The 144179-nt window shown below is 42.8% G+C and overlaps 2 protein-coding genes, 1 non-coding gene and 2 pseudogenes across 4 annotated transcripts; 2 read left to right on the top strand and 3 right to left on the bottom strand.

The window, feature by feature from the left end:
• Positions 1–22865: 22865 nt before the first annotated feature.
• Positions 22866–31830, bottom strand: LOC129064579 (cell division cycle 7-related protein kinase-like; annotated as a pseudogene).
• Positions 31831–36178: 4348 nt separating this feature from the next.
• LOC129064578 (single-stranded DNA-binding protein, mitochondrial-like) lies at positions 36179–36697 on the top strand (annotated as a pseudogene).
• Positions 36698–43552: 6855 nt separating this feature from the next.
• On the bottom strand, positions 43553–51619 carry LOC129064599 (melanoma-associated antigen D2). 2 transcript variants are annotated; one of them, XM_054565736.1, is made up of 13 exons: positions 51520–51619; positions 49959–50032; positions 49046–49537; positions 48125–48433; positions 47944–48007; positions 47608–47687; positions 47001–47095; positions 46225–46304; positions 46091–46133; positions 45701–45763; positions 44633–44747; positions 43836–44248; positions 43553–43661 (listed from the first exon to the last, which is right to left on the bottom strand). In XM_054565736.1, the coding sequence occupies exons 2-12, from the start codon at positions 50001–50003 to the stop codon at positions 43844–43846; spliced, it is 1791 nt and encodes a 596-aa protein (XP_054421711.1). In that variant the 5' UTR covers positions 50004–50032; positions 51520–51619; the 3' UTR covers positions 43553–43661; positions 43836–43843. The 2 variants fall into 2 exon arrangements, with proteins under 2 accessions (XP_054421711.1, XP_054421710.1); XM_054565735.1 differs by lacking the exon at positions 51520–51619 and adding an exon at positions 50899–50981.
• On the bottom strand, positions 44844–44972 carry LOC129064618 (small nucleolar RNA SNORA11). Its single transcript, XR_008528511.1, has one exon. It is a non-coding gene; the product is annotated as a small nucleolar RNA SNORA11 (small nucleolar RNA).
• An 11818-nt stretch (positions 51620–63437) lies between the features above and the next one.
• ITIH6 (inter-alpha-trypsin inhibitor heavy chain family member 6) lies at positions 63438–92224 on the top strand. Its single transcript, XM_054565695.1, has 13 exons — positions 63438–63539; positions 64746–64900; positions 69523–69633; positions 70436–70683; positions 72828–72997; positions 77694–77810; positions 81179–81350; positions 83949–86012; positions 87856–87948; positions 89441–89476; positions 89657–89770; positions 90732–91109; positions 92013–92224. The coding sequence occupies exons 1-13, from the start codon at positions 63438–63440 to the stop codon at positions 92222–92224; spliced, it is 3972 nt and encodes a 1323-aa protein (XP_054421670.1).
• Positions 92225–144179: the final 51955 nt, after the last annotated feature.

The following is a 144179-nucleotide window of genomic DNA, read 5'->3' as shown; positions in this document are numbered from 1 at the left end:
CATCAAGATTTTCAAATTTCTTGGCATATAATTGTCCATAGTAGTTTCTGACGATCATTTGTATTTCTGTGGTATCAGTTGTTATTTCTCCTCTTTCATTTCTGATATTATTTATTTGGGTCCTCTCCCTTTTTCTAGATGAGTCTGCTTAAAGGCTTGTTGATTTTATTTCTCTTTTTAGAGAAACAGCTCCTGCATTTGTTGATCCTTTGAATTGTTTTCATAGCTATTTTTTCAAAGAAATAAATTCTTATAAGTCCCCAGAAGAAAAAAGAACTTATACAACTCAGTACCAAGAAGATTAACCAATTTAAAAATGTACAAAGATCCTGAATAGACACTTCTTCAAAGAGGACATACAGATGGCCAATAGACGTATGAAAAGTTGCTTAATGTCCCTAATCATCAGACAGATGCAAATTAAAACCACAATGAGATTTCGCTTCACACCTGCCAGAATGGCTATCATAAATAAATCAATAAACAACGAGCGCTGGCAATGATGTGGAGAAAAGAGGACCTTCATGCCCTGTTGGTGGGAATGAATTCTGGTGTAGCCACTGTGGAAAACAGTTTGGAATTTCCTCAGAAAAATTAAAAATGGAACCTCCACGTCTGGGAATATATTCTAAAAAATCCAAGACACTAATATGAAAGAATATATGCACCCCAAGATTCACTGCAATAATAAAAACAGTTATTAACAATAGCCAAGATCTGGAAAGAGCCCACATGTCCATCAGTAGATGAAAAAAGCTGTGGTACAATTACACAATGGAATACTACTTGGACATATTCAAAAAGGAGAAAATCATTTTTTAACTTATAAATCATGTTTATTCTATTACAGTGGTCTCAATTTTTACTCCTTTACCCCCCTCCACCCATCCCATGCCCACCCCCCACTCCCACAGTCAATTCTCACTCTGTTGTCCATGTCCATGGGTCTTTCATACATGTTCTTTGTCTAGTCCCTTCCCCTTCTTTCCACCATTGTCCTCTTTCCCCATCTTCTCTGGTCACTTTCAGTCTGCTCCATGTTTCCATGCCTGTGGTTTATTTTGCTTGTTAGTTTATTTTGTTGAATAGATTCCACTTATAGGTGAGATCATATGGTATTTGTCTTTCATCAACTGGCTTATTTCACTTAGCTTAATATTCTTCAGTTCCATCCTTGTTGTCACAAAAGGTAGGAGTTCCATCTCTCTCCCTCTAAAAGGAGAAAATCTTACCTTTTGCGACAGCTTCGATGGACCTGGAGATTATTATGCTAAGTAAAATAAGCCAGTCAGAGAAAGACAAATGCCATATGATCTCACTTATATGTGGAATCTAAGGAAAAAAAACTAATGACCAAAATAGAAAGAGATATAAGTACATCAAACAGACTTATAGCTGTCAGAGGGGAGGGAGGTTGGGGCACTGGGTAAAAGAAGATGAAGGAATTAACCAAAAACCATAAACACATAACACATAGACACAGACAACAGTGTGGTGATAGCCAGAGGGAAAGAAGATGGGGGCTAGGTGGAGGTGGGCAAAGGGGTAGAAAATGGAGACAAAAAGAGACAGTGCTTGGGCCGGTGGGCACATGATGCAGTGTTTTGAGTTATACACTTGAAACCCATATGATTTTGCAAACCAATATCACCCCAATAAATTCAATTACAAATGAATGAATGAATAAATAAATAAATAAATAGCTTCACCATGGGGAAAAAAAGAAACAATCAAAATAGAAACAAACTCATACATAGAGAGAACAGACTGATGATTTCCAAAGGGGACAAGTATGAGGGGGGCTGGGTGAAAAAGATAAAAGTATTAAGAAATACAAATTGAAGTAAAAGAATAGTCACAAAGGTATAGATTAGAGCACAGGAGATATAGTCAATAGTATTGTAATGACTATGTATGGGGCCAGTTGGGTATTTTTTCTAAAATAAATCATCTTTATTATATTTTTTCCATTGCCGTTTAGTCTCATTATACCTCCCCACTCCCAGCAATCACCACCCTGTTGTCCATGTCCATGAGTCCTTTTTATTTTTGGCTCAATCTCTCCACCCCCTAACCTCCCCTCAACTACCTGTCATCTATTCTCCATCTGAGTCTGTCTCTGTTTTGCTTGTTAGTTCAGTTTGTTCTTTAGATTCCACATATGAGTGAAATCACATGGTATTTGTCTTTCTCTGACTGGCTTATTGCACTTAGCATAATGTTCTCCAGGTCCATCCATACCATTGCAAAAGGTAAAATTTCCTTCTTTTTTATGGCCAAGTAGTACTCCATTGCATAAATGTCCCACAGTTGTTTTATCCACTCATCTACTAGTGGACATTTTTGGCTGCTTCCATTTCCTGGCAATTGTAAATAATGCTACAATGAACATAGGGATGTTTTGGGTTTCTTCAGATACATTCACAGGAGTAGGATTGCTGGGTCAAAAGGCATATGGAAGCCTGGCTGGTATGGCTCAGTCGATTGAGCGCTGGCCTGTGAACCAAAGTGTCAACAGTTCGATTCCCAGTCAGTGCACGTGCCTAGGTTACAAGCCAGGTCCCCGGTAAGGGATGCACGAGAGGCAACCACACATTGATGTTTATCCCCCTTTCTTCCTACCTCCCTTCCCCTCTCTGTGAAAATAAATAAATAAAATATTTTTAAAAAGACATCCATTTTAATATTTTAAGGTATCTCCATACTGCTTTCCACAGTGGCATCACCAATCTGCATTTCCAGCAAGAGTGCAAAAGAGTTCCCCTTTCTCCAGATCTTCTCCAGCAATTGTTGATTTTTTAATTATTGATGATAGCCATTCTGACAGGCGTGAGATGGTATGTCATTGTGGTTTTTGTTTCCATTTCTCTGACGATTAGTGATGTTGAACACCTTTTCCTATGCCTATGGGTCATCTGTATGTCCCTTTTGGAGAAGTGTATATTCAGGTCCTTTGCCCATTTTTTAATTGGGTGGGATTTTTGTGTGTTGAGTTTTGTAAGTACTTTATAAATTTTGGATTTTAACCCTTTAGCATATGTATCAGTGAATATGTTAGCCATTCTGTGGTTGTCTTTTTATTTTGTTGATGGTTTCTTTTGCTATGCAAAAACTTTTTAGTTTGATGCAGTCCCATTTGTTTATTTTTTCTTTTGTTTCCCTTGCCTGGGGAGATATATTCAATAGAAAACTTCTACGAGTAATGTCCAAGATTTTGCTGCCCAAGTTTTCTTCTCGTATTTTTATGATTTCAGGTCTAACATTTAAGTGTTTGATCCATTTTGAATTTATTCTTGTGTGGGGTGTAAAAAGGTGGTCTAGACTCACCTATAAGTGGAACCTAACCAACAAAACAAAGATGCAAGGGAAATAAGACCAGCAATACTGAAAGGAAAAGAAACCAACAGAGACAAGAGGGAAGGAGGGAGGGGGTGAGTAGGGGAAAAGGAAGGTAAGGGGCAAGTCAAGGAACATATAGCAAGGACTCATGGACAAAACCAAAGAGGAAGAGTTGAGGGGGGAGGGGGCAAGGGAAAGTGGCGGGGGGAAGGCAGAGACAAATGTATTTGGAAAAATAAATTAAATAAATTAATAAATAAATAAATAAGTGGTCTAGTGTCATTTTTCTGCACTCATCTGTCCAATTTTCCCAGCACCATCTGTTGAATAAACTATCTTTAGCTCATTGTATGTACTTCCTTCCTCTGTCGAATACAAATTAACTATAAAGGTATGGATTTATTTCTGGGCTTTCTATTTTGTTCCATTGATGTATGTATCTGTTTTCATGCCAGTACCGGGCTGTTTTGATTACTATGGCCATGTAGTATAGTTTGATACTAGGTAGCATGATTTCCCCAATTTTGTTCTTCTTTCTCAGGATCGCTGTTGCTATGCGGGGCCTTTTGTTGTTCCATATAAATTTTTGAAATATTTGTTCTAGTTCTGTGAAATAAATCATTGGAATCTTGATAAGCATTGTGTTGAATCTATAGATTGCCTTGGGTAGTACAGACATTTTAATGATGTTAGTTCGTTCTATCCATTAACACGGTATGTGCTTCCACTTATTTGTATGTTCTTCAACTTTATTTTTCAAGGCCTTATATTTTCTGAGTACAAGTCTTTTACATGCATTTATTCCTAGGTATTTTATTCTTTTTGAAGCAATTGTGAATGGAATTGTTTTCTTAATTTCCCTTTCTGTTAGTTCATTATAGGCATATAAAAATGCAACTGGTTTCTGAATATTAATTTTGTGTCCTGCTACTTTGTTGAATTCATCTATCAATTCTGGCAGTTTCTTGGTGGAATCTTTGTGGTTCTCTATATGAAGTAGCATGCTATCTACAAATAATGGCAGTTTTACTTCTTCCTTTCCAATTTGAATGCCTTTTATTTCTTCTTCTTGTCTGATTGCTGTGGCTAAGACTTCCAGTACTATGTTGAAAAAGAGAGGTGAAAGTGATCATCCCTGTCTTGTCTCCAATCTTAAAGGAAACACTTGTAGTTTTGGCCTGCTGAGTACGATGCTGGCAGTGGGTTTGTCATATATGGCCTTTATTATGTTTAGGTATATTCCCTCTATTCCCATTTTGCTGATAGTTTTGATCATAAATGGCTGCTGGATTTTATCAAAAGCTTTTCCTGCATCTATTGATATAATTATGTGGTTTTTATCCTTTATTTTGTTTACGTGGTGAATCACATCTATTGACTTGCAAATGTTGTACCAACCTTGCATTCCTGGAATAAATCTCACTTGATCATGGTATTTGATCTTTTTGATGCATTGTTGTATTCAGTTTGCTAACATTTTGTTAAGGATTTTAGCATCTATGTTCATGAGCGCTATTGGTCTATAACTATCTTTCTTTGTAGTGTCTTTATCTGGTTTTGGAATTAGGATAATGCTGGCCTCATAAAATGACCTTGGGAGCGTTCCCTCCTGTTGATTTTTATGAAATAGTTTGAGGAGAGGTGTTAGTTCCTCTCAGAATGTTTAGTAAAATTCACCTGTGCAGCCACCCAGTCCAGAGCTTTTGTTAGCTGGAAGTTTTCTGATTACTGCTTCAATTTCATTAGGTGTAACCTATCTTTTCTCTGATTCTTCCTGATTTGTTTTTGGAAGATTGTATGTTTCTATGAATTTATCCATTTTGTACTGGTTTTCCAGTTTGTTGGCATATAATTTTTCATAATGTTTTCTTACAATCTTTTGTATATCTTTGGTGTCAGTTGTTATTTCTCCTCTTTCATTTCTTTTTTTATTTATTTGGGTCCTTTCTCTTTTTTTTTTTTTTTTTTTGATGAGTCTGGTTCAAGTTTCATCAATTTTGTTTATCTTTTCAAAGAACCAGATCTTGGATTCATTGATATCTTTTATATCATTTTTTCACTTTATTTCATTTATTTCTGCTCTTATCTTAATTATTTTGTTCCTTCTTCTCACATTGGGTTTTTTTTGTTGTTGTTCCATTTCAAGTTCCTTTAAGTGAGTAGTTAGATTCTTTATTTGAGCTTTTTCTTGTTTTTTGAGATAGTCCTGTAATGCTAAGAATTTCCCTCTTAAGATTCCTTTCCCAGTGTCCCACAGATTCTGGATTGTTGGGGCCTCATGTTCATTTGTTTTGGGTATATTTTTTATTTCTTCCTTGATCTTATTGTTGACCCATTCACTGTTTAATAACATGTTATTTAGCCTCCCTGTCTTTGCATGTTTTTCAGTGTTCTTCTTGTGATTGATTTCTAGTTTCATAGCATTGTGGTCAGAGAAGATCCTTGATATGATTTCAATCTTCTTAAATTTATTGAGACTTGTTTTGTGTCCTAGCATGTGGTCTATCCTAGAAAACATTCCATGTTCACTTGTAAGGTATGTATATTCTGCTGCTTTGGGGTGAAATGCTCTGAAAATATCAATGAAATCCAATTGATCTAGTGAGTCATTTAAAGCTGCTGTCTCTGTTGAATTTCTGTGGAAGATCTATCCATTGAAGTCAATGGGGTGTTAAAATCCCCAACTATGACTGCATTTCTGTCAATCTCTCATGTCCATCAAGATTTCCTTTACATATTTAGGTGCTCCTATGTTGGGTGCGTAAATGTTTACGAAGGTTATATCCTCTTGTTGGATTGCTCCTTTTATCATTATGTAGTGTCCTTCTTTGCCTCTTACTGTAGCATTGGTTTTAAAGTGTATTTTGTCAGATATAAATACTGCTACCCCAGCTTTTTTTTTCTTTTCCATTTGCATTAAATATCTTTTTCCAACCCTTTACTTTTAGTCAGTGTCTACCTTTCAATCTGTGATGGATCTCTTGGAGGCAGCATATATGTGGGCCTTGTTTTCTTATCCTTTCAGGTACCCTCTGTTTTTTTATTGGAGCAGGTAAGCCATTTACATTTAAGGTGATTATTGCTAGATACATATGTAGCGCCATGTTATTATTAGACTCTTTTCCTGTTTTTTTTTCTCTTTTTCTTCTTTTTAAAACAAGCCCTTTAACATTTGTTGCAGTATTGGTTTGGTGTTAACAAACTCTTTTAGCTTTTTCTTGTCTGGAAAACTCCTAATTTCTTCTTCAATTTTAAATGATAGCCTTGCTGGGTGAAGTAGCCTTGGTTGTAAGGCCTTGCTTTTCATCACTTTAAATATTTCATGCCACTTTTTTCTGGCTTGAAATGTTTCTGATGAGTAATCAGATGATAGTCTAATTGGTGCTCCCTTGTAGGTAACTACTTGCTTTTCTCTTGGGGCTGTTAGGATTCTTGCCTTATCATTAAGCCTTGTTATTTTAATTATGATGTGTTTCAGTGTACGCCTCTTTGGGTCCAACTTCTTTGGGACTCTCTGAGCTTCCTGGACTAGTGCGATGTTTTCCTTCACCATATTAAGGAAGTTTTCAGTCATTATTTCTTCAAATAGCTTCTCAATCCCTTACTCATTCTCTTCCCCTTCTGGTATTCCCATGATGTGGATGTTGTTACGTTTCATGTTATCCAAGATGTATCTTAAGCTCTCCTCATGTTTTTGTTCTTTTTTTTTTTTATTCTCTTTCCTTTTTGCTGCTCTGCCTGACTGTCTTTTTCTACCTGGTCTTCTAAAACACTGATTCAATCCTCTTCTTCATCTAACCTACTGTTTATTCCTTCCAGTGCATTATTTATTTCATATATTGCACTCTTTATTTCTGACTGATCTTTTTTTATGATTTCGATATCTTTTTTCATGCAGTTGAGTATCCCTATAATCATTACTCTAACCTCTCTATCTGATAAATTGCTTACTTCCATTTCATCTAGTTCTTCTAGAAAATTCTTTTTTTCTTTCATTTGGGGTCTATTTCTTTGTCTTCCATTTTTGGCTGCTTCTTTTCTGACTTATATGTTAAACTAATCAGCCATTAACCTGATACATTGCTAACATAATCAATCTCTAAGCAGCAGTCAGGTTTAAGCACCACAGGTTAGGGCAGAGTAATTTTTTTGTAAAGTTTTTAAATCATGTTTATGCTATTACAATTGCCTCAATTTTTGCCCCTTTACCCCCCTCCACCTATCCCGCCCTGACCCCCCACTCCCACAGTCAATTCCCACTCTGTTGTCCATATCCATGGGTCATTCATACATGTTCTTTGTCTAGTCCCTTCCCGTTCTTTCCACAATTGTCTTCTTTCCCCATCTCCTCTGGTCACTTTCATTCTGCTCCATGTTTCCATGCCTGTGGTTAATTTTTCTCGTTAGTTTATTTTGTTGACTAGAGTCCACTTATAGATGAAATCATATGGTATTTGTCTTTCACCAACTGGCTTATTTCCTTTAGCATAATATTCTCCAGTTCCATCCATGTTGTCACAAAAGATAGGAGTTCCATTTTTCTTTCTTTCTTTCTTTCTTTCTTTCTTAAATGTAGATTTTTATTTATTTTTTAAATGTCAAAGTCAATTATAAAATATTTAAAAAAATAAAACCATTATAAGTTTCAGCAATTAAAACAGCATGACACCAGCACAGAAATAATCAAGTAGATCAATGACATATAATGAGCATTCTAGAAACAAACATATATATATATCTAACAATGTAATATATGATTAAATTGATATTTCAAATCAATGGGGAAAACAAGGTTTATTCAACATATAAGGTGCATGGACCACTATAACTTGAAATATAACAAATACAAAGCCCTATTCAAATACAAAGCCCTATTTCACACATTATACAAGAAATATTCAGGTGAGTTAAAAATCAACATGTAAAATCTAAGGAGCTTTTGGAGAAAATACAAACTAATATTTTTCTTACCCTGAAGTAAAATATTCAAACCCAGAAGATATAAAGTAAAATATTGACAATATGACTATATTAAACATTTAAGACTATATAGTAATATACATATAAAAAAGTTAAAGGACACATAATAGAATGGGAAAGTATTTGCCACGCATCTAAAAAAGGGTTAATGTTGTTGTTGTGTTTTTTTTTTTTAGGGAAAAATATTCGACACACCTTAATTGATAAATGGATAAAGAATACCAAAAAGTCACTTAAAGTTTTTTTTAAATAATAGAAATAGGCAAGAAATATACAAAAACAAGTTTACTTTCAACAAATAATAAAGGAACAATTAAAATAGCACATCATTGTCTCAATCAGATAATATGTATTAAAGATATTGGTAATATCAAGTATTGGATAAAATTAATCAACCACATATTTGGGGGGAGGGTGGAAGATGGCAGAGGAGTAGGTGGAAGTCAAGCTCACCTCCTCCCAAGACCAAACTGGAATTGTGACTAAAATGTGGAGATATCACCTGGAAAACAATGGAATGATAGAGTGAGAGGAGCCTTGGAGCCTCGGACAGGGAGTGGAATCAACTTTCACACATCCTAATGGGTGCGAAGTGAAGTGGAGGTTTGAGAGGGTGGGCTGGGTGCCCATGGGCACCAGCACCAGAGGAACATTGAAAATGCTAGTTGAATCCCATTGAGAAGAACAGGGTCTGAATCATAAGCAGAAACCCCTAGACTACAGCATCTAAACCCAGAAAAGCACACAGACAAAAACACAACCGCAAAAAGCTTAGCGGCACTCTCTGCCAGAGACAAGTGGCTGGAGGCACGGAACCGTTTAAAGGGCTAATGCAAAAAGTTGCAGTGGCAGCCGCCTTCCTTGATCGATGGGTAGACACGGGACCAGAGTGGGCTGATGCCTGAGGAAAGATTGGTGAGGAAAGCTTTGTGAAGAGAATTGAGACAGTGGCCAGCAGAGCCCCGGTGATAACTCACCTCCCACTCTCCAGCTACCATATCACTCAGGCATAAGTGAATCAATAATCCTGCCTCTGTGCACTCTGCCCAGAGCTTGCGCATGCGTTGCATGAGCTGGGGTGTTGAGTGCAGCGCAGCCAGGAGAAATAGAGGATCCCTGGCCAAAGGGGCCACACAGCTGCCTAGAGACACTTGAGGAGAGACTGGAGAAAGAGGCATTGGGGAAAGAACTGGAGGAGTAGCCAGGGATGCCTGGAGCCGACTCCTTCCCCATTCTGTAGTCCCCATTTTGTGCAGGCAGACCACGTCCCAAAGAGGCAGCAATGGGAAAGGGAATAATAGCCCTGACCTCAGGGCAGTCTGGCCCAGACAGGAGTTGCCTGTGGGCCTTGATGCTGAGTGCAGAGATGCCTGCAGAGATAGTAGACCCCGGGCTAAAGGGGAGAAAGAGCTGCCTTGAGGCACGTGAGGAGAGACTGGAGGTGGAGGCATTGGGGAGAGAACTAAGGGAGTAGCCGGGGTGATGCCAGTGCTTACTCCTTCCCCATTCCACTCAATCTTACTCAGGAAGACCACTCCCCTGAGTAACAGCATACTGTAAGGATACGATAGTCCCACCCTCATAAGGCACTGCTCCACCCATTGGTGCCTAAGCCTGACAGCTGAGGGCAGAGTGACTAGATTAACAATTGCAGGAGACAGAAACAAATAGTAGATTCCTTGAAGGCTCAAATAAACGGCCTATGGACAGACAGCGTCAACAACTGACATCATCAGAGGCAGACACAGAAAGAAAAGAATAAATAAATACACAAACAAACCTACCTCTTAATACTGGGAAAGAAAAGAAATACCCCCCAAATGAGGGGATAGGAGGAATCCCCACAGAGAGAGCTAATTAAATACAGGTAAGTGAATTATCAGATATTAAATTCAAAACAATGGCTCCAAGGAAGCTCAATGAGCTCAGCCAGCTCAAAGAGAACTATGAAAAACTACAGGGAGACTATCAGGAACTTACTGCAAATTATATCAGCCTGGAAAAGGACATAGAAAGTATCAAGAAGACACAAGAGGATATGAAGAATACCATTTCTGAATTGAAGAACACAGTAGAAGGAATCAAAAGCAGACTAGAGGAAGCAGAGGATCAAATCAGGGAGCTGGAGGACAAGGCAGAAAAAGCTCCCAGAAAAAGCAAGACATGGATAAAAGACTCAAAAAGAATGAAGAGGGATTTAGGGAAATGCAGGACAACCTGAAACACAAAAATATCCACATAATAGGGATATCAGAAGGAGAAGAAGAGGAGCAAGGGATAGAGAACCTGTTTGAAAAAGTAGTGATGGAATATTTCCACAATTAGAGGAGAGAAAAGGTCTCATGAGTCCAGGTAGCACAGAGGGCCCAATTCAAGAGGAACCCAATGAGGCCCACTCCAAGATACATCATCATAAAAATGGCAAATATCAAAGACAAAGGAAGAATACTAAAGGCAGGAAGGGAGAAACAGGTAGTAACATACAAGGGAGCCCCTATACAACTAGCAGCTGACTTCTCAACAGAAACACTACAAGCCAGAAGGGAATGGCAACAAATATTCCAAATAATTAAAAGCAAAGTCCTACAACCAAGACTGCTCTACCCAGCAAGGCTCTCAATTAAAATAGAAGGGGAAATAAGGAGTTTCCTAGACAAAAGAAGGTAAAAAGAATAGGTCTCCACCAAACCAGCACTACAAGATATGCTAAAGGGACTGGATTAAGAAGACAAAGAAAAAGAGTGAGAAAGAGAAAAACACAGGTACAAAGAGAAAAAAATGAATATGTTTCTATCAATAATGACTCTCAATGTAAATGGACTAATTGCCCCAATAAAAAGACACAGAATAGCTGAATGGATAAGAAAACATGAACCACACACATGCTGCCTACAAGAGACCCACCTCAGAACAAAAGACCTACACAGATTGAAAATAAAGGGATGGAAAAATATATTCCAAGCAAATGGGCAAGAAAATAAATCAGGGGTAGCAATACTTATATCAGACAAAATAGATTTCAAAACAAAGGGCATAAAAAGAAACCCAGAATCCACTTTATAATACTCAAAGGAAGAATCCATCAAGAAGACATAAAAATTGTACACTTATATGCACCCAACATAGGAGCACCCAAATATATAAAGAAAATGTTGGAGGACTTCAAAAAAGATATAGACAGCAACACGCTGATTGTAGGGGATTTTAACACCCCACTGTCAAAAATGCACAGATCTTCCAAACAAAACATCAACAAGGATATTGTGGAGCTGAATGATGTATTAGATCAAATGGACTTAACTGACATATATAGACCCTTTCATCCCAAAGAAGCAAAATACACATACTGTTCAATTGCGCATAGAACTTTTCCAAAGATAGACCACATGATAGGACACAAAGCAAGCTTCAGCAAATTCAGGAAAATTGAAATAATATCAAGCATTTTCTCAGACCACAAGGGCTGGAAACTGGAAATCAACCTCAAAAAAAAACTTCAAAAACTTGCAAACTCATTGAGACTGAACAGTAGACGATTAAACAATGAAGGGGTCAATAATGAGATAGGAGAAGAAATCAAAAAAATTCCTGGAAACAAACAAGAATGAACATACAACAGACCAAAACCTATGGGACACAGGAAAGTCAGTCCTAAGAGGGAAGTTCATAGCAATACAGGCATACCTTAAAAAGATAGAAACATTTCAAATAAAAGCCCTAACTCTACAACTTCAAGAATTGGAGAAACAACAAATAAATCCCAGAGCAAGTAGAAGGAAGGAAATAATCAAGATCAGAGCAGAACTGAATGACATAGAGATGAAAAGGACAATTCAAAGGATCAACCAAAACAGGAGCTGGTTCTCTGAAAAGATAAATAAAATTGACAAGGATTTAAGAAGACTCATGGAGAAAAGAAAGGGATTAAGATGGCGGAGGAGTGAATGGGAGTCACGCTGACTTCCTCCCAAAACCAAACTAGAATTGCGAGTAAATAGTGGAGTAATCACCTGGAAAACAATGGAACGATAGTGGGAAAGGAGTCTTGGAGCCACAGACAGTGGATTCGACTCTCATACATCCCAACAGGTGAGAATTGCGGTGGAGGCTTGAGAGGGTGGGCTGGGTGCCCACAGGCACTAGCACCAGAGGGACATTGAAATGGCCAGTTAGCTTCCCCAGAGAAGAACGGGGTCTGAATCATAAACAGGGACCTTTTAAACTATAGCAGCTAAAACCAAGAAAATACAGACAAAACGCAACCCTGGAAAGTTTAGGGGCTCTCTCTGCCAGAGACAGGTGGCTGGGGATGCAAAAAGACATTTAAAGGGCCAACGCAAAAATTGCAGTCGAGCCACCCTCCTTGATCTCTGGGTAGAGGTGGCAGCAGGGTGGGCTGGTGCCTGGGAAAAGACTGGTGAGGAAAACTTTGTGAAGAGAACTGACACGGCAGCCGGTGGAGCCCGGGTGATAACGCACCTCCCACTCTGCAGCTACCATCTCGCTCAGGCATAAGGGAATCAATTAACCTGCCTTTTGTGCGCTCCGCACACAGCTTGTGCATGTGAACTGCAAGGCTGAGCGCAGACTGGCTGGGAGAGCCTTGAGGAGAGAATGGAGACAGAGGCATTGGGGAAAGAATGGGAGGAGGAACTGGGGAGTCCCGAATCCTTCTCCTTGCCGTAGTCTCCATTGTGTGGGAAGAGGCAACACCCCCAAAGAGCCAAAAACAGAAAAACACACATAGACTCCCCAAAACCACCCAGTGCAGGCACGCACACTTGCGCCGAGTGGCCGGCGAGGTTTGCCAAGCGTGTGTGTGACCAACGCACACTGACGAACACTTGCACCGGCCGGCAAGGCCACCCACAGATTGGCACAAATATGGCCTGCGAGGGAGTGCACAGAGAGGCAAGGGCAGGCGTAAATTGACCCGCTCGGCCCGCCATTGCGGAGCGTCTCACAGAATTAGTAGATCCCGGGCTGAAGGGGTCACAGAGCTGCCCAGAGTCCCTGGAGGAGATTCCAGAGACGGGATTAACCGGAGAGTCCTAGAGCTGACTTCCTCCCATTTCCATAGTCTCCATTTGGCGAGGGCAAGCAACGCACCCAAAGAGCCAAAAGTGGGGAAAACACACAATAGAAGACCCTAAACTGACCAGTGCCAGGGAGCTCACCGGCCAGGGGGTCATATGAGTACACGAGATCATGGAGATCATGTCCCAGGACTGGGACAAGCACGCGCGAGCCCAGGCAGACAGGGGATTCTGCAGCGCCGGGAAGTGCGCTCAAGGAGCTGGCGTGAGAGTGTAGAGCAATGCCAAAAAAAAGTCCATCCCTGACCGAAGGGGTCACAGAGCTGCCCCAAGCAGGAGTCAGACACAGACAGTAGACGCCCGGAAGGCTCAAACAAACAACCCAAGGTTATATAGGGTCAACAACTGACATCATCAGAGGCAGGCCCAGAAAGAAAAGTAAAGGGAAAAATAAATAAATAAATAAATAAATAAATAAAAATCCCACCTACTACCATAGAAGTTTAATCCACAAAGTCAAGAAATCTAGACGGCCCAATTGAAGCAGAAGCAAAAATAAATAAATAAATAAATAAGTAAATTACTTAACAGACTCTCACAAAAATGGGAAGAAAAAGAAGTTCCCCCAAATGAGTGGAAACGGGGACTCCCCACAGAGAGAGCTAAATCAAATACAGGCAAGGGAACTATCAGATATGGAATTCAAAACAATGATTTTCAGGCAGCTCAATGAGCTCAGCCAGCTCATAGATAACTATGAGAAATTACAGAGAAACTATCACGATCTTACAACAAACTACATCAACCTGGAAAAGGACATAGAAACTATCAAGAAGACACAAGGGGATATGAAGAATACTATTTCTGAATTGAAGAACACAGTAGAAGGAATCCAAAGCAAGCTGGATGAAGCCGAGGATCAAATCAGTGAGATGGAGGATAAGGTAGAAAAAAGCTCCCAGAAAGAACAAGAAATGGAAAAAAGACTCAAAAAGAATGAAGAGGCATTTAGGGAAATGCAGGACAACCTGAAACGCAATTATCTCCATATAATAGGGATACCAGAAGGAGAAGAAGAGGAGCAAGGAATAGAGAACCTCCTCGAAAAAGTAATGATGGAAAATTTCCTTAATTTGAGGAGATAAAGGGTCTCATGGGTCCAGGAAGCACAGAGGACCCCGCTCAAGAGGGACCGAAGGGTGTCCACTCCGAGACACATCATCATTAAAATGGCAAATATCAAAGACAAAGAGAGAATCCTCAAGGAAGTAAGGGAGAAGGAGAAACTAATATACAAGGGGGCCCTGATACACCTAGGAGCTGACTTCTCAACAGAAACACTACAAGCCAGAAGGGAATGGCAACAAATATTCCAAGCCATGAAAAGCAAGGGCCTACAGCCAAGGCTGCTCTACCCAGCTAGGCTCTCCATTAAAATAGAAGGAGAAATACGGAGTTTCCCAGACAAAAGAAAGCTAAAAGAATACATCTCTACCAAACCAGCACTCCAACATATGCTAAGGGGACTGGTTTAAGCAGATGAAGGAAAAGAATGAGACAGAGAGGAACACAAGTACAAAGAGAAAAGATGAGTAAGTTTCTATCAGTAATATCTCTCAATGTGAATGGACTAAATGCCCCAATCAAAAGACACAGGGTAGCTGAATGGATAAGAAAACTTGACCCACACATATGCTGCCTACAAGAGACCCACCTCAGAGCAAGATACCTACACAGATTGAAAGTAAAGGGATGGAAATTAATATTCCAAGCAAATGGACATGAGAAAAAGGCTGGCGTTGCCATACTTGTATCAGACAAAGTAGATTTCAAAGCAAAGGCCATAAAGAGAGACCCAGAGGGGCACTTTATCATACTTAAAGGAAGAATCTATCAAGAAGACATCAACATTTTAAACTTATATACTCCCAATATAGGAGCCCCCAAGTTTATAAGGAAATTGTTGGATGACTTTAAAAAAAGATATAGATAGCAACAAACTGATAGTAGGGGATTTCAACACCCCACTGTCAAAAATGGACAGACCTTCCAAACAAAACATTAATAAACATATTGTGGCAGCTGAATGAAACACTGAATCAAAGAGACTTAACTGACATATATAGAACCTTCCATCACAAAGAAGAAAAATACACATTCTTTTCAAATGCTCATGGCAGTTTTTCAAAGATAGACCACATGATAGGACAGAAAGCAAACCTCAGCAAATTCAGGAAAATTGAAATAATACCAAACTTTTTCTCGGGCCACAAGGGCTTGAAACTGGAAATCACCCTCAAAGAGAACCCAAAAACTTGAAAACTCATGGAGACTGAACAGTAGACTATTAAACAATGAATGGGTCAATAATGAGATAAGAGAAGGAATCAAAAAATTTCTGGAAACAAATGAAAATAAACAGAAAACTGTTCAAAACCTATGGGACACAGCAAAGGCGGTCCTGAGAGGGAAGTTCATAGCAATACAGGCTTACCTGAAAAAGATAGAAACATTTCAAATAAAAGACCTAACACTACAACTTCAAGAACAGGAGAAACAACAACATATAAATCCCAGAGCAAGTAGAAGGAAGGAAATAGTCAAGATTAGAGCAGAACTGAATGACATAGACACGAAAAGAACAATTCAGAGGATCAACCAATCCAGAAGCTGGTTCTTTGAAAATATAAATAAAATTGACAAGACTTTAAGCAGACTCATCCAGAAAAAAAGGGAGAGGACCCAAATTAATAATATCAGAAGTGAAAGAGGAGAAATAACAACGGATACCACAGAAATACAAAGGATCGTCAGAAAATAGTATGGACAATTATATGCCAAGAAATTTGCAAATCTTGATGAAATGGACAGATTTTTAGAAAAGTATAATCTTCCAACACTGAAGGAGGAAGAAACAGAAAGCTTGAACAGACCGATAACTGCTGGGGAAATTGGAGCAGTCATCAAGAAACTCCTGGCACACAAAAGTCCAGGGCCGGACAGTTTCACAGGAGAATTTTACAAAACATATAAGGAAGAGCTAACCCCTGTCCTTCTCAGACTATTCCAAAAAATCCAAGAGGACGAAAGACTCCCAGACTCTTTCTATGAGGCCAGCATCACCCTGATCCCAAAACCAGATAAAAACCCTACAAAGAAAGAAAACTACAGGCCAATTTCGCTGATGAACATAGATGCTAAAATCCTCCACAAAATATTGGCAAACCTCATCCAGCAATACATTCAAAAGATTATCCACCACGATCAAGTGGGGTTCATCCCAGGGATGCAGGGATGGTTCAATATACGCAAATCAGTAAACGTGATACATCACATAAATCAAAGAAAAGACAAAAACCACATGATCATCTCGATAGATGCAGAAAAAGCATTTGACAAGGTACAGCACCCATTTATGATCAAAACACTCAGCAAAATGGGAATAAATGGGGCATTCCTCAACGTAATAAAGGCCATATATGAAAAACCTAAAGCCAATATCATACTCAATGGGCAAAAACTGAAAGCTTTCCCACTAAGATCGGAAACACGACAAGGATGTCCACTCCCACTGCTTCTTTTCAACATCGTATTGGAATTCCTAGCCACAGTGGTCAGACAAGAGAAAGAGATAAAAGGCATCCAAATAGGAAAGGAGGAAGTAAAGTTATCATTGTCTGCAGATGACATGATAGTGTACATAGAGAACCCTGTAGACTCTACCAAAAAACTCCTCAACCTAATAAGTGAACTTGGCAAAACAGCAGGATACAAAGTCAACATTCAGAAATCAAAGGCATTTTTGTACACCAGCAATGCAATAGAAGAAGAAGAAATCAGAAAAAAATACCATTCGATATAGCAGGAAGAAAAATAAAGTACCTAGGAATAAATTCAACCATAGAGGTAAAAGACCTGTACGCAGAAAACTATAAAATATTGAAGAAAGAAATTAAGGAAGACACAAATAAATGGTGCGTATACCGTGCTCATGGATTGGAAGAATTAATATCATCAAAATGTCCATACTACCTGAAGCAATTTATAGATTCAACGCAATCCCTATTAAGATACCAATGACGTATTTCACAGAAATAGAACAGACATTTCAAAAATTTATATGGAACCATAAACGACCCCGAATAGCCGCAGCAATTTTGAGAAAGAAACACAAAGTAGGAGGGATCACAATACCAAACATCAAACTCTACTACAAAGCCACTATACTCAAAACAACCTGGTACTGGCACAAGAACAGACCCATAGATCAGTGGAACAGAATAGAAAGCCCAGAAATAAGCCCAGATCTCTATGGGCATCTAATATTTGACAAAGGGGGCAGAAACATAAAATGGAGCAATAATAGCCTCTTGAACAAATGGTGTTGGGAGAGCTGGACAGCTACATGCAAAAAATTGAAATTGGATCATCAGCTGACACCATACACAAAAATAAACTCAAGATGGATTAAAGCCTTAAATGTAAGTCGCAACACCATCAAAGTCCTAGAGGAGAACATTGGCAGGAAACTCTCAGATATCCCACGCAGCCATTTTTTTCACTGATATGTCTCCTAAAGCAAGGGACATAAAGGAAAGAATAAACAAGTGGGACCTCATCAAAATAAGAAGCTTCTGCACAGCTAAAGAAAACATCAGCAAAATGAAAAGGTAACCAACCTTATGGGAAAATATATTCGCTAATGATACATCAGATAGAGGTTTGATCTCCAAGATATATAAAGAACTCACTCGACTCCACTCCAAGAAGACAAACGATCCAATCAAAAAATGGGTAAAGAACCTGGGCACACGCTTTTCCTAGGATGATATCTAGAGGGCCCAGAGGCATTTGAAAGGATGCTCAGCATCACTAGCCATCAGAGAAATGCAGATCAAAACCACCATGAGGTACCACCTCACACCGGTCAGAATGGCCATCATAAACAGATCCACAAACAACAGGTGCTGGTGAGGCTGTGGAGAAAAGGGAACCCTAGTCCACTGTTGGTGGGAATGCAGACTGGTACAGCCACTGTGGGAGGCGGTGTGGAATTTCCTCAAAAAGCTGAAAATGGAACTGCTTTTTGATCCAGTGATTCCCCTGCTGGGACTGTACCCTAAGAACACCAAAACGCCAATTCAAAAGAACCTATGCACCCCAATGTTCATAGCAGCACAATTTACAATAGCCAGGTGTTGGAAGCAACCTAAATGCCCATCAGTAGATGATTGGATCAAAAAATTATGGTATATATACACAAGGGAATACTACGCAGCAGAAAGAATAAAAGAACTACTAATCTTTGCAACAGCATGGATGGAACTGGAGAGCATTATGCTAAGCGAAATAAGCCAGGGGGTGAAAGACAAATACCATATGATCTCACCTATAAGTGGAACCTAACTAACAAAACAAAGATGCAAGGAAAATAACACCAGCAACACTAAAAGGAAAATAAACCAACAGAGACAAGAGGGAAGGAGGGAGGGTGGGTGTGGAAAAGGAAGGGAAGGGGAAAGTCAAGGAACATATAGCAAGGACTCATGGACAAAACCAAAGGGGAAGAGCTGAGAGAGGGAAGGAGGGAGGGGGCAAGGGAAAGTGGTGGGGTGTAGGCAGAGACAAATATATTTGAAAAAATAAATTAAAAAAAAGAAAAGAAATGGAGAGGACCCAAATAAATAATATCAGAAATGAAAGAGGAGATATAACAACTGATACCACAGAAATACAAAGGATTGTCAGAAACTACTATGAACAATTACATGCCAAAAAATTTGAAAACTTCGATGAAATGGACAAATTTCTAGAAAAGTATAATCTTCCAACACTAAATGAAGAAGAAGCGGAAAGTCTGAACACAGCGATAAGTGCAGGGGAAATTGAAGCAAAATCAAGAATCCCCCGGCCCACAAACACCCTGTGCTGGACGTTTTCACAGGAGAATTTTACAAAACACTAAAGGAAGAGCTAACCCCTGTCCTTCTCAGACTATTGCAAAAAATCCAAGAGGAGGGAAGACTCCCAGACACTTTTTAGGAGGCCAGCATTACCTTAAACCCAAAACCAGATGAAGACCCTACAAAGAAAGAAAACTACAGGCCAATATCGCTGATGAACATAGACGCTAAAACCCTCAACAAAATTGGCAAATCGCATCCAGCAATACATTAAAAAATCACCCACCATGATCAAGGGATACAGGGTTGGTTCAATATATGCAAATCGATAAACGTAATACATCCCATAAAGAAAAGGAAAGACAAAAACCACATGACCATCTCGATAGATGCAGAAAAAGCATTCAATAAGGTCCGTATGCACCCCAATATTCATAGCAGCACAATTTACAGTTGTCAAGTATTGGAAGCATCCTAAATGCCCATCAGTATACGATTGGATCAAAAAAACTATGGTACATTTATACAATGGAATACTACACTTCAGAAAAAAAAATACTCTACACTTCACAACAGCATGGATGGAACTAGAGAGCATTATGCTAAGCGAAATAAGCCAGGGGGCAAAAGACAAATACCATATGATCTCACCTATAAATGGAACCTAAACAACAAAACAAAGATGCAAGGAATATATGACCAGCATCATTGAAAGACAAAAGAAACCAATGGAGTCAAGAGGGAAGGAGGGCGAGGTAGGAGGAAAAAGGGAAGGCAAGGGTCAAGTCAAGGAACTTCTATCAAAGACTCATGGGCAAAGACAAAGTGGGGAAGGAATGCGGGATAGAGTTGGCAGAGGGGGACAGGTGAAAGTGGTGGTGGGAAGGTGGAGACAAATGTATTTGAATAAAAAAAATAAACTAATTAATATTTTAAAAAATATCAAGTATTGGCAACTGTGAAAGGAACTGGGTATTCATAGACTCTTTTTCTTCATCTTAAAGCAGTCCCTTTGGCATATTTTGCATTGCTGGTTTGGTGGAGGTGTATTCTTTTAGTCTTCTTTTAGTCTTCTTTTGTCTAGGAAACTCCTTATTTTGCCTTCCATTTTCACTGAGAGCCTTGCTGGGCAGAGCAGTCTTGGTTGCAGGCTTTTGCTTTTCACAACTTGGAATATTTCTTGCCATTCCCTTCTGGCTTGCAGTGTTTCTTTTGAAAAGTTGACCGCTAGCCATACTGGGGCTCCCTTATATGTTACTACATCTTTTTCCCTTGCTTCCTTTAGGATTCTCTGTTTATTGTTGATATTTGTCATTTTAATGATGATGTGTCTTGGAGTGGGCTTCATTGGGTTCCTCTTGAATGGGATCCTCTGTGCTTCCTGGACTTGTGTGACTTTCTCTCCTCCAATTAGGGAAGTTTTTCATCATGACTTTTTCAAACAGGTTCTCTATTCCTTCCTCATCCTCTTCTCTTTCTGGTATCCCTATTATATGGATATTATTACATTTCAGGTTGTCCTGCATTTCCCTCAATGCCTCTTTGTCCTTTTTTATTCTTTTTTCATTTTCTTGCTCTTTCTGGGAGCTTTTTTCTACCTTGTCCTCCAGCTTGCTGATTCGGTCCTCAGCTTCATCTAGCCTGCTTTTGATTCCTTCTACTGTGTTCTTAAATTCAGAAATTTTATTCTTCATTTCCTGTTGTCTCTTATTGATAGTTTCTGTGTCCTTTTTCAGGCTGGTATAGTTTGCAGTAAGTTCCTCATAGTTTTCCTGTAGTTTTTAGTAATTCTCTCTGAGCTCACTGAGCTCATTGAGCTTCCTTAGAACCATTGTTTGGAACTTAATATCTGATAGTTTACCTGCCTCTATTTCATTTAGTTCTCTTTCTGAGGATTCCTCCTTTCCCTTCAAGTGGTGGGTATTTCTTTGTCTTCCCATTATTTGTGAGACTCTTCTTTTTTTCCTTCTGCTTCTTAAATTGATCTGTCTTGATTTCCTGACTTTGTGGTGTAAACTTCTATGGTAGAAGACTGCTGTTATTGCTTTCTGGATCTGCCTCTGATGATGTCAGATGTCGTCCGTGTCTGACTTTAAGGCAGTCTCTTTGGGACTTCCAGTAATCTACTATCTGTGGCTGTCTCCTTCAGCTGTTAATCTAGTCACTCTGCACTCAGCAGGCGGCTTAGACGGCACAGGGCAGGGTGGAATCCCACCTGGGGGCAGGTCTATAGGGTTTTCTCAAGCTTCTGCCGCTCAGAGGGCATAGTCTCTGCCTGACCAAGCAGTCAGGTTTAAGCACCACAGGGTAGGGCAGAGTAGTTCTTATGGGTGGGGCTACTGTCTCCCCTCAGGCTGATGCCATTCAGAGAGGAATGTCTCTGCCTGAGAAAAATGGCCCCTGCAGTATGGGGGATGACTCACCCCAGGGACCATGTTGGCTGTTCCCTCAGTTCTCTCCCTAGAGCCATCAACCCTAGATTCTTCTCAAGCCTCTCTAGTCCTCTCTGCCTTTCCTTTGCCGGTACCCAGGGTAATCGGCTGCAAATGAAATGTTGTGCTTTGGCCCTATAAAAGGCACTCTGCATCTCTAGCCACCTCCCCCTGGCTGACAGAACCCCTGCTTCTTTTCACAGCTGGATGTTATCTGGGTTCCTTTCTGGCTCTGGTGCTATAGGCTGGGGAGTCCAGCTTGGGGTTTAGACCTCACTTTTCTCAGGAGGAACCCCTCAGCTGCTGAAATATCCCTCTGGCACTTGAGTTGCCACCCGTAGGAGTCCAGCCAGTCCTCTCACATCTCCTCTGCTCTCCCCACCAGTCACATTGTGCTGGAGTGTTTTCTTCTGTCTGTCTGTGTTTATAAGGCTTCTCTCCAGCTAGTGTTCAGTTGGTTGTTCAAGATGATTTTTCTACAATTTAGTTATAATTTCAGATTGGTCTTGGGAGGAAGTTAGTGTAGCTTTCACTTACTCATCCATCATCTTGGATCTCCAATCCAGTTGGATTCTTGAAATATCAGGGGGAGGAGTCTGCAAAGTACATGATTGTCTAACTAGTATGCTGTACATGTGAAACTAATATAGAATAATATTGAATGTAAAGTTTAATTGAAAAATAAATAAAAACACAGAGGAAAACAAGAAAAATGTGTGTTCTATCATTTGGGGTAGTATTCTATAGATATAATTTATGTCAAACTTCTTAATATTGTTATTCTAATAACCTATATCCTTACAAATTTGTTAACTGTTTCATTAGTTACTAAAAAAGTTTAAATTCTCTAGTTACTATTGTAAATTTATGTTTCTATTGATTTTTGTTTTATATATTTCAAAACTATATAATGACTGCATACAAACTTCTAAATATTTTCCAATTGAATGGATTCCTTTATCATTATAAAATATTCTTTATAGTTGGTAATATTTCTTGATTTAAAATCTATTTTATCTAAAAATAATATAAGCACACTAGCTATCCTTTTAGATTCAGCCTTTTTGTGTCCTTATATTTAAGGTCTGTCTATATTTACAAAAACATATAATTAAATTCTTTTTTTGTCACAAGATAGTTTTATTTACTTGCAGCAAGTAAAAGAGACAGGGGATTCACCTCCAAAGCTCTGCTGTTATTCTTGAAGTTGGATTTAAATCTAGAATTTTATCAGGCAGATCATAAGCTTCACCAGATACCTTTTTCTCAGCCTTCTAAATTGGTAGTATATGCAGCAAAACAACCCTCATAACCATTTCTGTTCCCTTTATATAATGGATTCCAAGAGGGCTGTGTTGAGGTGTTTTTGTATGAGGTGAGATGCTTTATGATCAGTCTTCTCTGAAAAAGTTGGATCATGAGAAGCAGGCCCTTGTATATCACTTGTTAATTTGGGAGTGTTAGAATCTATACCACTGAGCTTCTCACAGAGTTTTCGGAAATATTGTGCTGGGACTTCTTTGCTACACAATATTGATTTGCCAAAGGTTTTAGCAGCCTGGCTAGTTTCTCTGGATCCACAAATTGTCATAACTTGAGCCAAAGACATTAAATCATCATTTGCTTTATAAAATGGATATCATACATTAAGCAAAGTAAGAAATAATACATCTGTAAGCCACATGTTAATTGTGGTAGTTTGATTGGTGCACTTTGTCAAGATCTCTGAATACTGGTATACCTGCCCTAGGGGCAAACTGTTGCTGCCTTCAAAGGCAAACACTGCAAACTTTACCTGTTGCATAACAGTCCCACCGATCAGGCTAGCTGGGCAAGGACTGGTAGTTTTCTTTATCATACTACTATTCATGCCTTTTGTAGACACTGCCTTCTTTTTTGTTGCCTACTTTCTAGATAATATTATACATCCACAGTCTTTCACTGCTTCACAAGTTTCACTGCAGGGTTCTCATGTGAAGTGGAGCTATGTATAGTATACTGAAATTTCTTCCTCTGAAAATAGAGTACTGGAAAGAACTACAGATTCCTCCTTTCCACCTTTTCCTTGTTTATTCTGAATTTATGTATTTGTGCATGGCCTTTTAGCAGAACTTTTTGTGGTGGGCTACTGATCCAGCTCCTTAGGTGCTGCTGGGCCACAGATCTATTACTTTTAATCTTTTCCATGAAATGAGGTCTATTTATATTTAATATAATAAAGACATGGTTTATTTTAAGCAATCCTTCTCTGTCTTATTTTGGTTAATTGGTATTGTATTGTTCCACTTTATCTTGCTAATTAGAATTTTTAGTTAGATAATGTTGTGTTGTTGTTGTTCTCTTTACCCTAAATAATACAATATGCATTCTTGCCTTATTATAGTCTGCCTTAATGTAGCAATTTAATCACTTCTCAAAGAATGAAAGAACAATAAAACCATTACTCCATTTACCTCCTTTATGCACTTTACACTACTGCTTTGATATCTTTTGCTTCTACATACTATAAAAATAGTGCTGCAATAGTCAATGTTCTTTTACATATATACATACATCTTTTTCAAGAAACCTTCACCCCTTCCTATAATTGACTCCTTCCTCCCAAATTGGTTCGTTTTATTTCATCTTAAAGAACATTCTTTGATACATTATATAGTTTGAGGGAATTAAATTCTGTCAGTACTTGTCTAAGAACATAATTGTTTTTGACACAGTTTTCTTGGGTACAAAACAATACCTTGGGTTATTTTATTTCCTAAAAACTTAAGATACACATTCCAGCTCTGGCTAGTGTGGCTCAGTTGGTTGGAGTGTGGTCCCATACACCAAAAGTTTGGGGGTTCGATTCCTAGTCAGGGAAAATACCTAGGTTGTGTGTTCCATCACCAATTAGGGTATATACAAGAGGCAACCAATCAATGTTTCTCTCTCACATTGATGTTTGTCTCTCTCTTTCTCTCTCCCCTTCCTCTCTCTCTAAAACATCAATAAACATATTTTTTAAAAACTAATTTTGTTGCCTACTAGTTTCCATAGTTTCTTTTCTAAGTTCATTTATAAAATGTATCAATGATCCCTAGAAGATAATACTTCTCTCTCATGATATTCTTCATATTTTTTCATTTCCATTCTTTTCAACAGTTTACAAAAAGTATACTTAAATGTAGTCCTCTTTGTTTTCCTTAATTGATAATTTCCCAGCTATTAGAATACATTTCATCATTTGTCTTTCTTCCACATGTATCTAACGCTTTAATATGTTATTTTCATTATTTTGGGTCTCTTTGCCTCAGTCAGGAAACTTTCTAGAGATGTGTCTTTCAATTACTTCACAGTGTTTTCTTAAACTAAAAAATATACTAACTGAAATTAAGTATTTACTATATCAATTTAGCAGTACACTGTACAAAGGAGAAAACAAGATTATGGGTCAGAGGCTTAAAAGTCACACTCAACCTAACATAATTAGGCTTAGAGATTTTGGGATTTATGACTTTAAAGGAACCCAACATTAAAGAGTTTTAATGTCCAATGACTTTCTGAGGACCCTAACGTAGACCCAGGCATATAAGATCCAAGGGCAATGGGATGATAGGGTCTCTGGCCCCAGGAAACGAATGTCCCAGCAATCTCTGCTTGCTAAGATTCAAAAAGAAGAGGTGAGGAAGGTCCCCGGTTTCTCATTACCTGCTTCATCTTGGTACCAAACATGGAGCCGCTCACATCAATAACGAACACCACGTTTTTCTCAACAGGCGGAAGGCCTCTGGGGGCAAAGTAATGAATAAAATAGCCGTCGTAAATCTGGACAAAAGAAGTGAAAGCACAAGAACTGTGAAAGCTGGCCTAAACCAGGTCCCCTCTTCTTCTCCTCCATAACAAACGGCTCTTTTCCTTCCTAGGCCTTATCACTGCTTCTAGTTAAACAGGCATTTGTGCGATTGTTTCTTCAATGTCTGTCTCCTCCACCAGAACTGTGTCTCTTCTGTTCAGACTGTCAGTCTAGGACCTGCCCCAGAGCTGTGGAGACTGGCTTGTGGCCCAAGGCTCCAAGGAGCAGGATCTCTGTAATAATGTGAGTTCCTGTCCATGAGAGCTGGGCTTGCACAGTCCAGAGGGCCCCTAGGGACATTTTGCCTGGGCTCCAGGAACTGTAACTATTGTTTTAACCTCCCTCTATAGAGTGAGCCTGGGGCCCAGCTCCATTGCTGCCAGGGGCTGGGAGTTTGCAGGGCCTCCCTCTCCTCCTTAAACCTCCTTTCTGCTGTTGCTGGGCAGACCAGGGAGGGGAGGAGGGAGCAGAGGCTGAGTGAGCTGTTTGTTCAGAGGGGATTGGTTAGACCAGGTGCAGATGCCTAAGGCTGTGGGGGATGTGATTGGCTGCTGCCCCCTCCTCCTACTGCCTGTTCCCTCTGCAGAGCCTGGGGGCTGGGGCAGCTGAGGGAAGGAGAGGGGGGAGCTGGGAGGGCCCCCAAGACCAGTGTCAGCTCAGCCTAGAGAAGTATGGGCTTGCTGAGGGTCTGAGCTGCCCGGTAGAGTGAAGCTGGCTCTGCCCCGGAATAATCAGCTTCTTGTCCTCTCTGCCATTCAGGCACTCTCTGATCACGAGGCTGAACACACTATCTCCTCCTCTCTCAGGGGATCTCAGAAGACATGGGAGGACATCTCAGTCTTCCCTCCACCCTAGCCTTTGAATTAATTCCCAAGTGCCTGCGCAGGCTCGGTCTCTCCTTTTTCCTGGCACTCTACAGCAGTTCCCAAAGGCCTGGGTCGACCACCCTGCAACTTCCCAAGCCAAAGGCAGAGGCCAGCAGTCCTCCTCTGTTCCTCCCCTACCTGGGTGAGCGGGAGCTTCGGGGAAGAATCACCTACCTACCTCTCCATGGTCCCAGGCTCACCAGAGGCCCCACACCTCACATCCTGTAAGTCAGAGGCATGGCCCAGGTCCCCGCCCTCTCACTCACCTCAGCTGTCATGCCCTTCTACTCTCGGGAAATGTCTCCTTCCCTTCCTCATGAAGAAAATGAAGGCCGCCAGGCCACGCTCCTTGGCTTGCCCCCCTACCCTTGCTCAGGGTCCACACCTCTTCTCTCTACTGAAAGACAAAAGGGTCCCATGTACCCGGATAGAGCCAGTTATGATTATTCCTCATGATCCTAGCCTCTAGCACCTTCTCCACCAGTCAGGCCCTGCCCTCCAACCCAGCCCACAAACCGTACAAGGTCTTCTTTAGAATATAAAAGTGGTGTGTCTTTTCCACCCGCTAAGAAAAAGCCCATTGACCCCAATCCCACCCAAACTCCAAGCCAGCTCCTCTCCTCCCTGTGGCATGCCGTGGTGATGAGGTCAGCACCTGCAAGGCTCTTCTAATCTCCACTTCACTCCTCTGCCCACCACACACTGAGTCCCACCTCTGCCACACAATGGCCCTTTCCTCACTAAAGGCAACAATGACTAGTCCGCTTCCAGACTCAGTGGGTATATTTCAATTCTCATGGAACTGCACCACCTTGATGAATTTCACAATTGACTCTTACTTCTGCTTTCTTCAAGAACCTTTGCCCCTGGGGTCAGGAGATGGTGAACTGTCCTTATTCTCCTACCAGCTCTCAGGCCCATCTACTTCCGTCCCTTTCTTGGGCTACATTTTCTCTCCCTGTCCCTTAAACAGCGCTCCCCAATATTTTGGAATCATGGCATGCAAGAAAACGATTATGTTCGTGTAGCACAATGGAGGGAAGCGGTGGGAATTTAGAGCTCTGAGCAGGCTGTGGGCAGCTGGTGGGGCCGGGCACCCTGAGGGCTGGGATCAACAGCTCCTTGAATGTGAATCTCGGGCCTCCGCAACTGCCCTCCTAGACCTGCTCTTCTGGCTCTACACTTTTTCCCCAGGTCATGAGCTAGCCCTCTTGGCTTCAACTACTGAATCTCCACTGGCGACTTCATGTCTCTTTCTCCAGTCCAATGCTTTCCACTCTTCCCATGCAACAACTGCATACCCACTCACCACTGGACCTGTTCCCTTGGGTGTCTGAAGATGCTTCCGATGGATCCTGCCCAATCAATACATTCATTTTCTGCTCCCCTTCCTGCCCTTGTGTGCCTTTGTCATCTAAGGCACCGTCACTCACGTGGTCACTCCAGGTACAAACCTGAGTGTCCCTCCGGAATCCTCCTGTGCCCCTCCTTCCCACGTTCTACCAGCCACCAACTCCTCCTTGTTTGATCCGCCAGGTATCTCAGGTCTACCCCTCCTCTCCAACCCCAACTCACACAGCCCAAATTCAGGACTTTTTTCTCTCATGCTTCCCTGCTTCTATTGCGGCCCCTTTGCAGCTCCTGCTCATGTGGCCTTTCTAAACGCAGACTTGTAATGTCATTCCCTCTTCTTGGCTCCCTGATCACCTCAAGACAAACCGCATGCTCCTTGTCATGACCCTGCAGCACTCGCGGCTTTTGGTCTCACCTCCTACCACTTCCGGTGCCTGAAATCAGTGCTTCGGGACCTCCGACCTGCTTGTAGTTTTCTACACACCCCTGGATATTCCCAGCCTCCCTCCTTGGCATCGCGCGGCCCTCGGTTTGCTAGAATGCCTTTGCTCTCTCACAGCCCCCTTCTCCTTCCTCCAGGGTGCCTTCCTTGACCACCCTCTCCCCTCACCATGGCTTCTATCCTAACTTGTGTTGTCACTCAAAGAGCACTTCTCATCTTATGTCAGTATTGTCTCTCTGTGTTGCACCTGGAGACAGTGAATAGGATCTGTGTATGACTCACTGCAGGTTCCCAACACCAGCCAGCAGTGGGCGTAACACACAGTAGCTTCCCAGGCAGTACTGACTGACTGAATAAAGGGGTGAATGTGCTGGCCTTTGAAAAATGGGCATACGTGACTAGGAAAGGTAGGTGTTCTCCTCACCTACCTGAGGGGTTCTTGGTGAGGAGATGCAGGGGTCAAGACACGCAGCGAATGGGAGTATGGGTCTTATTATGTAATGCCCATAATTTCACCTATTCTACCTGTTTTTCCGCTCCAGGCAACGGCGAAAAACGTAAAAAAGAAAGAAGCAGATAAACACCTTCACACACACACACACACACACACACACACACACACACACACACACACCCACGCCACAGAGCACTGGGTCAAGGCCCCTGCTGCCACCTACTGGCAGGGTACCCTCAGCTCCTATTCTGAGAGGGCAAATTACTTTTATTTCCTCTACACAGCAGGCTGGCTGGGCCACACCCCTGTGCCTCTGCACATGCTCTTTCTCCTCTCCCTCCATGGAATTCCCATCAACGTATCTGCCCAGGTGGAGGCAGACTCTAGTCATTTTTCCCATGCTAATTTAAAGGCCAGCCCCTTTGGGAAGGCCTTCTTAAGACCCTCCTCAGCGGTGTCCGCACATCACCCATTCCAGATTTATACACACACTTGGGACTTTTTATGACTGCTGAGGCTCTGTGTGCCTGGCCCCCTCAGGGCTGGGACAGTCTGGAGGGAGAACCGGTTCTGTGTCCAACTCTATTCCGAGTTCTCAGAGTCAGTGGGGACAGGACTGGGCTCGAGTAGCCCTGCTTGGTGGAGATGTGCCCACACATGAATTGATGAATAAATAAGCGCACGAGGAGAGGTGTAACCAAAACACTCTATTAGCCCATAGAAAGGGGGAGAACTGTGAGTGGGGTGTGGTCATCAGGGGGTGGCGTTTGAGCCAGGTCTTTAAGGACAAAGAGGACACTGACCAGTGGGGAAAGGAGGGAGATATTCACAGGACAGCAGATAGTATGAGCGAATGTTCATACACAGATGGAGGAGAGGTTCGGGTGTTTTGGGAGAAAGGTGTGTGGTATGATGCGGGGGCAGCAGCTGGAGGTCATTGTGTGCTGGAGGCAGTGAGAGGTGTGGCGGGAAAAGCAGGCTTGCACCAGACATCTCGGGCGGCTGCAATCATTCTCATGAAGCCAAGGGTCTTGGATCAGTGCTCAACTCCTCTAGAAGTGCAAGAGACCTCTGCTTGTTCTTCATGAGTGTGGGAGCTCAGAATCTGAGAGCTACCTGTTTGGGCAGATGGCTCAAGTGAGGCACAAAGAGTTTTTTAAAAGTGGAGGTAGCAAGAAAGTGCAAGAGAACGTCAGAGTATCAGAGCTGCAGAAAGTGTGAGAGTCCATGAGTGTGAGAGACCTACTACTGGCCAACACTTTACCTTCCAAAAGGACTGGTTAAGAGTGGGCTATGGCTTGATTCAATTAGGAACGGGTTCGTTTTGGAGCTTGACTCAAGTTTTACAGTTCCAGGTCCCCAGCCCTCTGGGGGAGCACATGGGCCTCGCCAGGTGTGAAGTCATGTGTCACCACACATCTTCTGGTTCATGTTCACTAGTCCTCACCGATCCTTGGGGGGAACGAAATGAGCAACTTGTGGAGGCCAGATCGTTGTCCGGACCCGTGTCACTCCGGAGCTCATGCTCTTTGCATGCCCCCGGCACCCTCACCTGCACATCGCCGATGATGTCCTCCATGACGACATCGTACTGGACCACAAAGTCGGCCATGATACCCGAGCTGGAGAAGGCAGACTGGTCCTGCAGTGTTGGGCAGAAGGTGACTCGGACACAGGTCTCTCCTCTCTCAATTCTGGTCGATGGGGGCGAGTCAGCCTCACCTGCATGGGTGGGGAGGGTTGGGGTGGGATGGCATGGAAGGCTCACTAGCAGAAAGCCAAGCAAGGGGATGTCAAAAGGAGCAATGCCTGGGGAGGCTGAGAAGTAACCCCTGCACCACCTGCTGCTCCTCCCGCCTAGGGTGCCCTTCCACCTGCCCCAATGCCACACTCCTTCCTCTCCAAATCCTCAAACCAGCCCTGCCAGCTCTGCCTCTTCCAGCAAGCCCACCCAGCCTGGCAGACCCAGCCCTCCCTTCAGCTCCCAGGCTCTGGCAGCCTGACCCTCCTGCACAGCTTCGCCCTGGCTCACTTGCCATCCATCCTGAGGCCCAGACTCATGTCTCTGGGTGGGCCAGCAGCCTGGGTCTCCTGCCAGAGAGGCCATGTGTTGTGTGTCGTGGAGAGAGACAGACACACAGACAGGGTCTAGGTTTCTTCCTGCACCCTTTACTGCTGTGGGAAATTGCGGTCTACCGAGGTTCTCCTCTGGGATAGGATTTCATGTGTTTTCTTCCCCCTCTGCCTCTGCCTCTCAGAATCACGTGTGTGAATATGCCTTTTAGCGCCTCATGAAAACACAGATGAATTTCTAGTCCCGGATGTTTGCTGAGCTGGCCATAAGATCAACTCCTCTGGAATTTCAGTCCAAGACAAATGTCCATTTAAGCATGTCTCTGTGCCTCTTTTTTCCCCCAGAAAATGGAAACTTGGGAATTCTGCCACCCCCACCCCTTTCTGCTACAGCTGTCAGGAAGCTTAGGGGCAAACTGAGGCCCCATACTCTCTGAGGCGCCTGCTTACATACATTCCCTTGACTTCCTTCCTTTCAGAGGTCTTTGTTCTGTTTTTATCCCCACAGGATTGGCCCTACCCTCAGTTTTAACCTTTAAGGAGCAGGGGGAGGGACTGCCATTTTTAGCTTAGGGTGTAAGAGTGCACACTCCAAGGACTCAGAGGCTGCCTGTGAGGCCCTGGAAAATCATTCACGCTCCCTCAGCCTCAGTCTCCCCATCTGCAGCGCGGGGACGACAGCACCTCCTATTTCATAGGAGGCGTTTGTGGGAATTAAATGAGACTTTATGTAAGGCGTTTGGCACCATACTTGGATCTGAGCAATTGCTCAGTAATTCTAATGACCACAGTTACCATCCAATCTTCCTTACTCTGCACCAGTGATTTGCAGGGAGGGATTTTCTCAAATTTTCACCACAGTCCTGGGCCACAGAGGGCATCTCCCATTGTGCAGATGGGAAAAGTGAGTCAGAGCACTTGAGTGATTTGCCTGCACCCCCTCCTTCGGGGACGGTCAAAGCTGGGATTGGAACCCATGTCTGTGTGTCCGTCTCTCCTCTGCACGTACCACACTGTCACTCTGGGTTACCAGGGTCAGGTTAGGCAGGAACTCCAAGCTCGACAGCTTGGTGAGGGTGGCCACGTGACATGGGTGATTTGTCTGTGCTTGTCCACTCATCTCTCAGAAGGGGCGGGTAGGCCAGGTCAGTGGTACTCCCACCTGGCCAGACAGCACATTCATCTGAAAACTGGTCAGGAACGGATCCTTGGGCCGCTCCCCAACCTACCGAACTGCACTCCAGAGGGTAGGGCTGAGGAATCTGAATTTCTAACATAGTGATTCTGATGTAGCCAGTCTGGCCTTCAAACACCTCTAGTTGGAATCTGAGCAAGGCTGACAGCCAGGACATCTCTCAGTCCCACGGTGCTTGAGATGATATCGTCAAGGACATCCTGCACTTCATACTGTCCTCCCACTGCCCTTCCATTCTCACTGGTGATTCCAGAGGAAGGCCTGATTTGGCCGTGTGGCTTCCACAACACTTAGTGGAATAAATAGGGAAAGTCACAGAGCAACTCATTCCGTCATCCTTCATTTACACTTATGTACTGATTCATTCATGCAGTTCCTTATATTACTGTACATTCACCCACTCTTTTCTTTACTCACTGATTTCCTTTTTCACCCACATTCACTCTCTGTGTCCGTCAGAATGCTCCCAAAAACAGATGGGACGCTCGTTGGGTAATGTGAAGATAAACTAGTAAGGCGTAATTTTCAGAGGTGAGAACAGGGTTAAGGAAACACACAAGGGTCGGGTATATCCCCAAGAACTGCATCAATGGACAGCCATTTCCACCCCAAGAATGGAGGGATGAAGAGGAGGGAGCAGTTGTAAGAAAGTGGCCAGATTTATATCCATGGAGGAGGGAACTTGGGAACTTGGACACATCTAAAGCACAACCCAGTAGATAGGGAAGCATGGGAATAAATAGCCCAAACTCTCTCACTGACCAACCCCCATGCAAGCCAATGTCTCTCGTTGGCAGAACAAGGGAGCCCAGGCGATGTAATCAACAAAAGTCAGCCCTCCTGGGGCACAGAATGGGATGGACATGGGTGGGCAAAAGGTCTAGAGGAACAAATGAGGAGGAACACACGAGACCCCAACTCAGCCCCAGGCTGCACTTGCTCTTGCTTGTGCTGGCCCACATCAAGATCTGTGACGAGGGCATGCAGTACATGGTGGCCTAAGCACAACACTGCAGAAAGAGTCACAGTTTACTATCTCAGGAACATCCACGGCACGCCCCACTCCGTCTATCTATGATGGCACAATGAGAGTGAACGCAACACAAGAGGCTGCATCAAGGATGACTGTAGCCTCTCAGCCCAGGGAAAGTAGGTCCAGGAAGCCTTCCCCTGTCCTCCCCTGCCCGCAGGCAGGTCACCATGCCCTGGGCTCTGTCTCTCCCAGTACTGGTCCATCTCTGACTCCATGGCATGAGCCCCTTCTATCCAGCCAAGCATTATGGGTGCTACACATTATGGGTGCTGGCTCCACAAAGAGACGCATTCTCCCCAGGGTTCACCCTGTGCCTGGGCATGTTAGCACAGGTCCTTGCTGGGGGGAATCGCTTGGGGATGGGACAAGCGGGGGGTGGAGTGCAGGACGGAGGGAGCACCCTCTTTCGGTGGACACTTGTGCGCAGTCCCGGCGCCATCTGCTTCCACCTGTGCGGCCTCATTTAATCTTCCCGGCAGCTCGGTGGGCTGGGCAGTACTGTCACAAGTTTCCGGATGGGGAGGCTGAGGCCCCGACAGGAGCAGAGAGCAGCCCCAGGTCACACACAGCTGGAGCCAGGACTGAAAACCAGGCCTTCCTGCCAGCCCCTCAGCATCCCCCACTGCAGAGGTGGCGGTGCCACAGGCAAGGCACCTCACCAGAAGCCGCATCCTCGTGGCCAGCCTCCTCTCCAAGGGGACTCTGACCTCTGACTCTCACCTCTCTCACTCCTTAGAGCAGAGTCAGAGGCCACCAGAGGCATCCACCCCACCTCGCGGCACCACCTGCAGCCAGGGGTCTCTTGGTTGGGACTGGCCACGGCCTGCCTCCCCCAACACAAGCGTGAGCATGTGCACACACCACCGGGCCCAGCCTTCACGCTCATGAGCACAGTGCACCGTGCACTTTCCCATTGACTGTCACCCACATCAGTCACAGCAGCTCTCACCTACTGTGTGCCAGGGAGTGCTCCGGGCGCTCCCCATCCACTGTCTGATCTCCACTCACAGGGACCAGGAGATCCAAGGCCAGAGAGGGGAGGGACGCATCCCAGGCACATGGGGACTGTGTAAGGGAGCTGGAGCACTTTAACCCCATCACCTACCTCCCAGTCAAGGGCTCCTTCCACCAGAGCACACTGACTGCGGACTCAGAATCCACCATTAGAATGTGTGTGCACAATGTCCACATTTGTACATACAAATGTGTGCCTGTATCTACGCATTTGTGCAGATGTTCCTCACATACCACCTGTGACTAACATGCCTACAGGCAGAAGGAGAGTGAATCCCTTGCTCATCGGGGCTCCCACAGGCCTGCGTGGTGTCTCTCGGTGCTGTCATTGCTTCCTTCACTGCACTGATTGTGTCTTGAGAACGGGATGCCCTGGCACTCAGTACAGGGTCATGAACACAGTCCTTACTAATGCACGTTTGTTGAATACATGTGCATGTCTCAGTGAGTTGAGTGAGTATCTGTGACAGATAGGGATGCTGCATTGAGCCCCTGGAGAGCACCAACTGGAAAATCAAAGCACAAGCCTGTAGAGTTTTGGAGCAAAAGCCTTGCCCTTTGTCCAGTAACTATTCCTTTTGAGAAACAATTCCTGGCACCTGATGGTTAATTTAACAAAATTAAATTACTGGCCCCTGTAGACTTTGAATGCCTAACCACGTGACCCCAAATGACTATGCAACATAAGCTGCATGGCAATCCTGGCCTTGGTGTCACGTGATCCACCACGCCATAAAGTTGGGGAGGCAGTAACAATACTCCATCACCAAAGGGTGGTGGTATAACCGAAATCACTGTGGAGCAGGTCCTAAAAGCACAAGTGAGTTATGGGAGGCTCACTCTCCCATAGCACTTGCTCCTGCCACATCGCTTTCCCTCCCTCAGCTCACACATAGGTCCTTGTGGCAAGGTCCCAATAACAAGCTTACTGAAGAAGGCAGAAAACCCAGGAGCATGGTTTGCAGATGGCGTTGCATGGTAGGCAGGAACTAGATGTAGTTGACAGCTGTTGTGTTACAGGCCCATTCAGGTGTGACTCTGATGGGAAATGAGGAAGGGAAATCTTCCTAGGAGGCCAAAATCAGAGACATGCATCTGGTTTATCTCTTTATCCACAAAGTGACCTGGCCCGGGGCACTGATCAACACCAATTAACATTCTCAGACTGGAAAGGAATGAGATTGGAGAACTGATAGCAATAACAATAATGCAACACAATATTTAAAGAACACATATTAGGTGCAAGGCTGTAGGGTAAGTGGAGGCAGTCTGGCTCCCTCGCCCAGATGCATGGGTAACTGGAGGGAGCAGCTTCTCACAACCTTCAAGGAGTCTGATGAAGCAGTGTTCTCACGGCCTTGAGCCTGGGTGTGATAAACTGCCCTGTAGCCTTGAGTAGGCTCCCATGCTCAGCTTATGTTAGGTTACTTCACTTTCTGGCCTGCAGCCTGCTTTTTAGGGGGCTAGAACTTGAGGGACAGGAGCTTTGTATGAGGCAGGGAGTCAGGGCGTCCACTTGGATAGGGGCTTATGGCCTGTGTGACTCCCAAATAAAGGCATGTCAAGCATCCCCATGGCTCCATGAATCTTCTCCTGTCTGCCGGAGCCCTCAGTGGACCTGCCCAGCCTAGAGAGGCTGCAACACAAAGGCACAGTCTAGTTTCTTCATCTACAAATATAGGAGGAGTGAGTGGACAGATCTCTCAGGATGGGCTGAGTGTGAGAATATTTGTGTCCCATCTAAATGTTTACCAAAAGGAGCACGATAATCCACCCTGTGGAAATCTGTCAATACACCAATGCTCATTTGATAAGCCAATGAAATTGCCATAGTAGAAGGGGCAGGTGTTACAGAGGGGTTCAGCATAGATTTACCTTCACTTCGGTTGACTAGGCTACCAACACTGTTGAGTGCTCCGTTTTTCCACAGCAGAAACCCCACATGTCACCATTCCCTGGGGAGACCAGCAAGTTCTTGGGTGACAGAAGAACTACACTGGACCCTTTGCATCATGGAGTGGGCATCAATTTATTCTTTCTGAAGTAATCACATATTCTTGAATGAATTTGTCTTCCCTGCCTGCAGTGCTTCTTACCAGCACCATCATCCTTGGATTTTCTAGTTACTTTATACCCTTTATACACCATTTAAATATCCCACACAATATGGCTGGAGCATCAGGAAAAGACTAAAGATTAGACTGTTGGAAAAGAAAAATAAAAGCAATGTTTCAAAGACCTGTATTACAGGTGCTTCATCAGTTTGTAAGACATGAGTCTGAAATAGCTAGCAGCTTGATTCTTGAAAGATCTCTGAATCATGTGCAGTTATTTGGGAGAGTGGGTCAGGACCCTGTCATGAGACAGGTAGAACAGAAAAAACAGTAACAATATTTTCTCTGGCAGCAAATGAGATGTGGAAGTCAGGAGAAACTGAAGTGTGCCAAATGGGTGATGCCAGTCAAAAGGCAACATGGTACAGAATGTGAGTATTCCGACCAGGTCTCAGAGATGTGGCATAATCTGTATGCGAAAAGGGGGTTTTGAATTTATGCAGAATGGAAAGTAGACTATGGTGAATACATGAATAAAAATAATGCAAAGTGACAAGCAACAACAATCATAACTAATAACATTATACACCTGAGTTACCAGACAAAAGAGAAGCACAGAGTGGATCATTCTTCTTTGGCCAGTGTTTGGTACAGTCTCATTTCTAAATCATGCATAGCCAATAGCTTCTAAGGGCAAGAATTAAAATATTATTTTATATATAAAAAAGATATCCATCACGATACACTTTATACACTGTTGAAATATCTCATACAATATTTTTTTCTAGTCAGGAAGACATTTCACAATGGAAGAGGTAAGACTGATCTAACAACTATGGGCTTCCCTGTTCTCACATTCTCTCTCTCTCTCTCTCTCTCTCTCTCTCTCTCTCTCTCTCTCTTTCCACTCTCTTCATCTTCACACCATTAGAGAATATAATGTGTGAGTAGTGGTTCAATGTATAATTTAGTTCATAGTTTATAGCATTTCTAGAAGGGATGGCAAGGTAATTGGAAGAAGAAAGGTTATTACCCCAAAATTCCTGAAATTGGAGCTGGAGATAGTAGGTGATAAGATTTGAGGGTGATCTTTTGGAGAAAGAGTGAATGATGATTATACATGGACAAGTAACATTATGTCAGACCAAGGTGTTTTTATATTTTTTAATTTTATTTTTCAATTACAGTTGACATTCGACATTATTTTACATTAGTTTCAGCTATACAGAATTGTGGTTAGGCAATTATATAATTTACAAAGTGATCATTCTGATAATTCAAGTACCCACCTGGCACCGTACATGGTTACTAAAATATTATTAACTATATTCCTTATGCTGTACTTTACATCCATGACTGCTTTGTAACTACCAATTTGTACCTTCACCCTTTTCACCCAGTCCCCCAAACACCTTTCCCTCTGGCTTCCATAAGCCTGTTCTCTTGTATCTATGAGTCTCTTCCTATTTTGTTTGTTCATTTATTTTGCTTTTTAGATTCCACATATAAATGAAATCCTATAGTATTTGTCTTTCTGCCTGACTTATTTCATTTACTATAATACCCACTGGTTCCATCCATGTTGTCACTACTGGTAAGATATCATTCTTTTTATGGATGACTAATATTTTATTGTATATATATACCACCATTTCTTTATCCACTTGTTTATTTATGGGCACTTGTATTGCTTCCACATCTTGTCTATTGTAAATAATGGTGCAACAAACATCAAAGTGCATATATCTTTTCAAATTAGTGTTTTGGGTTTATTCAGATATATACCCAGAAATAGAATTGCTGAATTATAAAGTGGCTCTATTTTAAATTTTTGGGGGATCATCCATCTTATTTTCTATAGCAGTCACACTAATTTGCATTTCCACTAATAGTGCAAGAGTGTTCTCTTCTCTCCACATCCTCACCAACACTTGTTTATGGATATTGATGACAGTTCTGAGGTGAGACCTTTGGTTTTCATTTGCACTCCTCAGATGATTAGTGATTATGAGCATTTTTTTCATATGCCTATTGGCCATCTGTATGTTCTCTTTAAAGAAGTGTCTATTCAGGTCATCTGCTCTTGGGGGGGGGGTTGTGTTGTATGAGTTCTTTTTAAATTTTGGATATTAATCTTTTATAAAATGTAACATTAACTAATAGCTTCTCCCAACCAGTAGGTTGTCTTTTTGTGTTGTTGATGGTTTCCTTTGCTATGCAAAAATTTTTTTAGTTTGATGTAGTCCTATTTCCTTATTTTTTCTTTTGTTTCCCTTGCCAAGCAGATATGTCAGAAAAAAAGTATTACTAAGAGAAATGTCAGAGTTTTTACAGCCTATATTTTCTTCTAGGATTTTTATGGTTTCAAGTCTTACATTTTAATTTTTTTATCAAAACTTTGGCATAATTTAATTTCAGGTCACCAATTTGTTCTTACTAACATCAGAAAATTATAGCTACACTGCCAATGCCAGGTCTGCTTAATCTCACTTAAGAGTTTAATATGACTTAACATGAAGCTCACACTACCACAAAATTAACACTCCAAGGTAATTTATGGTGTCTGACAGCAATCTCTACAAATTTTCAAGCACATAATTTTCATATTATTTAATTCAGATAAGATCACTGATTCAGTAAGAGTCCCAAGTCCCATCATTTTTACATTTTTTATCTTTATTGTACTTCCCCATTACCATTTCATCCCTTTATACCTCCTGCCTTCCAGCAATCACCACACTGTTGAGTCTTACATTTTATAATCCATTCTGAGTTTATCCTTGTATATGGTGTAAGAAGGTGGTTTAGCTTCCCTTATTGCATGTATCTGTCCACTTTTCCCCATATAATTTAGTGGACAAAGTGTCTTTACCCCATTGTATGTTCTTGCTTACTCAGTCATAGATTAATTGACCATACAGACATGGGTTTATTCCCGGGCTCTACTCAGTGCCATTGATCTATGTATTGTTATGCCAGTACCACACCGTTTTGATTACTATAGGCTTATAGTATAGTTTGATATCAGGTCATGTGAAACCTTTACTTTGTTCTTTTTTTCTCAAGATTGCTGTGGCTATTCGGGGTCTTTTCTGGTTTCATACAAATTTTTGAATTACTCTAGTTATGTGAAAAAATGCTATTGGAATTTTGATAGGGATTGAATTGAATCTATAGATTGCTTTGGGTATTATGGGCATTTTAACGTTTTTAATTCTTTCTGTCCATGAATACGGTATGTGCTTCCACTTATGTGCACCCTCTTCAATTTCTTTCTTCAGCGTCTTATAGTTTTCCAAGTATAGATCTTTTACATCCTTGGTTAAGTGTATTCCTAGGGATTTTGATGCAATTGTAAATAAAATTGTTTTCTTAATTTCCCTTTATAATAGTTATTATATTAAAATACAACCAATTTATGAATATTTATTTTGTGTCCTGCCACTTTACAGAATTTATTTATCAGTTCTATTAGTCCTGGTGGAATCTTTAGGGTTCTCTATATATAGTACCATGTTATCTGCAAATAATTATAGTTTTACTTCTTCATTTACAGTTTGGATACTTTCTATTCCTTTTTCTTGTCTGATTGCTGTGGCTGTCTTCTAATACTATGCTGAATAACAGTGCTGAAATGGACATTCTTGTCTTGTTCTTGATCTTAAGGGAAATGCTTTTAGCTTTTCCCCATTGAGTATAATGTTAGCTGTGGGTTTGTCATTTATGGCCTTTATTATGTTGAGGTATGTTTCCTCCATTCCCACTTTGCTGAGAGTTTTACCATTAAACGGATGCTGGATTTTGTCAGATGCTTTTTCTACATCAACTTATATGATCATGTGGGTTTTAGTTTTCATTTTGTTTATGTTGTGTATCACATTGATTTGCAGATATTGAAATAACCTTGCATCCAGGAATAAATCCACTTGATCATGGTGTATGATCCTTTTAATGTATTGCTAAATTCAGTTCGCTAATATTTTGTTAAAGTTTTTTGAACTTATATTCATCAGGAATATTGGCCTATAACTTTCTTTCTCTTGTAATGTCTTTGTCTGGTTTTGGAAATCAGGATAATGCTGGCCTTATAAAATGAGCTTGGGAGTCTTCCCTCCTCTTGAATTTTTTGGAATAGTTTTGAGAGATAGATGTTTTAGTTCTTCTTTGAATGTTTGGTGAAATTTACCTGTGAAGCCATCTGTGGACCAAGGCATTTTTGAAAGTGTAAGTTTGGGCAAAAGTTTGTTATCCAATTTGTTTTCTCACAATTGATTGGTTTTTATTAGATATTTATTTTATCTCCTTCCCTTCACCCCCATCTCTTTCTATCCATAATTCATTCTACATTGTTTTATTCAGTCCAGGTAAAATGTTATTATTATAATGCTTGCATTCACATCTTGGAGGGGAGGGTAAGATAATGGGTTATCACCCCCAAGAGGGTGAAAATTGGCTCTGGGCGAGAGGAACAAAAAATCAGCTACTATGATAGTTTGTGGTTCTCTAATTTCAACACTACCTGAAAAAATCTTATTCCTTAGTATTTAATTTGTCTAACTGGATTTTCTTGGGTATCACAGGAGCAGCAATGACACTGAGGTCATGAAACACACAAAAAATGTAAGCAAGATCAGAGCTACAAAAACATTGCAAATAGGTGACTGTGACTAGAAGACTTTAAATCCATCACTAATTATCACAGTCATATGGTGAGAAGTGGCCTACATATGCCCACTGGATGCCACTGTCTTTATGTTTGATCCTCAGTGCTTTTGTGTGCTATTTGTGTTTTTTTGAAGTAAATGAAAATGCCTTATATTTAATTCTACAAAAGTTATCCAATCCATCATTAATTCTGTCAAGTACTGAAAAGAAAAAATGTTGATAATACATAAATATCTAGAATCTGGTTATATCATTAGCAACACTTAAAATTTCACTAAAATAATTTTTATGAAAGTAATTTAAATCATCAATTGTTTTACTTTTCTGGAAAATGTTTTGAATTTTAAATAAAATTTTGATTACATAGCCATCATCATCCATAGCTATATAACTTATATCACATAGATATATAAAAATCATAATTTCATACTTTACTATATAATTTAAAGTTGTTCAGCAAATAGTTACAAAGTTAACTGTTATCAGCTTTGTAAATTTTTGAACTTTTAACTTAAACATTTTAGTCATTAACCTTGTATTGAATTTTTAATTTTTTTTATGTATAACTCACAAATATAGTTATTAAATAGATATACAGTATATCTGTGGTATTGAAATTCCATGGTGGGTGACCAATAGGACAAAAAGTCTCTAAAAGAGTCTCTTGGGGGTGATAATGGAAAATAAGTGGAGAAAATGCTTTAAGGGCTCTTCACACTTCTGGCCAAGATATATAATACCACCTAGAATTATTTGGAATTTAATTAATATTTGAAGGGAAGACTGAAAATTGTGGGAGTTCATCCATTACAATAGTACTCTACAAGGTGATAAAAGTGGCAAATCATGAACTGGAATAGGTACTAATTTCCCTTGTCACTTCCTCTTCCTGACTCTGGCCACTCTCCACTTGCCTGTAACCAGACTTGAACTCTTCCTCCCTGTCCCACATACTCTCAGTCTTTACACTTAGGAGTGAGGAAAAGCCAACTCCTTGACTATCAAATTCTAGGCCTTGTAAGAAGGGAGGTGGAAAGCTCTGCAAGCCCAGGAGGCTGTGGAGGGAATTTAAGTGGGAAAGGAAGAGCTCTTCATCATTATGACTCACCCTTATCTCTATCCAAACACTTTGAACTCAACTTTTATTAGAATCACAGCCCCCAAGTTACTTGTCATCTCCCCATCATCCCTTATCCATTCCATTTTCAGATGGACATCACCTGGGAACCTGAGGGGGGCTTTGGAGATGGTACCCATCCACTCAAAAGTCCGTCCTAGGCCTAAGCTGCCTCTGACCTTGTCTACCTCTCCCAGGTACCTCCCAGCCCCTGAGAATATCATGGCCTATGGAATTAATGAAAGAACCTGTTTCTAGTGAAGAACACCTCAACAAAAAAATCAGGTCTCAATTTATGACCATGGACAAAGAGCTGCCTTGCTCTGGTAGAGCCTAGTTTGTTTGTTTTTTTTTAATCCAATTCCCTGTGCAATAAACATTGTTCCTTTACTGCCTATAGTCTACATGAAGGAAAAGGCAGCCATTGTCCATAAGGTTGCCCCAGTGATTAGGGGTCTGGTAATCTAGGGATTAGATAGTGAGGGCTTCTTGGTGAGAAGAATCCAGGGAAATACTCCCTAAAACAGGGCAAAGGTGCATCTCTACCTGAGGGCCCTTTGCCTTTGCAATAAGTGTAGCTGGGGGAATACCTTTTAACCACACAAGGTGAATTTGGCACCTAGTTCATAGTGCTTTGTACCTCAATTGCTGCCACCAAACCAGGTGACTTTATTGTCCACATGGATAACCCACCAACACCCTTGCCTCCCAGGCCATTGGCCCCTCATTTCCAGAAACCATCATCTTCTCTCTTTAACCACCCACTCCTCGAATGGTAGCATCACCCAGAGTTCTCTGCTGTTTTCTGAAATACAATCATCCCACTGTCTGACTAGTCCCTAGTTCATTCTTCTCTAAAAACCCCTTCCCAGACACCTAAAACACTGCCAGACGTGCCACAGGAACTTGGAATATTCACTTAACATTTTGCCATGTTCCAAGACCACTGAGATTACTGTCCACAAACCACTGTTACACAATCTCATCTTCCTCCCCAAGCCTGCCTGAGTTCCGTAATCCATCTTCCCTCAGTGAGTACCTACAGTGGCATTGGGCACCACTAACACAGTAATGAAGATACCAACTTGTACACTAACTGTTCTTGGTCTTGTGTTTCTTTTGTCTTGATTTGTACAAGGTTATGGAGCACCTTGCCATGGGAAAGGGGTCTCCCAAAAATCATGGGCTACATTCTCTTTTGGGACCTCCCCACAACCAGACTCTTTCCAGTCCCTTTCTGGACAGTTCTTTCTCCTAGGCCTTCCCCTCCTTTTTCCTCAGGGACTGGGCTGCATGAGTCAATCTTCAACATCTCCCTCTGTATTGGCTCCTGCCCACTGAAGGCTTGCTCTTCTTTCCTCAGAAAATCACTTGTTCCTGTATCTTCCTTTAGCTACCTACCTGGCTCCTTTCTATCTCACCCCGATTTCTCAAAAGGAGTCTATACTTGATGTCCCATCTCCTCTACCTCTGCTCTCTGCTCCAGACTTATCCACCTCAGGGCTCTTCTTCAAAGTGTGTTCTCTGTGCCTATAAGCCCCATGACTCCCCACCCTACCAAAATCCTGCCTGCCCTGTGGGCTAGAGTGAGGATTAACCTATCCCAGAGAGGCATGCTAATCTCACACCCTTGAATCCAACAACATCCCCTCAAACTAAGCATAGATTGGGGTGGAACCTTTTCCCACTTAAAACATAACAGTCAAATGTGAAAGCCCACCAAAAAAAAAAGCAATAAACTCAGAAATGACAAATAGATTTAATGTAGAGTGTCAGCTTCAATTGATTGATAGTGGCTGCCTAGAGTGCTGTGTCGAGTACGTTTCTGAGGCTGCACCCTGGCATGAAGAGAGACAGCTGGGATTAGCAATATCTGAAAACACAAGTAAAAGAAAATTAGGAAGTCAATTGATATCCACCAAACAGGAAGGAATAAAATGTCAAAAGCAGTGTTTTCCCACAATCTCCATTACGTCCTCTGACCTTGGCCTTCCTATAACCACCCAGCTAAAAGCCCTGGCTGCCCTCACCAAATCTAAGTAGATACCTGAAATCTCACTTGTAGGAAAAACCACAGGCACCAGAGCTGCCACTGCTGCTGGCACCAGCTCCACTGAGGCCAGCAAAGAGCCCAAATGTGAGAGTGGTGGTCAGGTTGGCACTGGCACCAAAGCTGCCACTGGCACTGGCACTGGCACCAGTGCTGGCACCACCGCTCTCTTGGGCTTTGGCTTTAGCTTCAGCTCCTGCCTGGATCCGGGCTTTGGCCCAGGGTCCAATGTCAGCTTCATCCCAGTTGCAGGGCCCAGCAGCATTTTCAGAGCCAAGCCCAATGCCCATTCGAGCTCTAATCTCAGCTCTCGCCTTCGCTTCAGCTGCAGCCTCAGCCGCAGCCTTTATATCTGCTTCCATCGCCTCTCGGTACTGAGCTGCCCATTCCTTGGGATCCTTCTTTTGTACCTGAAACAGAAACAACCCTCAGAAGGATCAGACTCTCTAAGTCTTGAGTACCTACTCTATGCTAGGTAATATGCTACATGCTGTATACAATAGTAATGCAATAAATACGTGTAGTAGTTATGCACCTAATATTCCATCCCTGCCCTGAGACTAGCTCTATGACTTCACACATATCATGAAACAACTTCTCTGAGCCTGAGTTTTCTCATCTGCAGTAGGGCAAGAACATGTTAGTTTTAAGGATTAAATGATTCAGCTAAAGTGTTTGGCACGTTAACAGCAGCTTCAGAATGTTCATACATAAGCTGCAGGCTGCTTTGCACATAGCCAGCAATGGCCACTCCATGCTCTTGATATGCCAAGCTTGGGCAGTTCTCCAATTACCTTGCAGGCAAACTTGAGGACTTTCATCTTGCTGGTCTCATAGTAGGAGCGCAGGCCCCAGAAGAACTCATACTCAGGAGGATTGCTATTAGGGACTCGGGCATAGTCGAGGTACCTTGAAAAGAGGGGTTCAAAGTCTTTATGTCCAAGACCACCCATGGCCCCCTCATGCGTGGACTGGACAGGCTCTAGGTAGCAACCTTCCCCATTAAACACTGAAGCTTTTCTTCCAAAAACTTCCAAGTTTTGTGGCCTTTATCACAATGACCCCTGGATTCCTGGTGGGTGTGTCGTAAACCGTGGAGCCATTTCTTCAGGCCCCCTGCTCTGAGCACGCCCCACCACAGCGTCTTGTCCGTGGCCTGGCTGAGCGCCAGGACAGTCCACCATGGAAAAGGACTGTGAAGGGAAGAAATGGTCCACCAAAAGCAGTGTACTCCATATGCACTCCCGACCGTGTGAGTGCACACGTGTTCTCCAGGGCAAAGGATTGGTTGGGCCCTGGCCAGTAAGTCAGAAGGGCCAGATTCCAGGTTTGAATAGGCCCCTTACCAAAAAGGACCATGCTTAGACTTCCACTCTCTGAGCCAACAGGTCTAGCAACTGAAAATGAAGATGGGGTGACAGCACCTATTCCGCAGGGTAGTTATGAAAATGAAATGAGATGTACATGTCAAGTCCCCAGCATGATAGCTGGCTTCAGCTACCATTATATGACATTTTAAAATTTAAATTAATTGTTATAAACCAAGGCATTAGGGCCTGAATCTAAAAACGAATCTTTCATTTGCTACCTGTGTAACCATAAGCAAATGATTTCACCTCTCTGGGCCTCAGGTTCCTCACATATACAGCACTGGTGATGACAATCCCTCCCCATTCTGAAGGCATATGTTGACAGCACATGTAATAGATCAAAAAACACCTGTTGTTGCCTGTCACCACCTCAAAACTGAGCTACCACCTGTATACTCACACACAAGCACACATGCACCCATTATAGCTTTATTGCTCAGTTCAAAAGGAGGCAAAATGTATGGCACATACCAACACCAGACACACACTTACTTCTGCTTCACAAACTCATCAGTAATGAGCTTCTTCACATCCCCAAAAAGTGAGTGATGTATCCTGACACCAGAGAAAAATAAATACATTAATACATAAATAAAATCAGGGCCATGACACTTCCCAGATGTGTGCAGAGGCATTTCCAATGTGGAAAAGGGATTTCCAGCACAAGAGGGAAGCACCGTAGAAGCTGAAGAGACAATAAGCTCAAGGGAGCAGAGAGATCAGGACCATTTCCCCATCCACCCAGGTCAGAGCCATGGGCCCTCTACCCAGTCCAGCACCCCAGCCCGCTCCACCAGACCACCAGGCTGATGCAATCCTGGGACCATCCTCTCTTGCCAAAGGACAACACGGACAGCAAGCGCTGAGAGAGCCCAATCATACCCAGGGCGTAGCCCCAACTTGCGCAGCACCTCCCAGATGACAGCTGCAAGGGGGGCAGAGGAGACAGGGATAGAAAATGAACACGTGGAATTCCAACAGTAGCCACCCATTCAGCTGCACGCCCAGCTACTCACCCTCACTGGACCGATTTCCATTCATGAAGATGATGCTAAGAAGCACCATAAGGAGACCCAGTTTCGGGGAGTCCTTGGTTCTAGGGGAACAATAGGACAGAGAGATTTATATCCTGCAGCCATCTGCAAAAAACACACCAGCCAGCTCACTAGGCTAGACTCTCCCAGATTCCTCAGGTACAGGAAAGTTCTGCCCAGTCTATTCTTGAAGCTCTATGTGAACCTGGGCAAGACACTTAGACTCAGTCTCCTACTCAGTAAAATGGGAAAATCACATCCTCCCCTCCCCAGGTTGCTGAAGAGGATGGAAGAAATCCTAGCAACCTGGTATGACACAGGCACTCAGTCAATGTGAGTCCCTCCTTTCTCTCCCAGAACTCTCAGCCACAAGAGAATTCTGGGCATAGCCCACTGATGATCCTGCTCTTTGAGCATCATGACCCACCCACACCAGAAAGCCCTCCCTTGAGTACTACTCTACCAAGGCCAGTAGGAAAAGACAAGCAATGACAGGTCTGCTCTGCTGGGAAGCTTCTGGACAGACGACCTGACAGTAGGAATGCCCCACCCCAGCCTTCTACACCCTTCAGTCAATCATAATCAGGCACCACTTTTGTGCGCAGGGTTCCAACTACATGCAGGAGCTAGAACAGAGGCTTTTCAGGCCCTGTCTTTCCTGACTCTCCAAGAAGGTGTGTGGAGAGAGGACAGGGATGGGGTAGTACCATGGACAAAAACAGAAGCCTCCCTCCCACCCCAGACCTTCCCCAGCTTACGTTCCCAGTATGCCTGCATCAGTGGGCTCCAAGGTACTGAGAAGAATGTACAAGTGGTCATTCTTATCAATTTCCTTCAACTGGATCCCGAATACCTGTGGAGAAAAGCTTATGAGATCACAAAATTTAGCTTCTTGAGTATCCCACAGTTCCCCATGTGCCTAGGGGTTTGTGTGTGTGTGCATGTATGTGACATCAGTGAGATAAGGCATGTAAAGCACTTAGCTATGAGGCCAGCACACAGCAAACAGGCAACAAATGTGCTATTGTTATCAACATCATCGCTGTGATTAGTAGGAATCTAGGGAGGCTATGAATGGTGAATGGAAGGGAGAGGTAAACATCTGAAATGCATTCCAGGACATGTCCAGCAGTGGATAGGAGTCATGACTACACTGGGAGACTTAAGTCCTAGCTGTGTCCTTTCCCCTGACTTACTGTGTGACTCTTGGCAAGTTTACACACCTCCCTAGGCCACCGTCTTCCCATCTTCAGAGTGATGGAGCTGGCTTAGTGAGTCTCTGTGGTCCCTCCCCAAACGGACATGTACACCTTTGTTCAATTCCAGGCTTCCCCATTACATCCACCCCCAGGGCTGCCCCTTCACCTTCTCCAAGGAATAGCCTGCTCGTTCAATGATTTCAGGGTACACATCAGTGTATTCTTTGATGATGTCCTTCAGCATGTCTGCAAGGGGAGAGTGTTGCGAGCACCTGAGCTGAAGTGAAGCCAGGTGGCCCCCATACCAAATCTATAGACCCTTTGCCAACTCTGCTGTGGGTGACATAAGCAGGTTCTGAACTAATGATCAGAGATGCTAGCGCTGCCAAAATAGAACTTTGGGAGGACAGAGGTAGAAGCATAAGAGCAAGTGCCCCCAACACATAGGGGAGAGGGCAATGGAAGGCAGAACTGGGGGTAGGGAGAGTTAGTAGGACTCTACCTGAGCGCTTGATGGGAATCTTTGTCTGGTCTTTAACCAACAGGTACTTCACCAATTCGTTTGCCTGGGAGAGGAGGAAAAGGTATAAAGATCAAAATATGTTTGCAGAAACTTTAGGATGGCAGAGAAAAGGGCAGGCAAGGCAGTGGATAGGACAGAGTGGAAAGGACTAGGTTCTTACCCTCCCTTGCAAAAGGGCCACATCCCGAGATGGTGGTGCTTCAGGCTCTTGGGATGACTGGAGCTTGGCAGCTCTGCGGCGAGCCTTGCCCCTACGCGCCTTAGGTGACCTCAGGGACAGCAAAGCTCTCCGGGCCCAAGCAGCCAACCGAGTCCTTGATGCCCTACGGGCCCAAAATGCTATGGGACCCCTTGAAGCCCTGCGGGCCATTGAAGCCATTAGGGCCTTTGAGACCCTTCGACCACCTGTGGTTCCAGAAGCCTGACTCTGATCACTGCTGCCATCCTCTTCCCCACTCAGATTCTTCACCTGCATCAACGGAGAGAAAGCACAACAGTACCAGATGAAGCAGATGGTCTTTTTCCTCATTCTATCTCTTCCAGAAACCTCCTCTAATCCAACCCCTGTGGTAACAACTTGGTTCACTAAATATTGGCTATGCTGAATCTTGGGGTTGTGTTTCACTGGCTTTCAAGCAAGAGTTTCATCACTGAACCAGACCAGGAGCAACCCAAGGGTAGCCTGAGCCTTCTCCTCTTCCTATATCTACCACTGGCTCTGCTTGTACCAACCTGGACAAGCTCATTCAACCTGTTTGGGACTCCGCGTCTTTCTCTATGAAACTGGATTACTTTCCGGATTTAAAAGGTAACCTATGTGAATATGCTAGCTCAAAGCTTAACACATAGGAGTTACTATGTAAATATAAACCATATTACATTCAGATTACAACGATGTCTATTCCTGTCTCATCTCCCCCAAAATTTGTGAGCTCTCTGAAGACAGGAATTGTACCACATTCCTGTTAGTTTTCCCCACAGCCTGATGAGCACAGGAAACTTTTTGAATGTTTGCAGAACAAATGAACCAACTGAGAGAAGAGAAATTAAAAGGCAAGGATGGTTACTGTAGAAGTCTTACCTTTCGGGCTTTCTTGGCCTTGACCTTGGGCCGAGTATCCTGATTCTCCTGAGTCTGGGCAACTGCACCCTCAGGCTCAGGTTCATCTGCTGGAGCTTGAGAGGCAGCAGCCTCCGCCTCCACGGCCTTTGTATTGACTTTTGTATCAGCCACACAACTAATGTTTTTGGTCTCAGTGGCAGACACTGTCACAGCCTGAGGTTCAGCATTCTGTATCTTGGTGTCAGATGCTGGACTCTCCTTCTCAGCTGTCAAAATCTGGGTATCAGTCAGCTTAGTGGTAGGTGAGGCCTTAGTGGCAGCTGCCTCCTGAGCTTCTGGGGCCTTTGAGACCTCTGTGGCCTTTGAGACCCCTGCGGCATTTGAGACCTTCACAGCTTCTGAGACCTCTGGTGCCTTTGAAGCCTTCGGAGTCTCTGAGACCTCCAAGTTCTGGGTCACTGTCAACAGGGTCTGCACCTTCAAGTCGCTTTCCTTTTCTGAAGTTTCAGCCTGCAAGAGAAAGCAGGGAAACTCACAGAACTTCTCCTCACTCACAACTGGGAAAATTGCTCTAAAATTCCAGGCCTTCATTTCTCTGACCTACTCGAATTCCTTCTTTCAATATGTTCTGACCACCTCAGCCCAACAAGGCCTCCGCTTCCTCTGAGCAGGAACTGATGGCAGAAGAGGGATGACCTGCCTTCTCTCTCTCTCTCCTTCCTTCCTTCCTTCCTTCCTTCCTTCCTCCATCCATCCCTACTTCCTTCCTCCTTTCCTTCCTTCCTCACTCCCTCTATTGGGGTGGGGGACACCCAGGCAGGGAAGTGAATGGATAAACGCAAGGATGGAAGGGGAAGTGCCAAGGGATTTGGGGCAGCAAGAGGGGCTGGAGAGGAAAGGCAGCTAGGGAGAGGACAGAAGGAGGCCTTACCTGGAGGTGGGTTGGACCCGTACCAATCTCGCTTGTGTCAGACATGTCTCAAGTTGGCCTGGCAAGAGCTGAGCCTGAAGGAGAGAAGGCCTGGGTCAATCCACAGAACGTCCTCTCCAATTCTGCCTTGAGTCTGATCCTCACCTTCCCTGGGGCCCCAATCCCAAACCCCTCCCCCACCCCCAACGATTATGTTTTCAGATTCCGTAATCCGGTGTCCAGGTCTCAATTCTCTGCAGCCGCACCCTCCTCTTCTCCAGGAAGATGTGCCAGCGCGGCAGCTCTGAGGACCCCGCCCCTTTTCCCAATGCACCCACCCCCCAGCCGCAGGCCAACATTGCGCATGCGCGTCTGCTCAGGGCCCATCTCAGCCCCGCCCGCTTTTCCAGCACAAGCCCTTTCTTTGATGTCCACCGTGCACATGCGCACTAGGCAACTGGCCCGTCTCAGTTTGGGCCCTTCTCTGCACGCCTTTCTAGCGATCCATAGTACGCATGCTCAATAGTCGCGGACTCATTCCTGCACCCTTTTCCAATACACGCCTCCCTGCAGTCCGGAGTAATGTTAGGTCCCGCCCCCTCCCCAGTAAGCCTCCTTTTCAAATTGTTGAGGCGTCCGGTGGTCCTGGCCCCTCCCCTACTCACACCCACCCCAAGTCCACAGTACCGCCAGGTGCCGCCCTTTTTCATAACACGCCCCCCTCCAAACAAGGGCAAAGCAAATCTTGGTTCTGCCCCTTCTCGAATATACCCCCTCCTCAAATCAGTATTGAGCTAGTGATTCTATCTTGGGCCCAGCCAAACCGGGTCCAATCCCCTCCCTTCCCAGCCGGATAGATCCAGTATGATCCGGTCCTTTGGGCAGGTTTTCTCTACATCCCAGAGGGTGGGGCCGACCCCTACCGGGCTCCGATACAGAGTTGGACCCCGCTACTGCTCACCTCGTCCTCCTACAATTGTGGAGAGCGTCCACTCCCTCCAAGCCCCTCCGAAACTCAGAGACTGCCCTCCCCCCCTCCAGGCCGGAAGTGGTCCCGCCCCTTTCCGCCTCCCTAGGGGGCCTCGGTCTCAGCCAGTCTGCCCTTCCCCCGCTCCCAGCTCTTCGTTCCTTATACCCCCTCCGTATTCCCTCTGCCTTGCTTCCTGCTCCCTATTCCCCCAACGCATTTCCTATTTACCCCACAGAATTTCCTATTCCCCTTCTTATATCCTCCTCCGTGTTACCTATGCACCCCTCCCCCAGTATTCCTTAACCCTTCTCTGCATCCCATATTTTCTTTTCTGGATTTCCACTTCCCCTCAGTATTCCCCTTCATATTCTCTGTCCGCCATCCAACGTGCCTGTTTCCCTGTTTTTCTCCCCCTTCTCCTCCGCTAGTTTCTGCTCCCTAGTCCGCACAGTCTACTATTCTCTAAGTCCTGGTTGCCTACATCCCATGCCAGGTCACCTCTCCTGCAGCTGCAGTGGTGCAGTCATAATTGCCCACCTGCCTGGCTACAGGTTGAAGGGGGCTGGAACCACTGTTTGGCTGCCAGGAAACCCCAATCTCAGCTTCCCTCACCTTGTCCTCGAGCGAGTTCGGGATTCGTCTGCCCTCTCTCAGTCCCTCTCGAAGTCTCAGCCTCCTGGACTAGAGCAGCAGCCAGCCCAGCCCAGCCCAGCCCCTTTCCGCAGCCCCCTGCCACCCCCCTTCTCCTTCCTCGGGGGTGGGGCAATGAGGCCCAGCTCGGGGCTGTCTGACGCCAAAGCTCGTGTTTATGCCACTGTACCAGGCTCGGTCTGAAGCCCTTCCAACCAAAACCACCCCCTCAAAACGATTCATTCATTTAATTTATTTATTTTTATATCTTTATTCTTTCTTATTACAAAGGTAATGTGTTGTGAAAATTCAAATAACGCAGAAATATGTAACATACCAATGAAAGGCCACACTTATCTCCCAGAAATAACCACTACTAACATTTTGATATACATTCTTCCAGATTTTTCTCTATTCATACTCTAATATGGGTTTTCTGCCCACAGACGGTACACTATACCTACTGTCGTGTGACCTGGTTTTATTCCAGTTATATATTCTAATCGGTTTTCCATACTGCACATATTTCTTGACATTTAGTTGCATAATCGTTTCTTGTACAGATGTTCCATAATTTATTTAACCAGTACAAGATACATGGACATTCAGAATGTTCCCAATTCTTTTTTATTATTACAAACAACGCTACAAGAAACACCCTTGTACCTTCATTGGACTTTTGTTGTTGTTCTTGTGGTTGTTATTTATGGATTTTGGGGTTTTTGTTGTGTGTTTCTTTTTTTTTTTTGCTGACTCAAATGCCACAGAAAAGTCTTCCATTTTGATACAAAATTGTTAATTTACTCTGAAAAAGTTACGTGGAATAACATTCCCACCAACCAACATCTCACATGCTTTTATGTATCACATATATCACAAATATTTCTCATGTTATTTATGATAATCTTTGCTATACAAAAGGGTTTAATTATTATGATGTGAATGTATCAGGTTTTCCTTTATCACAACCAGATTCTCCTTCATGCTTAGAGATACTTTCTATACTTCTATATTATAAACAACCTCTGATTTATTCCAAGCACTTTTTCATCATTCTTTTTATTAATTTTTATTGAATTTATTGGGGTGACATTGGTTAATAAAATTTTATAGATTTCAGGGGTACAATTCTCTAATACATCATCTGTATATTGTATTGTGTGTTCACCAGTCCAGATCTCCTTCTATCACTATTTATCCTCCAACACCTTCTCCTACCTCCCTTCACCTCGCTTTTCCTTGGGTAATTGCCAAATCAGTCCTTATACAAAACAAATTTTGGAATGATCTAAGATTTAAATGTAAATAATAAAGCCATAAAAGTTCTTGGAGTAAACATAGGGGCGCATTTATTTATTCCAAGCACTTTTATGGCTTACTTATTTACATTTAAATGTTTAGTCATTCCAAAATTTGTTTTATATAAGGATTCAGCTTAATTCTTTTCCAAAATCATAGTCCCTTATCCCTTGCGCAATTTAGTCCATCTTTCCACCCCCCCACTGATTTGAAATGGCATCTTTATCTCATAAATGCACATAAGTAATTCACAGCCCCGTCTTTTCTCCCAGTTCTAAGTACCCCAAATTCCCATCCCTTCCAAATCATGACAAGCTTTAAATGCCAAGATAAGTACTTTGATCTTGATCCTGAGAGCACTGAGAGATTATCGAAGGGTTCTAGGCTTAGATATGACATAGATTTATGTTTTAGAAAGAACACTGTAGCTGCCTAAACCATAAAGAGTATGGATTAGATGATTTCCGGAAAGAGGGAGAGTAGTCATCCAGATAAGTGATGATTATGGTTTGGCCTAGAGTGGTAGCAGTGGAGGTGGTGAGAAGTAATTTAATCCAGAAGGCATTAAAGAGATAAAAAGCAAGAGGACTTTATGAATAATTGGATGTTGAGAAAGGGTTGAGGGAAGTGTCAAAGGGAACACTTGAGAATCTGACTTGAGAAAGCAAATGTGTGGATGGTAACCCCTTTCACTATTACATGGAATACTAACGTAGGGAGAACTGAGCATTGATTTTGCAGTATCTGTGGGCCATCCAAGTGGAAATGTCCCACAGGCAGTTGAATATACATGTCTGAAGTTCAGTAAAGAGGTTTGGGCTGAGGTTGTAGATCTAGATTATGCACAGTCTAGGATATGCATAGATCTTTAATCTATGGGAAAGGGCAAGAACACCTGGGAAGAATGTGTAGCCTTAGACAGGGCCCAGGGAAGAGCCCTAAAGACCAACAGCAACTACAGCATAGGTGGAGAAAAAGGAGCCCATGAGAAAGACAGATAAGTAGTGACCAAGGAGAAAGGGAGAAAAGCATGGGAAAGTAGTGTCACAAAACAAAAGGAAGTGAATGTTTCAAAAGGAGGGAGGGGTCAGTAGTGTTGAATGCTACCAAGAGGTCAAGAAATGGCCTGAAAAAAACATGTAGGCATTTTAACAATCAGATGATGCTCTGGTCTCTGGTAACCTTGGAGGGGATAAGTTCAATACAGAGATTTATAGCATAGATTGCTGATTACCCCAATATTCATTTGCTTTTTCTTCCTTGGTAATAGAAATCTGATTTTTTGGCTGGACACATATCTTCCTCGAATTAAAGTGATGAGGACAAGGATCACTCCCTGAGGATAGTGGAGCAGTAAACTAAGTAAACTAAAAACAACCTGGATCTCAACCTCTGGTCAAGATGGCAGATTAGGTAAACATGGCTCACCTCCTCGCACAACCACATCAAAACTACAGATAAATTATAGAACAACCATGACTCAGAACCTCCAGAAATTGGGTGGAATGGAACTCTGACAACTACAGAATTAAAGAAACCACATCCATCCAGACTGGTAGGAGGGTTGGAGATGCGGACGGGCTGGTCCCACATCCATGTGTGGTGGATAAAAATTTGGAAGGGATAGGTGGATAAAAATTTGGAAGGGATATCTGGGAGCAAGGAGTCCCAGCTTCAAACCAGGCCTCCCAGCCCAGGGTTCCACTGCCAGGAAGATAAGTTTCCATAATTTTTGGCTGCAAAAACTAGTAGGGATTGAGTTGGTAGAAGAAACTTCTGGAGCCCCAAACAGTTCTTCTTAAAGAACCAACACATGGACTTTTCCAGACTTACTCCCTATGAGCTCCTGCACCAGGGTAGCAGCTTGAAAGGCACCAGAAGCATACAGGGAGAAACTGAAGTAATTAACATCAAGGCAGAAGGTGGGGGACAGCTTTCTCCCAGGCAAAAAGCAGGCAGAGGCCATTGTCCCTTTCCTGAACCCTCCCTCCACAGAACCACAGAACTAGCAGGCAGATGCCATATCTGAGACTCCATCAACCTGGCTACCACTATTTGACCCACTCTGAAGATCCCTCGAGACTCCATCCCACCCAACTTATGGGCCCGTAAATAGCAGCAGCCAGCCTAGATTCACAGCTTGACTTCACCTGGGAATTTCCAAGCCTGGCACAAACAACAGCCATCTCAGTTTGTTTTATAATTCATGCAGGGTGGCCCCAGGAAGAACACAGGTCGGGGTTGACCTTGTCCTGCACCACCTGGGGAAACCCCAGAGCCAGTGCAACCTGTGGATAGCTGCAGTCCACGTCGGAGTACCACCACCCTGCCCCTGCACAGTTGATCCTCCATGGAGGACAGAGGTTGATGGTTAGTGTTCATAACCATTCCTTGCAGCTGACTGGCCTGGGTAAATCCCTCCCATTGACCTGCCAACAGCAACCAAGACTCAATTACAAGAGGAGGGTGTACTCAGTCCACATGAAGGGCACACCTCAAGTACCCAGCTTGGATGATAAGGGAGGCTGTGCCACTGAACCCTACAGGACATCTGCTACATTAGGCCATGCTACCAAAACAGGGAGTCATAGCAGCTCTACCTAATACATAGAAACAAACATAGGGAGACTGCCAAAATGATGAGACAAAGAAACACGGCCCAGATGAAAGAACAATTAAAACTCCAGAAAAATAACTAAACAAAGTGGAGATAAGCAATCTATCAGATGCAGCGTTCAAACACTGGTTATAAAGATGCTAAAGGAACCTAGGGAGGACCTCAACAACATAAAAAGATCCAGTCAGAAATGAAAGATACACTAATTGAACAATTTACAGGGAAACAAGGGTAAAGTGAATGAAGCTGAAAATCAAATCAATGATATGGAACATAAGGTAGCAAAAGCAGCCCATCAGAACCACAAAAAGGAAAAAGAATTGAAAAAAACAAGGATAGTATAAGCAGCCTCTGGGACGACTTGAAGCGTGTTCCAACATTTACATCATAGGGGTGCCAGAATGAGAAGACAGCAAGAAATTAGAAATCTATTTGAAAAAATAGTGAAAGAAAACTTCCCTAATTTGGTGAAGGAAATATACATGCAAGTCCAGGAAGCACAGAGAGTCCCAAACAAGATGTATGAAAAGAGGATCCCTCCAAGACATACCATAATTAAAATGCTAAAGGTTAGAGATAAAGAGAGAATCTTAAAAGCAGCAAGAGACAAGCAGTTATTTACCTATGGGGAGTTCCCATAAGACTGTCATCTGATTTCCCAAAAGAAACTTTACAGACTAGAAGAGATTGGCAAGAAATATCCAAAGTCATGAAGAGCAGAAACCTACAGCCAAGATTGCTCTACCCAGCAAAGTTATCGTTTAGGATCAAAGGGCAGAGAAAGAGCATCCCAGAGAAGGAAAAACTAAAGGAGTTCATCATCACCAAACTGTTATTATATGAAATGTTGTAGGGACTTATTTAAGAAAAAGATCAAAACTATGAACAATAAAATGGCAATAGGTATATGTCTATCAACAATTGAATCTAGCCCTGGATGGTGTGGCTCAGTGGATTGAGTGCTGGCCTGCGAACCAAAGGGTTGCCGGTTCAATTCCCAGTCAGGGCACATGCCTGAGTTGCAGGCCAGGTCCCCAGTAGGGGGCACATGAGAAACAACCACACTTTGATGTTTCTCTACCTCTCTTTCTCCCTCCCTTTCTCTCTAAAATTAAATAAACAAAATATTTTTAAAAAACAATTGAATTTAAAAAGCAAACTAAGCAAACAAGAACAGAGACAAAATCAGGGACATGCAGAGCATTTTGATGGTTGCCAGATGGGAGTGGTGTGTGGGGGAATGGGCGAAGAGGTGAGGAGACTAAGAAGTACAAACAGGTAGTTACAGAATAGCCATGGGGAAGTAAAGTACAGTAGGAAATGGAGTAGCCAAAGAACTTATACGCATGACCCATGGACATGAACAATTGTGTGGGGATTGCCTGAGGGAGTGGGGGTGCTGGAATAGCCCTGGCTGGTGTGGCTCAGTGGATTAAGCCCCGTTCTGCGAACCAAAGGGTCACCTGTTCGATTTCCAGTCAGGACGTATGCCTGGGTTGCAGGCCAGGTCCCCAGTTGGTGGCAAGTGAGAGGCAGCCAATCAACTTTTCTCTTCATACATCAATGTTTCTCTTCCTTCTTCCTCCCTCCCTTCCCCTCTCTCTCAGAACATAAATAAATGAAAAGAACCTGGATCTCTGTTTCATAGTGCCACACTACCAGTTTTTGACTGCCTAACTCTGGATTTCTTTTAGGTGAGGTAAATACATGTATATCTTATTTAAGCCATTGTTATATGGGAGTCTATGCCATGCAGCAGTTTCTTGGTTGAAGTAGGTTGAGCTGTGAACGGCAAGTGAGGTATTCATAACAATCAATCACTGTAGACTCCTCTTTCAAGAACTGCCTCAGGCTAATTGCAAGGTTTTCCCAAAATCTAGCCCTGACTAGTTTTCTTGCCTTTTTCTTGCTATTTTTATGAACACTACCTATGTATTCCAATCAAACAAAACACAACTATTACCAGATATGCCCTCTCTTCTCTTGCTTAGAAGCCTTTGCTCATATAATTTCTTCCCCATGGAATATCCTATGTTATATGTACCCTCTGTTTCAACCTCCACCATTTAAAATTTCACAACATTTTAAGTGGCCTTTGGGATCATGGGGTAACTTTAAAGGAATGCAGGGTTAGAACCTTAGTATATACTGGATTCAAAGGACTCAGGCAAAAATCTCAGTCCAAGTCCATCAAAGAAGCATTCCCAAAGAATTTTCAAAGCCAAACCTCCCCAGCTTCCTCTCCACCACCTTCATAACACAATACTATAACCAATCTTATCTTATGTCCTGGGAATCAGAGAACAGGGAGAAAGCTTATCAGGAGACAAAAGACAAATACCTTTACAATCTTAGTCATTTGACCAGAAAAATTTCCTCCCTCCTTCTCCTTGTGAACTCTCGGAATCTTTTGACCTTCAGCATCTACCCGTAAGCTCTGAAGAACGTAGGTAACTGAGTCCAAGACTGGTTTCCAGCATCCATAGTTCAGCGGGCAAATACTTGAGATCATGTAGATACTACATATCAGCTAAGGGAAAAAATGGAAAACTGATTTATCACCAGGCAGCTCTATTCAAACTATCAGGTAATGGAACTGCCTAATCTTTGGGCATCCAAGATTTCAGACCTCTGGAGCTTAAATGAGAAGCCCAGAATATTCTCACCACCAATCCTCTCCTAACACATTTCCCTTCCCCAAACTATACAAAATCAGCACTTCTGAATTTTCCAATATTCAGAGATAAGGCTGAGAGTGGGTGATAATGGTTTCCTTCCAAGACTACCTAACGCATCTTTACTCATTTGTGTCATACAGCACAACATAGCAATCAGCTGAAAGTTGGACATCAGACTTCCCTGTGCTTCACATCTCCTCAGCCATTCCCATGATTGGGAAAGGCCTAACTGTCCCTTCTCCTAGGCCCCACTCCCCATCACTGTTGGGCCCTTTCTGCCCCACAACATGCAGAGGGTACAGAACACCCTCCTTTCCATTTCTAGGCTCCTACATCCTCTCTTGAGGTTGGTAGAATCTAATTTTTTCCCTCCTTTTGTGTTCAGGGCAATTTAATTCATTTTGTATCACTCTAAGCTCTGAAGGATATTATTCCACAGCAAAAATGACAACATGTTGTTAAACTAAAGGCACATTCGCCATAGATAAAAAAAACCAGCTCCATACTTTTGGACTAACACTCCCTCTCCCCCATTCTTCCTCAGCACACATTTGTGAGGCATGTTCAAGCTATTCGACATACATTGAGTACCAAGTATATATTAGGCACCTCTGCAGAGGTGACCCTTGCTTTTGAAGGGCTTACATTTCTACTATATTAACATTAGCCTCATTTTACAGAACATAGAACTGGGCTTGAGGAAGGTAGCTTGCCTGTGGCAAAGCAACTAGTGAATGACAAAGAGATTACTTGAACCCCAGTGAGTATGATGCCAAATACTAGAGCCTTCACCACTGCGTTCTACTACCTCCAATGTTTTAAATACCAGAATATCCTTTCCAACCCTCTTCATAAACATATGTGAGATACATTACAGTATGAATTTCTTCTGTGGAGGCAAGTCTAACTGGATATCCAGAAACCCATTTTGGATATTTTCATAAAGTGTCATAATATAATTATTTTGTTTTAGTGAGATAAACATAATTTTTAAAGATTATCTTTATTAAAGTAATGTGTGTGCATGGCAACAAATCAAATAAGACAGAAGAGCCTATAATAAAAACCAGAAGTCCCCTGCCTTGGCCTTCCTCTTCTCCATCCCACTCCCTCAAAACAAACTTTTAACAGTTTTTGTTTTTAGTTCTGCTGTTTGTTCCCTTCACAACTCCAGATAATATGTATATATTCTGTTTCTAGCTTTATAAACTTTAGACAATATCCTCTTGATTCCCCAGTAGAGCAATGATGATTTTGTTTATATACACTGCCTCACTTTTCCCTTACTCCACTGCTGTGTTTAACATTGGTATTTCCTTTTCTGTTCTTGATTAATTTTGTAACTTGAAAAAATATACTCAAACTTCCATTCTTTATTCCACCCATTTTTTTAAAGATTTTATTTATTTATTTCTAGAGAGAGGGGAAGGGAAGGAGAAAGAGAGGGAGAGAAACATCAACATGTGGCTGCCTCCCACATGCCCCCAATAAGGAGGACCTGGCCTGCAACCCAGGCATGTACCCCTACCAGAAATCATACTGGCAACCCTTTGGCTCACAGGCCAGCGTTCAGTCCACTGAGCCACAACAGCCAGGGCTATTCCAACCATTTTTGATGGATAACTTAGACTGCCCATTTTTTAGGACAAGGATATCAGGACCACTAGCTTCCCATGCCCATTCAATCATCCATATTGTCAGTTTCATCTTTCCTTTACATGGTCCAGGTTATTAACATTTACATTCTGTTCTGTTGTCACAACCACATCTTCCCTGCTTTGTCCCCAGGTTGACTCTAAAACCTGAAAAACTGATAAACAGCACCTACATTATCATAACTATGTAAATATTTTTCAAAACCCAGCCAAGTTGTGAGCCAGGAATACACTTCCTTCTCTTCAAGTCCAATGTCACAGTCTTTGGGCCTCTCGAAGAAGAATGTTTCCACCATCAAGGTCAAATGGAATCTCAATTATACTCTATCAGGTGTTTATAATTATTTTATATTTTACTTTGCTTTATATTTGGACCATTATTCTCTTAAAGAGTTGTGGGGGTGGGGAGAGAAAGAGAGATTGAGATTCTAATAGCCTTTCTTTTTTATTGAATTATTGGCCTGCATTGTATTCATTCATTTAACAAATATTTATTGAATGTGTACTATGGGCCAAGGCACTGTTTTAGAAGCTGAGGATACAGTAGTGAAGAAGACAGACATCCTTGCCCCCATGGAGCTGATATTCTAGTGAGAGAGAGAAAAATAATAATCAGATAAATACATAAATATATAACAAGTTAAAAAGTGTGATAAATGCTATGGAGTAAAATAAATCAGTGTAAAAGGGGTGGGGAATGCCAGAAATGATGGCGAGTTACTGGAATATTAAATAGGTTGGTCAGAGAAAGACTGAAAAGGTGAGACAGCTAGCCTGGGGGAAGAACATTCCAGAAAGTACAGTCAGTGAGAAGGCCCTGGAACAGGACGGAGTCTGGCATGTTTTTGTTTTTGTTTCTCTCATGCCTGCCATTTTTGAAAAATGTAAAGGTCAGGGTTGCTAGAGTGGTGGAGGAAGGCAGGGAAAGAAGTAATAGGAAATGAGGTCAGATAGGTAATGGAGGCCTAAGTTTATAGGGCTCAGTAAACCACAGTGGACTCCACAGGAGGGTTTTTTAATATTTTTTTATTATTCAAATACATTTGTTCCCCCACCATTTTCCCACCACCACTTTCCCCTGCCTCACCCACCCCACCTCCCACCCTCAATCCTTCCCCACTTTGGCTTTGTCCATGTGTCCTTTATACATGCTCCTTGACCCTTCTCCTTCTTTTCCCCGTTACCCCCTCCCTCCTTCCCTCTCATTACTGTCAGTTTCTTTTTTCTTTCAATGTTGCTGGTTATATTTTCCTTGCTGTTTGTTTTGTTGATTAGTTTCTTTTAAAAATTACAGTTTATATTCAATATTATTTTGTTATTTTCAGGTGTATGGTATAGGGGTTAAACAATCATATAATTTACAAAGTGTTCCCCCAATATTTTCAGTACACACCTGGCACCATACATAGTTTATGATTTCATTTATATGTGGAATCTAAAGAAAAATATAAAGGAACAAACAAAACAGAAACAGACTCATACAAACAGAGAACAGACCGATGGTTGACAGAGGGGAAAAGGGGTGGGGGACTGCGTGAAAAAGCTGAGGATATTGAGAAGTACAGATTGGTAGTTACAGTATATTCATGGGGATGTAAAGTACAGATTAGAGAATATAGTCACAGAAGGGTTTTGAGTACAGGTGGGAGAGGTTCTGACTTGGATTTTTAAAGGATCCCTCTTGCTATTGTGAAAATATACTGGTCAGGGGTGGAGGGAAGGACGACAAATGGGGAAGCAAGAAGATCAGTGAGGAGGCTGCTGCAATAGTAATTGCTTGGGTTGGAACCACTGTTTCCTGGGTTTGCTGTTCTGGGCACCTGATCTGGAGATCCTTCTTTGGCTTTGGAAAATTAAGTTCTAATATGTTTTTGAGAAAATTATCCTTCAGTTTTTCTCTTCTCTCTGTCTAGAACTCCTGTTATTCAAATGTTGAACCTGCTGGATTAATCTCTATCTTTTAAATGTTATCTTGTTCTTTGTGTTTCTTTGGTTCTTGCCCTACATTCTGGGAAATTTCCTTAATTTTACTTCCCAGACCTTCTGTTGATATTTTTTTAATTTCAGCAACTTCTTTTCCATTCCTAAGGAGTCTTTCTTTTCCCCAATTGTAGCTGTTTCATGGCATCTAGTTCTTGTTTTATTCATGTTATATCTTCTTGATTTTGTTGAGAATATCTTTTTTTTTTCCTGAAATTCTCTTTTGTTTCCAAAATTCCAAGATTGACCTGAGGTTAGTTATTTTATTTGTTTATTTTAGTCATGCTACAGGTTCCCTTAATTTTCCTGGGGATCCTTGGTTATCCATTCCTAGTTAAGGGAAAAGGTAGCCAATGTGGGTTTCTCTGTTGTTATATAATCAAGGCTATTTCTCACTAGGTCTTTCTCCCATGAGAAAATTCTGACAGAAAACCTAGTGTGGACTTGAGAGAGGTAGCAAATGACAGATTATGGGTTTCCCAAATACCAGAATGATAAGGCTTTGTTCTGTGGTACCAAATGCCACAGAACAAGTCAGAGTGTTCCCTACGCAGTTTGTAAAATGCCACTTGAAAGTTACCTGAAAGTAAGTGCTGTGGCTGCATGTGCTCTATGTGGGTGGAAAGGGCAGAGAGATAAAGGTTCTGACTGACACCGATGTCCTGTGTGCAGAACTTCAAGTAATTTCCACTTTCTCAGCTCCGTTCCCCATTGTCATCCTCCACAGTACTGGCAGGCACAGTTCAGAGCATCTCCAGGCTCCCACAGACAGATTGACACCTATTAACTTGGCATCACCCATCTCTCCCTCACCTAGGTCTCTAGAAGGACAGGGAGATTTCCATACTTTTGATCTCGGTCGAGTCTCCTCCCACTCTAGTCCTAGCAGCTGATATTTACTGAACACATGTACAAAGCACTTGATCTTCATAACAACTTTATGAAGTAGATGCTATTATTATCCTCATTTTGTAGATGAGGAAACTGAGGCTACAGGGAAGTTAATTAACTTGATATTACAGTCAGTGACAGAACTGAGATTCAAACCCAAGTGGTCTGAATCCAGTGCTTCTATTTTGAACCACTCTGTTATATTCTCAGTCTTGCCCTAGCTTGTCTTGGCCTCTGACTATTCTGGAGACTGTAAGTCTCATGCCTGTGGGACCTCTAATTTTTAGGGGACCCTAAGTCCCTCCTGTCTCAAGGGTCAAGTCAGTGCCAGGAAGGCTCAGGATTGGGGCCTTGCCTCACCAAGCCCTCTCTTATACCTGCTACCTTTTAAAAATGATCAATGCTAACTGACCTTTCTCTGGCCTCAGTTACTGGGCTCCTGTGGATGTTTATAGGAAAGAGAAACCCCACCCTGAGCCAACATAGCAAATAGACAGACCCAGCACTCCAGTATGTTTAGCTTCCATTCATCTTAGAGCTGGATGAGGGGAAAAAGAGAGGCATGGAACTGGCTCCTCTCCAGGCAAGACGCCAGCTCCAGCTCTTGGACAATCCTGGCTTGTGTGGGCCTCAATGCTACATTCAGAGACTTCCCCACCCTTCAGGATAGTCCCTCCCTCTCCAGAGAAGGGATACCTGGAGGTTTAAAAGAGCAACAGTTTGGAGATTGGGCTCAGACCTTCTGGACGTGAACAACCGACCCAGGCCAGAGGTATCATCATGTCTGGGTGGAGGTGCCTCATCTGTGTCAGCTTTTTTCTTACTATTCTCCTTGAACTGACATACCAGGAACCTCCTGGCCCCCCCTCATCAAGCACAAAGGTCAGTTTGGGGATGAGGGAACAAAGCTACGGGATTTGTAAGAAAATTTGCTCCTTGGGGGTGGGATAGGAGAAGATTATTCAGTCTGTTTCATCAGACCCATGACTGATAATCTAAGACCAGAGAAAAGACTTACTATTTGCTGAGCATATGTAAGGTGCTGAACTTTAGAATTATGATTTCATTTAGTCCTGACAGCATCCCTGTGAGATAGACTCAATTAACCCTGTCACATAGGGGAGGAAATAGAGGCCTAGAGGTTAGGACACAGGAAGTGGAAGAACCAGCATTTGATCCCAAATGCCCTCATTTCCCACTGCCCCACACTGAGAATAAACTAGATGTGTGTTATGTGTGGGTCCAGTTAACACATCCATGAGCTATGGACAATAATACTATCTAACTCATAGAGCCAATGTGGGAATTAAGTAAGATTATGGATGCCAAATGCTCATTATGCTTTCAGTGTATAATTGCACTTATCGAGTACAATTTTTTTATTTATTTTTAGAGAGGAAAAATGAGGGATAAAGAGAGGGAGAGAAACATCCATACTTAGTTGCCTCTCCCCCTACTGGGGATCTGGCCCACAACCCAGGCATGTACCCTGACTGGGAACAGATCGGACGGCCCTTTGGTTTGCAGGCCAGCACTCAATCCACTGAGCCACACCAACCAGGGCTCAAGTGCAATTCTTTACATCTGAGATCTTAAACAGGAAGATGGACATATATACATAATCACAGTGCTTTGCATAGAGTGTGGCTCAGTGACAGCTGCTCTGTTACATTCTAAAGCCCTGCTACTCAAAGTAAAATCTGTGGAGCAGCATCATTAGCACCACCTGGGAGCTTTTTTGAACAATATTGTAGAATCCCAGGCCCAATTCCAGAATTGCTGAATGAAAACCTGCATATTAGCAAGATCTCTAGGAGATTCATATGTACATTAAAGTTGGGGACACATTTATTCAATAGTACCTTGATTTGTGATTTTCTGTGAGTCTTTGGTTCTGAGACTTGGTAAAGTTCACTGAAACATTAAGTGGATCTATGAAATGGATGACAGAGGTTGTTTTCCCTTTCTAAACCTCAGTTTCTCCACTATTACCCCAAGGCCTGTCCAGGAGTCTCAGATTCCCAAGTACTAGTCTATCTAGGCCAAGGATAGAGTCTATCTAACCCACCTCCCCCACTTCTCTCTCAGCTGTTGATGACGAGTTATTCCATACATTCTACTGTGGTTTCCCGCTATGCCCACACCTTGGTCACCTCTGTCCTGTTCAATCCACATGCTGAGGCCCATGAAGCCATCTTTGACCTGGACCTGCCTCGTCTTGCTTTTATCTCCAATTTCACTATGTAAGTCTGCTTCCAAAGTCACTGCTTCATTTATTCATGAATACATTCGTTCATTCTTTTGTTTTTTAGCAGAGTACAGTGATGAAGAGCATGCACTCTGAGATCAGACTTCTTGAGTTTGAATCCTGGCTCTGCCATGTATGGGTCTCAGGATTAGTTACTTTACTGCTCAGAGTCTCATTTTACACATTGGTAAAATGGGAATAAAATTAGAACCCACATGCAAGAATTAAATGAGTTAATATATGTGAAAATACATGCTAAAATCAGTGCTGAGCACATAATAAGTCCTTGGTAATATTGGCTTGATTATTTTTTTTAACAAACACTGATGATGGCTGCATGACTTACACTACACTAATTACCACAGAAAGAGGAAGATGAATTGCACATGGCCCCTGCTCCCAAAGAGTACATGGTCTAATGGGGTATGTGAAAAAGGAAGCAGATGATTTTAATAAAGTATGCTGGGAATAAAGAGAAGTGTGAATACAAGATGGTAGGAATGGTAAGGACTATCAGGATACAGTGGTCAGTTCCCCACACCTAGACAGAGAAAGCCTCACAAAGGTGACACCTAAAATGAGGCTTGAAATATGAGATATTCACCAAGCAGGCAGGGCTAGGGCAGTGCTGGGGAATGGGAGCAAAAGGAGTACAGGGGCAAATGTTCCCTCATTACAGGAAATGAAATTACCTCAGTGTTACTGGAGTGTAGGGCACAAGCTGGGGTAGAGAGAGGTCAGGAATAATACTGGAAGGTAAGGAAAGACTAGGTGGTAGAGGTCTTCCAATCCAGACCAAAAACGTAGCCGTTACTTGATTGCCTCCAAACTATGTTGTGTTTGGGCACCCATTAGGAAAACTTGATCATGTACTCTCCAAATATGTGTATATATTAATTTATAAATTATAAAAATATACTACTGAGCAAATATATTAGGTATATTATGAAGCATATACAAAAATATAAGCAAACGATTAAGAAGAAAAACACTATAAATAGAACATTATTCCTTTCCCACACTCAAATAGCAATGATTTGTCCCAGCACCCCATGGAGCATGAGTACTCTACTTTAGAAATAACTGTGGCCCATAATGAGGAGACTGGCAAAGTTTTAAGCAAGGAGGAATGATAATGAAGTGGGTGGGGGTCGGCTAGTAGGGCGAGCCAGGAAGCAGGAAGCTCAGTAAGGAACCCAGGGCAGCAGTCTCATGGGGGTACTAAGGGCTGGAGAAGTGCAGTGGCAGTGGGATTTGAGAAACCATAACAGGAAAGAAACAGCCTGGTGTATATAGGTAGTAGTTTACCTATATACACCATGATTTCAGCTTGACTGACCCAGTAGATGACAATGTCATCTTTGAAATGGGGAATGTGGGAGGAGGAACAGATAAGGAGAACCTGAGTGGGGGTTGTGGGGGGAGCTTATTGGCCCATATGGCACCTCAGTGTGAGTTAGAAAAAGGTGTTTGGCTTTGGGAAGAGGGACTAAGATCTGGCAGATGAGTGAGGCTGGCACAGGCATAGTTTCAGCCCTTGTTCAGACTCCCTCACAGGAGTTGGGGGGCTTGTAGAGTAAACAGCCTGTGATCCTCAATAGCAAGCCTGGGTCCTGGGCTTTGTCATCAGGAACCTCCTGGCCTTGATAGGTAGATGGCACTACCCTGGAGAAAGGACAGGTTGGTTGGAGGAGGTGGGAGCTGTGCTCCTGGGCAGGGAATTCAGAGGAAAGGTATAAGGTAATCAAGGAGGTCTTCCCCGAAGCAGGATTCTCATGTGGGTAAGATTTGAAGGGACCAGGATCACTGCATGCGGGGGAACTAGAGGGACCAAAGGCAAACAAGTTTGGAGTATGGGGGCTAACCAGAAAGTTGGTTGGTCAAATGATGCAAGGGCCAAGCAGTCAGGCAGAATTTGGATTTTTGCTTCAATAGAAAAAACACCAAAAGAAAAAAAACATTTTTAAATTAAGCAAAGCAGGCTGGAGGAAATGTTCTTGGGCAGACTCTGTGGAAAGTATGCTGGCTAGAGGCAACACACACAGAGACCCCAGTGTATTGCTGCCAGACCAGCTCCACCGTACACCCCCACACCCCCAAGGAGACTTTGGGGCAGTTCCAGCTCTGCCCACCCCCACACTAGCCCAGCCAATAGTCTGTTTCAGCTGCCTAGAAACACTTCCCGCCTGAGTGGTCTCTCCATATATCCTCCTCAAACGTTCCCGGAAGCTGCCACTTTGGTCAAATAATTTCATCCCACCACCACCACCACCCCAATACCTGTGCCTTCGTTTCTCCATTTGTAAAATAGATACTGTTTTTCCTGCCTCTTACAGAATCTCACTAATGTTCTCTAGGATGCTGAGCTATCTATCACTCCTCAAAGGTTAGCTTTGACCCAACCCTCTACTTTTCAAGATTTATACATGACTCATTCTTCAGAGCAAAAGTTTTCACTGCCATATAAGTTTATTGGGTCTCATGTTCAAAACCCTCTATTCTCTAAGTCTACCTAACCACTGCAAACTTCTCTCCATACCTCCTTTCTCTGCCTCTCTGCTCCAGCCAAATCTGACTAACTACTTGCTGTTCCCTGAGGCACATTCTGTGTTTTCCTGCTGTCTGTCTGGAATACCCATTCCACAAGTAATTGTTGAATGCCTGCTGTGTGCAAAGCCATATGCTAGGCCCTGAGAATATAGCAGCAAATAAGACAGACAAAAGCCCTGCTGTCAAGAAGCTCACAGTCCAGTGGAGAAAAGAGACAAGGAAAAAATAAACAAGGAAGTATAAGTCAGTTTGTGGATGAGAAGCGCTACAAAGAAATAGAAAGAGCAAGGGAAATAGAGAGTAGGAAGGTGTTATTTTAGAGTGATCAAGGATGTCTCTAAGGAAATGACGAAGTCCTGAAAGAAGAGAAAGTATAAGACTTGCAAAGATCTGGAGGAACAGTGTTCCAGGCAGAGAACCATAATTGCAAAGGCCTTGAGGCAGGATTGTGCTGCACAAATTCAAGAAGTAGCAAAGAGGCCAGCGTATCTGGCACAGAATGAATGGGGGAAGTGTAGGAGGAGACAGGGTTAAAGAAGTGATGGTGAGCCAGACTATATAGGGCCATGGGAGCCCTGGTGAGGACTTTGGTTTTTACTCTGAGCTGAGATAGGAGCCACAGAGAGTTTTAAGCAAAAAAACAGACACTGACTTGGGATTTAAGAGGATTTCTCTTACTGCTGTAAAAAGAATAGATAATAAGGTGGCAAGGCTTTAAAGAGGGAGGTCAGTTAGTAAGCTATTGCATTTATCTGAGCAAAAGATGTTGGTAGTTTGGACCAAGGTAGCAATTGTGGGAGTGGTGGGAAGTAGTCAGTCAGATTGTGAATATATCTAAAGATAGAGCCAAAATTCCTTAATGGATTAGATGTGGAGTGTGAGAGGAAGAGGGGAGTCAAACATGACTCTAAGATTTTCAGCTGAACAGCTATTTCCTGAGATAAGGAAAACGAGTGCAGGAGCAGATTGGAGAGGTGGAGAAGATACCAAGAACTCAGTTTTCGATATGTTAAGCTTTAGGTGGTTGTTGGAGATTCTAGTGAAGATACTAAGTAAGCAATTGGATATATAAGTATAGAGTTTAGGGAACAGGCCCACACTTGAGATATACAGATTAAGGAATAATTTGTGTATAAATGATATTTAAAGCCATGGAACTAAATTACCTCACCTAGAGAGTGACTGTAGAAAGAAAAGAGGAAGGCAAAGGGAGAGGAGAGGAAGAGGAGGGAAGGTCAAGAATAGAGGAAGAGAAGGAGCCAGCATAGGAGACTGAGAAGGCAAGACCCATGAGAATCATTTATCCAAAACCTTTCTGTTGTTTGGGCCCAGCACCAAGGCCACATACTCTAGGGTCCTTTCTTTAAGACTTGAGCAAAAGCTTTCTCTCCCTCCTTTGAAGTCCTTTACACTTTATTACTTTCCTTAGAGCAGTAGGGAAAACTGGAGTAAACAAGTCCTTTAGTATTCCATCAGTCTCTGAACTCCTTGAGGTCAAAGACCCCTCCCTTATCAAGCCCAGATGTCTTTGCAGCAATTTGCATTCTGCTTTCACAAATTTTACTGCCTGTACTTAATATATTTTCTTTAAATAGATATACTTTTTAAAAGGATTATTTAAGTTAGTCTTACCCTAAGCAACAATATCTGTGTGCTCATGAGTTCAATGTGCTACTTATGTTTAATGTACATCACGGTAAATATATAACAGTTATAATTAAAATGTTCGGTTGTGTCCCTTCTAAAATATTTTATGTGCCAAAACATGGAATTCATTTAACACTTTGAGAAACTTAAAGTCCTAACACCAGGTCCACCATATGCCAACTGTGTAATTTCTATTTCCTCATAGAACAAATGGAGATAATAACTGCTTCACCTGGTTTTATCTCCCTCGCCTCTCCTCTATTCTCTTGTTCCTGCTTTATACTACTTTGTGCTTTCCCCTCTCCACCCTCCATCCTCCTCTTCATCTTCTTTATGTGTTTCTTTTCCTCTCTACCTCTGCACATTTCCTTTCTTCATTTCTCGGACTCTGTCTATCCTCCTTCTTTCCTGCTCCATCAGGACCATCAACAATAAAGTCTATGTTGCAGAAGTCAAAGAAAAGCACCGGGCAAAGAAAATCTATGAGGAAGCCCATCAACAGGGAAAGACAGCTGCTCATGTAGGCATCAGGTGAGACTCCATCCAATCTGAAGGATGGCAAGTTCATTTTAGCTGTGTGATCCGGGGCTCACACATGCTTTCTTGATCTCTGTCCCTACTTAAACAAAGTGGGGACAATGATGTCTACTTTATAGGATTACATGAAGATGATGTGAATTAATGAATATCAAAGCCTGTAAGAGAGCAATGTTAAATAAATGGGTGTTTACTTCCACATTTCCACTTTCCTCCTGCCAGCAGGATGTGGCTTGTTTAAGAATTGGCACCTTCCGGTAAGGTTATGTTCAAGTGAAATTTTTCTAAAGCAAATCCTGTTTCCTAACCAAGTTCCATTCTGCTGGCAGAAATGTATTGTCTTCCTTCAACGTTTCCTTCTAGCTTCCCAAAGAGTTCCATCAAGGACATAAATATTAGGTTTGACTATTGCATATTGAGACAAGTTTAGCCTAAAGCATGGGGGAGGGTGGGTGTGAGGGGCTATTTGAAGGGGAAGAGGCATACTGTATAAATTGAAAACTCTTTTTGTAAAACAAATTTACAAAATTTATCCCCTTATTGTTCCACTCTAGATTCAGATTTTCACTGACAGAGTGATAGAATTTCTCAAGAAGAATATTTATGAGGGTGAATAAGGGAAAGAGACAGATTAATGAGTGGATGACTAACTGTGGGCAAGGGACTTAGTAAAACTAGAAGTCTTGTCAGGTCTGCTGGGGCCAGGGCAGGGATGGGCAGAACTAGGTCATGTAACAGCTCTCCTCCCCTTTATGACATACCAACCCCTTCCCACCCTCCTCCCTTTCATACCCAGGGACCGGGAATCAGAAAAGTTCCGCATCTCCACCAGCCTGGCAGCAGGCAAAGAGGTGACTTTTTCCCTGGCCTATGAGGAACTGCTGCAGCGCCACAAGGGCCAGTACCAGCTGGTGGTGAGCCTGAGGCCTGGCCAATTGGTAACAAGGCTAAGTATAGAGGTCACAGTGTCAGAAAGGACGGGCATTGGCTATGTTCACGTACCGCCTCTGAGGACCAGCCGCCTGCGCACCAACACCCACACAAGTATGTGGGCAGAACTATGGGCCAACCATCAGACTGGCATGCCCTGAATGGGAACCTTCCCCCTTTTCCTGCGCTTCCACCTAGTACCACTTCTGCTCTGAGCTCACTAACAATATCCCTCCCCATTCAAACAATGAGAAGAGGGCACGTTAGAAATCTAAGATTTTAGGGTTATAAACTTGGTCTGACCCTTGCTAGCTATGTGAAACAGCAAGTCAAACTACTTCCCAGAGTTGCGAATATACTCATGAAAAAATAAAGATCAGGAGAAGGGTTTCTGGGTGGGCTCTATGAAATCATGTGCTGACAATCCTGAGGGTGGTGGAAGCCAAATCAGGCCTTCCTCTGGAATCACCAGTGAGAATGGAAGGGCAGTGGGAGGACAGTATGAAGTGCAGGATGTCCTTGACGATATCATCTCAAGCACCGTGGGACTGAGAGATGTCCTGGCTGTCAGCCTTGCTCAGATTCCAACTAGAGGTGTTTGAAGGCCAGACTGGCTACATCAGAATCACTATGTTAGAAATTCAGATTCCTCAGCCCTACCCTCTGGAGTGCAGTTCGGTAGGTTGGGGAGCGGCCCAAGGATCCGTTCCTGACCAGTTTTCAGATGAATGTGCTGTCTGGCCAGGTGGGAGTACCACTGACCTGGCCTACCCGCCCCTTCTGAGAGATGAGTGGACAAGCACAGACAAATCACCCATGTCACGTGGCCACCCTCACCAAGCTGTCGAGCTTGGAGTTCCTGCCTAACCTGACCCTGGTAACCCAGAGTGACAGTGTGGTACGTGCAGAGGAGAGACGGACACACAGACATGGGTTCCAATCCCAGCTTTGACCGTCCCCGAAGGAGGGGGTGCAGGCAAATCACTCAAGTGCTCTGACTCACTTTTCCCATCTGCACAATGGGAGATGCCCTCTGTGGCCCAGGACTGTGGTGAAAATTTGAGAAAATCCCTCCCTGCAAATCACTGGTGCAGAGTAAGGAAGATTGGATGGTAACTGTGGTCATTAGAATTACTGAGCAATTGCTCAGATCCAAGTATGGTGCCAAACGCCTTACATAAAGTCTCATTTAATTCCCACAAACGCCTCCTATGAAATAGGAGGTGCTGTCGTCCCCGCGCTGCAGATGGGGAGACTGAGGCTGAGGGAGCGTGAATGATTTTCCAGGGCCTCACAGGCAGCCTCTGAGTCCTTGGAGTGTGCACTCTTACACCCTAAGCTAAAAATGGCAGTCCCTCCCCCTGCTCCTTAAAGGTTAAAACTGAGGGTAGGGCCAATCCTGTGGGGATAAAAACAGAACAAAGACCTCTGAAAGGAAGGAAGTCAAGGGAATGTATGTAAGCAGGCGCCTCAGAGAGTATGGGGCCTCAGTTTGCCCCTAAGCTTCCTGACAGCTGTAGCAGAAAGGGGTGGGGGTGGCAGAATTCCCAAGTTTCCATTTTCTGGGGGAAAAAAGAGGCACAGAGACATGCTTAAATGGACATTTGTCTTGGACTGAAATTCCAGAGGAGTTGATCTTATGGCCAGCTCAGCAAACATCCGGGACTAGAAATTCATCTGTGTTTTCATGAGGCGCTAAAAGGCATATTCACACACGTGATTCTGAGAGGCAGAGGCAGAGGGGGAAGAAAACACATGAAATCCTATCCCAGAGGAGAACCTCGGTAGACCGCAATTTCCCACAGCAGTAAAGGGTGCAGGAAGAAACCTAGACCCTGTCTGTGTGTCTGTCTCTCTCCACGACACACAACACATGGCCTCTCTGGCAGGAGACCCAGGCTGCTGGCCCACCCAGAGACATGAGTCTGGGCCTCAGGATGGATGGCAAGTGAGCCAGGGCGAAGCTGTGCAGGAGGGTCAGGCTGCCAGAGCCTGGGAGCTGAAGGGAGGGCTGGGTCTGCCAGGCTGGGTGGGCTTGCTGGAAGAGGCAGAGCTGGCAGGGCTGGTTTGAGGATTTGGAGAGGAAGGAGTGTGGCATTGGGGCAGGTGGAAGGGCACCCTAGGCGGGAGGAGCAGCAGGTGGTGCAGGGGTTACTTCTCAGCCTCCCCAGGCATTGCTCCTTTTGACATCCCCTTGCTTGGCTTTCTGCTAGTGAGCCTTCCATGCCATCCCACCCCAACCCTCCCCACCCATGCAGGTGAGGCTGACTCGCCCCCATCGACCAGAATTGAGAGAGGAGAGACCTGTGTCCGAGTCACCTTCTGCCCAACACTGCAGGACCAGTCTGCCTTCTCCAGCTCGGGTATCATGGCCGACTTTGTGGTCCAGTACGATGTCGTCATGGAGGACATCATCGGCGATGTGCAGGTGAGGGTGCCGGGGGCATGCAAAGAGCATGAGCTCCGGAGTGACACGGGTCCGGACAACGATCTGGCCTCCACAAGTTGCTCATTTCGTTCCCCCCAAGGATCGGTGAGGACTAGTGAACATGAACCAGAAGATGTGTGGTGACACATGACTTCACACCTGGCGAGGCCCATGTGCTCCCCCAGAGGGCTGGGGACCTGGAACTGTAAAACTTGAGTCAAGCTCCAAAACGAACCCGTTCCTAATTGAATCAAGCCATAGCCCACTCTTAACCAGTCCTTTTGGAAGGTAAAGTGTTGGCCAGTAGTAGGTCTCTCACACTCATGGACTCTCACACTTTCTGCAGCTCTGATACTCTGACGTTCTCTTGCACTTTCTTGCTACCTCCACTTTTAAAAAACTCTTTGTGCCTCACTTGAGCCATCTGCCCAAACAGGTAGCTCTCAGATTCTGAGCTCCCACACTCATGAAGAACAAGCAGAGGTCTCTTGCACTTCTAGAGGAGTTGAGCACTGATCCAAGACCCTTGGCTTCATGAGAATGATTGCAGCCGCCCGAGATGTCTGGTGCAAGCCTGCTTTTCCCGCCACACCTCTCACTGCCTCCAGCACACAATGACCTCCAGCTGCTGCCCCCGCATCATACCACACACCTTTCTCCCAAAACACCCGAACCTCTCCTCCATCTGTGTATGAACATTCGCTCATACTATCTGCTGTCCTGTGAATATCTCCCTCCTTTCCCCACTGGTCAGTGTCCTCTTTGTCCTTAAAGACCTGGCTCAAACGCCACCCCCTGATGACCACACCCCACTCACAGTTCTCCCCCCTTTCTATGGGCTAATAGAGTGTTTTGGTTACACCTCTCCTCGTGCGCTTATTTATTCATCAATTCATGTGTGGGCACATCTCCACCAAGCAGGGCTACTCGAGCCCAGTCCTGTCCCCACTGACTCTGAGAACTCGGAATAGAGTTGGACACAGAACCGGTTCTCCCTCCAGACTGTCCCAGCCCTGAGGGGGCCAGGCACACAGAGCCTCAGCAGTCATAAAAAGTCCCAAGTGTGTGTATAAATCTGGAATGGGTGATGTGCGGACACCGCTGAGGAGGGTCTTAAGAAGGCCTTCCCAAAGGGGCTGGCCTTTAAATTAGCATGGGAAAAATGACTAGAGTCTGCCTCCACCTGGGCAGATACGTTGATGGGAATTCCATGGAGGGAGAGGAGAAAGAGCATGTGCAGAGGCACAGGGGTGTGGCCCAGCCAGCCTGCTGTGTAGAGGAAATAAAAGTAATTTGCCCTCTCAGAATAGGAGCTGAGGGTACCCTGCCAGTAGGTGGCAGCAGGGGCCTTGACCCAGTGCTCTGTGGCGTGTGTGTGTGTGTGTGTGTGTGTGTGTGTGTGTGTGTGTGTGTGTGTGAAGGTGTTTATCTGCTTCTTTCTTTTTTACGTTTTTCGCCGTTGCCTGGAGCGGAAAAACAGGTAGAATAGGTGAAATTATGGGCATTACATAATAAGACCCATACTCCCATTCGCTGCGTGTCTTGACCCCTGCATCTCCTCACCAAGAACCCCTCAGGTAGGTGAGGAGAACACCTACCTTTCCTAGTCACGTATGCCCATTTTTCAAAGGCCAGCACATTCACCCCTTTATTCAGTCAGTCAGTACTGCCTGGGAAGCTACTGTGTGTTACGCCCACTGCTGGCTGGTGTTGGGAACCTGCAGTGAGTCATACACAGATCCTATTCACTGTCTCCAGGTGCAACACAGAGAGACAATACTGACATAAGATGAGAAGTGCTCTTTGAGTGACAACACAAGTTAGGATAGAAGCCATGGTGAGGGGAGAGGGTGGTCAAGGAAGGCACCCTGGAGGAAGGAGAAGGGGGCTGTGAGAGAGCAAAGGCATTCTAGCAAACCGAGGGCCGCGCGATGCCAAGGAGGGAGGCTGGGAATATCCAGGGGTGTGTAGAAAACTACAAGCAGGTCGGAGGTCCCGAAGCACTGATTTCAGGCACCGGAAGTGGTAGGAGGTGAGACCAAAAGCCGCGAGTGCTGCAGGGTCATGACAAGGAGCATGCGGTTTGTCTTGAGGTGATCAGGGAGCCAAGAAGAGGGAATGACATTACAAGTCTGCGTTTAGAAAGGCCACATGAGCAGGAGCTGCAAAGGGGCCGCAATAGAAGCAGGGAAGCATGAGAGAAAAAAGTCCTGAATTTGGGCTGTGTGAGTTGGGGTTGGAGAGGAGGGGTAGACCTGAGATACCTGGCGGATCAAACAAGGAGGAGTTGGTGGCTGGTAGAACGTGGGAAGGAGGGGCACAGGAGGATTCCGGAGGGACACTCAGGTTTGTACCTGGAGTGACCACGTGAGTGACGGTGCCTTAGATGACAAAGGCACACAAGGGCAGGAAGGGGGAGCAGAAAATGAATGTATTGATTGGGCAGGATCCATCGGAAGCATCTTCAGACACCCAAGGGAACAGGTCCAGTGGTGAGTGGGTATGCAGTTGTTGCATGGGAAGAGTGGAAAGCATTGGACTGGAGAAAGAGACATGAAGTCGCCAGTGGAGATTCAGTAGTTGAAGCCAAGAGGGCTAGCTCATGACCTGGGGAAAAAGTGTAGAGCCAGAAGAGCAGGTCTAGGAGGGCAGTTGCGGAGGCCCGAGATTCACATTCAAGGAGCTGTTGATCCCAGCCCTCAGGGTGCCCGGCCCCACCAGCTGCCCACAGCCTGCTCAGAGCTCTAAATTCCCACCGCTTCCCTCCATTGTGCTACACGAACATAATCGTTTTCTTGCATGCCATGATTCCAAAATATTGGGGAGCGCTGTTTAAGGGACAGGGAGAGAAAATGTAGCCCAAGAAAGGGACGGAAGTAGATGGGCCTGAGAGCTGGTAGGAGAATAAGGACAGTTCACCATCTCCTGACCCCAGGGGCAAAGGTTCTTGAAGAAAGCAGAAGTAAGAGTCAATTGTGAAATTCATCAAGGTGGTGCAGTTCCATGAGAATTGAAATATACCCACTGAGTCTGGAAGCGGACTAGTCATTGTTGCCTTTAGTGAGGAAAGGGCCATTGTGTGGCAGAGGTGGGACTCAGTGTGTGGTGGGCAGAGGAGTGAAGTGGAGATTAGAAGAGCCTTGCAGGTGCTGACCTCATCACCACGGCATGCCACAGGGAGGAGAGGAGCTGGCTTGGAGTTTGGGTGGGATTGGGGTCAATGGGCTTTTTCTTAGCGGGTGGAAAAGACACACCACTTTTATATTCTAAAGAAGACCTTGTACGGTTTGTGGGCTGGGTTGGAGGGCAGGGCCTGACTGGTGGAGAAGGTGCTAGAGGCTAGGATCATGAGGAATAATCATAACTGGCTCTATCCGGGTACATGGGACCCTTTTGTCTTTCAGTAGAGAGAAGAGGTGTGGACCCTGAGCAAGGGTAGGGGGGGCAAGCCAAGGAGCGTGGCCTGGCGGCCTTCATTTTCTTCATGAGGAAGGGAAGGAGACATTTCCCGAGAGTAGAAGGGCATGACAGCTGAGGTGAGTGAGAGGGCGGGGACCTGGGCCATGCCTCTGACTTACAGGATGTGAGGTGTGGGGCCTCTGGTGAGCCTGGGACCATGGAGAGGTAGGTAGGTGATTCTTCCCCGAAGCTCCCGCTCACCCAGGTAGGGGAGGAACAGAGGAGGACTGCTGGCCTCTGCCTTTGGCTTGGGAAGTTGCAGGGTGGTCGACCCAGGCCTTTGGGAACTGCTGTAGAGTGCCAGGAAAAAGGAGAGACCGAGCCTGCGCAGGCACTTGGGAATTAATTCAAAGGCTAGGGTGGAGGGAAGACTGAGATGTCCTCCCATGTCTTCTGAGATCCCCTGAGAGAGGAGGAGATAGTGTGTTCAGCCTCGTGATCAGAGAGTGCCTGAATGGCAGAGAGGACAAGAAGCTGATTATTCCGGGGCAGAGCCAGCTTCACTCTACCGGGCAGCTCAGACCCTCAGCAAGCCCATACTTCTCTAGGCTGAGCTGACACTGGTCTTGGGGGCCCTCCCAGCTCCCCCCTCTCCTTCCCTCAGCTGCCCCAGCCCCCAGGCTCTGCAGAGGGAACAGGCAGTAGGAGGAGGGGGCAGCAGCCAATCACATCCCCCACAGCCTTAGGCATCTGCACCTGGTCTAACCAATCCCCTCTGAACAAACAGCTCACTCAGCCTCTGCTCCCTCCTCCCCTCCCTGGTCTGCCCAGCAACAGCAGAAAGGAGGTTTAAGGAGGAGAGGGAGGCCCTGCAAACTCCCAGCCCCTGGCAGCAATGGAGCTGGGCCCCAGGCTCACTCTATAGAGGGAGGTTAAAACAATAGTTACAGTTCCTGGAGCCCAGGCAAAATGTCCCTAGGGGCCCTCTGGACTGTGCAAGCCCAGCTCTCATGGACAGGAACTCACATTATTACAGAGATCCTGCTCCTTGGAGCCTTGGGCCACAAGCCAGTCTCCACAGCTCTGGGGCAGGTCCTAGACTGACAGTCTGAACAGAAGAGACACAGTTCTGGTGGAGGAGACAGACATTGAAGAAACAATCGCACAAATGCCTGTTTAACTAGAAGCAGTGATAAGGCCTAGGAAGGAAAAGAGCCGTTTGTTATGGAGGAGAAGAAGAGGGGACCTGGTTTAGGCCAGCTTTCACAGTTCTTGTGCTTTCACTTCTTTTGTCCAGATTTACGACGGCTATTTTATTCATTACTTTGCCCCCAGAGGCCTTCCGCCTGTTGAGAAAAACGTGGTGTTCGTTATTGATGTGAGCGGCTCCATGTTTGGTACCAAGATGAAGCAGGTAATGAGAAACCGGGGACCTTCCTCACCTCTTCTTTTTGAATCTTAGCAAGCAGAGATTGCTGGGACGTTCGTTTCCTGGGGCCAGAGACCCTATCATCCCATTGCCCTTGGATCTTATACGCCTGGGCCTACATTACCATCCTGCTACCTTACATATCAGGAGCCATGTAGATCTGGAGCCACAGAATTTGAGGAACATTGAAACATTGGAATATGGGGCCTGAAACCATTGAGATCCTGCACCACAAACTTCCTGGGCTCCTAAGATGCCTGAATCATAGAGTCTTTGCAATCGAGCAGCAATTTTCAACTTTTTTCATCTCATGGCACACAAACTAATTACTAAAATTCTGTGGTTCACCAAAAAATACAATTTTTGCCAATCTCATTTAAAAAATAGGTATAATTTTGATTCTTTTACCCTGGACAGCTATTGTTTTGTTGGCTGTTGTCATTTTTTTTTAATTTGACAGTCTTAGGGAAAAGAGGTCAGTGTGCCTGACTTTGCAGGTATTGCATGTTTTAAAAATTCTTGCGGCACACCACTGTGCCTGCTCTGGCACACTAGTTGAAAATTACTGAGCTAGAGTACTCCACTATCATAACACCTCAGTCAAAAAATAAATAAAACCCTAGTCATTTTAGAATCTGATAATATCCAGGGCCATAGGCTTTTGTTTTTTACTTCAAAGCCAGAAAAATACAGTGTACTGGTATTATATTGCTTAGAAATCATGGAGTCCTGTGTCCATCTACACTTAAATCTTGTAGCTCACCTATAAGTGCACCTTTGAAACCGAGGCCTAGGTCAAAAAGATTTTGACTTTAGAGCCTGAATAGAATCCTTCATGTTCTGGAAGCAGTATTTATAACCATAATACTCTGGGACTCTAGAATTACAATGTTCAACTGTTCTGGGACAGTATAGCCTATATACCTTGAAGTTCTGAACCACAAAGCCCATGTGACCTATAGCTAACTGACTTCTGTCTTACCAAAATGTACCCAAACTTGGAGAAGTTAAATATTTAAAATTCCCTCCCTTTAGCCTTCATTGTAGAGGAAAGGATATACCCAATTCCAAATCTTTCTAGGCTTCCTGTCTCTTCTAAGGTGACATAAAGGGAGAAAGCTGAGCAGAACTTGTGAAGGACATATAATAATAAAAAGGGTCAATTCTCCAGGAAAACATTAGCAATCCTTCATGTGTATGTACATAACAATAGAATGTCAAAATACACAAGGCATCCCTGGCCAGTGTGGCTAAGTTGGTTGGAGTGCCATTCCATAACTAAAAGACTGCAGGTTTGATTCCCAGTTAGGGCACATACCTAGGTTGCAGTTTTGGTCCTCAGTCTAGGTACATAAGATCCGTGGTCTGGGCACGTGCAATCCCCAGTCCAGGTGCATGTGGGAGGCAACCAACTGATGCTTCTCTCTCACATCAATATTTATTTTTCCCCCTTCCTCTCTAAAAAAGTAATGAAAAATATCCTTGGGTGAGGATAAAATAAAATACATGAGGCAAGAATAAATAGATAAATCCCCTCTTATAGTTGGAGACTTAAACTCCCTTCTATCAGAAATGGACAGATCCAACAGGAAAAAATCAGTAAAGACATAGTTGAACTGAACAGAACCATCAATCAATTGGATTTAATTGAATCTACAAAATACTTCATGCAACAACAGCACACTATACATTCCTCTCAAGCTGACATGGAACATTTGCTGAAATAGACTATATTGTGGGCCATAAAACACATTTAGAACAATTTAAAAGAATAAATCATACAAAGTATGTTCACAAACCAAATGGAATGAAACTAGAAATAAATAACAGAAAGATAGCAGGAAATCTCAAAATAATAGATTAAACAACATAATCCTAAAAACATATTCTGTCCCTGGTTAACAGGAGGGCCTCAAGAAAGACCATCCTCTATGTCTTAACCCTCTCAATAGAAACAATAATGTGATGCTCAGCTCCCTATCCCAGAATGTGTGACCTATCCCATGTTCATTCTATAGCAGGAAAAACTTTGATCCACTTAGAAGCATTCAAGTCATCTCTCAGTTTAAGAAACAGGCAGGCCAGAAGTGTCCTCCTTGTGGTTTGTGGAATCCATACCAATATAAAAGGTTGAAGATATAACATTGTGCTTAAAGTCACTGGATTTAACACCTCCAAATATGAATTTGAGTCCCTGGTCCATCAATGATTAGCATGTGACCTTGAGCAAGGCACTCCACTCCTCTGAGCTTCAGTGTCATCATCTGTAAAATGGGAACAATATTAGTATCTTCTTCATTGTGTTGCTGTGAGGATTAAATGAGCTGATGCACCTAAAGAATTTTTCACAGTGCCTAGAACATAGAAGTATCCTATAAATGGTACCTAATACTACAACCAATATATCCTATTTTATGAACCTCCTATTTTCCTAACCCTATACTAAGTACTATCATGGGGAAGGAAGCCAGGAGAACGCATTCTAAGCCCTAATCTCAGAGGGCTTATTATCTGGATGGAGAATGAAAAGATTCTACATAAGACAGTCAGTGAACAATCTGGGGAAAAGAATATCTGGGTGTGAAAGGTGTGGGTCAGAATATGCAATCAAGGAACAGCTGCCCAGAAAAGAAGCAACTGAAGGAACAGTGAATATATGACTAAGTAAAGGAGAAGCAGGAAGGTCTGCTACCTAAAGGACACAGCAAGAGCGCAGTTGTGGAGACAAAATAGAATCTGGTTATCTGGGAGCAGGTGAAAAGACCAGCCTGAAAGAAACAAAGGGTGAGGGAAAAGAACAAATTAGATGGAACAAAATCAAGCAAGCAAAGTCATTGAAAGAGCCATAAAGATCTGGAATCATAAAGCTCTAAAACTTTACAGTCCTGGAATCATTGAGTCCTGGGTCATGGGGTCCAGGAACCATAGAACACATGAATCCTAGCTCTCCAAAAGCATAGAGTTTGAACCTTCTAAACCACCACTGTCCAATAGAACTTGCTTGATGATGGAAATTTTTCAGTTCCTCAGGTTTCCAATACAGTAGCTACTGGCCACTTAAAATGTGGCTACTGCAAGTGAAGAAACAGAATTTAAAAATTTTTTGTTTGATTTTAGCTAACTTACATTTACATTTAAAAAGGTCCATGTGGCTAGAAGCTACCATTGGACAGTGCCACTCTAGGCTTTGGGCCAAAGAGCCTGTAGAGCATTTGGACTTGAGAATCCTAGACTTACAGAGTGCTGTAATTAGAGAATCTTAGACCATAGTACCTTGTATAGAAAGAGCCTTTCAGTCTTGAGCAAGACCTCTAGTCTTGGTCCACCTCCTTCACTTTATCCATATTCCACAGACTAAAAAGGCCATGAATGTGATACTCGGTGACCTGCGGGCCAACGACTACTTCAACATCATCTCCTTTTCTGACACAGTTAGTGTCTGGAAAGCTGGAGGCTCCATCCAGGCTACCACCCAGAACATACACAGTGCCAAGGACTACTTGGGCCACATAGAAGCTGGTGGTTGTAAGTATTAGACCTACCCACCCAAATGGGCAGGCTGTGGTGATCCAGCTTACCTCTCACAATGCCTGGAATATCAGTTTTACATTTTAAACAAATATGTGCCTCTGTATTCATTTTCTTAGTGGAAAAAGCACAGATGATTATCCATGTATTTAGGGCATATTTCCCTTTGGACATGAGTTTCCTCCTAAAGAGGAAGCACATAAAAGAGTTGGCTAAGAATTTTTTTAAAGTATATTTTATTGATTATGCTATTATAGTTGTCCCATTTTTTTTCTCCCCTTTATCCCTCTCTGCCCTGCAACCCTCCTCCCTCCAGCATTCCCCACCTTAGTTCATGTCTGTGGGTTGTACATATAAGTTCTTTGGCTTCTCCATTTCCTATACTATTCTTAACCTCCCCCTGCCTATTTAGTGCCTACCAATTATGCTTCTTATTCCCTGTACCTTTTCCCCCATTCTCACCCCTCCCACCTCCGCACTGATAACCCTCCATGTGATCTCCATTTCTGTGATTCTGTTCCTGTTCTTGTTGTTTGTTTAGTGCATTTTCATCTTTTTAGGTTCAGTTGTTGATAGTTGTGAGTTTGTTGTCATTTTACTGTTTATAGTTGTGATCTTCTTTTTCTTAGATAAGTCCCTTTAACTATTCATATAATATGGGCTTGGTGATGATGATCTCCTTTAACTTAACCTTATCTGGGAAGCACTTTATCTGCCCTTCCATGTTAAATGATAGCTTTGCTACATTGAGTAATCTTGGATGTAGGTTCTTGTCTTTCATGACTTTGAATACTTCTTTCCAGCTCCTTCTTGCCTGCAAGGTTTCTTTTGAGAAATCAGCTGACAGTTGTAAGGGAACTCCTTTGTAAGTAACTCTCTCCTTTTCTCTTGCTTCTTTTAAGATTGTCTCCTTATCTTTAATCTTGGATAATGTAATTATGATGTGTCTTGGTGTGTTCCTCTTTGGGTCCAATTTCTTTGGGACTCTCTGATCTTCCTGGACTTCCGGGACTTCCTCGAAGTTTATGTCCTTTGTCAGATGAAGGAATCTTTCCTTCATTATTTTTTCAAATAAGTTTTCAATTTCTCACTCTTCCTCTTCTCCTCTGGCACCCCCATGATTCGGATGCCGGAATGTTTAAAGTTGTCCCAGAGTTTCCTAAGCCTCTCCTCATTTTTTTTTCTGAATTCTTGTTTTTTCGTTCTGTTCTGGTTGAATGTTTATTTCATCCTTCTGTTCCAAATTATTGATTTGAGTCCCAGTTTCCTTCCCTTCACTGTTGGTTCCCTGTACATTTTTCTTTATTTCACTTTGCATAGTCTTCACTTCTTCCTCTATTTAGCATCCATACTCAATCATTTCTGTGAACATCCTGATTACCAGTGTTTTGAACTCTGCATCTGATATGTTGACTATCTCCTCATCACTTTGTTCTTTTTCTGGAGTTTTGATCTGTTCTTTCATCTGGACCATATCCCCTTGTCTCGGCACTTCTGTTATGTTGTGAGGGGTGGAGCCTTTGGTATTCACTAGGACAAGGAAACCCATGTCGCTATTTTGGCTCTGTATGTGGAGGAGGAATCAGAGAGGGAACAATGCTGCTTGCTTGGTTCATACCCTGGTTTCAGTCACTTCCCCCACTGCCCACAAGCAAATTGGGCCCTTCCAGTGCTGATTCACAGTTGAGTAGGTTTGTGTACATTCTAGGACCACATGGGTCTCTCCAACAAACTCTCCTGTGAGACTGAGAGTTTCTTCCACTGCCGCAACCCCCACAGATTTTTACCACCAGAGGTTTTGAGGCTTTAGTTTCCCACACTGGAAACCTGGGTTGTGTGGCATGGCTCACTCCCCGTTTGTTCCTCCGAGTGTATCTGCATGTGAGTGTGGGACTGCCCTGTCCGCAGCCTTGCCACACATCCTCTCCACCATGGCTTCCCATCTTCACCCCTCCTACCAGTCTGGATGAATGTTTCTTCTTTAACTCCTTGGTTGTCAGACTTCCATGCAGTTCAATTTTTTGGCAGTTCTGGTTGTTTTTTGTTTTTCAGTTGGTATTATCCTTTTGATTGTGCGAGGAGGCAAAGTGTATCTACTTATGCCTCCATCTTGATTGGAATTCAGAATTTTTCTTTAAAAAATCAATAATCTAGATATTTATTTCCAAGCATTTGAGTAAGTTGCTGCCCTGATTCAGGCTTTTGATGAGTCATCTCTCAGACAATTACTAAAATCTCCCCACTATCATCATCTCCTCTCAACTCAGCCCTTACTTTCCCTAAAGCATGGATGTGTGGAGTGCTGTCCTTGGGGAGCTGCCAATCTGACTACAGAATGAGACATTCCCCCCAAAAAAGAGGCAAAGCATGGTCTTAGATAGTGAGTTATAAAAGCCAAGAACATGTGGGCCTCACTGTCAGATCACAGGGAGACTGTGCAGGGATGGGGACTTAGGAAGGATAAACAGCAGAAAGAGTTTGAGCAAAGATCAAGTGATATGAATGAGTGTGGGAGGTTGGTGAGATGCCTAGTGTGTCTGCAATGGGGATAGAAGGAACTAGGAAAGATGGTCTCACAGTCTGCTCCCCAATTAGGGACTGACATCAACACAGCTCTGCTGGCAGCTGCTTCAGTGTTGAACCATAGCAACCAGGAGCCTGGGAGGGGTTCCAGTGTGGGAAGGATCCCCCTCATCATCTTCCTGACAGATGGGGAGCCCACAGCCGGCGTGACAGCTCCAAGTGTGATCCTCTCCAATGTCCGTCAGGCACTGGACAACAGGGTGTCCCTTTTCAGCTTGGCCTTTGGGGATGATGCTGACTTCCCACTGCTACGTCGCCTGTCCCTGGAGAATCGAGGAGCAGCCCGGCGCATATACGAGGATACTGATGCAGACCTACAGCTGGAGGGCCTCTATGAGGAGATCTCCATGCCTCTGCTGGCAGATGTGCGTCTGGACTACCTGGGTGGCTTGGCTGGGGCCTCCCCTTGGGCCCTTTTCCCCAACTATTTTAGTGGCTCAGAGCTGGTGGTGGCAGGCTTGGTACAACCAGGTCAGCAAGAACTGGGCATCCACCTGGCAGCCCGTGGCCCCAAAGGTCAGCTTCTTGTGGCCCGCCACAGTGAAGTGGCCAAGAATTACAACCAGAAGGTCTTTGGTTGCCCAGGTGAGCCAGCCCCCAATGTAGCTCACTTCATCCGCCGCCTCTGGGCCTACATCACCATTGGAGAACTACTGGAGGCACGCTTCCGAGCCCATGACACCACCACTCGCCACCTGTTGGCTGCCAAAGTCCTCAACCTGTCCCTTGAATACAACTTTGTCACACCTCTGACTTCACTGGTCATGGTGCAGCCCAAGGATGCCAGTGAGGAAGCCAGGAGACAGACTTCCACCACAGCTGGACCAGGCACCATCACACCTTCATCCACCAGCAGGCATGGCCTAGGGACAGGCACAGCCCGACCAGCCTTGGTACCCAAGGTCTCTCCCAAATCAAGGCTTGTGAACCCAAAGTTCTACTTATCCTCAACTACTCCTGCCTCCACAAAGAAGATAGCCAGTTCCAAGGAGTTGGAACCACTGGGTCAGAGCCCTAGTACCCTATCCACACCAGCACATCCAAAGCCCAAAATTCCAGCACAACACAATTCTGGCACCTTGACTCAGTCAACTCTCAGGACAAAACCTGCTGCTCTTGTTCCCTCAAATTCTGGTGATGTATTTCTTCTGAAACCCAGTTCTCCATCACACCAGAATCCTGGGACCCCATTGCCCATGTCTGAGACACAAGTTCCACCTCTGAATCCTGGCATTCCACCCCAGCCCAAAGTTGGCACTATGAAACATGTCACTGCACAGAATTTCAAACCTAGAGCTCCATCACAAGAGAAAATGGATGCCACATCACACTCCCAGCCTGGGGTACTCACATCACAGTCACCCAAAAATCAGCCACAGCACAGGCCTAGAGTTTCTACACTTCAGATCTCCAAACACCCACCACACGCCAGATTAAGGGTTCCTGCTCCCAAGGCTCCAAACAACCTATCACACCCCAGACCTGGGATCCTCTTACCCAAGACCCCTAAAGTCCCACCACCTCTTAAATCTATTGTCCCACCTCACCCAACGCCTCCAAGCTTATCACTTTCTAAGACTAGGACACCAATTCCAAATAAATCCAAAACCCCATTACCCTCCAGACCTGCCAGACCCAGGCCCCCACTTCCTCAGAGCCTAAGCACAGTCCCAAGCACAATCTCAAATCCCACAATTTCCAGCAGTAACATGACCTCTGTCCTTGGAGAACCTCTTCCTGCTCCCTTTCATCCCACTCTACCCTCTCTGCTGCCCCCTCAAAGGCTCTGGCATCAGTATGACCTGCTGTCAGGGCCCCAAAACACAAGAGAAATTCTGAGACCATCTGTGTCAGGAGCACCAACAATGGGTCTACCCAACAGCTCCAGACTTATGCCAGAAGGCATCCCCCCAAACCTGCCAGTCTTGCTGCCCTCTAGCACCCTCTCTGAGGCAGGTAGCCCGCTCATTCTTCCTGAGGAACTAGAGCTGCTGTCTGAGTCAATGATGGAGTCCAAGTTTGTAGAGTCCTTAAATCCACCGGCTTTCTATACCTTCCCTACTCCTGATGAAAATGGTGAGTGCCATTGGCAAGAGGGCAAAACAGGAGGGGGAAGTATGAATGGAGAGCACCAGTAACTGGGAGTGTGCAAGACTTGTACATATTCCAATGAAAGTACAGCTGCTTGCTTGCTTGCTTGCTTGCTTTGAAACTTTGAACTAGCTACTTAACTTCTCTGGGCCTCAGTACATAGGCATAGAATTAGAGGCCCTGGAAGAGAAGGAATGTTAAGACTGGGGAGGCTGAACAGAAACAACCAGGCCAATCTGCAGCTTTGACATTTTCTTTGTTGGGGAAGAAAACTGCTCGTGCTTCCCAAGCATGGGAAGGATATGAGGTTATAAATGGGAGCATCACTGGGCAGGGCAGATCTGGTTGGTTCTTTTGTGCTTTGTGAACACCACTGTTAAATGAAAGGGGTATAAATACTAGAGAAGATAATGACAGTTATCTTTAAATTTCCCAAAGACTGTGAAATAACACTTAACAATTTTGAGCTCTTCTTATGTGCAGCTACTGCTCTACTTTAGTCCCCCATTTAATCCTCACAGGAAATTATTACTACCTGCATTTTACACATGTGGAAACTGAAGCATAGAGAGGTAAAGTAACTTGCTCCATATCACACAGCTAGGAAGAGATTTGAATTTACATAATCTGGTCCCAGACTGAAGGTGCTTCACCACTCCACTATTCTGCTTTCCTAAGAAGAGTGACATTTCCTGGGTGACCATATAGGGCAGGATTAGAACTAGTTGGAGATGACAGTAAGTCACAAGGATACAAATTTAGGCATGATATTTTTTACATAGTTTTCTCCCTCACCACCACCCCCTTCGAATAGTTCATCCATCTTTAATTCCTGACAATGTTACCTCTAATATATTTGCCAATGCGCCCACTTTTCACCACCCCAACTGTCACTATTGTAAGACAGAATACAACTGTGTCTCACCTAGAAAACTGTTACAGCTTCTTCACTGATCTCCCTGCTCTCTCTCCTGAGAGAAATTCTTGGCCATTCTCCCATAGCAGCCAAACAGATCTTTTAAAAACATAGATTACTTCATTTACCTTCCTTACTTAACCCCATAAGGCTTTCCCTTCACACCTAAAATGAAGTCCAAAGTCCTATTTATGGCCTACAAGGCCCTTCATCACCTTTCTTCTACCACAAACCTCCCTGACCTCATCTTCTCCCATTCATTGTCTAACTGTAGCCCCACTGGCCTCTTCTCTGTTCCTCCAATGGATCTTACTCACAATCCCACCTCCACTCATGGACCTCTTTCAAGCTGTTCCCTCTGCTTGGTAATCTCTCTGAAGAGATTACCTTCTCCATCCCCTTTCCTACCACCTCATCTCCTCTGTTGCCACTCACATTCCAACTCATGACTTAGATCTCAACTCAGACGTCCTTTCCACCCATCCCAACATCCCAGACTATATCAAGTATCTGTTAACTCCCTCAGTCACTCTATTATTTTTTCTTATAGCATTTGTAACCACTGGTAATTATGATTTCATTCATATCTGCCTCCCTGACTAAAATATGATCTTCATCAGAACGAAGAATCATAACTACCTCTTTTACCACCATATCGCTGGTGCTCAAACAGTGACTCCATGAATCAATCTATCTATCAATGCATAAGTGCTTTGAGGAAGAATTTTGAACATAACTGAGCTTGAAAGACTAATGCTATGGAGAGCATTAGGTTCCAGTCTTGGCAATATGCCAGTCAAATTGGAAAGCCAATGAGGACCCTCCTGGTCAGAAAGAAATTGTTCTGTAGATCCAGGGCATATTTGCCCCAAGAGTGTTAAAGATTTCTCTTATTTCATTTGCACTTGCCAGAAAATCCACATTGGGAAGGCAATTCTGAAGAGATCCTGGGAGGAGCTGGTGGCAGCATGGAATCTCAGGGAAGTTCTGTGGGGCTAGCAAAAGGTAAACAAGGAGCTCCACTGAAAAAGATCCCTAAGCTTTCATTTCTATTCCATTAGAATTCTCATAGGCATTGTGTGAGTCCAGAGGAAAGGTAATGTATTGGTTTCCCATTGCTGCATAACAAATTATCACAAATGTAGGAGCTTCAAGCAACACCCATTAATTATCTCACAGTTCTGTAGGCCAAAAGTCTGGGCACAGATTAGTTGGATTCTCTGCTTAGGGTCTCAAAAGACTGAAATAAAAGTGTCTATCAGACTATGTTCTCATCCTCTTCCATGTGCATTCAAGTTGTTGGCAAAATTCAGTTCTTTGTGTCTGTAAGACTGAGATCCCTGTCTGCTTGCTGACTGTTGGCTGGAAGTCATTCTCAGCTTCTAGAGGCCACCTGGGCCATTTTCAGGTCTTAGTGGTCTTCTGCATTCCTTGCCACATAGCCACCTCCATCTTTAAAAACAGCTTTGGAGCCCTGGCTTGTATGGCTCAGTGGATTGAGTGCTGGCCTGCAAACTGCAAGGTCATTGGTTTGATTCCCAGTCAGGGCACAAGCCTGGGTTGTGGGCCAGGTCCCCAGTTGGGGGCATGTGAGAAGCAACCAATCCATTTACCTCTGTTACATCAATGTTTCTCTCCCTCTCTTCACTTCTCTCTAAAAATAAATAAATAAAATCTTTAAAAACTAAACAAAATTAAAATTAAAAAATAAAATAAAAACTGCTATGGAAAATCTCTTCTATCAAGTCCTCATGCTTCCAATCTCTTTGACTTCTCTGACCTGGATTTAAAGGGTTCATGTGATTAGGTCAGGCCCACCTGGATAATCTCCTGTTTTAAGGTCAACTGTGTCACATAACATAACCTATTTATGGGAAGGATTTCTCATCATATCACAGTCTTGGAGATTTTATAAGGTGTGTACACTGAGGAATCTTAGGTGCCATCTTAGAATTCTACCTACCACAGGCAGAGAGTAAGAGAAAATAGCATGTGAGCTGACTTGGCAAGATAACTAAGAATTGGTCCTTGGTAAGTAAGGGGAAAAAAAACAGGCCCTGTCTGGGTAATTCAGTTAGTTAGAGCATTGTCCCAATATGCCAAGGTTGTGGGGTCCAACCCCTTGTCAGGACACATATGAGAATCAACCAATGAATGCATAAATAAGTAGAACAACGAATTGATGTTTCTCTCTCTCTAAAAAAATCAATCAGTAAAAAAATAAAAAATAAAAGGAAAACATTCCAAGTGGCAGGAAAACAGAAGCAAAGGGTCACTAGCAAGAGAAGGCAGGGCACCCCTAAAGATAGGTGGGCTGAAGCATAAAGAGAAAACTGGAGAGCTAAGCAGGGGCTAGATCCCAAAAAAGACTTCAATGCTGAGCTCAGGAATTTGGCCCATAACTGGGAGGAGTTGACTAAGAGGCCAGTGTGTCCCAGAGTTCCTAGAAATGTGATAGAGTAGTCCCTTACTAAAACAGTCCCCCTTTCCTTTGCAGGCATATTGCCAAGCATCTTCACATTCTCATCCTCAGGTAAGCCAGACACCATCACTGTATTGTTTGAGCATAGGATAGCTTGTGCACAAAAACTGGGGCTGGGCTCTCTCTTGGAAAATAGACATGGCCTCCTACATTCCCCTCCTCTCCCCTATCTTCTCCTCCCCTCCTATTACTTCTAGTGCCATAACTTCAGTTTTATCTCCTGCCTTGCAGTGGATGGTGACCCCCACTTTGTGATCCACATCCCACACTCAGAAGAGAGAATCTGCTTCACAGTGGATGGACGCCCAGGAGACCTGCTTCAGCTCATAGATGACCCAAAGGCAGGTGAGAGCCCCAAGGACTCTGCCCCATATAACACTACAGCCAGATAGACTCATGTCAACACTCCCAGACATTTTTGGACTAAAAGAAACACACAGCAGTGTACCTCACTAATCACAAGTAAACACCCAGACACATGAAAACACACGATGATACACTCAAACACCAAGATGCTCACAGATATATACACACACACACCAGGGAACATAGTAAACTCATACAAATACACACTCTGACACACATTGTGACAACCTCCTTACTCACACACAGTAACATACAAATATATATCCAGATCCACACTGGCATACAATATATGCCCAGATATATACAATGACACATACATCAACACACACAGACATACATGCACTGATATCCTAGATTCATCCCAATACTCAGGAATTCAATGCACACAGGCACACATACTCTGCTACTGTAGATGTATGAAACACAGCAATGCACACAAATACTCACCATGACACACCCAGATGCATGCACACTGACACTCCCAGATACACATCAGTATCTACCAACACACAACCAGACACACACAACATAAACTATTCACCAAGACATATAAAACCAACATATCCAAAGACATAAAACACAACCAAAAAAATGCACGCTCTAATATAGCACTTCCTCCAAATATGCACATGCACTGTTAGGCCCAGAGATATCCATAAAAACATAACCAAAGACATAAATTTACACACTCAGAAGCAAACACAAGCATACAAACAGCCCCACTGGAGTGAGCATGTTCACACCTACATTTATGTCCACACATTGCACAGGAAGGAGCAGCTGGACGGGCTGTGGTAGAAGCATTTTCCCCAGAAGCTACCTCTCTAACCACAAATCTGCACCCTGGTCCTTGGTACCTCACTCCTGCCTGTGCTGTGGGTGACCAAATAAATGACCATATGAAAGTGCATGCTCCAGATGTGGATTCTTCTCCCTCCAGGGCTGCATGTGCATGGACAGCTGCTCGGGGCACCACCAAGGCCAGGCCACAAGAAACAGATCCGCACCTACTTCCAGTTCATCACAGTCACCACAGACAAACCTTGGGCCTACACTATCAACATTACCCGCAGTTCCATATCTGTGCGAGGCGAGGGTACCTTGCTTCTGTCCTGGGATCAACCTGCTGTGCTGAAAAGGTCCCAGCTAGAGCTCCATGTGGCTGCTGCAGCCCACCTCACCTTCCGCTTCGGGCCCCACCTCGAGTTCCTAGTACTCCGGCACCGCTACAGGCACCCCAGCACCCTGCAACTACCCCACCTTGGGTTCTATGTGGTCAATGGCTCGGGCCTTAGCCCCTTGGCCCATGGCCTCCTGGGTAAGTGCTGCTGAGTCTGAGAGGGGCCAGGGAGCACCAGTCCCAAGAGAATTTCTGCCAGGTTGAAAGGCTAGTGAGCACCCAGCACCCTGCTCCCTACCCCCAACCACAAAGAGGAATCAGAACCAAGGTCTGCCCTTGGGGAGCTCTTGGCCAGGGTAGAAGACAGACTCAGATGTGGATAGTGATCTCAGGAGCTATCAGTGCTAGATGTAAAGCATCTCAGGACTCTGGAGGAACCCAGGGTAGAGCCTCTCACCAAGCCTTACAGCTCAAGAAAAATCTCCTGAAGGAGAAAGATCCGCAGTCTGGAAAGCTGACAAAAAGTGATGGAGGAAAAGAATGGAGGTTAGAGGAGATGGAGCTGGACTGACCAGAGCAGACAAGGAATTTGGATTTATACTGAAGACAATGGGGAGCCATGAAGCTATAAGCAGGACACAGTGATATGGGTATAACAAAGACCCTCTGGAGGCTTCTATGAAGGGGGAATGCAGGACATCAGACTGTACATCAGGAGACACTGGCAGAACTTGGGCAGAGACCCACACAAAAGAGTTTGGGCAATGATAGTGGTTTGGACAGATAATTTTGCTTCCTCTGGTCCTCCTTACTCCTCTCCTGTCCTTCTCTCCAATATGCCCTGTCATTGTCTCCAAGCCTGACCATTCCCCTTCTGCTGCCATCTCATCAACCTTGATACCTTGCTTCCATAATATACTCTTGTCCCATTTGGCTCCTCCACATTTCCCACAATGCCCAGCCTCTTCCCTCCTCCTGGCCTTTGCTGCCCTTCATCCCTCCCACTTATTGTTCTAGATTTCCTGCTTTAGCCTCCTCTCAAGAGTTCTCAGTGGTGACTCAGGCCACTGCCCTGACTGGTGCTGCATCTTTCTCCCTCAGGGCAGTTCCAGCACGCAGACATCCAGCTGGTGGCAGGGTCTGTGGGGCCATGCCTGCGGAGACGCCAAGGCCCAGATGTGCCTGTGGTTCTAGTCAAGAAACTGCTAAAGGACTCACCAAGGCTGCAGCCCCGCTGGGCTTCCTGCTGGCTGGTGAACCGCTCTCACGTACAACAGCTGCTGGGCCACCCCTACCTTGCCTATGTACTCTGATGACCCCTGAACTCCAGAGCCAGGAGACCTGAGTTTAGGAAATCCAGAGGCCAGGGCATGAGGTGAGCCAGGAACAAAGACCGAGGAACATGCAAAGAAACACACACTCACTCATGCACTAAGTGATACATATACAAAGACATACAGACACACACAGACATGCATACCTATGAACCTAGAAACTTAGGAACACCTTCCTCTTCACAGTTCTTCCTATCTCCATACTCCATACTCTACACCAGCTTTAGAGGTAACTCTCTTAAAATAAAAAACTGACAGAGTCACTGGTGTAGCTCACAACCCTCTGGGCTCCCATGGCATATTTAAGGTTCTTGGAATTCTCCTAACAAGCCATGCTCTCTCCCACCACTGGGCCTTTGCATGTGTTTTCCCTTCTGCATGAGACTCCATTCCTTAGTTTCATGTAGGTAGATTTTATACATCTTTCTAGTCTTAGTTGTCATCTCCTCTAGAAAGATTACCCTGGCCCCTCTCCTAAATTTAGTTCAGTTCCCATCTGTGTTCCCATAGCTCAACTCATTCCATCCAAGCTCACAGCATTTATCATACTATGTAGTAATTATTTGTTTACTTGTTTATATCCTTGACTGAGACTGTGAGCTCTTTAAGGGCAAGGACTTTTTTTCTGAATCATCTATGTATCCTTGGTGCCTGGTATAATAGGTGCTTAGTAAATATTTTCTGAGTGAATGAACAAAAAGGGAACCAATGACACAGAAGTAAACACACACATGTACATACAACCAATGACACAAGATCACACAAAGTAAGACAGCAACAAGAACACAGACATGAATGGGGAAACAGTGTGATAGAGACATTCAGAAACACAAGACATAAGGATCTGAAAACTAAGAGAATAGATATAGGGAAACATATGTATACAAAGAAGGGGACAGGGAGCCAGAGTAACAGCATCAGGAATATAAATCCAGAGAAACGGATGCTCTCTTGTTGGGCCTATGTATTCCCACTTTGAGGTCCATTTTGAGTTACTATCTTTGTCACAAACAAAGAGGCAGGGAGACAGAAGCAAGATCACCCAGGGACAGGCAGACAATGACTATTGTGAAGGCACTGAAACATAAATATATACAAACTAAGAGATAGGTATGCACAGAGATCTAGACACAGGAGTGGAAGGGTCAATACACACAGTGGCACATAGAGACAGAGGAACACAGAGGTAACCAGGGCATCAGTCAAGACCATACTCCAAGACACCAAAGACAGAAGTAGAAACACAGACATACTGACATGCTTACTTGCAGATATGTGGTAAGGGATGAGAGCAGAACACAGACACTCAGGGCCAGAGACCTATAAGCAGGTAGAAACAGGCATTACACAGATTCAGACTTGGTGACAAAGACCTAAGGACACAGTCACACGCAGAGGAACACATTAAGAATAAGACAGGAGCACAGATTTAAGTATTCAGAGATCCTGTGACAAAGACATGGGGATGCAGACACATGAACAGTGACAAAAATCAGCAAAGTGATAGGGATCAGGCCAGATAACAGAGATATAAGGACTGGTAAGTGGATTCCTGGTATAATGGGGACATTTTGACAAAGTGACAAGGACACAGGAATTTAGAGACAGAGATCCTATTACAGGTAAAAATGGGACTATGCACCCACAAATACTGTCATATGGATACATGCTAGACAGAAGAACAGAAAAACAAGGACACATCTAGTAGGATCAAGATAAGAGTAAAGAAACCTACACGTGTAGAAACAGACATACAGAATATAAGCAAATGGGCAGAGACACAGTGACAAGGAAATCTATCTGGAGAGGCAGGGATGCAAAGACACAGAATCAAGATACACCTGGGCACACCCAGAAATAGAGACACACAAACAGGCAACCAAAGCCACAAATGAAAGTATGGGAACAGTGATTCAGATTCAGGGACACAGAGATAGTGGCTCAGAAATAAAAACATAAATCCAAACACCAGACACACACGCAAAGATGGGAACACAGAGGTAGTGAGCCAGTTCAAAATAAAACCAGAGACAGAGCAAGACAGAAAAGGAAACAGACACAGAGAGACACCCTGAGAAACAGACCCAATAAACAAGAACACAGTAATGGGTACCCAGAGAAAAAGATCAGAGACTAAAGAAGAGTTATTGAATAACAGAACAACTTAAGAGACAGCCACAGTAACATAAAGAAACAATAATACAAAGACACTGTCAAAAGCTGAGGAAACTAAATGGAGAAGTAGGATAAATACCAAATCACAGATATAGAGAGAAAAGTTTCAGAGATGCCCAGAGTCACCAACAAAGGGCCAATGGAAGACAGCATGTGCAGATTCATGAGCACAGACACTGGAATGCAGAGGTTCAGAGAAAAACACCCAAACACAGGACTACAGAGACTCTGGCATACATTTAAACTGAATCACTGAGGTTCAGGGATATGGAAATGCTTGGGGATGACAAAGATAGGAACATATAGACACTGGAACAAAGACACCCCTGGGCACCCACACAGACTTGCACAGACATTAGATCACATGCAAAGACACAGGAACTTGTAAAAACTTAGGGACATACAGATTCAGGGATGCACAATGACTCAAGGGCACATAAAGACTAAGGAACATGCAAAGATACAAAGACATGTAAAGAATCAGGAACACACAAAAACTCAGCAATGCACAATAAGAGATGGATGCACAAGCACTTGAACACAGAGGTTCATTGGATGCCCAGACACTGAGACACATAGATCCATGGCCATACCAAGACAAGGAGACACAGACACTTGATTGAAGAAGCTCAAGATATGCAAACACTCAAGTACATTCAAGGACAAGGATGCACAGGCACTAAGACACAGAGATCAGGGACACACAGAAATAAGGCCATAGAAACAGGGTAATACAGAGACTCAGGGACACCCAGAGATGAGGATAGACAGACACTAGAACACATATACTAATAAGATGTACAACACAAGGATGCATAAAGAATGGGATGCAAAAACTCATAGACTTACAGGGAACCACGCATGCAGATACTGGACTACAATAAACAATGGAAACCACAGACACCAAAACATGGACATTGGGACACAGAAACCTTGGAAAACTGAATTATGCAGATACTGGAACACAACCAAAAACTTGCTGGTACAGATATTAAGATACAGCCATTTGGAAAGAGGCAACCACTAACACACACAGAAACATATAGAAACACTTAACACACATGGACACTAGAACAGATAGATATAAGAACATATAGGAATGCTGATACACAGACACAATGGGACCAGATATTGCTACATAGGTACTGGTACACACAGACACTAGGATACACAGTCAGAGGGACACATAGAACCTGACACACACACACAAGTATATACATCACTGGGACACAAGGAAACTGGGGCACAGAGACTGAAGTACAAAAAAACTGAAACTCGAAAACATACAGTAATATGCTGACCCTGGGAAACACAGGCAATAGGATACAGACACTGAGGCACACAGACACAAGGGCATACAAAAACACTGAGGCACAAAGACACTTTGACTCACAGTGGAAAAAGCAAATACTGAACTATACAGACACTGAGCTACAGATACTGAGGTACACTGAAACTAAGAGACATATGCAACATGCAAATGATCACTGGGGTACACGAACACTGGGTCTTGAAGAAACTGAGGAACACAGATATTGGGATGTACACAGACACCAAGACATACAGACACTAGAACATACAGTCATTAGGAAATAAACAGATAATAGGACACTCAGGCATCAGAGTACAGAGAGGCTGTGATCTACGGTACAGATGCTGGGAAATATACAGACACTATGACCCACAGCCATTTTGACACCCAGACACTGGTACACAGTTAGGGTAGAGACAGAAATTGGGACTTACAGATATTGAGATTCAAAGGCACTAGGATACATAAATACTGAGACACACAGACACTTAGGTGCATAGACACTAAGACAAGCCCCTGAGACACATAGACACTTGGAGGTTCAGAGACACTGGGGGATACAGTCACTGAGATACTCAGGCACTGGGAAACAGGGTGTACATACACTGTACAAAGAATCACTGGGACAAACAGACACTGAAATACACAGATACTAACACATACAAATGTTGTACACAGATAATGGAACATACAATCAGTGTGGTCCTCAGAAACCAAGACATACAGACATCTAAAAACACAGAAACTAGTAACAAAAGCTTTAAACCTACAGATACTGGGACACACAAATGCTGAGATATACAGACACTGGGATATAGTTTCTGAGGCACACAGAAACACCAGACTAGAGCAGTGACAATGGGTTACAGAGATGAGGGCAGATTGCAAAGGTAATAAAGATGTAAAAGGGAGAAACTATGACAACTCACTTAATTGCAGGTGAGAGTCTAGCATAACTTCCATGTTCTAGTTTGGGCAACTTGGTGAATGATGGAGCCACTTCATAAAATAGGGGAATGAAGGAAAAGAGGTAGGCTCTGGTGGGGAGGTTATGTTAGTTTAAAGTGTCTGTATTTATTCATTAATTAATCTCACCTCTTTCTCCAAACATCTTGAGAATTCATAGATCTCTTTGCCAGGATAATTTCGGTTGCAAGCAATAGAAAATCCAACTCAACTTGCTTTAATCAAGGGAATTTATTTGCTCATGTAACTGAAAAAAATAAAAAACAGGGTGAGATTTAGATTAATGCTGAACCAGGTGACATCGAGTTTCTTTCTCTCTTTCCACTCTGCCTTCCACAGAGTCACTCTATCCTAAGTTTGGCTCCCCTAATCACAGGGCAACTGCCTGCTGTGCAACAATCACTAAACAAAAGTCCTGAGCTTCACTCCAACTTGGGTACATACCCATTTTAGAACCAATCATTGTGTTCTGGAATATAGGGTTGTGCTACCTAACTTAAACCAGATCTGGGCCGATTCTTGGATGTAAGGGTTGGGTCAGTTCCATGAGACTATGTGGCTCCTACCTATTGGGTTAGGGGTGAAATGGATGCAGGATAGATCATCAATCATGCCACTACATTCAAATAAATGTTATGGCTATAACAAAACACTATAAAACCAGGTCAAAGGAATAAATACCCACTAGTAATTGTACCTGCAGACCTTTACAGGATAAAGGTATTGCAATGCAGGCAAAAAGCTAGGGCTTCCTAGAAGCCATGACACAAATGACAAGACAGTGGTGAGCCCTGAAGGTGATCATCATGTAGCTGTTTCTTCATAGTGGCAAATGACTGCTGTCATGAAACTCAAAATCCCCTTTATCCTTTATGTAAGTTGGGTAGACTGGCAATGCTGCTATTAACAGAGGGCAAAAATGAGGACAAGAGACAGTGGATGATTTACTTTGGAGGACAAACTAAGTCAATGGCAGAGCCAGGACTAAAACCCTCAATGTTTCTTAGCTGTAAACAATAGAAATAGGCTCTGGCAGATTTAAGTAGAAAGGAATTTGTTAAACAGGTATTAGATAGCTTACAGAGTCTGAGAGAGCTGGAAAACTAGGTACAGAGACAAAATTACCCAGGAATTAAGCCCAGAATGCCACTCAGAATTTTCCCAAGGGAGACACTGCTCATGACACCACTAGAAACTGGATGCCACCGTTTGCAGTTCCCACCGAACTGACCCTTCCACTGCCTCTGGAAATGAGATATAGTTACAATGGCTGCATTAACCCATTATTGGTATGGATTCCATGCAGTTCTGTTTCCTTAAACATTAACTCCTGATTACAAGTCTGGGATAAGTCAATCCAATTGGTGGACTCTAGTCATAAGTCCAAGCCCTAGTTGGAAAGAAGGTAGGCAAGAGAGTAGGTGGCTTTTTCAGCTTCCAGGTGGCAGATGGGTTCTGCCTCATAAGGCAGGGGATTACCAAGGACAGGAAAGGAAGTGCTAACCAAAAATACTAGTAAATACCCACTATGCCTGGCTTACTGCCACCCTATCCAGGGCTCCTACAATAGATCCCTTTATTCTGCAACCAGTTGCTTAGTATTTCCCAAGAATGGTAAGCTAGCAACACTAGGAGGAAAATGTAGTGGGTAGGAAGATTTCCTCCCTGCTTCAAGCAGGCTGGTTGTACTGCTTCACAAACACAGTAGCCCTTTGGCAAATAGCACCAAATACTTCAGAACAAGGTTTAAGAATGAGAGGACTTCTATTAAAAAAAATGAGAGGGCTTCCAGAGGAAGTGAAGTTTGGTATGTACCTTCAAAATGAGTAGACTTCAAAGAGGGGAAGAAGAGAACATTGCATCTAGCCTCCACCCTTAGCTCAGTTCTTTCTTTTCTGATCCCTAACTGGTCGCTAGCTGGCTGAGACTTATTCACAATGGAGCCAGAAAATGCTTGCGATATCTAGAGGGTAGCTGAACATTGCCAATGTCTCTGGGGTCCCAAGGCTAGAATTTAAGGGCCACTCTGGGGCCAGCAGCAAACAGACACATAGTACAAATGACTGGATGGCGCAGACTGAATGAGGTCCCACAACAGTCTCCTCAACTGCCACCCACTCAAATGGGTGATCACATACTCGTCATACACCATTTCCTTCTCCCATGGTGTGTGACCTCAAGTTGGTCAGTTCCTCCTTCTAAGTTCCAGTCTCTGCTCTGTAAAATAGAGAAAACCAATCTTATTTTGCAGGGCTATGAGATGGAAATTTTTAAAAAGTATGTCTGTATATATATATGTGTGTATGTATAAATGTATATATTTACATGTAAATTATACATATTTATACTGTCCAGCTCAAGGCTTGACACATATATGGTACCTGATGTTATTATTACTCACAGAATGTCAAAGAGAGAAAAAACATTAAAACTTATCCTCTCCACAAAACAGAGAAAGAAAATTATAGGACAATATCCCTGTTGACACAGATGCAAAAATCCTCAATGAAATATTAGCAAATCAAATTCAGCAATACATTGAAAAATTCATATACCATAATGAAGTGGGATCTATTTCTGGGATGCAAGGTTGGTATAATAGCTACAAATCAATTAACGTGATAGACCATGTAAACAACATGAAGGATAAAAATCATATGATCATATCAATAGATACAGGAAAAGTTTTTACAAAATCCGGCACCCATTTACGATAGAAACTCTCAGCAAAGTGGGACTGGAGGGAACATACTTCAACATAATAAAGGCCATATATATCAAACCCACAGCTAACATCATATGCAATGAGAAAAACCTAAAACTGTTTCCCTTAAAATCAAGAACACGACAGGGATGTCCACTTTCACCATTGATATGCGACATAGTAATGGAAGTCCTAGCCACAGCAATCAGACAATAGGATATAAAAGGCATCTAAATTGAAAAGGGAAAAGTAAAACTTTCATTATTTGCAGATGATATGATATAGTATATAGAGAACCCTAAAGATTATGCAAAAAAAACTACTGGAACTGATAAATTCAGTAAAGTAACAGAATGATAATAAACATTCAGAAATTGATTGCATTTTTATACACCAAAAATGAACTGTCAGAAAGGAAAATTAAGAAAATAATCCCATTTACAATTGTATAAAAAAGAAAAATACTGCCCTGGCCAGGTGGCTCTGTTGGTTGGAGCATCATCCATACACCAAAAGGTTGTGGGTTCAATCCTGGGCCAGGACACATACTTAGGTTGTGGGTTCAATCCCATGTTAGTGCAAGTAGGAGAGGCTACTCTCCTCTCTCTCTTGATGTCTTTCTCTCTCTCTCTCTCTCTCTCTCTCTCTCTCTCTCTCTCTCTCTCTCTTTCTCTCTCTCTCTCTCTCTCTTTCTCTCTCTCCCTCCCCCTCCCTCCTTTCCTCTCTCTGTAAAAATCAATAAACATATCCTTGGGTAAAGATTAAAATAAAATAAAATAAAGTAAAATAAAATAAAAATACCTAGGAATAAATATAGCCAAGGAGGTAAAAACACTTGTACTCAGAATATTGTAAGACATAGAAGCAAGAAATAAAAATGATACTGACAAATAAAATCATACACTGTGTTCATGGATAGAAAGAATTAACATCATTAAATCCATGCTCAAAACAATGTATAAATTCAACAAATTCCAAGTGATAGACACTAAAAGTGGTTTTTACAGAACAAGAACAAACAATCCAAACATTTGTATGGAACACAACATATTCCTAATAGTGACAGTAATCTTGAAAAAGAAGAACAAGGGGGGAGGTATCACACTACCTGATATCAAACTATATTACAAGGCTATGGTAATAAAAACAGCATGGTACTGTCCTAAAAAATACATAGATCAATGGAATCAAATGGAAAGCCCAAAAATAAACCCACAACTATGTGGTCAATTACTCCATGACAAAGGAAGCAAGAATATACGATGGGGTAAAGACAGTCTATAGATAAGTAATATTGAAAAAATTGGACAGATGCATGAAAAAATAAAACTAGACAACATCTTATACTATATACAATAATAAACTCAAAATGGAATATAGATTTAAATGCAAGACTCGAAACCATAAAACTCCATGAAGAAAACATAGCAGTAAAATCTGACATTTCTTTTAGCAATATTTTTTATTTTTATTTTTTAACTATATTTTATTGATTATGCTATTACAGTTGTCCTGATTTTTCCCCATTTGCCCACCTCCACCCAGCATCCCCCACTCCCTCAGGCAATCCCAACACCATTGTTCATGTCCATGGGTCATGCGTATAAGTTTTTTGATTACTCCATTTCCTATACTGTACTTTACAGCCCCATGGCTATTCTGTAACTACCTCTTTGTACTTCTTAATCCCCACACCTCTTCACCCATTCCCCCACACACCCCTCCCACCTGGCAATCATCAAAGCACTCTTCATATCCAAGATTATGTCGCTGCTTATCTTGTTGGCTTAGTTTGTTTTTTAGATTCAATTGTTGATAGATATATATTTATTGCCATTTTATTGTTCATAGTTTTGATCTTGACTTTCTTAAATAAGTCCCTTTAACATTTCATATAATAATGGTTTCATGATGATGAAGTCCTTTAGTTTTTCCTTCTGTGGAAAGCTCTTTATCTGCCCTTCCATTCCAAATGATATCTTTGTTGGGTAGAGTAATCTTGGCTGTAGGTCCCTGCTTTTCATGACAGAATATTTCTTGCCAATCTCTTCTAGACTGTAAAGTTGCTTTTCAGAAATCAGATGACAGTCTTATGGGAACTGTCCTGCAGGTAACTAACTGCTTTTCTCTTGTTGCTTTTAAGATTCTCTCTTTATCTTTATCTGGCATTTAAATTATGATGTGTACTGGAGTGAGCCTCTTTGCATCCATCTTGTTTAGGACGCTATGTGCTTCTGCACTTGCACGTCTATTTGCTTCACCACATTAGGGAAGTTTTCTTTCATTATGTTTTCAAATAGATTTCCAATTTCTTGTTCTTTTTCTTCTCCTTCCAGTACCCCTATGATGTGAATGTTGGAATGCTTGAAGTTGTTCCAGAAGCTGCTCACACTAACCTTATTTTTATGGATTCTTTGTTCTTCTTGTGGTTATGATGGGTTGTTTTTTCTTTGTTTTTTTGCTTCCTTATGTTCCAAATCATTGATTTGATTTTCAGCTTCATTCACTCTACAGTTTTTTGCCTGTAAAGTGTTCTTTAGTTCAATTACTGCATTCTTCATTTCTGACTGGATCTTTTTTATGCTGTTAAGGTCTTCACTAAGTTCCTTCAGCATCCTTATAACCAGTGTTTTGAACTCTGCATCTGACAGGTTGCTTATCTCCATTTTGTTTAGTTCTTTTTCTGGAATTTTGATGTGTTCTTTCATTTGGGCTGTTTCTTTGTCTCCTCATTTTGGCATCCTCCCTATGTTTATTTCTATATACTTGGTAGAGCTGCTATGGCTCCCTATACTGGTAGTGTGGCCTAGTGTAGTAGGTGTCCTGTAGGATCCAATGGCAGAGCCCAAGCTGGGTACTTGAGGTGCATCCTTGTATGGGATGAGCACACTCTCCTCTTGTAGGTGGGCCTTGGTTGCTGTTGGCAACTCAATGGGAGAGATTTACCCAGGCCAGTCAGCTGCAGTGTTTGAAAGTGACTGCTGACCACCAACCTCCACCCTCTCTAGAGGATCAGCTGTGCAGGAGCAGGGTGGGGGTGCTCTGATGTGGTCTGTAGCTGTCCACTGGGTGTACAGGCTCTGGGGTTTCCCAGGTGGTGCAGGCCAAGTCAGCCCCCAACTGTGTTTTGCTCGGGGCCACCCTGCCTGAGTTATAAAGCAATCTGCAACCTGAGATGGATCCTACTTGTGCTGGGCTTGGAGATTCCCAGGTGAAGCCAAGCTGTGAATCTAGACTGGAAGCTGCTAGTGCCAGGCCTGGGGCTACTTAGCAAGAGGTACAGGGCCTGGAGACTCACTGAGGCTAGCTGTTGCTTGTTTGGGAGGATTTAAGAAGCCGAGAAGCATGAGCCAAGATCAGCCATTCATATGAAAAAGCCACTGTTAACACCTGTAAGTTGGGTGGGATGGAGCCTCAGGGGATCTCCAGGGCAGGGCAAACAGTGTTAGCCAGTCTCAGATATGGCAACTGCCTGCTGGCTGTGTGGCTCTGTGAGGGGAGGGCTCAGAAAAGGGACAATGGCCTCTGTCCACTTTTTGTCTGAGAGGAAACGGTCCCCCAGCTCTCACCTGGATGCCAGACACTTCATTTCCTCCCTTTTTGCCATGGGTGCCTTTCAAGCTGCTACCCTGGGACTGGAGCTCTGAGGGAGTCTGAGTAAGTCTGTGTGTAAGTCCTTTACACACAGGCTGGTGTGGCTCAGTGGATTGAGTGCTGGTGTGTGAACCAAAGGGTCATAGGTTCGATTCCCAGACAGGGTATATGCCTGGATTGTGGCCCAGGTCCCTGGTAGAGGGCTCTCAAGAGACAACCACACAATGATGTTTCTCTCCCTCTTTCTCCTTCCCTTTCCCCTCTCCCTAAAAATAAATTTAAAAAATAAAATGCTAAAAACGGGAACTGCCTGGGACTGCAGAAGTTTCTTCCACTGACTCAATCCCCTGGGACTCAATCCCCTGGGTCATGCAGTTATAGAGACTTATGTTCTTGGCACTGGAACCCTGGCCTGGGGGCCTGGTGTGGGGCTGGGACTCCTCACTCCTGCGATATCCCTACCTAATTGTTATCCACCTAACATAGGTGTGGGACCAGCCCATCCCATTTCTCCACCCGTTCTACCAGCCTGGATGGATGTGGTTTCTTTAACTCCATAGTTGTCATACTTCCATTCAACTCGATTTTTGATGATTCTGAGTGATGGTCGTTCTGTAATTTAGTTGTAATTTTGATGTGGTTATCTGAGGAGGCAAGCCGTGTTTACCTATGCTGCCGTATTGCAATATTTTTTTGGTATGATATGTCTCCTCAGGCAAGGGAAACAAACAAAAATAATAAACAAATGGGACTACATCAAATTCGAAAGTTTGGAATGGACACATATGGCCATAGTGTCGGCAGTGCTCCGCATTTCCCAGTCATAGTCAATTTGTGAGATGAGTGACTTGGAAGATGATGATGTTCCCCAGGTTTCTTTCCATGCCTTAGCAGCTCTCCAGGAATATTATGCTGAGCAGGAGCAGCACAGTGACCCAGGTTGGGATGATAAATACAGCACTGGGAGCATTGGCCAATTTGTGCCAGTTTTGGTAAGGAAATTGCTTTCAGGCTTGCTAAAGAAGCAGTTGCAGCTGCTGGTGGAATTTTTGAAAGCTGTCATACATGGAAGACCTTGTCTGCTTGGTCTCTGCAACTTGGATGACCAGGATGAGCTATATCCTAGACATTTTTGGTATTTTCAGGAGCTATATCATAATCTTAAAGATGAGTAAAAATTGGAACATCTATTGAATACTCACTGCCTTCCCTGTCCCCCATCTTCTGTATCAGTACTTTACGAGGGTCACCTTGTTTTGTTCTCACACCTCTGTGAGGTAGTTAACATTACATTCTTAATTCTAAAGAGAGAATATGGGGCCAAAGAGATTTAGTCACTTGCTCAAAGTGACTTAGAGATGAGCCACCCTCCTACCACACCACTCCATGACAAACCCCACTGTCCTGCTGGGTTTACCACACATGCTTCGTCCTTGTTTAACCTCATACATTTGCCTGATGGCTTCATAAATCCTTCAGAATATTTTGGAGAAGTTCTGTTGGCAAAATGTTCAGATTTAGTTTGTCTAAAAATGCCTTTATTTCATCTCTTTCTCGGGTTATAGTTCATTGTGTGTCTGATTGGTGCTTGTTATCTCAGGACAGTGAAAACATTGTGACTCTACACCCTCAACACCCCCCCAATCCACTTACCTCTGGCAGCATCATGAGCTGGGGCTCTACTTGCCCTTGCCACCCAGACTAGGACGTGCCTCTTTCCCATGGAAGCATATGTGACATCACCAGGCTGTTACACACTCCAAGTGTATTTGGGCCAAGCAACCTGTCTACCCAGCGTGGGGACCTAACCTGCATGTGTTCAGAAATGCATCTCACAGATCTAAATCTGGGTCTAATTTTTAATTTTCAAAATAAGTATTTTTAGAGGACTTCATTCAAGATGGCAAGTGTAGGTGAACACAGGTCACCACTTTGCACAACCACATCAACACTACAACTAAACTACAGAACAAGTACTATTCAGAACCACCAGAAATAGAGCTTAATGATGTCCTGTAACTACAGAATTAAAGAAGAAGCACATCGAGACTGATAGGAGGGGCAGAGATGCAGAGCAGGTTGGTCCCACACCCACGTGTGGCACATAAAAATTGGGAGGGATATTTCAGGAGTGAGGGGTCCAAGCTCCATACTAGGCACCCCCAGCCCAGGATTTTAATTCCAGGAAGATAAGCCCCCATAACTCCTGGCTATAAAAACTAGTGAGGATTCAGTATGTAGAAGACAAATGGCTAGAGACCCAGGCAGTTCTTTTAAAGCGGCCATGCATAAACTTACTCAGACTCATTCCCTCTGAGGCAACCATAATGTTAGCCATTTAACATTAATATGTATTGATACACAAATATTGATGATACATTCAGACTCTTTTTCCAGGTAAACAAAATACATTTATCTCATGTTCAGGACTTTTCACATACTATTCCACAGACAGTTGCTTATGCAGTAAGCAACATTTGCATAGCAAGAGTACTCCATGACAACGTCCCAACGCATAAAGTTGAACTCAAACCTAAAGAACAACAAAACTTTATATAATTTTTCACTTAGTTTGATTTACAGGCTGACTTTTTATCATTCTCACAGCAACCATATATATGAATTCAAATTAAGGTAGAACTTATAAAATAAAGATTCTAATAAGTGCTAAATTCAGAGAAACACTGAATTCCCAGTTCAGCTTTTTTCTCACTATGACTGTTATATTTTTCCAATGTTTTTGTGATTTCTTTGAGCATCAGCATCATTCCTTGACCCAACAAACTTTAGTAACCTGTCCTTGCCAGGCACTCTGTAAGGCACTGTAGTTGCAGAGGCTCATTGGACCCAAATGTTACCCAAGTCAACTGGCTCACTGGGCATGACAAATATCCCCAGAACCAGTGAGCTCTACAGAGGGCAATGACAGTGTTTGAGACCTGAAAAACATGTATTGTTTCCAGCATATATAAAATCTTCAAAATTGAAAGTAGTAAATGTGAACTTGAATTTGTACAATATAGTATTAGGTCAATTTTATTAATTTCTAATTAATTTACATTCATAAAATTTGGAGTACCCATCACATTTGGAAACAATTTGTAGATTAGATTTTCTCACATCACAGAAGTTCCTAAGTCAGCGGAATTTCTTATTGCTGAGAAACCTAAACCAATTATAAATTGAAGTACCTGTAGACAAATATTTTCAGAAAGCAAAACTATAACAATCCTTTTAAAATGTTTTACAGAAGGAAATACATTTAATGAGAGATGTGTAAGCATTTTAGTTTGTTTGAAAAGTTGTGAAGTCTCCAAAAGTAAGAGAGCCCAGAGTCCTCTATAAAGATCTTAGTGAGGCCCTGGCTCTAACCTTCAAGAGAATCATGGGTTTCAGGCAAGCATGATGGCTTTTTAACTTTTTGCTTACATCCCTCTAAAAGGATCTCAAAAAACTGTGTACTGCCTTGTATACTTTTAATTTGACACCTGAAATATTTTCATCATATTTAATGACTTTCAAAGGATGTCATTTTCAGCTCACTGTAAACATTTTAATGCAACTGCCACATCATCCTTTCAAATCTATCCGAAAGTATCTAAACGCCACAGCCATGTGACTATCAGAAATTTTTACAGCATTTCCCCTTGAACTGAATTTACATTTTACTTCCCCCACAGAATTTTATCTTAATAAAATATTTTGACATTTAACATTATTTCATGATCACCCTGTCACCACATGTCTGAACATGTCTCAACAATGACAACTATATACAGAGATATAGATGTAGATATAGTCTGTCCGAAAGGTAACCAATCATGTAATATGAAAAGTAGAGACATTTTTTGAAGAAGATACAAGATACAAGAAACATTGTACATAGGACAATGATGCCTCAGTCCCCTTTAAAGTAGGCACTTTGGGACCTCACACAGTTCTCTCTATCGCCATCAGCTGCCTCATCGTATTTTCCTGTGTCTCATCAATGCTCTGAAATCTCTTCCCTTTCAAAGATTATTTTAGTTTTGGGAAAAGCCAGAAGTCTCAGGGCACCAAATCTGGGCTGTAGGGGGGCTGAGTCACCTGCATGATTTGATGTTTCACAAAAATACTCTGCACAAGACATGATACACCAGTGGGTACACTGTCGTGATGCAGCTGCCAATTACTAGTTGCCCCTAGCTGTGGCCTTCTGAATCATCTGAATAGTTTCCACGGAGGAATGTTCAAGCTTAACGCAAAATTTGATGCAGATTCATTGCTCTACTCACTCAGTTATTTTGAATGCGATGGCTACACAGTACACATGCTCATTCAATGGCATCTACTGTCCCCACTGACTAGTACAGTGAAGTTGTCATTGTTACCACACGTGCATTCCAGTTCACCCTCCTTGGCAGCCAGGTTACATTGATGTCTCACAAACCATTCTCATTATATTAACAATAGCTGGAGTTTGGGCAGAACTCGTATGCAAAACCTGGTACTTAGTTAAGCTTATGTAACAGAAGAAACGTTATCAATGTTGAAAATATAACAATGAAAGAATGACTGTCAGAAGGTAAGAGGTAGAAGAAAAAATAAGTATCTTCATCTTATGTGGTTGGGGGAAAACATAATCAATTAGGCTTCTTATGCAAGAAGTTAGAAAACAGAACAAAAAATAAATGAGGAAGCAGGACAGACTGCTAAAATCCACAACATGAATAACTTAGCTGAAAAGTTAAGAGATAGAGATACAGAATTCATAGTTACAAAGGTAACCAGAAGAAAAACAAAAAGTAATAGTATCTCTAGGCTATAGCTACTCTTCTTCCAGCCCAGGCCGCATGGTACATACATCCCTCCACTGGTTCTTTTGACAACCTCCTCCTCTATACAAAGTCCACCCTCCTTCCCTGGGGCAGCACAAATAATGCAGACAGGGCCCCTCTCTGTGTCTTTCTCTAATTTTCTATGATCCTAATCTTTGAATCTCTAATATTTATATCTCTGTCACTCTTTACATTTCACTCTGTCTTTCTGAAACTCTGGATTTGTTTTCCTGTCTCCTTCTCCACAGATTTCAAACATGCACAAGCCTATCCTGTTTTTAACAAGAAAACACCTCTCCTTGGACTGTGCATACCACACCAGCATTTTCCCTTTGTCCAACCTCTACCTAAAACACAGCTAAGCTTCTCACAGGAGGAATGTATACTCTGGGGATTGGCTTCCACATCTCATCTCTCCTTCAATCCTCACCCACTCCAAGAAAGGTCACCTTTATCCCTCTGCTTAGTCTACTCCAGTACGGGTACTAAGGGCTCCTTGCTCTCATCTCCAGTAATTCTCTCTTCCTAAATGACCCTCTCCTCCTACCCTCCCTCCCTAGCTCTCACCTCTCTGCTCTCCTTCCTTCCTTCTTCCACTTTTACCCAGTCTTCCTACCTTTGTCTACACAGCCCCTCTTATCTGCCAAGCCCTGTTGCTAAAGCTCCTCGGGGCCAGGCCAGAGTCTCCTTTTCTTCTTTGTTCTTATTATGCACAATGCTGCTTGGTAACCTCTTTTGTCCTTGTGGTTTCCAGAATCTGAGGAAGCTACAGCCCCAGTTCCCCCAACAAATGTACACAATAGGACATTCTCCTCACAATTTGGAGGAATCATGACCTCCTGGACATCTGTCCATGGCCACAGGACCACTTTGCCAGCTACTTCATTGAAACCCTGTTTTTCTCTGGTTGTTGAAACCGGATGCACTTCTGCCCTTCTTATACTTCTCTGGCCACTCCTTCTCAGACTCATTGCTGGCACATTCCTATGCCTCTGTTTACCCCTTATATACATGAAATCTCAGGGCCCTAACCTCTCCCACTCCAAACAGCCTCTGAGAGAGGTCTTGCCATCTATGCTTCTGTATGGGTAGAGGAGGAGTCCTTGGAGTGGGTCTTGGGAGATAAGCAGGAATCTCTTGTGGCAGCTATAAGGCTCAGAGGCATAGGGAAGATGACCTCACTGGAAGCAAGGCTTGGCTTCTGCCTCCTGGGCTCCAGACACAGAACATTAAATGCTTCTTCTGCACTGAATGAGTTTACAGCCTTTTTCTTGTATTGACTTTATCAGGATGCCCTAAGTGTGCCATACTCAGCATTTTTCAATAAATTACAAAAATTCAGCAGTTACACTTACTTTTCTGCAACAGTAATTGGCTCCTAAATCACTTAAATGGTAACACTACTAAAAATCCTACCTCCACATAGAAATGTAAGTCCATAAATTTTCCAGAAAATGTCTTGTGCAGGTTTGATTAATGGAAGACCAAAAAGAGTGACCGAGAATTAAAAGTACTTATATTCATATTCAAGAAAGGAAATGACTCTACTTTGGCCAAAGCCTCAAGTAATGAGCAAGTAAACACCATTATTTAGTGGTAGCTTCAGATCCATACATATGCTCTGAAAATCAGCCAGTCAGCAACAGCACCATTTCATCAACGACATGCCCAAGCTTCTGAAAGCCACTCAGAAAAACCCAGTCCTGAAAGTCAGCCATCAGTGCTAAAAAAAAAAAAAAAAAAAAAAAAAAAAACCCTGAAAGTAAGCCAATCAGCAACAATTCCACACTTCTGGACAACAGCCAATCAGAAAGTGCTCACTCCAGCTGCCTGTTCTGAAGGTTGCTGGTGAGCAGCACTCTTACTCTACTCACTGCAGGAACATTCTAGAAATACATTAGTGCCTCCACTCTCCTGCTTCTTTAAATCTGCCAATCCCTGCATATCCTATTCTCCAAAACCTTCCCAAAGCTCTAGCTTTGTTCCAGAAAACTGTACCTTACATTTCTCTCTTGCAGGAAAAAAGTGAAATTTATCTTTTTTGCATCAGACATCAAGTTTAATTTATTGTTAGTTCACAAGTTACAGATCTTTCACAACAGCTCAACCTCCATTTACAGTTAACTATGAGTTTCAACTGAGAATGACATACTTTTCAATTCTTTTGATGATGGCTATTACCTGTTTCTATTTGTGTATATTTGAATACTAAACTTCCAAAACAAGAAGTGTAAATTTCATAATAAAATTTATAAACAATAAACATTTATTAAATGAGGAAAATTGCTTTTGAAGGACTTTGTGCAGTATGCAATGATTCATTCAATATTTAAAATGGTGGAAAATCAGTATCCAGCCAAGATGGATGTGTAGGTAGACACACTTTGCTTCCTCGCACAACCATAAGAAGGATCACCACTAACCTTAAAACAAAAAGCAACCAGAACTGCCAGAAAATCAAGCTATATGGAAGTCTAACAACCAAAAATTTAAAGAAGCCATATTCATCCAGACAGGCAGGAGGGGCAGAGACGGGAAGTCAGGGTGAAGAAGATGCAGTGTGATGGTGGCAAGGTGGCAGCAGCGAGGCAGTGGCAGTGGCAGCCAGCAGAACCGGTGTCGACACATTCATGTGTGGCAGATAAAAACTGGGAGGGACACCTGGAGAGTGAGGAATCCCAGACTTAGGCCAGACCACACAGTCTAGGGTTCCAGTGCTGAGTTAATAAACTTCTGGCTGTGAAAACCAGTGGGAGTTGGGTTGGCAGAAGAAACTGCCAGTCTCTCAGGAGAGTCCATTTAAAGGACCTGCATGATCTTAGAAGGTACACAAACATGTCCACTCTGAGATTCAGCATCAGGGCAGCAGTTAGAAGGGCACCAGTCACATATGGGAAGTAGAAGAAGTGACAGGAAATGGGACAAGAGTCAAGCAAGTGGCATTGTTCCATCTCCAAACCCTCCCCCACATACAGCACCACAAAGTGGCCAAGCAGGTTGCCCCACCCTAATGAACACCTCAGTCTCCGTTCATTACAATGTAACAGGTGTACCAAGACAGGGAGTCAAACCACCGCTACCTAATACACAGGAACAAACACAGGGAGGCAGACAAATTGAGGAGACAAAGAAATATCGCCCATGCACTGGCTGGTGTTGCTCAGGGGATTGAGCACCAGCCTGTGAACCAAAGGGTCACTGGTTTGATTCCCAGTCAGGGCTCATGCCTGGGTTGTGGACCGGGTCTCCAATAGGGGGCATGTGAGAAGCAACAACACATAGAGATTTCTTTCCCTCTCTTTCTCCCTCCTTGCCCCTCCCAAAAAATAAAATAATCATTTTTTAAAAAAGGAATATGGTCCAAATTAAAAAGCAAAATAAACCCCAGAAAAAGAATTAAACAAAATGGAGATAACCAACCTATCAGATGCAGAGTTCAAAACACTGGTGATCAGGATGCTCAGAGAACTCATTGAGTATGGCAAACGCATAAGGGGAGAAATGAAGGCTACACTAAGTGAAATAAAGAAAAGTCCACAGGGAACCAACCGTGAAGAGAAGGAAGCTGGGGTTCAAATCAATGACTTAGAACACAGGAAGAAATAAATATTCAACCAGAACAGAATGAAGAAACAATTCTAAAAAACAAGGAGAGAATAAGAAGACTCAGGGACATCTCCAAATGTGCCAACTTCCAAATCATAGAAATGCCAGGAGAAGAAGAAGAGCAAGAAATTGAAAACTATTTGAAAAAATAAAGAAAGAAAACTTCCCTAATTTGGTGAAGAAAATAGACATAAAAGTCAAGGAAGCACAAAGATTCCCAAACAAGTTGGACCCAAAGACCACACCAAGACACATCTTAATTAAAATGCCGAAGGTTGAAGAAAAAGGGAGAATCTTAAAAGCAGCAAGAGAAAGGCAGAGAGTTATCTGCAAAGAAGTTCCCATAAGACTTTCAGCTGATTTCTAAAAAAAAAAAAACTTTGCAGGCAAGAAGGAGCTGGAAAGAAGTATTCAAAGTGATGAAAAGCAAGGACCTACAACCTAGATTAATCTATCCAACAAAGCTATCATTTAGAATGGAAGGGCAGATAAAGTGCTTCTCAGACAAGGTAAAGCTAAAGGAGTTCATCCTCACCAGGCCCTTATTATATGAAATGTTAAAGGGACTTATTTAAGAAAAAGAAGAAGATTAAAACTATGAACATTAAAATGAAAACAAACTCACAGCTATCAACAGCTGAATCTAACACAAAAACAAAAACAAGCTAAGAAACAACTAGAACAGGAACAGAATTATAGAAATGGAGATCACATGGAGTGTTATCACTAGGGAGAGAAGGAGGAGAATGGGGGAAACGTACAGGGATTAAGAAGCATAATTGGTAGGTACAAAATAGACAGGGGGTGATAGAATAGCAAAGGAAAAGTCAAAGAACTTATATGCACAACCTATGGACATGAACTAAGGGGGATTGCTGGAGGGAAGGGGGTACCAGACTGAGAGGTGTAAATGGGAAAAAATTGGGACAACTGTAATAGCATAATCAATAAAATATGCTTTAAAATGGTGGAAATCAGATATAAATGAACATATAACAGCTAGGCACAGGAGATGTATAATTTCCTCATCTAGTACCAAAAAAGTGGTAAAATAACAGATATTTGATTAAAAGAAATTTAAATGAAGATAAATAATCACCACAGACGTTTTAATGGTCTTCTCCCTTTATCATCATGTCTTTCACTCTGCTGATGGTTTGAACACACTGCTACCGCAAGTATTCTCTGCTTCTAAAATTGGGAGCAAATATTCAAGTGCCAGTATGAAATATACTGCAATAATCTAAAATGTAATAGCTATATTTAATATTACAGAGATTATCAAAGATCTAAATTCCTCACCTTTTAACAGCAGAGCCACTGAAGCATGAACTCACAATGTAGAAAAACTTTCCCTAGCCTGTGCAATATTTTCAGATAAACGCTGGTGAGTAAATATCTTCCAGATCTACAAGAGCAAATTTTTGCAGATTTTCTTATTGGCTTAGAAGTTAATGAGAAAAAATGTACTACTTTTGGTGGAAATAATACAAGTCAAACTTCGGTGGCTGTTTGAATAAAGTCACAGATAGTATTTACCCAAAGTTAAAGCAAAGCATGAATGATTCTAGGAAAGCTGTCTTACCCCTATTCTGCATAAAGATATACAAAAACTATGTGACATCTTTTCTATTGACAGCGAAGCAATTATCATAATATTGTTCTTTAACTTTGGCATTTATACCGTTTAAATTAAGTAATTAAAGAATTTTAAAATTTCGGTTGGCATCCTGTATTCCCATGCATTCAAAAATCTGTTGGCTATTTAACAAATGTAGTTGAGAGAATACTCAATTTATTTGAAGCACTTAAACTATAGTTTAATTCTGAAGAAAAGACCCCCAAATTCCTCCTATTATAAAATGCACTGAGTGATGACTACTTATTTCTTGTTCATGATTCTCAATATCTCTTTAGCAATAGGAATACAGATTGAAAGAACAGTAGTGTTATAGAAATAATCATTGCATAAAAGGATTTGATAATATTAAAGAAAAAATGATGAAAATTTATCCCTTTAAGCATCACCATTCCTTCTTTTTATTTTCAGATTTTTTTAATTGCTCATTTAAAGTTGTCCCCATTTTCTCCCCATTATTCTCCCACACTCTACCCAGCCCCACCTCCCACATTCAGTCCTCCCCCTTGACTTTGTCCATGGGTCCTTTATACATGTTACTTGACACTTCCCTTCCTTTGCCCCGTTATCCCCCTCCCCTCTGGTTACTGTCAGTTTGTTCTTTATTTCAATATTGCTGGTTATATTTTCCTTGCTTGTCTGTTTTGTTGTTTAGGTTCCACTTATAGGTGAGATAATATGATATTTGTCTTTCGCCCCCTGGTTTATTTCACTTAGCATAATGCTCTCCAGTTCCATCCATGCTGTCGCAAAGGGTATGCGCTCCTTCTATCTTTCTGCTGCGTAGTATTCCATTATGTGAGTGTACCACAATTTTTTGCTTCACACATTTACTGAGGGGCACTTACTCTGTTTCCAGCACTTGGCTATTGTGAATGATGCTGCTGTGAACATTGGGGTGCATAGGTTCTTTTGAATTTGTGTTTCAGCATTCTTAGGGTATAATCCCAGCAGTGGAATTTCTGGGTCCAAAGGCAGTTCCATCTTTAGTTTTTTGAGGAAATCCCATATTGCTTTCCACAGTGGCTTCATCAGTCTGCATTCCAACCAACAGTGTGCTGGTATTCCCTTTTCTTCACAACCTGGCCAGCACTTGTTATTTGTTGATTTGTTTATGATAGCCACTCTGACCGGTGTGAAATGGCATGTCATTGTGGTTTTGATTTGCATCTCTCTGATGGCTAGTGATGCTGAGCATCCTTTCATGTGCCTCTGGGCTCTCTTGGAGTCCTCCTTGGAGAAGTGTCTGTTCAGGTAATTGCCCATTTTTTTAATTGGATTTTTTGTCTTCCTGGTGTGGAGCCATAGGTGTTCTTTATAAATTTTGGAGATCAAACCTTTGTCTGAGGTATCATTGGCAAATATATTTTCCCATACAGTTGGTTCCCTTTTCATTTTGCTGATGTTTTCTTTAGCCATGCAGAAGCTTCTTATTTCGATGAAGTCCCATTTGTTTATTCTTTCATTTATGACCCTTGCTCTAGGGGAAATATCAGTGAAAATATTGCCGTGTGGAATATCTGAGAGTTTCCTGCCTATGTTCTCCTCTAGGACTTTTATAGTGTCACAACTTATATTTAAGTCTTTTATCCATCTTGAGTTTATCTTTGTGTATGGTGTAAGTTGGTGGTCAAATTTCTTTTTTTCTTTTCCTTTTTTCTTTGCATTTAACTGTCCGGGTCTCCCAATACCATTCGTCGAAGAGGCTATTTTTACCCCATTTTAAGCTTTTGCTCCCTCTGTTGAATATAATTGACCATAGAGACATGGGTTTACTTCTGGGCTCTCTATTCTGTTCCATTGATCTGTGTCTGTTCTTATGCCAGTGCCAGACTGTTTTGATTGCACTGGCCTTGTAATATAGAATATACTTTGATATCAGATACTGTGATCTCGCCTACTTTCTTCTTCTTTCTCAAAATCGCTGCAGCTATTCAGGGTCATTTATGGTTCCATATAAAATTTTGAAATGTTGGTTGTATATCTGTGAAAAGTGTTGTTGCTATGTTAATAAGGATTGCGTTGAATGTATAAATTGCTTTGGGTAATATGGACATTTTGACGATGTTAACTCTTCCAATCCATGAACATGGTATATGCTTCCATTTATTTGTGTCTTCCTTAATTTCGTTCTACAGTGTTCTGTAGTTTTCTGAGTACAAGCCTTTTACCTCCTTGGTTAGGTTTATTTCTAGGTACTTTATTTTTCTTGTTGCTATATCAAATGGGATTCCCCCGCCCCCGATTTCTGTTTCTGATATTTCATTGTTGGCATACAAAAACGCCTTTGATTTCTGAATATTGACTGTATCCCGCTGTTTTTCCAAATTCACTTATTAGGTCGAGTAGTTTTTTGGTAGAGTGTATAAGGTTTTCTATGTACACTATCATGTCATCTGCAAACATGACAGTTTTACTTGCTCCTTTCCAACTTGAATGCCTTTTATTTCTTTTTCTTGTCTGATCGCTGTGGCTAGGACTTCCAATACTATGTTGAATAGAAGTGGTGAAAGCAGACACCCTTGTCTTGTTCCCGATCTCAGTGGGAAAGCTTTTGGTTTTTGCCTGTTGAGCATGATGTTGGCTGTAGGTTTTTCATATATAGCCTTTATTATGTTGAGGTATGCCCCCTTTACTCCCACTTTGCTGAGTGGTTTTTTTTTTTTATCATAAATGGGTACTGTACCTTATCAAATGCTTTTCCAGCATCTATTGATATGATCATGTGATTTTTGCCTTTCATTTGTTTATGTGATGTATTACATTTATTGACTTGTGAATGTTGTACCATCCTTGCATCCCTGGGATGAATCCCCCACCATCATGGTGGATGATCTTTTTAATGTATTGCCAGATGCAGTTTGCCAATAGTTTGCTGAGGATTTTAGCGTCTACGTTCATCAGCGATATTGGCCTATAGTTTTCTTTGTTGTGTCTTTCTCTAGTTTGGGGATTAGGATGATGCTGGCCTCATAAAAAGAGTTTAGGAGTCTTCCCTCTCCTTGGATTTTTCCGAATAGTCTGAGAAGGACAGGGGTTAGCTCTTCCTTAAATGTTCTGTTGAATTCTCCTGTGAAACCTTCCAGTCCAGGGCTTTTGTGTGCTGGGATTCTTTTGATTACTGCTCCAGTTTCACTAGCTGTTATTGGTCTGTTCAGGCTTTCTGCTTCTTCTGCATTCAGTGTTGGAAGGTTATATTTTCCTAGAAATTTGTCCACTTCACCCAGGTTTTCAAATTTCTTGGCATATAATTGTTCATAGTAATTTCTTACAACACTTTGTATTTCTGTGGTATCAGTTGTAATTTCTCCTCCTTCATTTCTGATATTATTTAGTTGGGTCCTCTCCCTTTTTTCTTGATGAATCTGCTTAAAAGTTTGTTGATTTTGTTTATCTTTTCAAAGAACCAGTTCCTGGATTTAATGATCCTTTGAATTGTTCTTTTAGTCACTATGTCATTCAGTTCTGCTCTGATCTTGATTATTTCCTTCCTCCTACTCGCTTTGGGCTTTGTTTGTTGTTGTTCCTCCAGTTCTTGTAGATGTAGGGTTAGGTTGTTTATTTGGGATTTCTCTATCTCCTTTTGGTGGGCCTGTATTGCTATGAACTCCCCTCTCAGGACGGCCTTTGCTGTGTCCCATAGGTTTTGGACTGTTGCGTGTTCGTTTTCATTTGTTTCCAGAAACTTTTTGATTTCCCCCTTGATCTCATTATTAACCCATTAATTGTTTAATAGCATGCTATTCAATCTCCATGAATTTGAATGTTTTTGAGTTTTTTCCTTGAAGTTGGTTTCTAGTTTCAGGCCCTTGTGGACTGAGAAAATGCTCGATATAATTTCAATTTTCTTGAATTTGTTGAGGTTTGTTTTGTGTCCTATCATGTGGTCTATCTTCGAAAATGTTCCATGTGCATTTGAAAAGAATGTGTAATTTGCTTCTTTGGGAAGAAAGGTTCTATATATATCAGTTAAGTCCATTTGATCTAATGCGTTGTTCAGTTCCACAATATCCTCGTTGATATTTTGTTTGGAAGATCTATCCATTGTTGACAGTGGGGTCTTAAAATCCCCTAGTATAAGTATGTTGCTTTCTATATATTTCTTGAAGTCTTCCAAGATTTTCTTTATATGTTTGGGTGCTCCTATGTTGGGTGCATATATATGTTTACTGTAGTTATGCCTTCTTGATGGATTCTTCCCTTGAGTATTATGAAGTGCCTTTCTGTGTCTCTTTTTATGGCCTTTGTTTTGAAATCTATTTTGTCTGATATAAGTATTGCTACCCCAGATTTTTTATTCCTGTCCACTTGCTTGGAATATATTTTTTCCAACCCTTCACTTTCCCTATGTGTAGGCCTTTTGTTCTGAGGTGGGTCTCTTGTAGGCAGCATATGTGTGGGTCATGTTTTCTTATCTATTCAGCTACCCTAAGTCTTCTGATTGGAACATTTAATCCATTTACATTTAAGGTTACTATTGATAGGTACTTATTCCTTTCCCCACTTTGCACCTGTGTTCCCCTCTCTCACTCTTTTCTTCATCTTTTTTAAAGCAGTCACTTTACCATATCTTGCAATGCTCGTTTGGTGGAGGTGTATTCTTGTAGCCTTCTTTTGTCTGAGAAACTTCTTATTTAGCATTCCATTTTATTTTATTTTATTTTTTTTAAGATTTTATTTATTTACTTTTAGACAGAGGGGAAGAGAAGGAGAAATAGAGAGAAATATCAATGTGCGGTTGCCTCTCGTGCGCTCCCTACTGGGGACCTGGTCCACAACTTAGACATGTGCCCTGACTGGGAATTGAACTGGAGACCCTCTGGTTTGCTGGCCGCCTCTCAATCCACTGAGCCACACCAGCCAGGCCTGAATTCCATTTTAAATGAGAGCCTTGCTGGGTAGAGTAGTCTTCATTGCAGGCCGTTGCTTTTTATTACTTGGAATATCTCATGCCCTTCTCTTCTGGCCCATAGTGTTTCTGTTGAGAAATCACCTGTTGCCTTATTGGAGCTCCCTGTATGTTACTTTCTGTACTATTCTTTAACCCCCTTCTCTATTTTTTACCTACTTATTATACTTTTTAATCCATGCACCTTTTCTCCCATTTTCCTCCTTCCTGCTCCTAGCTGATAACCCTCCAAATATTCTCCATGTCTATGATTCTGTTCATGTTTTGGGTGTTTACTTAGGTTTTAAAAAAAGATTCAGTTGTTGATAATTGTGAATTTGTTGCCTTTTTAATGTTCATAGTTTGATATTCTTCTTTTTCTTAAATAAATCCCTTTAACATTTCCTATAATAATGGCTTGCTGATGATGAACTCCTTTAGCTTCACCTTATCTAGGAAGCACTCTACCTGTCCTTCCATTTTAAAAAATATCTTTCCTGGATAGAGTCATCTAGGGTGTAGGTCCTTGCTATTCATCACTTTGAATAGTTCTTGCCAGCCCCTTCTTGCCTGCAAATTTCTTTTCAGAAATCAGCTGACAGTCTTTTGGGAACTCCTTTCCTCATCTCTACTTTTCTCTTGCTGCTTTTAAGGTTCTTTCTTTATGTTTCCCCTTTGGAATTCTTTTTTTTTTAAATTAATTTATTTACTTTTTAAATACATTTGTCTCTGCCTTCCCCCCACCTCTTTCCCTTGCCCCCTCCCACCTTCCCTCCCTCAGCTCTTCCCCTTTGGTTTTGTCCATGAGTCTTTGCTATATGTTCCTTGACTTTCCCCTTCCCGTCCCTTTCCCTGCCCCCCTTCCTCCTTGTCTCTGTTGATTTCTTTTCCTTTCAGTGTTGCTGGTCATATTTTCCTTGCTTCTTTGCATTGTTGGTTAGGTTCCGCTTATAGGTGAGATCATATGGTATTTGTCTTTCACCCCCTGGCTTATTTCGCTTAGCATGATGCTCTCCAGTTCCATCCATGCTGTCGCAAAGTTTAGTACTTCTTTTTTTCTTTCTGCTGCGTGATATTCCATTGTGTATATGTACCATTACTTTTTGATCCAGTCATCTACTGATGGGCATTTAGGTTGCTTCCAACACTTGGCTATTGTAAATTGTGCTGCTATGAACATTGGGGCGCATAGGTTCTTTTGTATTGGCGTTTTGGTATTCTCAGGGTATAGTCCCAGCAGGGGAATCGCTGGATCAAAAGGCAGTTCCATTTTCAGATTTCTGAGGAAATTCCATACTGCTTTCCATAGTGGCTGCACCAGTCTGCATTCCCACCAACAGTGGACTAGGGTTCCCTTTTCTCCACAGCCTCGCCAGCACCTGTTGTTTGTGGATCTGTTTATGATGGCCATTCTGACAGGTGTGAGGTGGTACCTCATGGTGGTTTTGATCTGCATTTCTCTGATGGCTAGTGATGTTGAGCATCCTTTCAAATGCCTCTGGGCCCTCTGTATCTCCTCCTTAGAAAAGCATCTGCCCAGGTCCTTTGCCCATTTTTTGATTGGATCGTTTGTCTTCTTGGAGTAGAGTCGAGTGAGTTCTTTGTATATCTTGGAGATCAAACCTCTATCTGATGTATCATTAGCAAATATATTTTCCCAAACGGTTGGCTCCCTTTTCATTTTGCTGATGTTTTCTTTTGCCTTGCAGAAGCTTCTTATTTTGATGAGGTCTCACTCGTTTATTCTTTCCTTTATGTCCCTTGCTTTAGGAGACATATCAGTGAAAAAATTGCTGCGTGGGATATCTGAGAGTTTCCTGCCAATGTTCTCCTCTAGGACTTTGATGGTGTAGTGACTTATATTTAAGTCTTTTATCCATCTTGAGTTTATTTTTGTGTATGGTGTCAGCTGATGATCCAATTTCAATTTTTTGCATGTAGCTGTCCAGCTCTCCCAACACCATTTGTTCAAGAGGCTGTTATTGCTCCATTTTATGCTTCTGCCCCCTTTGTCAAATATTAGATGCCCATAGAGACCTGGGCTTATTTCTGGGCTTTCTATTCTGTTCCACTGGTCTATGGGTCGGTTCTTGTGCCAGTACCAGATTGTTTTGAGTATGGTGGCTTTGTAGTAGAGTTTGATGTCCGGTATTGTGATCCCTCCTACTTTGTGTTTCTTTCTCAAAATTGCTGCGGCTTTTCGGGGTCGTTTATGGTTCCATATAAATTTTTGAAATGTCTGTTCTATTTCTGTGAAATACGTCATTGGTATCTTAATAGGGATTGCGTTGAATCTATAAATTGCTTTTGGTAGAATGGACATTTTGAGGATATTAATTCTTCCAATCCATGAGCACGGTATATGCTTCCATTTATTTGTGTCTTCCTTAATTTCTTTTTTCAGTGTTGTATAGTTTTCTGCATACAGGTCTTTTGTGTCTTTGGTTAAATTTATCCCTAGGTACTTTATCTTTTTTCATGCTATATCGAATGGTATATTTTTTCTGATTTCTTCTTCTTCTAGTGCATTGCTGGTGTACAAAAATGTCTTTGATTTCTGAATGTTGACTTTGTATCGTGCTGTTTTACCAAATACACTTATTAGATTGAGGATTTTTTTGGTAGAGTCTACAGCGTTCTCTATGTACACTATCATTTCATCTGCAAACAATGATAGCTTTACTTCCTCCTTTCCTATTTAGATGCCTTTTATCTCTTTCTCTTGTCTGACCACTGTGGCTAGGACTTCCAATACGATGTTGAAAAGAAGCGGTGAGAGCGGACATCCTTGTCGTGTTCCCGATCTTAGTGGGAAAGCTTTCAGTTTTTGCCCATTGAGTATGATATTGGCTGTAGGTTTTCATATATGGCCTTTATTACGTTGAGGAATGCCCCATTTATTCCCATGTTGCTGAGTGTTTTGATCATAAATGGGTGCTGTACCTTGTCAAATGCTTTTTCTGCATCTATCGAGATGATCATGTGGTTTTTGTCTTTTCTTTGATTTATGTGATGTATCACGTTTACTGATTTGCGTATACTGAACCATCCCTGCATCCCTGGGATGAATCCCACTTGATCGTGATGGATAATCTTTTGAATGTATTGCTGGATGCGGTTTGCCAATATTTTGTTGAGGATTTTAGCATCTATGTTCATCAGTGAAATTGGCCTGTAGTTTTCTTTCTTTGTAGGGTCTTTATCTGGTTTTGGGATCAGGGTGATGCTGGCCTCATAGAAGGAGTCTGGGAGTCTTCCATCCTCTTGGATTTTTTGGAATAGTCTGAGAAGGACAGGGGTTAGCTCTTCCTTAAATGTTTTGTAAAATTCTCCTGGGAAACCGTCTGGCCCTGGGCTTTTGTGTGCTGGGAGTTTCTTGATAACTGCTTCAATTTCCCCAGCTGTTATTGGTCTGTTCAAGCTTTCTGTTTCTTCCTCCTTCAGTGTTGGAAGATTATACTTTTCTAAAAATTTGTCCATTTCATCAAGATTTTCAAATTTCTTGGCATATTATTGTCCATACTATTTTCTGACGATCCTTTGTATTTCTGTGGTATCAGTTGTTATTTCTCCTCTTTCATTTCTGATATTATTAATTTGGGTCCTCTCCCTTTTTTTCTTGATGAGTCTACTTAAAGGCTTGTCAACTTTATTAATCTTTTCAAAGAACCAGCTTCTGGATTGGTTGATCCTCTGAATTGTTCTTTTTGTCTCTATGTCATTCAGTTCTGCTCTAATCTTGACTATTTCCTTCCTTCTACTTGCTCAGGGATTTATTTGTTGTTGTTTCTCCCGTTCTTGAAGTTGTAGTGTTAGGTCTTTTATTTGAAATGTTTCTATCTTTTTAAGGTAAGCCTGTATTGCTATGAACTTCCCTCTCAGGACCGCCTTTGCTGTGTCCCATAGGTTTTGGACAGTTGTCTGTTCATTTTCATTTGTTTCCAGAAATTTTTTGATTTCTTCTCTTATCTCGTTATTGACCCATTCATTGTTTAATAGTCCACTGTTCAGTCTCCATGAGTTTGCAAGTTTTTGAAGTTTCTCTTTGAGGTTGATTTCGAGTTTCAAGGCCTTGTGGTCTGAGAAAAAGTTTGGTATTATTTCAATTTTCCTGAATTTACTGAGGCTTGCTTTGTGTCCTAGCATGTGGTCTATCTTTGAAAAACTGCCATGAGCATTTGAAAAGAATGTGTATTTTTCTTCTTTGGGATGTAAGGTTCTATATATGTCAGTTAAGTCTCTTTGATTCAGTGTGTCATTCAGCGCCACGATATGTTTATTAATGTTTTGTTTGGAAGATCTGTCCATTTTTGACAGTGGGGTGTTGAAATCCCCTACTATCAGTGTGTTGCTGTCTATATCTTTTTTGAAGTCATCCAACAATTTCCTTATAAACTTGGGGGCTCCTATAGTGGGAGCATATAAGTTTACAATGTTGATGTCTTCTTGATAGATTCTTCCTTTCAGTATGATAAAGTGCCCCTCTGGGTCTCTCTTTATGGCCTTTGCTTTGAAATCTACTTTGTCTGATACAAGTATGGCAACGCCAGCCTTTTTCTCATGTCCATTTGCTTGGAATATTATTTTCCATCCCTTTACTTTCAATCTGTGTAGGTCTTTTGCTCTGAGGTGGGTCTCTTGTAGTCAGCATATGTGTGGGTCATGTTTTCTTATCCATTCAGCTACCCTGTGTCTTTTGATTGGGGCATTTAGTCCATTCACATTGAGAGATATTACTGATAGAAACTTACTCATCTTTTCTCTTTGTACTTGGGTTCCTCTCTGTCTCATTCTTTTCCTTCATCTGCTTAAACCAGTCCCCTTAGCATATGTTGGAGTGCTGGTTTGGTAGAGATGTATTCTTTTAGCTTTCTTTTGTCTGGGAAACTCCGTATTTCTCCTTCTATTTTAATGGAGAGCCTAGCTGGGTAGAGCAGCCTTGGCTGTAGGCCCTTGCTTTTCATGGCTTGGAATATTTGTTGCCATTCCCTTCTGGCTTGCAGTGTTTTGTTGAGAAGTCAGCTCCTAGGGGTGTCGGGGCCCCCTTGTATGTTACTTTCTCCTTCTCCCTTGCTGCCTTGAGGATTCTCTCTTTGTCTTTGACATTTGCCATTTTAATGATGATGTGTCTTGGAGTGGACCTCCTTGGTTCCCTCTTGAGTGGGGTCCTCTGTGCCTCCTGGATCCATGAGAGCCTTTCTCTCCTCCAATTAGGGAAATTTTCCATCATTACTTTTTCGAGGAGGTTCTCTATTCCTTGCTCCTCTTCTTCTCCTTCTGGTATCCCTATTATACGGATATTATTGCGTTTCAGGTTGTGCTGCATTTCCCTAAATGCTTCTTCATTCTTTTTGAGCCGTTTTTCCATTTCTTGTTCTTTCTGGGAGCTTTTTTCTACCTTGTCCTCCATCTCACTGATTCGATCCTCGGCTTCATCCAGCCTGCTTTGGAATCCTTCTACTGTGTTCTTCAATTCAGAAATGGTATTCTTCATATCCTCTTGTGTCTTCTTGATAGTTTCTATGTCCTTTTCCAGGCTGATATAGTTTGCTGTAAGATCCTGATAGTTTCTCTGCAGTTTCTCATAGTTATCTTTGAGCTGGCTGAGCTCATTGAGCTTCCTTAGAACCATTGTTTTGAATTCCATATCTGATAGTTCCCTTGCCTCTATTTCATTTAGCTCTCTCTGTGGGGAGTCCGCTTTTCCACTCATTTGAGGGGAACTTCTTTTTCTTCCCATTTTTGTGAGAGTCTGTTAATTATTTTTGTCCTTTACTTTTCTTTCTGGGCTTGCCTCTGATGACGTCAGTTGTTCACCCTATAGGGCCTTGGGTTGTTTGTTTGAGCCTTTCAGGAGTCTAATGCCTGTGTCTGACTCCTGCTTGGAGCAGCTCTGTGACCCCTTCGGTCAGGGCTGGGCTATTTTTTGGGGATCTCTCTGCGCTCTCACGCGGGCTCCTTGAGCGCGTTCCCAGGACGGCCGGGTCCCCTACCTGCCTGGGCTCGCATGTGTTTGCCCCAGACCAGGGGGCTTATTCGCGACCTCCCGTACTCATCTGGCCTCCCTGGCACGCGAGCCTCGTGGCACTGGTCAGTTTAGGGTCTTCTATTGTGTATTTTCCCCGCTTTTGGCTCTTTGGGTGCGTTGCTTGCCCTCGCCAAATGGGGACTACGGAAATGGGAGGAAATCAGCTCTAGGACTCTCTGGATAATCCTCTTTCTGGTCTCTCCTCCAGGGACTCTGGGCAGTTCTACTTATTTTGTGGGCCGCTCTGCAATCGCGGCGGATAGGTCAATTTACGCCTGCCCTTACCCCTCTGTGCAATCCCTCGCAGGCCGTATGGGTGTCAGTCTGTGTGAGGCCTTGCCGGCAGGTGCAAGCGTTCACCAGCCCGCGTGGGTCACACACACGCTCGCCAACCCTCGCCAGTCACTCGGCTCAAGTGTGCGCGCCTGCTCTGGGTGTTTTGGGGATGTCTATGTTTGCTTTTCAGCTTTTGGCTCTTTGGGGGTGTGGCCTCTTCCCGCGCAATGGAGACTACGGCAAGGAGAGGGAGTCGGGACTCCCCGGTTCCTCCTCCCGTTCTTTCCCCAATGCCTCCGTTTCTAGTCTCCCCTCAGGGGCCTCTGGGCAGTTCTGTGACCCCTTCGGCCAAGGATCCAACCCCTGTGCGGACTGCGTTTCAATCGCAGGCAGTCTGGTTCATGCGCACCCCGCTTCTGCCTCTTTGGGGTCGCGCCTTTCCAGCCCACAATGGAGACTACCGAACGGGGAGGGAGTCGGGACTCCCCGGTTCCTCCTCCCGTTCTTTCCCCAACGCCTCCGTCTCCAGTCTCTCCTCAAGGCTCTCCCAGCCAGTCTGCACTCAGCCCCGTAGCTCACATGCTACAAGCTGTGTGCGGAGCGCACAAAAGGCAGGTTAATTGATTCCCTTATGCCTGAGCGAGATGGTAGCTGCAGAGTGGGAAGTGCGTTATCACCCGGGCTCCACCGGCTGCCATGTCAGTTCTCTTCACAAAGTTTTCCTCAACAGTCTTTTCCCAGGCACCAGCCCACCCTGCTGCCGCCTCTACCCAGCGATCAAGGAGGGTGGCTGCCGCTGCAACTTTTGCGTTTGCCCTTTAAATGTCTTTTTGCATCCCCAGCCACCTGTCTCTGGCAGAGAGCGCCCCTAAGCTTTTTGGGGTTGCGTTTTGTCTGTATTTTCTCGGCTTTAGCTGCTGTAGTTTAGGGGTTCCTGTTTATGATTCAGACCCCGTTCTTCTCGGGGGGGGGGGCGCTAACTGGCCATTTCAATGTCCCTCTGGTGCCAGTGCCCGTGCGCACCCAGCCCACCCTCTCGAGCCTCCACTGCAATTCTCACCCGTTGGGATGTGTGAGAGTAGAATCCACTGTCCGCAGCACCAAGGCTCCTCTCCCACTATCGCTCCACTGCTTTCCAGGTGATTACTCCATTATTTAGTTGCAATTCCAGTTTGCTTTTGGGAGGAGGTCAGCGTGACTCCCTTTCACTCCTCCGCAATCTTTCCACCTTCTGTCCCCTTTGGAATTCTTATTATGATGTGCTTCGGTGTGGTCCTCTTTGGGTCCAACTTGTTTGGGACTCTCTGTGCTTCCTGGACTTTTATGTCTATTTCCTTCACTAAATTAGGGAATTTTCCGTTCCTTATTTTTTCAAATAAGTTTTCAATTCCTTGCTCTTCCTTTTCTCCTTCCGGAATCCCTATGATTTGGATGTTGGCAGGTTTGGAGATGTCCCCAATTCTTCTTAAACTATCCTTGGTTTTGGGGGTTTTTTAGTTTAGTTTTGTTCTGTTGTGTTTTGTTTTGTTTTTGCAATCTTGTTTCTTCTTTGTGTTCTGGTTGAATGTTTATTTCTTCCCTATGTCCCAAATCATTGATTTGAACCCTGGCTTCCTTCCCTTCATTGTTGGTTACCTCTGTTCTTTTCTTTATTTCACTTAGCATAGCCTTTATTTCTTCCTTTATGTTGTTGTCATATTCAGTGAATTCTGTGAACATCCTGATCTCCAGTGTTTTGAACTCTACATCTGATGTGTTGGCTAGTCCATTTTGTTTAGTTCTTTTTCTGGGGTTTTGTTCTGTTCTTTCATTTGGGCCATATTTCTTTGTTTCTTCAATTGTCTGCCTCCATGTCCACAGGTCAAGCATATGTGTTTTTTGGCTAGTCTATTCCCTATGCTGTACTTTATATCCCCATGGCTATTCTGAAACTACCAATTTGCACTTCTTAATCCCTTCATTTTATTGTCCATCCTCTGACTGCCTCCCATCAGACAACCATCAAAACATTCTCTGTATCTATGATACTTTCTTCTCTGCTTCTTTGTTTTTTGTTTGTTTTTGTTTTTTAGCATCAGTTGTTGATAGATATGTATTTATTGCCATTTTATTGTTCACATTTTTTTCTTCTTCTTAAAGCATACATTTTAACATTTCATATAATACTGGTTTGGTGGTGATGAACTACTTTAGCTTTTTCTTGTCTGGGGAACTCTTTATCCATCCTTCAATTTTAAATGAATGCTTTGCTTGATAGCTTTTGTTTTAGGTTCCTGCTTTTCATCACTTTGAATATTTGTTGCCAATCCCTTTTAGCCCAAAAGTTTCTTTTGACAAATTAACTGACAGTTTTATGGGAGCTCCCTTTTAGGTAGCTAACTGCACTTCTCTTGTTGCTTCTAAGATTCTCTCTTTCTACTTAACCATTGGCATTTTAATCATGATATCTCTTGGAGTAGGCCTCTTTGCATCCTTCTTGTTTGGGATTCTCTGTGCTTCTTGGACTTGTATGTCTATTTCCTTCCCCAAGTCAGGGAAGTTTTCTGTCATTATGTTTTCAAGTAGATTTCCAATTTCTTGGTCTCTCTCTTCTCCTTCCAGTACCTCTGTGATGTGAATGTTGGTATGCTTAAAATTTTCCTAGAAGCTTCTTACTCTACCCTTATTTTTTAATTCTTTTTTCATCTTGCTGTTCTGATTGGTTGTTTTTTTGCATCCTTATATTCCAAATCGCTGATTTGATTCTCAGCTTCATTCATTCTACTGTTGTTTCCTTGTAAATTGTTCTTTATTTTGAATAGTGTATCCTTCATTTCTGACTGGATTTTTTATGCTGTTCAGGTCCTCACTAAGTTTCTTGAGCATGCTTATAATCTGTGTTTTAAACTCTGCATCTAGTAGATTGCTTGTCTCCATATTGTTTTGTTTTGTTTTGTTTTCTGGAGTTTTGTTCTATTCTTTCATTTGGGCCATGTTTCTTTCTCTCCTCATTTTGGCAGCCTTCCTGTGTTGTTTCTAAATATTAGGTAGAATTCCTATGTCTTCAAGGTCTGATAGTGTCGCCTAATTTGGTAGGTACCTATAGAGTCCAGTGGCACAGCCACCCCTATTATCCAAGGTAGGTACTCAAGGTGCACCCGCCACGTGGGCTGTGTACACCCCTCTTGTAGTTAAGCTATGATTGTTTTTGGCACATACAAGGTCAGCCACTGACCGTGCTCTGTCTGGAGTCACATAGCATAAGCTACAAATTGATCTGCAGATGGTGGCTACTTGGCCTGGAGTTGTCCAGGTAAGGACAAGCTGTGAGCCAAGGCCAGTTGCTGCTAGTTCCAGGCCAGGGACAACATAGCAGGTGGTACAGGGCTCACTGAAGCCAGAAGATCCTTGTTTTACAGAATTTAGGAAAATCTGAAGTATAGTCCAAGACACGCCATTTGTACAGAAAAGCCACTGGAAACCGCTTGGATGGACCTGAAAGTTGGGTGGGGCAGGGCCTCAGGGAATCACCAGGGTGGGGCAGTGTGAACCAGGTTGTTGTAGTCTCAGATATGGTGCCTGCCTGCTGGCTCTGTGGATCTGTTGGGGGAGGGCTTACAAAAGAAACAACGGCCTCTTCCAGCACTTCTGTCTTGGAGAAAGTTGTCCTTGAGCTCTTACCCTGGTGTTGGATAATTCAGTTCCTCCCCCTATGTCTCTGAAGCCTTTCAGTCTGCTGCTCCCACACTGGAGCTCAGAGGGAGTGAATCCAATTGAGTGAACTGTCTGAGACTCTAAGTTGCTGTCTTCTACAGTTTCTATCCCCTCTGGTTTTTACAGCCAGAAGTTATGGGAACTTATCTTCATAGCACTAGAGCCCTGCGCTGAGGAGCCTATTGTGTTGCTGGGGCCCCTTGCTCCTGAGATATCCCTTCTGATTTTTACTTCCCACATGTGGGTGTGTAACCAGCTGTGTCTCCACCCCCCTAGCAGTCTCGATGCAGTTTTATCTTTAATTCCATAATTGTAGGACTTTCATTCAGCTCAATTTCTGATGGTTCTGAATGATGGTTGTTCTATAGTTTAGTCGTAGTTTTGATGTGGTTGTGCGAGGAGACAAGCCATGTTTACCTACACTGCCATCTTGATCAGAAGTCCTCAACATTTTCAATATTAAATTCGGAATATATTAACCATATGCTACATGTATGAAAGATTGAAAAACTTTAAAAATCACATGTAAAGTTTCTTATTTAGATATTAGCACACAATGGCATGTCTCCAGAAAAAGAAAAATCATAAACATTATTTGTAAACTAATTCATAAATAAAATTTTTTCCACATAAAAAAGAGTATTGAAAGTGGACATCTCAGAGGGAAGGGGGGGCAGGGAAAGGGAAGGGAAGGGGAAAGTCAAGGAACATATAGCAAGGACTCATGGACAAAACCAAAGGGGAAGAGCTGAGGGAGGGAAGGAGAGAGGGGGCAAGGGAAAGTGGTGGCGGGGGAGGCAGAGACAAATGTATTTAAAAAGTAAATAAATAAATAAATAGAAAGTGGACATCTCTGTCTTCTTCCTAATCTTATGGGAAACGCTTTTACCCACTCGGTATGATATTAGCTGTGGGTCTGTCAGATATGCCCTTAAATATGTTAAGATGTGGCCTCTAAAAAGAAATCCTGAGAGGAGAGTAGATGGCAGAGGAGTGAATGGGAGTCACGCTGACCTCCTCCCAAAACCAAACTGGAATTGCAACTAAATAGTGGTGTAATCACCTGGAAAACAATAGAACTATAGTGGGAGAGGAGCCTTGGTGCCAGACAGAGGATTCGACTCTCACACATCCCAACGGGTGAGAAGTGCGGTGGAGGCTCGAGAGGGTGGGCTGGGTGCCCGCGGGCACTGGCCCCAGAGGGACATTGAAATGGCCAGTTAGCTTCCCCCGAGAAGAACGGGGTCTGAATCATAAACAGGAACTCCTAAACTACAGCAGCTAAAGTCAAGAAAATACAGACAAAACGCAACCCCGAAAAGTTTAGGGGCACTCTCTGCCAGAGACAGGTGGCTGGGGATGCAAAGAGACATTTAAAGGGCCAATGCAAAAATTGCAGTGGCAGCCACCCTCCTTGATCTCTGGGTAGAGGCAGCAGCAGGGTGGACTGGTGCCTGGGAAAAGACTGTTGAGGAAAACTTTGTGAAGAGAACTGACAGGGCAGCCAGTGGAGCCCCGGTTATAACGCACCTTCCACTCTGCAGCTACCATCTCGCTCAGGCATAAGGGAATCAATTAACCTGCCTTTTGCACTCCGCACACAGCTTGTGTGCATGTGAGCTGAGGGGCTGAGTGCAGACTGGCTGGGAAAGCCTTGAGGACAGACTGGAGACGGAGGCATGGGGGAAAGAATGGGAGGAGGAACCAGGCAGTCCCGACTCCCTCCCCATTCTGTAGTCTCCATTGTGGGCTGGAAAGGCGCGACCCCAAAGAGGCAGAAGCGGGGCGCGCATAAACTAGACTGCCTGCGATTGAAACGCAGTCCACACAGGGGTTGGATCTTTGGCCGAAGGGATCACAAAACTGCCCGGAGGCCCCTGAGGAGAGTCTGGAAACAGAGGCATTGGGGAAAGAATGGGAGGAGGAACCAGGGAACCCCGACTCCCTCCCTGTTCCATAGTCACCATTGTGGGCTGGAAAGGCACTCCCCCAAAGAGGCAGAAAAGGGGTGCGCAGGAACCACACTGCCTGCGATTGAAACGCAGTCCGCACAGGGGTTGGATCCTTGGCCGAAGGGGTTACAGAACTGCCCAGAGGCCCCTGAGGGGAGACTAGAAACAGAGGCGTTGGGGAAAGAATGGGAGGAGGAACCGGGGAGTCCCAATTACTTCTCCTTGCTGTAGTCTCCATTGCGCGGGAAGAAGCCACACCCCCAAAAAGCCAAAAGCCAAAAAGCACACACGGACACCCCAAAAACACCCAGTGCAGGAGTGCACACTTGCGCCGATTGACCCACGAGGGTTGGTGAGCATGTGTGTGATCCGCGCGAGCTGCGGAACGCTTGCACCGGCCTGTAAGGCCTCCCACATATTGACACCAATACGGCCTGCAAGGGAGTGCACAGAGCAGCAAGGGCAGGAGTAAATTGACCCGCCCGCCTGTCCACAATTGAGGAGCGACTCACAGAATGTACAGCTGCCCAGAGTCCCTGGAGGAGAGATGGGAGACAGGATTAACCATAGAGTCCTGGAGCTGACTTCCTCCCATTTCCGTAGTCCCCATTTGGCAACGGCAAGCAACGCACCCAAAGAGCCAAAAGCGGGAAAAACACACAATAGAAGACCCTAAACTGACCAGTGCCAGGGAGCTCGCTGGCCAGGGGGGCCAGATGGGTATGCGAAGTCGCGAATAAGCCCCCTGGTCTGGGGCAAGCACATGCGAGCCCAGGCAGGCGGGGGATCCTGCCGCGCCGGGAGTCCGCTCAAGGAGACAGTGTGAGAGTGCAGAGAGATCCCAAAAAATAGCCCAGCAATAACCGAAGGTGTCACAGAGCTGCCCCAAGCAGAAGTCAGACACAGACAGTAGACTCCTGGAAGGCTCAAACAAACAACCCAAGGTCATACGGGGTCAACAACTGACATCATCAGAGGCAGGTCCAGAAAGAAAAGTAAAGGACAAAAATATTTAAGAGACTCTCACAAAAATGGGAAGAAAAAGAAGTTCCCCCCCAAATGAGTGGAAAAGGGGACTCCCCACAGAGAGAGCTAAATCAAATAGAGGCAAGGGAACTATCAGATACTGAATTCAAAGCAATGGTTCTGAGGAAGCTCAATGAGCTCAGCCAGCTCAAAGATAACTATGAGAAACTGCAGAGAAACTGTCAGAATCTTACAGCAAACTATATCAGCCTGGAAAAGGACATAGAAACTATCAAGAAGGCACAAGAGGATATGAAGAATACCATTTCTGAATTGAAGAACACAGTAGAAGGAATCCAAAGCAGGCTGGATGAAGCCGAGGATCGAAACAGTGAGATGGAGGACAACGTAGAAAGAAGCTCCCAGAAAGAACAAGAAATGGAAAACAGTCTCAAAATGAATGAAGAGACATTGAGAGAAATGCAGGACAACCTGAAACACAATAATATCCGCATAATAGGGATACCAGAAGGAGAAGAAGAGGAGCAAGGAATAGAGAACCTCCTCGAAAAAGTAATGATGGAAAATTTCCCTAATTGGAGGAGAGAAAGGCTCTCATGGATCCAGGAGGCACAGAAGACCCCACTCAAGAGGGACTCAAAGAAGTCCACTCCAAGACACATCATCATTAAAATGGCAAATGTCAAAGACAAAGAGAGAATCCTCAAGGCAGCAAGGGAGAAGGAGAAAGTAACATACAAGGGGGCCCCCATACACCTAGGGCTGACTTCTGAACAGAAACACTACAAGCCAGAAGGGAATGGCAACAAATATTCCAAGCCATGAAAAGCAAGGGCCTACAGCCAAGGTTGCTCTACCCAGCTAGGCTCTCCATTAAAATAGAACGGGAAATACAGAGTTTCCCAGACAAGAGAAGACTAAAAGAATACATCTCTACCAAACCAGCACTCCAAGATATGTTAAGGGGACTGGTTTAAGCAGATGAAGGAAAAGAATGAGAGAGAGGAACACAGGTACAAAGAGAAAAGATGAGTAAGTTTCTATCAGTAATATCTCTCAATGTGAATGGACTAAATGCCCCAATCAAAAGACACAGGGTAGCTGAATGGATAAGAAAACTTGACCCACACATATGCTGACTACAAGAGACCCACCTCAGAGCAAGATACCTACACAGATTGAAAGTAAAGGGATGGAAAAAAATATTCCAAGCAAATGGGCATGAGAAAAAGGCTGGGGTTGCCATACTTGTATCAGACAAAGTAGATTTCAAAGCAAAGGCCATAAAGAGAGACCCAGAGGGACACTTTATAATACTTAAAGGAAGAATCTATCAAGAAGACATCAACATTTTAAACTTATATACTCCCAATATAGAAGCCCCCAAGTTTATAAGGAAATTGATGGATGACTTTAAAAAAGATATAGACAGCAACAAACTGACAGTAGGGGATTTCAACACCCCGCTGTCAAAAATGGGCAGACCTTCCAAACAAAACATTAATAAACATATTGTAGCACTGAATGACACACTGAATCAAAGAGACTTAACTGACATATATAGAACCTTCCATCACAAAGAAGAAAAATACACATTCTTTTCAAATGCTCATGGCAGTTTTTCAAAGATAGACCACATGATAGGACAGAAAGCAAGCCTCAGCAAATTCAGGAAAATTGAAAAAATACCAAACTTTTTCTCAGACCACAAGGGCTTGAAACTGGAAATCACCCTCAAAGAGAAACTTCAAAATCTTGCAAACTCATGGAGACTGAACAGTAGATTATTAAACAATGAATGGGTTAATAATGAGATAAGAGAAGAAATCAAAAAATTTCTGAAAACAAATGAAAATCAATATGTAACAGTCCAAAACCTATGGGACACAGCAAAGGCGGTCCTGAGAGGGAAGTTCATAGCAATACAGGCTTACCTAAAAAAGATAGAAACATTTCAAATAAAAGACCTAACACTACAACTTCAAGAACGGGAGAAACAACAACAAATAAATCCCAGAGCAAGTAGAAGGAAGGAAATAGTCAAGATTAGAGCAGAACTGAGTGACATAGACACGAAAAGAACAATTCAGAGGATCAACCAATCCAGAAGCTGGTTCTTTGAAAAGATAAATAAAATTGAGAAGCCTTTAAAAAGACTCATCAAGAAAAAAAGGGAGAGGACCCAAATTAATAATATCAGAAATGAAAGAGGAGAAATAACAACTGATACCACAGAAATACAAAGGATCGTCAGAAAATAGTATGGACAATTATATGCCAAGAAATTTGAAAATCTTGACGAAATGGACAAATTTTTAGAAAAGTATAATCTTCCAACACTGAAGGAGGAAGAAACAGAAAGCTTGAACAGACCAATAACAGCTGGGGAAATTGAAGCAGTCATCAAGAAACTCCACGCACACAAAAGCCCAGGGCCGGACGGTTTCACAGGAGAATTTTACAAAACATATAAGAGCTAACACCTGTCCTTCTCAGACTATTCCAAAAAATCCAAGAGGACGAAAGACTCCCAGACTCTTTCTATGAGGCAAGCATCACCCTAAACCCAAAACCAGATAAAGACCCTACAAAGAAAGAAAACTACAGGCCAATTTCGCTGATGAACATAGATGCTAAAATCCTCAACAAAATATTGGCAAACCACATCCAGCAACACATTAAAAAGATTATCCACCACGATCAAGTGGGATTCATCCCAGGCATGCAGGGATGGTTCAATATACGCAAATCAGTAAACATGATACATCACATAAATAAAAGAAAAGACAAAAACCACATGATCATCTCGATAGATGCAGAAAAAGCATTTGATAAGGTACAGCATCCATTTATGATCAAAACACTCAGCAACATGGGAATAAATGGGGCATTCCTCAACGTAATAAAGGCCATATATGAAAAACCTACAGCCAATATCATACTCAATGGGCAAAAACTGAAAGCTTTCCCACTAAGATCGGGAACATGACAAGGATGCCCGCTCCCACCGCTTCTTTTCAACATCGTATTGGAATTCCTAGCCACAGCGGTCATACAAGAGAAAGAGATAAAAGGCATCCACATAGGAAAGGAGGAAGTAAAGCTATCATTGTCTGCAGATGACATGATAGTGTACATAGAGAACCCTGTAGACTCTACCAAAAAACTCCTCAACCTAATAAGTGAACTTGGCAATACAGCAGGATACAAAGTCAACATTCAGAAATCAAAGGCATTTTTGTACACCAGCAATGCAATAGAAGAAGAAATCAGAGAAAAAAATACCATTCGATATAGCAAGAAGAAAAATAAAGTACCTAGGAATAAATTAAACCATAGAGGTAAAAGACCTATACGCAGAAAACTATACAACATTGAAGAAAGAAATTAAGGAAGACACAAATCAATGGAAGCATATACCGTGCTCATGGATTGGAAGAATTAATATCATCAAAATGTCCATACTACCCAAAGCAATTTATAGATTCAACGCAGTCCCTATTAAGATGCCAATGACATATTTCACAGAAATAGAACAGACATTTCAAAAATTTATATGGAACCATAAACGACCCCGAATAGCTTCAGCAATTTTGAGAAAGAAACACAAAGTAGGAGAGATCACAATACCGGACATCAAACTCTACTACAAAGCCACTATACTCAAAACAATCTGGTACTGGCACAAGAACAGACCCATAGACCAGTGGAACAGAATAGAAAGCCCAGAAATAAGCCCAGGTCTCTATGGGCATCTAATATTTGACAAAGGGGGCAAAAGCATAAAATGAAGGAATAATAGCCTCTTGAACAAATGGTGTTGGGAGAGCTGGACAGCTACATGCAAAAAATTGAAATTGGATCATCAGCTGACACCATACACAAAAATAAACTCAAGATGGATAAAAGCCTTAAATGTAAGTCGCAACACCATCAAAGTCCTAGAGGAGAACATTGGCAGGAAACTCTCAGATATCCCACACAGCAATTTTTTTCACTGATATGTCTCCTAAAGCAAGGGACATAAAGGAAAGAATAAACAAGTGGGACCTCATCAAAATAAGAAGCTTCTGCACAGCTAAAGAAAACATCAGCAAAATGAAAAGGGAGCCAATCTTATGGGAAAATATATTTGCTAATGATACATCAGATAGAGGTTTGATCTCCAAGATATATAAAGAACTCACTCGACTCCACTCCAAGAAGACAAACGATCCAATCAAAAAATGGGCAAAGGACCTGGGCAGATGCTTTTCCTAGGAGGAGATACAGAGGGCCCAGAGGCATTTGAAAGGATACTCTGCATCACTAGCCATCAGAGAAATGCAGATCAAAACCACCATGAGGTACCACCTCACACCAGTCAGAATGGCCATCATAAACAGATCCACAAACGACAGGTGCTGGCGAGGCTGTGGAGAAAAGGGAACCCTAGTACCCTGTTGGTGGGAATGAAGACTGGTGCAGCCACTGTGGAAAGCAGTGTGGAATTTCCTCAAAAAGGTGAAAATGGAACTGCCTTTTGATCCAGCGATTCCCCTGCTGGGACTATACCCTAAGAACACCAAAATGCCAATACAAAAGAACCTATGCACCCCAATGTTCATAGCAGCACAATTTACAATAGCCAAGTGTTGGAAGCAACCTAAATGCCCCTCAGTAGATGATTGGATCAAAAAGTAATGGTACATATACACAATGGAATATCACGCAGCAGAAAGAAAAAAAGAACTACTAAACTTCGCGACAGCATGGATGGGACTGGAGAGCACTATGCTAAGCGAAATAAGCCAGGGGGCGAAAGACAAATACCATATGATCTCACCTATAAGTGGAACCTAACCAACAATACAAAGATGCAAGGAAAATAAGACCAGCAACACTGAAAGGAAAAGAAATCAACAGCGACAAGAGGGAAGGAGGGGGAGTGTGGAAAAGGAAGGGATGGGGAAAGTCAAGGGACATACAGCAAGGCCTCATGGACAAAACCAAAGGGGAAGAGCTGAGGGAGGGAAGGAGGGAGGGGGCAAGGGAAAGTGGTGGGGGGGAAGCAGAGACAAATGTATTTGAAAAAATAAATTAAAATTAAATTTAAAAAAAAGAAGAGAAGATCCTTAAAAAAAAGAAACAGACACGTAGAACAATGGAACAGAATAGAGAGCCCAGAGATTAATCCACATCTTTATAGTCAATTAATATTTGACAGAGGAAGCGAGCACGTACAATGGGTAAATATAGTGTTGGGAAAATTGGACAGATATGGGCAGAAAAATGAAACTAGATCACCTTCTTACACTGCACACAAGAAAAAATTCAAAACGCATCAAAGGCCAAATGTTAAACCTGAAACCATAAAAATCCTAGAAGAAAACATAGGCAGCAAAGTCTCAGACATTGCTAGTAGCAATATTTTATCAGATATGTCTCCCCAGGCAAGGGAAACAAAAGAAATATAAACAAATGGGACAACTTCAAACTAAAAAGTTTTTGCACAGCAAAGGAAGCAGCAAAATAAAAAGATGACCCACATAATGGAAGAATATATTCACTGATACATCTGATAAGGAATTAATATCCAAATTTATAAAAAAAAAACTTATAAAACTCAATGCCAAATCAACAAACAACCCAATTAAAACATGAGCAAAGATCCTGAAGAGATACTTCCACAAAAAGAATATACAGATGGTCAATAGACATATGAAAAGATGCTCAAGGTCACCAATCATCAGAGAAATGCAAATAAAAATCATAATGAGATACCATCTCACACCTGTCCAAATGGCTATATCAATAAATGAACAAACAACAAGTGCTGGCGAGGATATGTAGAAAGGGGAACCCTTTTGCATTGTTGGTGGGAAGGCAGATTGGTGCAGTCACTGTGGAAAGCAGTATGGGGATACCTTAAAATATTAAAAATGGATCTGCCTTTTGACCCAGCAGTCCCACTTCTGGGAATATATCTGAAGAAACCCAAAACACTAATGTGAAAGAATATAAGCACCCCTATGTTCAATGCAGTACTATTTACAATCACCAAGATATGGAAGCAGCCCAAGTGTCCATCAGTAGATGAGTAGATAAAACAACTTGGGATATTTACACAATGGAATACTACTTGTCCATTAAAAAGAAGAAAATTTTACCCTTTGCAACAGTATGAATGGACCTGGAGAACATCATGCTAAGTGAAATAAGCCAGTCAGAGAAAGACAAATACTCATATGATTTCACTCAGATGTGGAATACAATGAACAAACTTAACTAAGAAGTAAAATGGATACAGACTCATAGATGGACAACAGATTACAGCTAGGGTGGGGAGGAGGTTATGGGGTGGGGGGATTGAGCAAAAAGGAAAAAGGACTCATGGACATGGACTACAATGTGGTGATCGCTGGGGGGAGGGGAGTATAAAAGGGCTAAGCGGTAACAAAAAAAATACAATAAAGATTAAATTTAAAGAGAAAAAAAACCTAAAAAGACTCAATTCTAGTCTTCCTCCTAGCTTCACTCTTTTCTTAGGAATTTTATTACTACTGATGACTTCAATCACCACCTATTTCTAGAATGTGTCACTGTGTTGAGAGTCCCCAAGACCATCTCTAAGTTCAGTAACATTAGGAGAACTCATAGGACTCAGCATATATTCATACTCATGGTGAAAATTTGTTACAGTCAAAGGATAGAAAGAAAATCAGCAAAAGGAAAGGCAGATAGGACAAAATCTGGAGGAAACCAAGTACAAGTTTCTAAGATTTCTCTTCCACTGGTATCACCTAGGACATGCCTAACCCCTCTAGCAACAGGTGTGACCATCCACGTGAAATCTTATCTACCAGGATGGTTCATCATAGACTCAGCACCCAGGATTTTTGTTGGGACTGGTCACGTAGACACCCTCTGCCTAGCATATACCAAAACTTCAGACAACCTGAATGAAATAAAGTGTTCAGAATAAATCACATTGTGCATACCAACATTTTAGGCAAGTGTGCCACTCATGTCAGTTCTGGGGATGGTAAAAACCATCCTTAGATTCTAGCCACCAGTCAAGGGCCAACCTTCCAATCAGGCTTTTCAAAGGATAGCTGTCAAGTCCGCTATATTAAATCTTCTCTGCACACTTACAAGCTGTATCTCCAGCCCTGATGGGTCCTCTGAACTCCAGACCTATATTTACAACTGCCTACTTGATAACTCTACTAATGTATTAAAGATATCAGAGATATCTTTGAGATATAAGCTATCAGTTATTGAAAATTTCCTCTGCCTCTGGCACTTTTCTAGGCACTTTAACTATACTAAGATGCTTAATCTTTAGAGCAACCTTATGAAGTAGTATAATTATCTGCATTTTATAAATGAGGAAACTGAGGCACAAAAAAAGGTTAAGAACTCACTTCTAGATTATGTAGTTAGTAATTTATTGAACTAATATTCAACCCCAGTCAATATGACTACAAAACACATGTTCTTAATGACTACTCAATATTGTCTCAACATATCTAAACCAAACTCTTATTATCTTTCCCTCCAACTTCATTTCTCTTCCAGGTTTCCCTATCTCTATGACAGTTATCATCATCCATCCCACCAGGTAGGACCATCCTTGGTAACTTTCCATCTCTCATCTCACCACCCCCTATAATCGATTTATCACTAAGTTATGTCTATCTTTGTTTTACTCATCTCCTGAATCTATCTGGGTTTCTCCATCTTTAACTTCATTAGGCTAATCTGAGCTACCATCAAGTGGGTCACTGCAATAGCCTCTGCATTGATCTCTAATTCTATGGGTCATATGGACGTAGTCAACCACTTAGAGATTGCAGAGTAAGAAGATGGAAGACACCTGAGCTTTGGACAGAATTCACAAAGCCAACCTGACATATGAACTTGGAACTTTTACATAACAGAAAAGCCCATTTCTGTCTTGTTTAAACCACAGTTATATTGAGTCTTTGTAAAACGTAGCCATATCATAATTTATAGAAAGTGTTTCTTCCTTATGGAACACATACTAAGGACAGGTCAAATGACTATACATTGGGAGGCATTAGAAATATTATTTTACATGAAAATAACACTAGTTATTATGGAGAGTATAAAACTCAAGTGAATTTTTAAGACAAAATATAGGATCTCAAAGAAATCTAATTTCCCACTTGTAGCAGACTTATTCTAGTTCTATCCCCAGATTCTCCAAAATATCAATTTACTCTCTTCACTCACTATGTTAGTAGAGTTTGAGCATCCATTTTTCTGGTGCACAAAGCTATCAGTACCTGAAGGCCTCATAGTCTTCTGCTAATCACTGATTTAGAGAATACCATGCCACTCAGATAAGTGTGGTACCAAAGGGATTTCATGGGTAGTGCTGTTCAGAAGGAAAAATATCATATTAAAGTTGGAAGAAATCTAGAGTTTTAGATTCAGAAATATGTATGGGATGAATACTTATAAGATATTCTATGTAGTCAAGGATTTTGAGAATATTTCGTATGTTGTGTTTTGCTGGTAGGAGTAGACTATATTGATTAGGAGTATTGGATTAATATTATTATTTCAACAAGAATATGTATTAAAACAATAAGACATTCAGAAATGTAGAAATAATAAAAATCAGAACCAGTCCAGCATGCAAGGAACTGTGAAGTCCTCCCTCCATCCCAAAAACAAGTAAAAAAGCATAAAAAATTGGAAAATCAACACCTCTTCTTAGATCCATTAAATAAGTTAAATTACAGGGTAACCCACTGCCCCCTAAATTGGAGACAGGCAAATACAGATGGTCAAAACTTACTGAAGCAGAAACCCATGAGCAGAAAGCTCCCTGGTTAATTCAGGGTAGAAAAACCTGAATTATAATTGATAAATTGACAGAGGCTCAATGTGGCTCAGTCTGAGAGCTAAAACTTCGGGGGAGCAGTCATAGAGTCACCTCCCATTTTTTTAGTTTTATTTTCTAAAGCTTAATCAAACTGTTACAATGAATATCAAAGTCCCCTTATGCTTCCAGCAAAGGAGGGGAAAAGTAACCATTTTGTAATATGCCAGAGAATTTTGTTTTTTCAGTAAGGCCTACCCTCAAGAGAAACTCCTTTACCAGAGCTTAAACTATTGGAGTTTTTATTAGAACCTAACCAACCTAGGAAAAAAGAAATACCCAACTCCACACTCTGTAGCCTTCCATGTGGGAGAAGGGAAATACCCACCTCCCTTTACCTCTAGCCATCCTGTTGCACCTAAGGGGAAAGAAAAAAAAAACTGAGAAACACTAAGTTCACAGTCCAGAGGTACAATCTCGCTAAAAAACTGAGGCCTAATCATAGAACTATAGAATGCTTCCCCTCCTCCACACCTTACCATCAGATTACTAAAGGCCTATTTACAGCAGGTCATGTCACCCAGTACATCATGTGTGGCTTTAAAAAAAACCTATAAGGCATACTAAAAGGCAAAAAAAAAAACCCACCCCAGTTTAAAGAAATAAAACAAGCATCAGAACCCAACTCAGGTGGCAGGAATTTATCAGACCAGGAATTTAAAACTATAATTAAGACTCCCAGTCAAGATGGCAGAATACATAAATATTATGCTTGCCTCCTCCCAGGACCACATCAAAATTACAAGTAAGTTATAGAATAACCATCATTTAGAATCACTCAAAGACTAGCTGAACAGAAGTTCCAGAACTGAGGATGTAAAGAAGCCACATCAAGACTGGTAGGAGGGGCAGAGACACAGAATGGACAGGTCCACATCCACTGTGTGGTGATTAAGAATCAGGAGGTCCCCCAAAAAGTAGACTCCCAGTCTCACACTGGGCTATCCAGCCCCTCTCCAGCCCAGGGCACCAGTGCTGGGAAGAGAAGTCCCTATGACAACTGGCTCTGAAAGCAAGCAGGTATTTCATTTAAGAAAGACAAAGGGGGGCAGAGACTGAAATATGCTGCTCTTAAAAGGCCTATGCACAGCCCCACTTCCCTCAAAAACTCACTTACTCTGAGCTCCAGCATAGGTGCAGCAGCTCAAAAAGTGCCAGGGACATACACAGAGGAACTAAATTGACTAACTTCAGGGTGAGGCCTGGAGGGGCAGAAGATGGAACAACTCTCTCCAGGGATAGAAGCACTGACATGTGCCATTGTTCCTGTGTTGAGCTCTCCTTTCACCCAGCTGGCCCAGTGCAGGTATGCATCAAATCTATGCTCTCCACTAACCTAGCTAACACCATTAACCCTGCGCTGGTGATTCCCCAAGATCCTGCCCCACCCAACTCATCACCAGGCCAAGCCTCTTTCGGTGCACCTCCACACAATCAACATGCCTCAGCTCATACCGTGGACTTTCCCAAAATCTATCAAAGGTCCACAAAGCCCACACAAGCAGAGACCAGCCTCGGCATGCCTTTTAGCTCTTGCTAAGTGGCCCAAAAACCAGAATAAGTGACAACTAGTCTCACCTTGCACTGTAACTCCCATCAGGTTGCCCCAAGTCCAGTATAAATGGAAGCCACTCTTGGCCTGGAACATAGCTTCAACTAAATGACCACAAGTCCAGCACAACTGGTAGCTGGCTTTAACTTTCATATTGGTGCTTGGCAAAGGGTCTCAAACCTGGCACAAGTTGCAGCTGTCCTCAGGTCACAGCATAGCCATTCCCAAGTGCCTCAAATCCCAGCACAAGCAGCAAATAACCACAGATCACTTTCTAAGTCCTATCAGGCATCCTGAAACCTATCAAAGGTGGTGGCTGATGTTGGCCTGCACTGTAGTCTCTTAGAAGGGGCTCCAGACCCAACACACAGTGGCCAGCTTCAGATTACACCAGACCACCACCAAACCCGTTCCACAACTGACATATCTGAAGGGAAGACTCTGCTGGCACCATACCCTTGCTAAAGTGACTCCAGCTTTATGGGGTCAGCCCCAATACAACTCATCCTCTGTAGTCATGGCCAGCCCTCACAGTAAGTCAGCCTGAGAATTAATCCCACCAATGACATACCAACAACAATTATGGCTCAATCACAATGTAGGGCACACAAACCCACAAAGAAAGGTCACTCCTGGACCACTTGGATCAGGTAAACAGGAAGATGTGATAATGGGTCACAGAAGACACATTCTACATAAGGCCACTCTGACAAAACTGGTAGACTGAGCAGCTGTACCTAATACATAGGAACAAACACAGAGAGTCAGCCAAATGAAGAGACAAACATGTCCCACATGAAATACAAGGCAAAACTCAGGGAAAAAATGGAGACAACCTGTCTACCAGATATAGAGCTCTACACACTAGTTTTCAGGATGTTCAATGAACTTAGGGAAAGAATAGATGAATTCAGTGAGAACTTGAAAAAGAGATACAAAACATTTAAAAAGGAGATAGAAAACATAAAAAGAACCAGTCAGAAATGAAAAATACAATAATGGAAATGAAGAAAACACTAGAGGCAATCAAAGGAGAGGATTGAATCAGCAATCAGGAAGACAAGGTAACAAAAAGCATACAATCAGAACATTGAAAAGAAAAAGGAATTTAAAAATAAGGATAGGTTAAGGGACCTGTGGTACAACATCAAGCATAACAACATTCTCATCTTGGTGGTACCAGGAGAAGAGAGGGAGAAAGAGATTGAAAACCTATTTTGAAAAATAATTGAAAACTATTCTAACCTGGCAAAGGAAGTAGACATACAAGTTCGAGAAGCACAGAAAGTCCCAGACATGATTAACCCAAAGAGGCCCACAGCAAGACACATGATTAAAATGCCAGAGACTCTTAAAAAAGAAAATCTTTCATGGAACTGTGAGCTGATTTCTAAATAGTAACTTTGCAGGCCCAAAGGGATTGGCACAAAATACTCAAAGTTGTTGAAAGCAAGGACCTAAAATATGATGTTAAAAACATTAAGAATGGTGCAGTGATGGAACTGGAGAATATTAAGCTAAGTGAAATGAGCCAGTCGGTGAAAGACAAATACCATATGATCTCACCTATAAGTGGACTCTATTCAACAAAATAAACTAATGAACAAAATAAACCACAGGCACAGAGACATGGAGCAAACTGAAAGTGACCAGAGGGGATGGGGAAAGAGGACAATGGTGGAAAGAAGGAGAAGGAACTAGACAAAGAACATGTATGAATGACCCATGGACAACAGAGTGGGAATTGACTTTGGGAGTCGGGGTGGGGGTGGGATGGGTGGAGGGGGTAAAGGGGTAAAAACTGAGACCACTGTAATAGAATAGACATGATTTAAACATTTAAAATAGTTAAATTAAATTAAGAAAATTGAAAAAAATGGTGGAGTGAGTAAAACTATAATGCTTTTAGAATGCATTGGAACTTAAAAACTTATCAGCTTAAAATAGACGGCTATATAGATGAATATATGTGAACATTATGGTAACCAAAAACCTAAAAAAGAACAAAAATTTAAAAAAGAAACCCATACATTTAAAAAAAAAACCAAAAGAGATCAAGAGAAGAAGAAACAGAAACAAACTATAAAAACAACCCCCAAAATTAACAAAATGGCTAGGGGGTGGAGGGATTAGGCAATTAAAAAAAAAAAAGAAAGAGATCATGGACACAGAAAACAATGTGCTGATTTTGGGAAGGAGGGGGGTTGGGGGATAAAAGTTGCAAAGGGTAAAATTTTCTTATTTTGTGTCCAAGTAGTATTTCCTTGTGTATATGTACCACCACTTTACCCACTCATCTATTGATGAGCACTTGGGTAGTTTCCATAGCTTGGCTATTGTAAACACTGCAGTGAACATAGGGGTACACATATTCTTTTTTTTTTAATTACTCCTTTTTGGTTTCTTCAGAGAAATTACCACAAGTGGAATCACTGGGTCTCAAGGCAGTTCCATTTTTAACTTTTTGAGGTAACTCCATACTGCTTTCCACAGTGACTGCACCAATCTGCATTCCTACCAACAGTGCAAAAGTGTTCCTGTTTCTCCACATCCTCACCAACACTTGATGTTTGTTCATTTATTGATGATAGCCATTTTGACAGGTGTGTGGTGATATTTCATTGCGGTTTAATTTGCATTTTTCTGATGATTAGTGACATTGAGCATCTTTTCATATGTCTATTGGCCAGCTATAGGTTCTCTTTGGAGAAGTGCCTACTCAGGTCCTTTGTCCATTTTTTTAATTGGATTTTTTTTTTTGCTGTTGAGTTTTATAAGTTCTTTATAAATTTTGGATATTAATTCTTTATCAGATGTATCAGTGAATATACTCTCCATTCAGTGACTTGTAT

This window comes from Pteronotus mesoamericanus, unplaced genomic scaffold, assembly GCF_021234165.1.
Source record: "Pteronotus mesoamericanus isolate MK-2021 breed Mesoamerican mustached bat unplaced genomic scaffold, CSHL_Meso_final contig_166, whole genome shotgun sequence".
Classification (NCBI taxonomy): domain Eukaryota; kingdom Metazoa; phylum Chordata; class Mammalia; order Chiroptera; family Mormoopidae; genus Pteronotus; species Pteronotus mesoamericanus.
The sequence above is the reverse complement of the archived record's forward strand: the minus strand, read 5'-3'. Positions and strand labels throughout refer to the sequence as shown.

What these genes read in the sequence shown, in the direction of transcription:
- LOC129064599 (XM_054565736.1), bottom strand. Translation starts at nt 50,003, where the DNA reads ATGTCTGACACAAGCGAGATTGGTACGGGTCCAACCCACCTCCAG. An exon ending in TGGCCCTTTTGCAAGGGAGG is followed by an intron (nt 48,008 to 48,124) that starts GTAAGAACCTAG and finishes CTCCTCTCCCAG; the next exon opens with GCAAACGAATTGGTGAAGTA. An exon ending in CAGGCTATTCCTTGGAGAAG is followed by an intron (nt 47,096 to 47,607) that starts GTGAAGGGGCAG and finishes TTTTCTCCACAG; the next exon opens with GTATTCGGGATCCAGTTGAA.
- ITIH6 (XM_054565695.1), top strand. Translation starts at nt 63,438, where the DNA reads ATGTCTGGGTGGAGGTGCCTCATCTGTGTCAGCTTTTTTCTTACTATT. An exon ending in GCTGCTCATGTAGGCATCAG is followed by an intron (nt 69,634 to 70,435) that starts GTGAGACTCCAT and finishes TTTCATACCCAG; the next exon opens with GGACCGGGAATCAGAAAAGT. An exon ending in CCCTACTCCTGATGAAAATG is followed by an intron (nt 86,013 to 87,855) that starts GTGAGTGCCATT and finishes TGCACTTGCCAG; the next exon opens with AAAATCCACATTGGGAAGGC.